The following is a 144,179-nucleotide window of genomic DNA, read 5'->3' on the forward strand; positions in this document are numbered from 1 at the left end:
GAAGGCACCATTATACCCAGGAGACCCAAGTGAGTCCTCTCCTCCCCTGTCTCCTACTACTAGCAGCCCAGCCAAATCTAGACCGAGATTGGACACTGATGTCCCCCATGACAGACAGTGTTCCTTTCCACTTTCAAATCCTGACAACTCTACATTTTTGATTGATTCTTATCCTGCCTCTGACCAACCTATAACGGAAATCGCTATGAAAAACATGCTCTTAGCTCTTATCTCGCATAACGACTTGACGGCGACATTATCCCAAATCTCCCTTACAGTACAAAGACAAGAAAAACGCATTCACAATATTGAAGACAAATTAGAAGAAATGTGCGCCGCACATAATGACCTCATAGATGCACACGCAGACCACGAAGCTGAGATTGACCAAATAAACCTCAAACTAGCAGACCTAGAGGATCGCTCCAGGAGAAACAACATAAAATTCTGTGGTATACCCGAGTCCATCACAGCAGACGCCATAGTCCCATTCATCCAACAACTCATGAAGCACATCATCCCTACACTCACAGATGTGGAACTAGCCATAGACCAGGCACATCGCATTCCGGACGCAATTCCCAGGGATACATTGGCGCACATACACTTCTATCATGTGAAAGAGAAGATAATGATAGCCGCCAGAAACCCCAATTCAATACCAACAACACATGCAAATATCAAATTATTTGCCAACCTATCCAAAGCGACACTTCTCAACTGTAAGAAACTCGTCACTATAACAAAAGCACTACGGAACCACGAATAGGATACCAATGCAGTTTCCCCACGAAACTAACCATTAAACACCAAGGTAGGATCTACACGATCAAATCCTTAGAAACAGGCATAGAACTCCTGAAAACGTGGAACATCATTCCAGAGGACACTCATCAACCCGCCTCCAACCGTCCGCAGCTAATGGACGCAGAATGGTCATGACTCCAAACCAGCCTGCACTCTTCAGCTCTCCACAAAATGGGCATTGCTCCATAAACAACTACAACTGGCAAACGGTCCAGTATGGACTTATTCATACATCAAGATTCCTCCCAGCATGATTCCTATAGCGAACCATGCTTGCTCAAGCCTCCATGTTATGAAGTAGCATATGATGCTACCCATGTCACTTGTATTTTTTGCAAGTCTTTTTTATTCCTCCTCCTTCCCCACAGTACCAGTCAACTTGAACAAATCTACCCTCCCCACAGTTCTCTAATACAAGATGAAAACCTCCTTCCACAAAAATGATCGACACAAGCCCATAACAGATCCTCACTGGATGATCACCACCCACGCCATGAAAAACCGTATCTTTCTCCACTCTCTTGGAAACAACACCAATACCTCAAACTATCAACATAAGAAAAGACGATTAGTATATCTTTGCTAAATGTCAGAGGCCTCAACTCGCCTTATAAAAGATCCTTACTTTCGAGAGAAGCTCGATCTTTACAAGAGGATGTACTATTCCTACAGGAGACCCACTTCGCCTCTACTAAAATCCCCAAGTTTAATATCCACCACTACACCTCAACTTATATGTCAACGAACCCCAAGAAAAAAAATGGGATCATCACGGCCATTAAAGACTCCCTCCAATACCAATTCATTTCCGAAACAGTGGACCCACAAGGCCGCTACTATATATTGATCTGTAAAATCACGGACATTCTGTATATACTAGTCAACATCTATGGCCCAAATGCTAATCATCTTCAATTTTTCAACAAACTCAACGCGATCATCTCTCAACAAAGAAAAGGCAGACTAATCATTGGCGGGGATTTCAACATCATCGGTAACCCGCTCCTAGACTCCTCCTCAATAGACGTGCCTCCAAACAGACCTTTAACCACTTTCTACATTCCAACGATTTATATGATGCCTGGCAATGCCAACACAGCACGGAAAGGGACTATACCTACTATTCTCCATCTCATCTATCCTACTCCCGCATAGACTTCTTCATTACTGACAAATGGACTCTGCAACATGTAACTTCCTCCAAGATTGGCACCATGCCCCGATTACTATCTCTCTTGACCACAACCAATACTCACACATCTCGCGGCTATGGCGACTGAACTCATCCCTACTGAAAAACCCAGACCTCAAGAAACGCATATTGGATGCACATCGCACATTTTACTAACTCAATGACACAGCTGACATATCTATTTCCACATTGTGGGCTACTTACAAGGCATACATGAGAGGTATTCCCATACAACTTTATTCCCACATCACGAAACAAAGAAACCAACAAATAGATAAACTCCTCTCCTCCATCAAATCAAAAGAACAAATCAATAAAACATCCCCGGATCCATTAATTTCTTCCTCTCTTAATACAGACAGAAACAAACTACGATCCCTTTTATTATATAAATATGATCTCAATCTCCAAAAGATGAAGTTAAAATATTACTCACTAGGTAACAAAGCTAATTCAGTACTATCCAAACTCATCAAACAAAAACGACTAAAATCTAAAATGACATCAATTAAACACCCAACCACCCATACTTTATATACCAACCCACAAGATATAGCTAACGCTTTCGCAAATTATCAGAATTTATACAACCTTAAAAATGACCCCAACACCACGCAACCTACACCCACATCCATACAAACATTCTTACACACAACAAATCTCCCCCAACTCTCGCCGTCCCAACTTGCTGACATCTCTATCCCAATCTCCTCCAAAGAGATAGAAGCAACTATCAAAACACTACCACTACACAAATCTCCGGGAAATGACGGATATACAAATGAATACTACAAACTATTTGCCCCAGAACTATCACCATACCTAACCAGACTTTTTAATAATGCAGTCGAAACTGGCACATTCCCTAGAGACATGCTACAATCTATTATCACAACTATACCAAAACCCGGAAAAGACCCACAAAACTAAAAGCCGATATCGTTACTCAATACTGATATAAAAATCATTTCATGCAGACTTCTCTCTTATCTTCCTACCCTAATCCATCCGGACTAAGTAGGTTTCATTCCAGGCCGCCAAGCACCAGACGCTACGAGAAGAATAATATCACTCCTCCACAATCAACAACTTTCTAAATGCCCCTTTACTACTATCCCTAGACGCAGAAAAGGCATTTGACCGCATACACTGGAAATTTATGCAACTCACACTCCAGAAATTTGTAATTACAGGTTGGATGTTGACAGCCATACTATCCCTATACTCACATCCCTCGGCTAGAGTACTAACAGATGGAACACTATACGATCCTTTTGACATCACAAATGGCACTAGACAAGGCTGCCCTCTTTCCCCGATAATATTCGCACTCCTCATCGAACTCTTAGCTTCCAAACTCAGAGATGACCCGTCATTTACCGGTATCAAATATCTCAACACAGAACATAAAATCAGCCTATTTGCAGATTACATCATTTTGATAGTTACCAATCCCAACAAATCCCTCACAACAATTCGTAACCATCTCCATACCTACTCGACAGTCTCCTACTATAAACTCAATGAACCTAAATCTTCAATATTAAATCTTCATATATCACCCCAAGACCAAAATTTATTGACTACACAATTTCCATTTTCCTGGGAAACCCACAGTATCCCCTATCTAGGAATCAGTCTAACGGCAACAACAGATCAACTATACCTTTCAAATCACAAGAAATTACTTGAAACTATCCCCCACGAAATTACTACTCTCCGCACTTCAGAACTCTCCAAACTAGGTCGAGTAGCAACTCTAAAAATGTACATACTACCCAAAATACTGTACATATTTCGCACGCTTCCAATACCAGACCCTAATGTTTTTTTTTTCCAGACTGCAAATAATATTCACAAAATTCCTATGGAACTCCTAAAAACCCAGATGCACTACTAACCTTCTCATATGCCCCACTACCAGAGGAGGAGCAGGCCTCCCCCATTTGAAATCCTACTACACAATGCCACTCTACTTGACCAAATATACTTCTGGTGGAAGCCTTCGAAAGAAAATATTTGGTCCACCATGGAAACTCTCCCATTTTACCCTCTTCATCCCCAAAATCTACTCATAACACTGCATACAGCCCAACGCGAAATCAATGGAAACATCCCTGTATCAAAGCCACCCTACAAGCTTGGCAAGATCTTCTTACCACCAAATTCACCGACATTAAACACCTCCCTACTCCACTCGATTTACTACATGTCCTCACACCCTCCTTAAACTTAACCCAATGGACAAAACAGGGTATATTACACATTACGGACCTCTATGATGACCAAATCCCACACTCATTCCAGAATCTCCAAATTAAATATACTCTTCCTTCTACTGAATACTTCACCTACTTAAGAATTATACATTGCTTAAAAACAACGATTACCGCATACCAATTCCTCACCAAAAAACGATATCCCGGTAAGGGCATTTCAACATTTTATACACTCCTCACTAACCTACAATTCGCCATACAAACTACCTCCCTAACAAATTGGGAAAAAATACTTTCAAAACAAATTACAACTCGGAAAAAGCGTTCAGTATTACACACAAATCCACCCGGTGTACCTCCCATTGGGAGTCGTACCTAAAGATCCTTCACCAATGGTACCTAACTCCCGTTAAGCTCTCTACCTACTATCTGGAACCCTGATCACCCCAAGTCCTTCCTTAGCACTTCTACATATCATAATCAACGAATTTCTACCTAACTCCCACACCATCATTGTCCACACACTTTTCGCAGCTAAAATCAACATCACTAGAATATGGAACACCACTAACGCTCCTTCTCTCACACTCCTGATCCAAGATCTTAACTTCCAATGTGACATGGAAAAGAGATCAGCATCAAACAATTCCTCCCAACATAAATTCACCCTTCAATGGGCTCGATGGTTACACAACACAAAATGCACCATACAACTTTGATTAATAAATCGCAAATTTAAAACCAAAAATAATAACCAAACCTAGACTGGTACTTCCTCCCCCAGCAAGTTACATACCCCTCCCCCTTCCTTTCCTCCCTATCCTTTCCTGTTCTATACTTCCCCCAATACCTCATACACTTCGCCAAGTTCAACATACTGACTAGAATACCTCTGATGATGTTGTCTCATAGACCCTTACTACATCCCCCAATATTCGGAGGGATAAAATACTCTTGTATATACTGTATTACGACATTTCCTGTTGAACTGTATAACATCATCTGTTATGTCTTTAAAACCTTCAATAAAAATTTATTGAAATTAAAACCATGCTGCAGCATGGATTGTCGATGGCAACCTCTAAGTTTGCAGAGCATCTCACCAGGGAGTTCTGTGAGCTGGGGAGCTGCACGAATGACATCGAGGATAAGATGGACGACAATAATTGAACAAGATCTGGGTGACCTTAAGAAGGAATTGGCAGACACGTTACTGCGGCTCGAGGACTTTGAAAATTGTTCTTGCCACGGTAACCTGCGCCTGAGAGGTATCCCGGAAACGGTCCTGGACCTCACCTCCACTGCCACAGCCTTATTCCAGGAGCTGGTCCCTGCCATCCCTATAGACTGACTGGAGTTCGACCGTATACATACATTACCAGCTCTTTTCTGACCTCTCCCAGATCACTCTTCAGAAACACCGCCAGCTGAAGCCCTTCGCCTTAGTTTTGGTGAATCAAAGGATCAAATATGCGTGGGGCTTCTCCTTCCAACTATCCTTTGATTACCAAGGCTGTAGCCACTCCATCACCACTCCAGAGGAAGCTCAATCTCTCATGGAATCCCTGCACCTTCTGCAGCTTGGAGTCCGACGTGTCCTTCTGGATCCTGGACAGTTCCTTCTTAGCTTGGATGCTTTTGGGAGAAGACACCCAGCTGAAAGAGGTCCCTCCCTCAGACCCCCTTGCGGTCCAGCTCTGCGCACTCTTCCCTGGGCTGACGTTGTACCCAAACTTTTTCTGCTGCTCTCCCACAATGGAACAGTTTGCGGGGACCGTGAGTTTAAGCCGTTGGGCTAATTTGTAATTATGGTATTGCCTTATGTTTGGGCCCTGTAATGCCCGCTCACCCTGCTTCCCCCCCCCCATAAGGATTCGTCTGCTCTGCTTGGCCATGCTCAGGACCTGACCTGTTTGGGTTGGGCCCCTGTGTGGGTTTGCCAGTGATCGGGGGCTGATATTCTCCTACATTGTCTTGGGTGACTGCTACTGGGCCTCGACCCGTTGCTATGATTGACACCGGCGGAGTCTTTCCAGGGTCATGGGTGGCCCACTGACACTACCTGAACCCAGTGTTTCAGCTTGTCAATCCCATAGTATGTTTAATAGGCTTTGGAGCCTGGACTGGCTCCGTGTTTGGATAGGGTAGGCTGGATCGCGGGTCCTTAAGTCCCACGGAGGTTGCTATGGTGGGTTCAGCCCCCTTTAAGGTATATTGTATGCCTTCCCTGGGTCACCAGGAGGGATTCTTATGCGCCCGGGCCGGAGGTGGTTTTTTGAGCTCGACTGGACTCTCTGGGGGAGGGACGCCCTGTTGGGTAGCCACCCCCTTGGGATTCGTATGCTGGGTTCTGGACCTGATAGTTACATTATTTGATATTTCTGTTCTGTGTTTTGTTGTTTTTGACCCCTGTGGGCCTATATTGATGTATGCATTAGCAGGCACGTGTCCAGTGGTAGACCCACCCCCAACTGGTATCCTGCACATACAGGATGCAATTCACCATTGGTGTGTTAACGTTTATCCGTTGTTCTTTCTCTAGCCTGTCCTTTTTTCTTCTCTCTGGTCTCTTTTCTCCTTTTTTTTGTTGTTTAATTTTTCCTTTTTTTGTTGTTGTTTCTTTTCCCCCCCTTTTTGTGGTTATCAGGGTTTAGGTACGTCCTAGACCAGCCTCCCTTCCGAATAAGTGATGTTGGCTGACCAGTGTACCAGCTGTTGAGTGTTCTCCTCCTGCCCCACCACGGCCACACCTCCATTGAAAATCCACTCGCAAAACATTCACGACTTCAATTTGCCTCACAAGCGGTCCAAGGTTTTTCATCACCTCAAATCGCAACAAATTGACATGGTTTGCCTACAGGGAACTTGGTTTGCCCAGTCCTCTGTCCCACGATATCTCTCACCTCATTGCCCCACTTTCAACACAGCCTCGGCCCCAGACAAGCGCCGAGGTGTCTTGATTGCCTTCAGACGCAATTTGCTGTTCACCTGTGCCCAGAGCATAGTGGACCCCACTGGTAGATTCTTACTTTTGCAAGGTACCATTTGGGACCAAGAAGTCACCTTTGTCTCTTACTATGCCCTGAATAGATGCCAACGTAAGTTTTTTTCTCATCTCTGCATGATAATCCCCCGACATTCCAAATGCCTCATCCTTTTCTTGGGCGATTCCAATGTGACCCTCGATTCTGCTCTGGACAGGCGCTATGCCCAAGGGGTGACTCCTTCCCACGATTCGGTACAAGAGGCACTTATGGACTCTCTTCTGAAGGCTTTTGGGCTAGTTGACATTTGGAGGAAACTTCGCCCGACTACACGTGACTTTACCTTCTACGCAAACTCACAGAATAGTTTCTGCAGGATCGACCACATATTTATGCGTTCACTAACTTCCTCTGGTCAAAAAGGATATCGATCCTTTCCTCCCCTAACCAACGCAACCTGTCAACAGATCCAATCCTTCATTCAAACCTATTTCATGGACAACCTAGGCTGCGGAACTGGATCTGCTTGCTTCCTCAGAGGCCGAACGGGCTTTGCATTGGGCCAAACATAAACACTATTCTTGTGCGAATAAACCAGGCCCGATGCTGGCTAAGAAGCCTAACTCCATGGGGAAACCCCTAAGGCCTGTCCAGTTGCGACTTCCCACTGGGGGTTGCACTTCAAATCCCCAGCAGATCATGTCACGTTTCGCAGACTCTTTCCCAATTGTACTCTAAACTGGACCCTTTCCCATTAGACCAAGTGGAATCTTTTTTCTGAGATTTGAAACTCCCAGAATTATCGGAAGCAGCACGTGAAGCTCTCAATGTTGGCGTAATGGAATTAGAGGTCCTCCAGGCCATTTTAACCTTACATTCCTCTACAGCTCCGGGCCCTGGTGGCTTTTCTGGCTTCTACTATAAGAAATTTGCAACATTGCTGGCTCATCTAGCTGGCTACTTCAATGAACTCTGGCAAGGTACCCCGCCATCTCCCAACGCACTTTGGACCCACATCTCGTTAATCCTAAATCTACGGAAACTGTGCTGGAACTCTCTCGCTTCTTAATGAGGATTTAAAGAACCTGGGCAAGATCCTGAGCCTTTGTATCAATAAATATTTATGACATTTGGTCCATAGAGACCAGGTTGGCTTTATCCCTGGGAGGCAGACGGGTGACAATGTCCTTAAGGTGATTCACCTTATTCATCTGCTACATCAACGCAAAATCCCGGGTTTCTTGCTGTCGCTAGATATCTATAAGGCATTTAATTCCCTGTCCTGGGACTACTTGCAGTTTGTGCTGTCCCGTTGGGGCTTCGGTGACTCTGTTCTCTCTTGGATTGAAGCCTTGTACTCTTCCCCCTCGGCCTCAGTCAAGTATGCAGTTTTCCGATCCCTTCTGGATTAGGAGGGGGACGAGACAAGGGTGCCCCTTATCCCTGGCGCTCTCTGTCCTAGCGCTTGAGTTCGCTGGCCATGGCGCTCTGCACAGATTGCAATATAACAGGCATCCCCTATGCGGGCTAGGAATTCTTGGTGATTTTTCACGGACGATGCCCTGCTCACTCTGACTAATCTCTTCGATGTCGGGTTTTCGTATCAATTTGGATAAAACTGTTGCTCTTAATATTACCCTGGCCCGGATCTGGTCACACGCCTTCAGTCCCATTTTCCCTATAAGTGGGCCTCCTTCTCTCTTGAATACCTGGGCATTCACCTGACTCCTTCTTACTCTTTATTCACTGCGAACTACTAAACCCTGCTCCGTGCCTTGTCCCCACTCATGCAGTCTTGGCAGTTCCCACACCTCTCTTGGATAGGTCGGGACAATTCGATGAAAATGACTATCTTGCCCAAGCTGCTGTATTATTTTCGGACTCTGCCAATGTGGGTTCCGCCGCACTGCTTCCAGTTAATTCAAGCTAAAATTCTGCACTTTATCTGGGCTGGACTTCCTTACATAGCACTTCTACTTTTCCGTTTCAGAAGTCTGCCTTTGAACAGATTTGTCACCATCATCCTGGTTCACCGAGTCTTATCTCTATTCTTTATGCTTCTTTGAATAGATGCCCAGCCCATACCCCCCCTTCATATGTCATGCAGTGGGAGTGGGATCTGGTGGTAGCTATAGACTTGCAGCACTGGAGTAAGGCCTGGTCTTTTGTGCCTAAATGCTCATTTAACACTACCATGTTGGAGGTGGAGTATAAGGTAATGACTCATTGGTATTGGGTTCTGGCACGTATTACCCAAGCAAACCCGTCCTATAGTGATTTCTGTTTCAGGAGCTATGGTCATCGAGGGGATGTTTTGCACATATGGTGGTCATGCTCACAATTAGTCCGGTTTTAGTCCTGCATATTTGGCCTTCTCCACACCCTGTTTCACTTGACTATACACAGGAAGGTCCGGTACGCTCTGCTCCATTGCCCTATACAAGGTTTATTTGCCCATCAGCAGAAGTTGGCCTCCTGTTTTTGTCGGCTATTAGAACGATGGCCCACACCTGGAGGAACGCGTCAGTTCCCTTTCAAGGTATGCGTGATCGTATGACCGCCTTGAAGCTTAATGAACAGATGTCGATTATTAGCAATGATTCCCAGCGTAAATTTCTCAAAGTCTGGGAACCTTGGCTGATGTACGCTTTCCCCACGGTTAGCTTGGGTTTCTTTTGAAGGCTGGTCTGGACGCTCCCGAATACCTGCTCTGGCTTTGGTCTCGCTTACCCCTGCTGGCGACTGGGCGTTCCCAACACCCCCAAGCCCCCCTTTTTTTCTCTTCTCTTTTTGGTTGGTAGCTGGAATTTATGGGGTCAGTTCACCTGACCCTCATTCTAGTTATACTTGATATATGTACCACTGCTAGCCCCTGCGTGGGCGTGATTTATGCCAATGTTTTTCTTTTCTGTTCCTAAAAAATGTTTTGAAAATTAATAAAAATTATTGAAAAAAAAAAAAAAAAAAAACACAAACACATTTGTGTTTGACCTTGGGATGTCTGATGATTCTTTATAATGCTGCCTCTATCAGATACCAATCTATGGGGATTAATCCTTTTTCTGCACAACTTTGTGTTTCCAGATCTTATGCCAGCCTGCAACCTTTTTATGGTTGAAAGGTGTTGCAAGCGTGCGCACCAGAGACTGACGCAGTCCTCCATTTTGTTAAGAATCTCTATGTTGTCCCTCATTTTTCCCCCTTTACTCTTTGTTAATCCACAGGGACATATGCATGTTGGAAGGGTCACAGGCAGGCTAGAGCATAGCAGGGAGCCCAGAGCTATAAAAGACTTCTCTGAGCAAGGTGCCTGGCTGTCTGAGCAACCTGTGCCATTTAACACCACGTAAAAAGATAACAGAGCCTTCCCAGGAGTTCAAGGCATTCCAAGGAAGCACGAATCAGATAAACACTTTTCAAAATCCATTTTTCCCCTGTCTCATATTGTGGAATATGAGAGACTTACATAAAAACCAGACATATCGTCAGATTGGCTAAGAGAAGATGAACAATTTGATGGGTCACTCACCTTGTCTCAAATACATAGGAAAGCTGAAAAATAAATCTCGTGAACCGTTCAGTGTATAATTTCATAATTCATACCTAATCAATCCTCAGATGTGCCTGCAGATGGAAAGTTATGGGCCAAAATATGAGTTACGGGAGATTTTGGCTCTAGTTGAGGTATCCGCCCAGACCTCCACGTCCTAAACGGGGTATTGGTGCTTGACTTCAGAGACACCCCCTGCTGGGGAACTACAAAATAGGCTGTCAGGCCTAAGAAAGTTAAGTTGAAGACGTCTTCCATTTTAACATCAGTACCACCTAGGGAGACCCGTGCCCTTATGCTCTGAAACTTTGATCTGCTAACCCAGGACTTTGGCAAGTACCTTAACCCTTTCACCTCTCTCTGATATCTCTTTGCTGTGCTGTTGGTCTCTGTATATTTATATATATATATCTTAGTTACATCTTTTTCTGTAAATGTTTTTATTGCACCCGTTTGACCTTTTGGTAATAAATCTTTCCTTCTGAATGTGTCGAACTGTTTCTATAGCGCTTTATTGCAATTTACAAATTCCTGCCTCTAAAGAGAACACTACTGTGTTTGTTTAACCCTCTGCATAATCGGCCTGCGGTGACCGTATTACGCAGATGATTATCTCAACCATTATCTTGTTTTAGCTGATATCGCTGAGTTTCCTCTTTCTCTGTACAAAAAGGAGGTGGTGGCAGTGTGAAGGGTTAATTGCGTAATTAACCTGACCCAGTAACAATCGCTCAGGCTGCTGGTACATCGATTGTGGTCCAATTAGCTGCAAAATTGTTGTGCAGGGTGCAGCTGGGTGTGGCATTGTTACGCACGTGACAGCGCGGTTTTAGATTGGCTAGTCCTTCGGTCACGAGTTTGGTGAGAAGGGCTGGGGTCTGACGCCGCGTTCGTGACAAAAGGCTTCTATATCTGAAGAGTGGCACCTGTGTTCTTGTCAAGCAAGATGTCCCTGGACCTGCTGCATGGTAGTGGGTGGGTGTTCCCTTAGTGCAATCTGTTTTTATCAATGTTCAGTGATCCCTTGGGTGCTTCTGTACCTCTCTGTTTCCTTGAAGTGTCTCGAAATGCATCGGAATATGAGAATACTATATCTAGGCTGTTGCTATGATCACTTATTTTTATATTTGACTATGTAATTTTAAATGTGTTCAAATATGTTACAATAAAAATTTTATTTTTATGAATTACCAGTCTGGACTCCTGTAAATCTCAATCAACATATTTTTTCTTTAAACCTTGAAATAGTGGTTTAACTAAAATTCTAATTTCTAGAGTGGGCAGAGTAAGCTTACAATTCTGTGCACTAGTTTGTTAAATATTGAAGAGTTTTCAGACTAGAAGTGTTAGAGCATGTATTTCTCTAGTAAAGTGGTGGCCATCTGTGTATGTTTGACTTTGGTTAGAACTAGTGTTTTCATATCATTTACTGGTGTGTGGGTACTTTAGATTTCAATCTTTTTTTTTTTTTTTTTTAATTAGATTTTCAATTAGTCAGAGATCAGCAATTCGAGTACAAACAATCTTCGAGATGCAAAAAAAAGGCACGTGTCATCCGCAGCAATTATAGTTGAATACAAGTGTCAAGAATAATCATATAAAATTTACATTAGTACAACTACAAAAAAAAGTTTCATCAATTTCCACCAGGCACATATTCCCCTTACTGTGGGGGGTTGTAGGTGGATATATAACCTCAACAGTCAATAATAGCCATATCAGAGAAAGTAAGTTATGCTTACTTTCTCTGATATGTAATGTGGTTCTGAATAGGCACAATTAGCCTCCATTTCAGAGCAATAAAAAAAAAATAAATAATAATCAAGCGACAGGCTGCCTCCAATGTTTCACAATACAGTAAAAATAATTAACGAGCGCTTGGAGATGACAAGCAGCTAGCATGAAAGGCACAAACCCAAAACCTTCACACTAAAATAATAATAACACATGCAGCGCTACAAAAGGTTGATATAAATTAACATACAGGGTAATAAGTGATGGGCTACTGGTGCTTAATGGTGATTGAAAAGTGTCCTCATAACATGATACAATAGTCCCAGTAAACAGTGCAAATGTGGTTGACTCCGTGCTGAAAGGTGTCTAATATTATGCACTCACCAGAAAGCGCATAATATGCGCATTTGAGTTGTCAGACCACTCCTGGTCCTAGAAAGCTGAAACTGTGTGGATCATCTGGCAAGCTGTCACTCTGATGGGTGTACACCTTTCCTTGGCCAGCAGGGGGATTCCAGACATCCAGAGACACTTAATAACACTGATCCAGACTCCTCACCCAGGGCACTCATATAAGATATCCACCTTAAGAGGGGGGGGGGCTTGACCATAAAGCCCACCCCAAAAAACACTGATAGTGTAGTATGTTCCAAAAAGCCTTTATTGCAGAATAAAAATTGGTCACTCACAGGGTATACCAGAGTCAAAGATGGCCGCCGGCCTCCACGAGGTACGGAACGGCGTGACGTCACCGGCTAGGCTCCACCCTGACGCGTTTCGTGCAGACGAGCACGTTATCAAAGGGAGCGAGCACTAGCCGGACAAACTTATATATAGTGTTTCCCGCGCATGCGCGGTGAACAAAAAAGCCGGTGACGCCATTTTGGCCCGCTCGCGCATGCGCAAAGCATACGATAGCGGCCATTTTCTTGGTTATCGCGGCTCAGGTTAGGTAATTGTCATGCATTTAGTGTCACCTGCACTGCTATATAGGAAACCAGTATACAGGAAACAAAAACCATCCATATTCAAGTGGATACTGGCCATAAGGGGTATTATATATATTATTGCACTATCCCTGACTCCATTGTAGTGGAGTTTAATACAGGTGCAGATAAATTTGCCAAACGAAAACTAATTAAATAACACTTATCACATGTATATATATATATATTTAAATGTAGTATGGTAATAGCCAGACATCAATAGAAATAAAGATAAATAATTGATAAATAATAGAATCATGCCTAAAAACAACCCCCTGAGCCAGGATAACTTACACTTCAAATAGTATAAAAACCTTATATAAAACATATATAAAAAATGTATAAACATATACATATGTGCCCTACATAATACACATATGAATGGTAACCATATAGAAACATAGACACCTAGACAACCTTATTATGTTCCCCAATCCCTGACACCTATAACTTGTAGAATCGACCCATATAATGGGGTTACCATCATACTCCTTATAGTATATATATGATAGAGACAGAACCCATTAATGGGTAAAGTGAATATAAAAGAAATAGGGGAAAGAGAAAACGTACTAGAATCAAAAAGGGGGGGGGACACACACTAGAATAAAAGAGGGGGGGCCTAATAAAATATTAAAAGTAGGCTAAACATATCAACTTGTATCAATAAAACAATTAATGTCAAGGTCTACATTCAGGCCTTGAGGGAAAAAAGACTGTAGCTCATAAATCCACTTGGTTTCCAACTTGGAAACCGATCTCTTTTTGTAAGTACCCCTCCAATGTGGTTTCACAATGTCTATAGCAGCAAATTTCAAGCATTTGGGATTGTTATTGTGGCACAGCCGATAATGTAAAGATAATGAATGGTCCTTAAAACCTTTTTTAATATTTTTTAAGTGCTCACGCAGTCTATCCCGTAACCTTCTTGTTGTCCTCCCAACATATTGTTTCCCACAGCCGCACTCTAATAGGTAAACAACGTGTGTACTATTACAAGTGATGGTATTTTTAATTTCATAGGTTCTGTTGGTGGTATTAGACGCAAAAGTTTTCACTGGTCTCTTGTGTATACCATTATCAACACAAATCATGCACCTATTACTTAAGCCCACTACAGCTGCCAATAATAACATTGTCTGTCCCTTTATTACAAATTTTAATACCCAATATAAAGATGTTTCCAAAATAATTAAGAAAAACTGGTCCATCCTTTTGAATGACCCATTATTGGGAAAAGTACTACCCGACCATCCGGAGATCATTTTCCGGAGAGCACCCCCCTTAGGTTGTCTTTAGCCCCCAACATTGTGAACCCCCCAAAAACTGTAACATTTAATCTTGGGCATAAAGGTTTTTATCCTTGTAATAGGTGCATGATTTGTGTTTTTATACTATTTGAAGTGTAAGTTATCCTGGCTCAGGGGGTTGTTTTTAGGCATGATTCTATTATTTATCTTTATTTCTATTGATGTCTGGCTATTACCATACTACATTTAAATATATATATATATATACATGTGATAAGTGTTATTTAATTAGTTTTCGTTTGGCAAATTTATCTGCACCTGTATTAAACTCCACTACAATGGAGTCAGGGATAGTGCAATAATATATATAATACCCCTTATGGCCAGTATCCACTTGAATATGGATGGTTTTTGTTTCCTGTATACTGGTTTCCTATATAGCAGTGCAGGTGACACTAAATGCATGACAATTACCTAACCTGAGCCGCGATAACCAAGAAAATGGCCGCTATCGTATGCTTTGCGCATGCGCGAGCGGGCCAAAATGGCGTCACCGGCTTTTTTGTTCACCGCGCATGCGCGGGAAACACTATATATAAGTTTGTCCGGCTAGTGCTCGCTCCCTTTCATAACGTGCTCGTCTGCACAAAACGCGTCAGGGTGGAGCCTAGTCGGTGACGTCACGCCGTTCCGTACCTCGTGGAGGCCGGCGGCCATCTTTGACTCTGGGATACCCTGTGAGTGACCAATTTTTATTCTGCAATAAAGGCTTTTTGGAACATACTACACTATCAGTGTTTTTTGGGGTGGGCTTTATGGTCAAGCCCCCCCCCCCTCTTAAGGTGGATATCTTATATGAGTGCCCTGGGTGAGGAGTCTGGATCAGTGTTATTAAGTGTCTCTGGATGTCTGGAATCCCCCTGCTGGCCAAGGAAAGGTGTACACCCATCAGAGTGACAGCTTGCCAGATGATCCACACAGTTTCAGCTTTCTAGGACCAGGAGTGGTCTGACAACTCAAATGCGCATATTATGCGCTTTCTGGTGAGTGCATAATATTAGACACCTTTCAGCACGGAGTCAACCACATTTGCACTGTTTACTGGGACTATTGTATCATGTTATGAGGATACTTTTCAATCACCATTAAGCACCAGTAGCCCATCACTTATTACCCTGTATGTTAATTTATATCAACCTTTTGTAGCGCTGCATGTGTTATTATTATTTTAATGTTTCACAATAGTTATCCTTGCTACTAACAGTATCAACCTTCTGGAGTTCTTTGGGACCTCAGGAGGTAGTTTCTGGAATAAAACGAGTTTGTGAGATCTATGAATATGTACCTCCGTACATGATGACATGACATACTTTGTGGCACTGTCACCAAAATGTGATACATGGTCCCAAGTTGATCACCATACCTAAAACAGGCAGGTGGAGCCAACAAGTGCATTTTTGCCATCCTTGTGGGTACCAGGTACTATCTCAATTATGTTTTGTAATTTGAGTCTATCAATATCGTGAATACATTTTTAAGAATTACTTTTGTTTACTTCAACCGCCTCCCTATTCGTGACAGGCATTAAAAACAAATAAGTGACAGTTGTCAAAAGAAAAGCTGACAGAAATACACATGGAGAGGGGCGCTTGACTGATGCCACAATAGAATGGTGTGTGGAAAGGCAAGAAGTTTGGCTGTTCACTTACTCAACTGACCAGTGATGAGAGTTCAAAAACCACAAAACCTGCCTTGCAACAACTTGGGGCTGAATACGCCACTCTGTAAGTCCAAGGAATGTCAGGCAATATGCATAAAATGGTAAAATATAAAGTGCAGCGCTAAAATGAGTAATCAATAAATAAGTGAAATGAAATAAAAGTTTGTTTAAAAGTTTGTGCAATCAATAAATTCATATAAGGCACTAATAGAACACTTCCATAGTTGTGGATATCTCATAAAGGCTTGTGACAGAGGAAATGACAGAAATGCGCACTCACCGACCGCCCATAGAAAATGCGCATGTAAACATCCATCAACCCAGGTGTGAAACAGCAGGTAAGCGATGAGGCATCTCTCAGAAAAAAGTTGTCATCAAGTAATGGTCAGCTGAACTTAGAGGACTCCTTTAAGGATATGGGTGAACTGTCTGGATACAGGACTCCCTCCTCTGGAAGTTGAATGTAGTAAAGCTGTGCTTAGGATCTAATAGCCCCTCAATAAGGGGCCAAAGGAAAGGAAGTGCCAATAGTGTAGTATTTTCTAGGACTTTATTATGTAGTAGTAAAAAGTTAGAGCATAAATATTGCAGGTCAGGAGTATATATAACAGTGCCAAATATCAGCAAGAGCAAAGTAATGTACAGACCCCTTAAGTAAGATGGCCGCCGGACCTCGTGGTCCCGGCGGCAATGACGTCACACGCTGTCAGCTCCTCCTTAGGCCTTTCGTGCTAAGGAACATCATCAGAAGGGAGGCTAACAGCGGTGTGACGGACATCAATGCTTAAATAGAATGGAGAGAGCGGCGCATGCGCACCGAGTCGCCGCAATATTCCCGAAAAATGGGGCAACAGTGCATGCGCGCTTGTCGAGACGCCATTTTGCCATGGATATTAACCTGACAGCTGGAACGCTCGACAGAGCACTGTCAGAGCATAGGGAAGACAGAAAGCAGAGCCGGATAAGAGTGGCCCAAGACCCCAGGGGGATACATAGAAAAGTGACCATACTCATAACAATGCCTAGCCCAGTGGGAAAGAAACCACCAGGAAAAAAGACCCCATAAGTATTAGGTGTCACCAAGGCTGGTGATCTCCACGGGTGTCCTAATTTCTATAGAGAGCTGTCCATCCACGGCATAAAAGGTGCTTTACAGTAAACATACTCTGTACAACTTCAGGGAACAAAACTTGAATTGCCATGGAAAATGTAAGTATAAAAACATAAAGGAATAGTGGAAACAAATGCTAAATATAACATATACATATAAAAAACAAATATTAAATAAAACTAATTCCAATAAAATAAAATAAATACCTATATAAAATCATGCCTAATCAAGGAAAAAATAGAGATATAAAATGAAAATGTGTAAGGACTCCCTAAATAGTGGGTCATCATAGGCAAAAATCTAATTAAATTAAAAATATGTATAAACAAATAAATATGATCAGACTAAAAATAGGTATGCATATAAATAGTGTAATAACAAAAGATCCCTAAACAGGCAAACCAGCTAGAAACCTAGATAAAATGTGGTATTGCATCTAATTATATAAATATAATTCCATAAATACTCAGTAAAAATGAATGGAATAAAACGGACATAGGGACATAATGAGATCTCATCAATTATTAGCTATGAAGCAGTTAATATCAACCTCAATGTTATGTCCCCGAGGGTGAAGGGTGTCCAGTTCATATACCCACTTAGTTTCAGCTTGCGACACAGCCCTAGTTTTGTCCATACCCCTCCAATGTGGCGATATAACATCAATTCCCACAAACTTAAGGGAAGAGGGGTCTTTATTGTGAAACAACCTGTAGTGATTTGAAAGGGAGTGTTCTCTATAACCTTTCCTTATATTGGCCACATCTTCCCGTAAACGGTCTCGTAGGCGCCTGGTTGTACGGCCTACATATTGCTTGTGGCATGGGCATTGAAGGAGGTATGCCAGAAATTTACTGTGGCATGAGATAAATCGTTTTATGTTATACGATCTTCCTGTAACAAAAGATTTGAAGGTGTCAATCCTGCGTTTTCTTGTATTATTACATTTAAAATAATACATTTGTTACATTGAGAAATGAGACACTAGTTGGGGGGTTGACTACATTAGGTGCAATCTGATGTCTGATTGCTGTAGCTTTCCGAAAAATGATTTCAGGTTTAGCAGGTAAAATTCTAGCGAGTATGGGATCCATTTATAGTATATCCCAATTATTTTTGACAATCCGCCCAATTTGTCTGAATTGTGTAGAAAAAGTGGTAATAAAAGGACAAACCTTTGCTTGTGTCGATTTAGGTTTGTTTAATAACATCTCACTTCTATTTTGCTGGGCGACCGCCTGTAGAGTATTCTCATTATATCCCTTTTCCTAAAATCTCTTAAGTATTGTTGCTTGGGTATGATAGGTATCAATGTCTGTGCAAATGTGTCTAATGCGCATAAATTGACCTTTAAGAATATTACCCAGCCAGTTAGGGTGGTGACAGCTACTTGTTGGGATATAGCTATTTCTATCAGTAGCTTTAAAAAATGACTTACTAACAATTTTTCAGTTAAAATTGATCAGAGTGAGGTCTAAAAAATGTATTTCTTGTTGACTATATACATAAGTAAGACTGATGTTGAGATCATTATTATTTAAGGTGGTGAAGAAATTAATCAATGTCTCTTCCTCACCATTCCATAGGAGGAGGATGTCATCTATATACCTTTTATACAATACTAACTCTGGCCAGTCTCTAGCGTAAATTAAATCCTCCTCCCGAGCCATAAAGAGGTTGGCTAGGCTGGGGGCAAATTTGGCCCCCATTGCAACACCTTTAATCTGTAAATAGTAAGATTGGTTAAACCAGAAATAATTATGGTTCATCGCAAAATCCAACAGATCTACAATAAAGTGCTTTTGTGTAATAGGCAAGGTGCTATGATGTGTAAGATAAAAATCTGCTGCCTCCATGCCATCAACATGGTTAATGTTTATGTAAAGAGAGGCTATGTCCGCTGTAACCAAAAAGGTGCTCGGTAGTATATTTAAAGTGCTGACTTCATTTAGCACCTGTTTTGTGTCACGCAGGTAGGATGGAGTTTGCGTTACCAGAGGTTGAAGGTAACAATCTATGTACTCCCCAATTTTGGAACTAAGGGATCCAATTCCACTAATGATGGGGCGTCCCGGTGGATGGACAGGATCCTTATGCAATTTGGGGAGAACATAGAGAACAGGTAGTTTAGGTGCCGTGGGGCATAGGAAAGCTTTTTCTTTCTTATTTAAAATATTTTTTATCATAGCCCTTATTAATAATGGTCTTGAGCACTTTTTTATAGCCTAGCATTGGATCTCAGGGTAAAAGTTTGTACGTATTATTGTCGCTCAGAATTTTATTGACCTTTATTATGTAGTCATTTTTTTAAAAAATCACCATGCCACCACCTGGTCTGCTGGCCTAATTACCAAATCCTTCCTCTCAAGTAATGATTTGATGGCTATTTTATCACCTGCACCATCATATGGGCGCTTGATGGATATGTTTCTAATGTCTCTTAAAACCTTCTCTTTAAAGAGATTGACACTTGAGTGTGCTTGAGGAGGAGGGTTGTTGATGCGTTACGTAAGTTGGAGTGTATGAAGCCGTCAGAGGTGGTGCTACTAGTGATAGGGTTATTAACAAAATAAAGTTTAAGGGACAATTGTCTGGTAAATTTATGTACATCAATATAGGTATTGAATTTATTTACTTTATTGGCAGGTGGGTTTCACTGAGATTGAAGATACCCTTGCCAAATATACTCTTCTCTTTTTTGGAGTATCCATTCGTCCTCCTTCCTCCTCTCTTTCCCCTCCTGTGTCTCTCCTTTTGCTCGGTCGGCTCTCCTCTAAAAAAGGCTGCCTTGAGTGATTGGGCTGATGGGAACCTTTTGGAATGGGGTTCTGGGGAGGTTTCTTATAATTCTGATGGTTATTCTGATAATCAGTATGTCTCCGCCACAGAGTGGAGTTATTGGGAAGGGATTGATTCCTTCCGTTAAAATCCCTGAATCCTCGTGGGGATTGGTAATTGGAATTATATTGCTGGTTATTATATTTAAAACCATTTTGTCGAGAAGATTGCCAGTTGGTGTTTCTGGGAGGAGTATGATAATTGCTATAGAATCTACGTTTGGTTAACTGGGGTGTTAGGATGCCTACAAAATTCTCTCTCCACTCTATTTAAGCATTGACGTCCGTCACACCACTGTTAGCCTTCCCTCTGATGATGTGCCTTAGCACGAAAGGCTTAAGGAGGAGCTGACAGCGTGTGACGTCAGCGCCGCCTGGACCACGAGGTCCGGCGGCCATCTTAAGGGGTCTGTACATTACTTTGCTCTTGCTGATATTTGGCACTGTTATATGTACTCCTGACCTGCAATATTTATGCTCTAACGGTTTACTACTACATAATAAGGTCCTAGAAAATACTACACTATTGGCACTTCCTTTCTTTTGGCCCCTTATTGAGGGGCTATTAGATCCTAGCTTTACTACATTCAACATCCAGAGGAGGGAGCCCTGTATCCAGACAGTTCACTCATATCCTTAAAGGAGTCCTCTAATTTCAGCTGACCATTGCTTGATGACAACTTTTTTCTGAGAGATGCCTCATCACCTACCTGCTGTTTCACACTTGGGTTGATGGATGTTTACATGCGCATTTTCTATGCGCGGTCAGGGAGTGCGCATTTCTGTCATTTCCTCTGTCACAAGCCTTTATGAGATATCCACAACTATGGAAGTGTTCTATTAGTGCCTTATATGAATTTATTGATTGCACAAACTTTTATTTCACTTATTTATTAATTACTCATTTTAGCACTGCACTTTATATTTTACCATTTACAGGACGTGAGGTTATTGTGATTTCCTCAAGCTCTTTAGCTGCTACCTCCTATTTTGTTTTATGAGCGCTCGCTTTATTCCATTTTATTAATATGCATAAAATGTCACAACGCATTATATAAAATGTAACATATAGAAAAAAAAAAATTCACATTAACAGCCACTTACAATAAAAACAAAATTCTCAAGATGCTTTCATAAGACTCACAAGCCCTCTGGGTGTAAGATGCCAAAGCCCAGTAAGACAGGGTGGAAGAATTGATCAGGACGATGAACTGTGGTGCCACTAACTGCTGGGGACACCAAACCTCAGCCAGCCCTGGCCGGAAGTGATGTCACTAGAGGACTGAAAGTGATGTGGGAGGACCTGATGAAGGCGCCAGCCCTGAAACATGTAGTCATTTGACTCCACCGGCTCGTGTTCTATTTTGTCTTATTGCTCAACATCCTTACTATCTACCATCGCTAACTGATTCCAAGATTGGCCTCAGCTCCAGGTGATTCCAGCCCTGCTCACAGTGGTAACATGCTATCCACTGGTGCTCTTACTTCGGCATCCTCCTAGATCTGCTTCCACCCGCATCACCAGTTCATCTTGCTGGTCAATTCTTCCACCCTGTCCCACCGGAATTTGGCATCTTCCACCCAGAGGATAGGTCAGTCTTATGCATGCATCTTGTGAATTTGTTTTTATGGTATGCAGCTGCTTATGTGACATTGTTTTTTAATAATAAAGTTGTGACATTTTATGCATATTGCCTGGAGTTTCTTAGACTTTCAGAGTGGAGTAATCACCCCTAAGTTGTTAAAAGAAAAACTGACTAACTGCGATAGACGTAGTAAACAATGTAAATAGGCAACCTTTTAGTTCCCAACATAATACACACATTTCAGAAATATACTTTATTTTATTGTTTTTACTCAACAAATACTTGTTAAAAACACAAGAATGTTCTCACAATTTTGAGGAAAAAAAGTACATTGTACTTGAGTGGGAAGCATCAAATGATTTGTTCATGATGTCTACAACTCTGTAACATACAAAACTGTATTTGGGCTAATGCGAAACACACACAGGCCATTTGACAATATACATCACAAAAACATGAACAGGTGGCATTCTGAAGCATTTCTGTCAAGTAGTCTTAGCAAAAAAAGGCAAACCAATTTATAAACTAACCAGGGAGTTTAAAAATATGTGCAAATAAAGTGCACACTGCAAAATTTACCAGGACTCCACTCTGCTGTAAACATAGGGCACAAATGTAAACCTTCCCCTAGCAGTTTAATTAAAACTATGAGGTGATCCCATTCCTCCCTTTAAGATATGCAACTCAAGAAAGACAGTCGAGGACCTCTCATGTTACTAAAAAAGCACTGGGCCAAGATAAGAGATGAGCAGTTTAATGGAATGGCCAGATGAAGAGTTTAGTGGAACAACCAGGAGATCAGATTAAAACTATTGAGAATGTGAGGAGGGTAAAGAGCAGGTTTTGAGGAAACAGGAGTGGTAGATATAGGAAATTGTTGATCAAGGATCTAAGGAGGAGTGAACAGGTGTGGCCACAGACAACAGCAGGTGTGCAGTGTACTAAAACAGATATTAGGGAACAGAGAACTAAAAAGATATGGGAGGTACTGACTACCCGAATGGCTAGGAAAAACAGAGAACAAGGATCTGAGTGGCAAATGACAAATGCGCTAGTGAGAGAAACAATACAATAGTTGCAGTGAGATGATGAGAGTGGTAAAGGGTCCAATACAGCGTTTTTAAAGGATCTGAAGATGAGATCACAGATGGGGCAGGAAAAAGAAATGACACACTACAAGAGTCTGGAGACTCGTGGCAGGAGATGCAAAGTTTAGTAGGAAGGGCATGAGAATGAAGAGTGAACAACTGCAAAGGAGCAGGCTATCTTCAGGGAAGATGGCTGGCATGTTGCAGATCAGCAGCCAATTTGAAGTAACTGAGGTGAGTATAGAGGAGCAGCCAATATACTGAAGACTAAACAAGAGAAAAAGCTAGAGATCTGGCAGGGGGAGGGTTGAGAGGTTGCGGAGGAGCACACTCACAGATTACGAAAGGTGAGGAGTGTGATGGAGTGACAAAAACACAGATTAGTAAGGAACTAAATACTTGAGAGATGTGGCAGGCAGGGCATTCACATGTATCAAATGAGGGGACACAGCTTGTGGGATTTAAAGGAGTGTACTGGAGTAGGAAGGTACACATGGTACAAGGATGTGAAAAGTTGGCCATTTTGGCAGAGAGAGATGAAAGCTTTTGGAAGAGCAGACGTGCATTACTGGAGGTGAGGAGTGTAACCAAATGACCTGGAGATGGTACATGGAAACATCTTATCTTAAAACATACAGTTGCAAGAAAAAGTATGTGAACCCCTTGGGATTACGTGGAGTTTTGCATGAATTGGGCATAAAATGTGCTCTGAACGTCATCTAAGTCACAACAATAGAAGAACACAGTCTGCTGAACATAATACTACACAAACATTAGATGTTCCCATGGTTTAATTGCACATAACATGTAAACATTCACAGTGCAGGGAGGAAAAAGTATGTGAGTCCCTAGCTTAATGACTTCTCCCAGAGCTAATTGGAGCCAGGAGTGAGCCAACCTTGACTCCAATCAGTGTGATGATATTGGATGTGTTGCTGACAGCTGTCCTGCCCTTAAAAAACACACACCTGTTTTGGGTTTACTGGTTTCAAGAAGCACTCTCTGATGTGAACCATGCCTCGCAGAAAAGAGCTCTCAGAAGACCTATGATCAAGAATTGTTGACTTGCATGAAGCTGGAAAGGGTTACAGAAGTATCTCCAAAAGCCTTGATGTTCATGTGTCCACAGTAAGACAGACTGTCTACAAATGGAGAAAGTTTAGCACTGTTGCTACTCTCCCTAGGCGTGGTCGTCCTGTAAAAATGACTGCAAGAGCACAGCGCAGAATGCTGCATGAGGTAAAGAAGAATACCAGAGTGTCAGCTAAAGACCTACAGAAATCTCTGGCACATGCTAACATTTTTGTTGACACATCTACAATAAGGAAAACATTAAACAAGAATGGAGTACATGGGAGGACACCACGGAGGAAGCCATTGCTGTCCAAAAAGAATATTGTAGCACGTTTGAAGTTTGCAAAAGAGCACCTGGATGTTCCACAGCAATACTGGCAAAATATACTATGGACAGATGAAACCAAGATTGAGTTGTTTGGGAAGAACACACAACACTATGTGAGGAGAAAAAAAGGCACAGCACACCAACATCAAAACCTCATCCCCACTGTAAAACATGGCGGAGGGAGCATCATGGTTTGGGGCTGCTTTGCTGCCTCAGGGCCTGGACGGATTGTTGTCATTGATGGGAAAATGAATTCCAGAGTTTATCAAGACATTTTGCAGGAAAACGTACGACCATCTGTCCGCCAACTGAAGCTCCGCAGAGGATGGGTGATGCAACAGGACAATGACCCAAAGCATACAAGTAATTCTTCAAAACAATGGCTGCCACAGCACAGAATACGCCTTCTGGAGCGGCCCAGTCAGAGTCCTGACCTCAACCCGATTGAAATGCTGTGGCATGACCTTAAGAGAGCGATTCACACCAGACATCCGAAGAATATTTCTACACTGAAACAATTTTGTGAAGAGGAGTGGTCCAAAATTACTCCAGATCGTTGTGCAGGTCTGATCTGCAACTACAGGAAACGTTTGGTTGAGGTTATTCCTGCCAAAGGAGGGTCAATCAGTTATTAAATCAAAGGTTCACATACTTTTTCCTCCCTGCACTGTGAATGTTTACATGTTATGTGCAATTAAACCATGGCAACATCTAATGTTTGTGTAGTATTATGTTCAGCAGACTGTGTTCTTCTATTGTTGTGACTTAGATGACGTTCAGAGCACATTTTATGCCCAATTCATGCAAAACTCCACGTAATCCCAAGGGGTTCACATACTTTTTCTTGCAACTGTACATGAGAGTTTTATTGGGATGAATCATTTGGTAGAGGTGACCAGACACAGCTTGTGGGAAATGAGCAGTGTAATGGACTGGCCAACATTGGAGAGATGTCCTGGGGTAGAAGGACAACAGGTTGTGAAGACACGGCCACAGGTTTTGAAAGGCCAACACTAGAGATTTTTCAAGCTAGGTCAAACATCTAAACTGGCTAACACAGCTGAATGTGGGATTTCTTTCTTAGTGCATTTTAGTTTTCTTAGCTGTCAAAAAAGAGCTCAGACTTATGTAACAAACCAGTGCAAAAAACTTTAACAATGTTTAAAGTGACATAGCAGCCAATCATATCTCACTTCAATTCTGACAGTGAAAGATGATTTTTAATTGGTTTTATTGATTACTGCACTTTGCTTACCTGTTAATAAACAATCCCAAATGGGTAAAAAGTGGGATATTTTGAAACACAAAAGTCTGAATGTTTTTAGATCCAGGGATACAAATACTATAGTCAATATGCAACCACCAAAACATGGCTCAAGTCGTATTTTTAAAGATTTGCAGCTTGGACCAGAAAAGGGCAGGAATCTGCAAAAGTTTCTTAAAATACTTGCAATGTACACCGTTCACCTAGAGGGGATGTTTTTCCTCTCAACAAAAGTTTAGTCACATTTAAAAACTTGTAGGATATTTTGGAGGGTGTAAATTATAATAGTAGTATACAGTCACAGACTTAAAGACAGTAGGATGGAGAAATATTCTATAAGACTTCATATTTTTTTAGTGGGAAAGATACCAACCATTCGCCTGAAAGCCTCAAGCTTTTCAGCAACATGCATAAAAACCCTTACATAACTAGAGCTAACCATGTAAGAAATAAATAACCGAGCACATCAGAGCAACGGCCAGCAAAGATTTGGAAGGATAGAAACTTAAGAGCTTTTGGTTAGATCACGGATGGCCAGTTCACACTAGAACGAGTTGCAGGAAAGGCACATTATGTGCTTGTTTCCTGCACCAAACATGCTGCAAGTGCCAATGTATTCTTGAGCCCCAAACGTTAATCACAAATGCAGCACATTTAGAGGTACCAAATTGCATGCAGTACCATGTGATTCGCTGCAATTCTTTTTTTAAAGATATGGCAAGCAATGCTTTTTCCATTGTCCAGTACATTTTGCAGCACATTCAAATAAACAGGTTGTCAAAACGCATTCTGCGTGCGATCACTGTGTGAGCCGTCCCTGAAAGATAATTTATTATTGGATTTTGGAATATTCAAATCATTACTGCTTCATGCCACTCGGTTTGGAAAATATACTTGGAGCCTCACTCACATGTGGATTCAGAGGCTTCAGTACTTTAAGAAGTCACAGACCTGAAAGAAGTATGCAGATTATTTGTACTGACTCTACTTTGACTTTCCTTATTTGCATTTCTACTTGGGAGATCAGAATCTCAAAATAATGAAGCAAGAGACTGCAAAACCAGGATCTTGTAAAAGTCAGTCAGCAATGACAGAATTTAGCATGATGCAATTCACCAGACACAGGTCTGGGGAACACCGGATAGTAGCAGGGCAAGCAGCAGACTGGAGATTAAACAACGCAGGATTTGAGAGATGCGTGGGAGGGAGAGAGGAGAGGTAAGTAGAGGAACATACACAGATTACAAGTGGCAATCATTGTAATGGACAATTCTAAAGACACTAAATAGAAAGTGATTGAGGACTTGAGAAATGTGGCAGGGAACAGGATTCATGCATCAAATAAAATGGCTTGCAAGAGGTGAGGAGTGTAATGGAATGTGCAGAATCACACTTCAAAGTTCCCAGATGGAGCGGACAATTGTGGCAGTGAGAGGACTGAAGAATTTTGGAGGAGTGGACACAGACTGTGGAAGGTGAGGAGTGCTACTTGCTATACCAAGTAGGAAATGTAGAACTTTGGGCCTTACTCACAAACATGCTGCAGACAAAAAGTGTCAGATCAAGTGATTCAAATAGAAAAATGTGAAATACAAGGGAAATATGTCAGGTGAATGTTTAGCTTGCAATTTTAACACAACAAAATGTAATGGGACCCTTCATATATTTTTGTCAATATGATCCTGGTTATAATGCTGTTCTAAGACAATCTGGATCAGTGCAGCTTTTGAGTGCGTATACAAAAGATTTTTGAGTGCTCATCAAGACACAGGGTGAAGTGTTCAGAGCTTTAAAAAAGCTTAGAACCCAACAATAGTGCATTAATTAATCTACATGGGCAACAAGCAGTAAATGAAGACTGCAAGATATGTCCAGTTGATTCTGTTCAGTGGTGGCTATGATGTCTGTACACATCTCCAGCTGTGCTCTGTAGTGATTAAAAGTAACCACTACCAGCACTACTGGACACAAATGCAGCAGGAAAGCACCTGTGTATGCATTCTCTTTACAGTGCAAAATTTAGCTTAAAATGGGCCTGACAGTAACAAAGAATCAACGTTTAATTAACCATAAATGAACTACATAGCAGTGATTTCAACTACTATATTACATTTTTTTTTTTTATGTAGATTCACACATCTGCTTAAGCTCTACCCAAAGCTGAACACAGGATGCTTGAATCTAGCCACCATTCTGCCAATAATGCAAAGATAATTGGCACTATTGCAATTGGCAGCATACAAACTACAACTCTCAACTGGCACATACCAATTTCACTTTCTTGTTGCTCAAAGCCTAAACAGCTATTAGGCAAAACGTAACTGTATGCTGACCTGTGATTTAACCGATTTCTTTTATTGTCTTTGTATGGCAAAAAAAAATAATTATATATATATATATATATATATATATATATAAATAAATATATATATATATGAATATATATTTTAAAGACGCCTACCTTTCTGTCACTGCCAACTTTGTTCAGATTGTATATATATTTTATAACACCTATACAAAACTAAATTTCTTTTAAGAAAAGAGCAAAAACAAACATAGAAATCAGTTGGACATACAGAAAAAAACAAAACAAAAACAAAACTAATGGAAGACTGTTTGCCGTGTTTTCTTCTCCACTAAAAATGGCCACAATGATTCTCTAATGGCAACTCTAAATGGTGTCCTCTGTCCAATGCCAAGCTCCTCCAGCTTGGAGCAATCTAGTCGTGGGTTCCAAGGTCGAGGAGTTGCACCAACAGGTTCATCTGTGATCTGAAAGAAGCAAAAACATTCAGATTTTTTCTCCTTTATTTTTCCAGTCTGATATGGACAACAAAATGCAGGTTTTATATAGGCGATTCTAGAGACTGATCAAGTTGCATTTTTTGGGCTTTCCCCAACATCTGAATTTCCCACTATACAGTTGAAACCAAAGTCTGTCATGAGCTTAGAGTGTCTTCCCCTTTAACTGCTTAAATCTGGTGCATTTTTCCTTTCAGACTGGTTCTGTGGCCTCTTATTTGGTCACTACTGTTCAGTGTTTCTAGCCATTTAGGGGTTCCACCCTCACCAGCCAGTCTTTTCTAAGAATATTCCATAAAATAATTATGTAGGCTGCCACTGCTGATTTCTCCTGAAAATTCTAGTTTCCTGGCTGTCATGCTAGCCCTCTTCCTTCAATGCGTTAAGTAATCTGTCGAAAACATTTATGTAGAGAAGATTGTCTGGACTTTCCTTGTCAGCATACTTATTACAAGTCAGTAGCTCAGAATGTACTAAAGCCAGCGGGTCAGTTTGGGTCCCATATTGAGAGCTGACCTGCCTCACATGTCCAAATGTACATTCAATAAGAAGGTCCTTGCACCCCAATGAGATCCATTTCCCATCATTTGGCAATCTGGTATAGTTGTTTGTCTCCTGACCCTGTACCTGTTCTCATGAATGTTTACACTGCCCTGAAATTTCTGTGTCTGCTCTATATTTCACTATGTTTTTGTCACCCTCTATCCCTGGAGTCCCCAAAACCCTCAGATATGACTAGACATCCCTTGCTTTCAATAACAGTCTTGTTAACATTCGCTAGCAAAAACTGCTTCACCAGCAGTCACATTTTGAAATGGAGAATTTCTCCAACAATTCACCAATGATTCCTATGGAGACCCACCATATCCAATAGCTCTTTAAATACAGTAATCTAACTCTAGAGCTTCATCCTGCCCTCTGTATGACTCTTCACAGACAGATCTTCCCATTTTTTTTACTTTGATTTTGTGACACTGCAGTCCAGTAAGCAGTGGAGTAACATTCCTCTCTTCTATTTGTTCACCCGAATACTTTTAAGGGGCTGCGTTAAATGTGTGTGTATGCGCTTTTGTTTGTGTCTCTAAAGTGCAGCTCAGTAAAAGTACTGGAATGGACAAAGGAGATAGAACTGCTCCTCCATGACTGCCAAGATCCTGTGAAGACTGGGACTGAGCTCTGCAGCAGTTTTCTTATTTTGGATCACATTCGCAATGTCCTATTGTCCCTTTCGGTCAGCTGACCATGTTGTCCGTGCTTATGCTTGTCAGACTGCGTTTTACCGGAAACTGTAACCATTGATGTTGTACCTCGCTAACAGCAAATAAACTGGTAACTTCAGTCACAGAGGCACCAGCTAAGTCGGCAACGAATCCCTATTACTAGCAGCGCACACGTTACTACATCACTTCTGCTTTTAACTTGAAATATGTCATCACTTTCAAAACTGAAAATCATGTGGCGTTTTCATTTTTCTGTCTAACCCATGTGTACACACAAAAATAGAAACACTACATGATTTGCAGGTGAGAAAGTGATGACCTATTTCCTGCTGAAAGCGGAAGTGATGTAACATTCTATGTATCTCTCACATACTCAAGCCCCCTATTGTACTTATTAGATATCCCTACACAAAAGTTAGTTAAAAAAAAAAAAATCACAGTTTTGTATACAAATGTTTCGCAAACATGCATAATTATGAGTTTACATATTTTACACATTTGTCATGCATGATATACAGTTTTTTGTAGCACCATAAGAGTTGAAAGATTATTCTGTTTTTTGTGTGCACTAAACATTTCAGTGTTTTTTTGTTTTGTTTTACATTTTCCAATATACCATGGAATGTACACTATCAATAGGAATTAATTCTATAGATTTCCATAGCTTAATAATTATGAACAAGGTGCTGCCAAACATCTAAATATATTGGCACATTTGTTAAAAAGTGTTCATTACAAAATGAAAATGTTTGAAAAACGTGCATGCGTTGCTTACAACCAACAACTGTCACCAGATCAGACAGAAGATGAAGACTGGCTTGTTAATGCAATAAGGTTCTTGATATTTGCTCCTAAAATGATCTACAGTACAGTTTGGCAGAGCTACATACAGGTATAAATTAGAATATCATCAAAAAGTTATTTTATTTCAGTAATTCAATTAAAAAAAAAGTTAAAAACTCATTCTATCGATTCATTACACACAGAGTGATATATTTCAAGCATTTCTTTCTTTTCATTTTGATTATGGCTTACAGCTAGTGAAAACCCAAAATTCAGTATCTCAGAAAATTAGAATATTGTGAAAAAGTTCAATATTATAGACTCACATCACTATTGTAGATGGTGTCACATTCAGCTAATCAGCTAATTAATTCAAAACACCTGTAAAGGTTTCCTGAAACCTTTAAATGGTCTCTGGTTTAGTAGGTTACACAATCATGGGGAAGACTGCTGACTTGACAGTTGTCCAGAAGACAATCATTGACACCCTCCAGATGTTTACAGGTGTTTTGAGTTAATTAGCTGATTAGAGTGTGGCACATGAGTCTACAATATTGAACTTTCACAATATTCAAATTTTCTGAGATACTGAATTTTGGGTTTTTACAAGCAGTAATCCATAATCATCAAAATTAAAAGAAAGAAATGCTTGCAATATGACACTGTGTGCGATGAATCTATATAATATAGGAGTATCACTTTTTTCATTGAATTCCTGGAATAAAATAACTTTTTGATTATATTCTAATTTATTGAGATGCACCTGTATATATTGTCCAAATATGGAGATCTCCATCTTCAAAAACTTTGAAAATGTCAGAGGTCTAAAAGAGCCAAGCTTAATATTACTGTGAGGAATGTGTAGGCGCTTCATAGAGATATTTATATTCAAGTTCATTTGCTATCATTCTGGCATAACAGTAATGTGACCTTGGTAAAAGGTTGATATGTCGACATGAATCTATTCATTTTTTTATGCTCTTTTGCCTAAGCTCTGTTCCTGGGAGAACTATGCCAACAGAAACTCATGATAAGACTTGTGCAGTCCTTCAGAGATTCCGACAGTAATAAAAGACCTGAAGGCAACTGTGTATATTTCATATTTGTTACACATTCACTGCTTGCTGTATTATGTACATAAACATAAAGCACCTAGATATAAAAAGGACCCCTTAACACTTACCACAACACAAAATGTTCCATATCAGAGTGTGGGTTGGTGTCTGTTTTGCTCAGCAGTGAGATGTGCCGTTTTAATGCATTACCCCGCTTTTTTTTTTTTTCAGTTTTTTTTTATGTTACTGAGAGTGTACAAAGTTACATTCCATTCGTCTCCAAACTGCAACTGCACTGCATTGACCTGTGGTGTGGTCTGATGTGCTGTGGGGAAATGCTGCATGTCTGCACATTGGCGCAGTGATGTAGTGAAAGTGCAGAGAAGCGCAACTCACCGTATATAGTGTGAAGGGCGCTTTCAAGCCATAGCGTTAAGCAGTGTTATTGTGGGCTGTGTTAAGGCAGATGCCATTTAAGTCAACTGGCTCTCTCTGGACTGGCAAGCCACCCCAGATAACTGAAAAACTGGACCAGCAGCAAGTTTGGCCATAGCACAGCATAACATGCCCATGTTACATAGTTACATAGACATGCCCATGTTACATAAGCAAAATCCTTTCTGGTATTAAAAGAGGTATAGATTAGTACCACCTCATCAGGAATATGCAGTTCAGTTTTGGGCACCAATTCACAAAAAGAACATTGGGGAACTTGAGAAAGTACAAAGAAGGGCAACTAAACTGATAAGAGGCATGGAGGAGATCAGCTGTGAGGAAAGATTAGAGGCACTGAATTTATTCTCTCTTGAGAAGAGGAGATTAAGGGGGGATATGATCAACATGTATAAATACATCAGTGGTTCATATAGTGAACTCGGTGTAGAGCTATTCACCATGAGGTCATCACAGAGGACAAGGGGGCACTCTTTACGTCTGGAGGAAAAGAAATGTAATCTCCAAACACGGAAAGGTTTCTTCACAGTGAGAGCTGTGAAAATGTGGAATAAACTTCCTCAAGAGCTGGTTCTGGCCAGCTCAGTGGATTACTTTAAAAAAGGCCTGGATTCTTTCCTAGATACACATAATATAACTGGATACTAACATTTATAGGTAAAGTTGATCCAGGGAATAACCGATTACGTCTCGGGGGGATCAGGAAGGAATTTTTTTTAACCCTGAAGGAGCAAAATTGGATCATGCTTTACTGGGTTTTTTGCCTTCCTCTGGATCAACTGTGGGTATAGGATTATAACTTTTTTTTAAATGGCTGAACTGGATGGACTAAAGAGTCCCTAAAAATTAGAAACAATGGCTTTGAAATGACAGAGCTCAATTCTTTAAGGACCCGTGAGTGTATGCCATCCAGTCCAGGTGCTTTAATCACCTTTATTCTGTCTAAATAGTTTTGGATCATATCAATTGTGAGCCAATGTGGATCATCTGGAGCTGTGTCAATACCATGCCCATTATGGACAAGAGCTCGCCCATGCTCCTTTGTATACACAGAGCTGGAAAAGGTATTTAATAAGTTTGCCTTCTCTTTGTCCCCAGTCACCCACTCTGGATTATTTTGTAAAGGGCCTACATGCTCAGACCGAACCTTTACAATTAATATATCTGAAGAATTTTTTGGGGGTTAGTCCTGCTATCTTTTGCAATCTGTCATTCGTTTTCAATTTTTGCGGCCTTTATTTCCTTTTTGCATATTCTGTTATATTCTTTGTAATGTTTAAACGATGATAACGTTCCTTCATTTTTATACTTAATAAAAACTCTTTTCCTATTATCCATAGCTTTTTTGTCCGTAAGCCACATAGATTTAATTTTCAGCCTTTAAAACTTGTTGCCCATGGGAATATATTTTGCAGTGTGTTCACATACAGTCTTTTTGCAGAACTCCCATTTCTGTGTTGTGTTCATAAATGCCAAAATTCCCTCCCAGTTAGTCTTGGAGAGCAGCTCTCAGCCTTGGAAAATGAACTCATAAAATTGAGCGTTTTTATTTTTCCCGTATGTGCTTGCTGTTCACAGCTAACAATAAATGAAATCATGTTATGGTCACTGCTACCCAGATATTCTTTTATATGGACATTCGTAATAAGCTCTGCATGGTTTGAGATTACCAGCTCCAGCAGAGCATCATTCCTAGTAGTGGCCTCTATAAACTGTACCATAAAATTGTCCTGTAGTAGGTTTAAAAACGTTTGCCCTTTAACTGTTCCTGCAGTACCGTTACTCTAGTCAATTTCCGGGTAGTTAAAATCCCCCATTATTATTACTGTCAAAGCCCTTGCGATCTGTGCAAGGAGATGAGTCTCCACCTCCTCATTAACACTGGGAGGCCTATAACAAACTCCAATGATTACCTTTGTAGTACGCAGGCCCAATGTGTTACTTCATTGCAATGCAGGTGTTCCGGAGAGACATTCATTACGAATGCTAGGTTACTGCATGTTGCAATGTGTGTTGCAGAGAAGAGGTGTGACTGGGTTCTTGATCACAATTTCAGTTGTTGTTTGACATTGTTTTATGCAACTTTTCTGGAATATTGTTGCTACAAGCACCAGGTCCGAGAAACTGCTAACCATCTGGGTTTTGAATGCACTACAGCCTCAAGATTTTATAGGGAATGGTGCAAAACAGCTAAAATAAAAAAGCTAATTATAGTGCCCTCACCAACATACAGAAAGAGAAGGCATCATGTAAATTAAACTATGTTTGTTTATTTTCACTTTAAAGGTGGTTGTAACTCTCAGACATGAAATATAAACAAAGCATATCCCTCTATAGCAGGGGTCTCCAACTATGGGCCTCCAGGTGTTGAGGAACTGCAAGTCCCATGAGGCCTTGAAAGACTCTGACGGTCACAGGCAAGACTCCCAGAGGCATGATGGGACTTGTAGTACTTCAACACCTGGAGGGCCATAGTTTGGAGACCCCTGCTCTATAGTGTTTACTTGCCTCTCTCCAAAGCACTAAGTGTCATTTGTCTCTGCTGCCTCATTCCTCTTATCAGCATGAGTCTCTTCTGTCAAGTTTTCTTGACACCAAGAGCTAAAAAGGTGACAGGGGAAGGATCTCTAGAACACAGCCTGTGATTGATAGCCTTAGTTCTGTTCCTGTGAGCTGTGTGAAGGGCTGCGTCCCTTCCCACCAATCAGCTCTCAGAGCTCTTTTACAGTGTGTAACTGCAGCTCCCTGCCCCTTGCTTTGTGAGTCTGTGAAAAATCCTTTTCATCTCTGAGCTTTACAAGGATGTACAGAACAATTGGCTGTAAATAAAAAGTTACAACTTATGAGGGAGGATTTGTTTCACCGGAGGCCAGCCACTTCATTAAGTTTAGGTAGGGGTTTACAACCATCTTTAAGTCTTATTTCAACTGTCCGGACTAGTAGGTGCTGCTGCAACAGTGTGGAGAATACTTTATGGACACATTTCAATACCACAGCATACACATACATTACTGTGCACCCATTTACACAAACTAGATATGTGTACTTTATTAGATGCCCATTAAAGGTAGATGAAAATTTACTTACTGGTCTCAAATGACTGCTGGGGAGATTGAAAGCATCAGCCATAGCACAAGCCATTTCATACTTTGTCATTTGTTCATTCCCCGACCATTGATAAATTCCCTTTATCAGAGAAGGTTCCTGGAAAATAATAAAGGAATATACATGTGTATTTAAATTAAAAAAAAAAAAAAAAAAAAGCATGAACATAAACCTGTACCCTGCTCATGCAAGACATTAGGTGAACTTAATTGCCAACCTCCTCAGCTGCATATATTCGTGTTCCCTTTGCAGCTTTGTTTAGTTAACCTAAACCAACACTTCTGGGTAGGGTGCATGTAACTTGCTCTCCTTCCCGTGTGATGGCATTGGTACTTTGTGATTAGCTACTCAGACAGCCAGATTTGTCACAAAGGGAAAAGTGCTTTGTAAATTCCAAGTCTTCTTTTCTTCATTTTTGAGGATCAGAGCAGCAAGAGGGGCAAAACAAAGAGAGGCAAGGCAAGTTTGTTAAGTTAACCTGCTTCTTTGTCTTACATGAACAAAGCACAGATCCACTTTAACCGCCTCCAGCCCGCCATATAGTAAAATGACGGACGCAAGGCGGTTCTCTCATTCTGGGAGGACGTCGTATCACATTCTCCCATTCTAACCTCGGACACAGCGGATCACCGATCAACGGAAAGAGCCGAAGATGTTGGCTCGGTCATGTGATCAGCTGCGTCCAATCACATGTAAATAGGGAAATGCCGGTTATCGGCATTTCTCTCCTCACAAGCTGTCACGCTGACAGCTCGAGAGGAGAGGAGAGCCGGTAAATCGGCATCCCTCAGAGGGCACATGTACACTGATCATCAGGGCACTGATGATCAGTGTGCCCTGATGATCTGTGTAGCCCCAGCAGTGCCACCTGTCAGTGTCCATCAGTGCACATCAATGCCACATTTCAGTGCCTACCAGTGCACATCAATACCACATATCAGTGCCCATCTGAGCTGCCTTTCAGTGTCACCCATCAGTGCCAGGCAGTGCCACCTATCAGTGCCAGTCAGTGCTGCCTATCAGTGTCGCCTAACCGTGCCAGTCAGTGCCACCTAACAGTGCCAGTCAGTGCCACCTAACAGTGCCGCCTATCAGTGCCATATATGAGTGCTGCCTTTCAGTGCCCATCAGTGATGCCTGTCAATGCCCATCAGTGCCACCTACCAGTGCCTCCTCATCAGTGCCACCTATCAGTGTCCATCAGTGCAGCCTATCAGTGCCCATTAGTGCAGCCTCATTAGCGCACATCAGTGAAGGAGAAAAATCACTACAAAATTTTATAACAAAAACTAAAAAAACTTTTTTTTCAAAATTTTCAGTGGTTTTTGGTTTGTTTAACCACTTGCCTACCAGGCACTTATACCCCCTTATTTACCAGGCCAATTTTCAGCTTTCAGCGCTGCCGCACTTTGATTGACAATTGCGCGGTCATGCAACATTGTACCCATATGAAATTTTGATCATTTTTTTCTCACAAATAGAGCTTTCTTTTGGTGGTATTTAATCGCCACTGGGCGCTTTACTTTTTGCGCTATAAATAAAAAAAATTGCAAAAAAATTGAAAAAAAAAAAAAAAAGTTTCTTTGTTTCTATTATAAAATTTTTCAAACAGGTATTTTTTCTCCTTCACTGATGTGCGTTGATGAGGCAGCACTGATAGGCAGCACTGATGGGCACTGATAGGCAGCACTAAAGGGCACTGATAGGCAGCACTAATGAGGTGGCACGGATAGGCGGCACTAATATGCAGCACTGATAGGCGGCACTGATAGGTGACACTGATGATGGGTACTGATAGACGGCACTGACTGGCATCACTGCTGGGCACTGACTGGCGGCACTTACTAGCACAACCCCTGGGCACTGACTGGTGGCACTGACTGGCAGCACTGCTGGGCTGCACTGGTGGGTGGCACTGGTGGGCGGCACTGGTGGGTGGGCACAGGTAGGTGGCACTGGTGGGCACAGGTGTGTGACACTGCAGAGTGGCACAGGTGGGTGCACTGCTGGGCACAGGTGGGTGCACTGCTGGGCACAGGTGGGCGGAGCTAGTGGGCGCACTGCTGGGCACAGGTGGGCGTAACTTGCGGGTGGCACTGCTGGGCACCGATCATCAGGGCACTGATCATCAGTACCCTGATGATCGGTGCCGATCCCCGCTCTTACAACTGCCGGTTCTCGGCAGTACTTTCCTCACGAAAGCGTGAGGAAAGTGCAGCCGAGAACCGGCACTTGCATTTCCCTCTGATCAGCGTGTCATTGGACACCGCTGATCACGTGGTAAAAGGCCGCTGTGATTGGCCTTTTACCACATCACGTGATCAGCTGTGTCCGTAGGACACAGCGATCACGGAGATCGCCGGGTGCGCGCCCCCTGGGGCGCGCAGGAGAGCGCGTTCTGGGAGGACGTCATATGACGTCCACTCAGAACTGGCCGGCCGCAGTGCAGCCGTCATTCGGCTATCTGCGGTCGGCAACTAGTTAAGAAAAAATAAAAAACCCAGAGGTGATTAAATACCACCAAAATAAAGACCTAACAGTCTCGAAAAAAATGATAAAAATTTCATATGGGTACAATGTTGCATGACCGCGCAATTGTTATTCAAAGTGCAACAGCGCTGAAAGCTGTAAATTGGCCTGGGCAGGAAGGGGGTATAAGTGCCCTGTAGGCTAGTGGTTAAAAGACCTTTTTTTCTCAAATCCTGCCCAGCTGCATATTTTTTTTCTTTTACAGGGTTATTGGTAGGACGAACAACTTTTTCACAAGGATGGAACAAAAAGGAAAAAAAACACATTTGATAGATTTTTGTTGGTAAGAAAGTGGAAAAGTTACAAAAAATCCACTCTAGTTATTTTTAAAAATACTATTTAGTCACAACCTCAGATATGTAACCCAAAATAAAAAGTCAACACACAAGAGTATAACATCAATCTAAATTTTTAAGCCAACCCTACTCCAAAGATGACAATTCAAGCTCATAGGAAATCCCAGAGATGGGATTTAACATCAGTACAGAGACATTAGAGTAACAAACGCTTAGCTGATAAGTATCACAATACAACATACTGTACATGTTAATTGCTTTTTGTCCAAAGCTAGGTTCACACAAATGCAGCTCTGTGATCCACATTTGGGGTGGTCACCATAGCCTATTAATTTGAATGGGCTGCTCTGCATGGGGTACATGCATGAAAAAGTTTCCTTTTACACCATGCAATTTCCTGAGGGTTCCCTCATGTACAAATGCGCTGTGTTTTTAGGTGTATGGGGTGTCATTAAGCATTAATTGGCAGCTCTGTGTATCTGTAAAGAGCAGTGCATTTTGGTTGCGGGAACAGGTAGGGTTCTCACACCAGCAACCACCCGCATAGGTGAACCTAGCCTAAAAGAGCAGATCACAATTGTCCTAGTTTAACATCCTTATTAGGAAAAAGTGTTGTTGGCCACATTGTTAGAGTAAATAACCATTCAGAATTCCTACACTGATCACACTGCAGCAAGTGAGGTGAGATGAACCAGTGAAATACTAATGAATTTCCAGCACACTGCAGCTGCACTAAAATCAGAACGCTCAGTCAGTTTAGCTGAATTTGAGCTCTCCACTACATCTACAGCACACATATGAACCTCACAGGCTGTACTTCCCTAAGCGTGTGCAGTATAACTTGCTTTCCAACAATCACTTATAAATTTCCTGGACAGGTCTAAACCCAATTAATGGATCTGAGAAACATCTTATGTGAGAGGTGAAAAGGAAGAGGTTATAGAATCAAAGGCCAGTTTTAAGATCACTAGACATTCAACAAGTAGTGGGAGGACTGTTGCAGTACAAGAATGTCTGGGTGAAAAACTGAAGATGCAGGTAGCTTTGAGTATGATGCAATTCAAGGCCTAATTTTAAGTTTTCAAGTGTAAGTTCATAAGAGTAAAGTGGGAAATTATGTTATTAATGAAATAAAACCAAGATCTTGCCTGGAGTTACACGTAAAATGCAGCTTTGACTGACAAGTCATGTGATCAGGTTGTCCTTCCAGCACACTGCCTCCCCTCCCACTTCACCCATTAATTTAAATGAATGGGGCTTAGCTTGCTTCTGACTCCCACAAATGAAGAACTATATACATTGATAATACAAAACCACAATAAGGCCATAAAGTTGCTTTATAAATGTGCTAAGCGTATTTAAAAGGGAGCAGCATTTAATATCAATTCTTACCTGCATTTTTCTCTCAGTTAACTGTAAGCAGACACTGGCTACATCCTTGACATAGGTGGGAAATCTCTGTTGCCAGTGGTCCATATTAGCAGATTTGTTGCTGAACTGCACCTTGTCAAACATAATTGTAACTGCGCTCTCCTCTAGTTTCTCCACATCCCCATATAACACAGGAACTCTGAGCACAGCAGCGTCTACAGTATAAGGCAATTAAAAATTATAGACCATATTAAAGACTTCCCGGAAAGTATGACTTTTTTTATAGGTATTATATAGCAACTAATAAGATTACAAAAATCAATACTTTGCTGTAAAAATGATTTCATGATAAAACTGACAGGTACTTACTATCACTGTTCTGCAGGATAACACGCTCTCCTTCTAGTTTGGTTTTACCATACAAGTTCAGAGGATTTGGCACAGAATCCACTCTGTACGGGGGATTTGATCCATCAAAGACATAGTCTGAACTAATGTAGATCAGGAATGCTCCAGCTGCAGCTTTGGAACAGAAATGGACAAAATACTTCAATATATATATTCATTCCAGATTAGTAATATTCATGTCTCCATGAGTGACAGCCCTTTAAAATGGCAAAAAAGACCATGGAGTTGTGCATTAAACAGAACATTTCTAATACAAATCCCACTCAGACCACTCCGTAAGTCAGCACTGAGTGATCCTCAATCAACAGGCACAAATTCTGATAAGCTCTAAAATGGACTGCATACTTTTCTGTACATGTTTATCTGATCAAATCTGTTAATTACACTTGATAGATAACGTCACTGAAACATGCTTACAGTGCCTTGAAAAAGTATTCATACCCCTTGAAATTTTCCACATTTTGTCATGAAGGAAAATGATAAATGGTTTTCAAAATTTTTTACAAATAAATATCTGAAAAGTGTGGCGTGCATTGTAAAATTTCATTTCAGGCCTTGTTGAAAAAGGACTGAAAATAAGCCGGCCATAAATGCCCTTAGCTGTACAGTGTTGCTTGGTCCTGCTACTCCCATTTCTTTGCCTCCCTTTTGATCCTGAAATAAATGGGCAACCTCACTAACCAACACAGAGGCTCAGAAGGCTGAAATAGTTTGAACTGCCCGGGTTTGTTACATGTTAGCATGAAAAGGGTAAATTCATACCTGCTACTTTGGCAAGATTTGAAGATGCCTCCACATTCAGCTTGGTGGCAGACTCAGGATGATTCTCAACAATATCTGGCCTTCTTTCTGCTGCACAATGAACAATCACATGTGGCTGTAAATAAAATACACATACAAGAGCAAATGTATATTAGTTAAATTTTGGACATAAGCAACAGTAAATTCAATAAATATAATAGGAGTTTTAAAGAAAAATTAAGGCATTTTTTGATTACCTATAAATCCTAATAGATATAAACATATATGGTAAGTGAAATCAGTGAGCGCTTCAAATTGCAGCAGCTATAGCACACAAAGGCGACCTAAACATAAATCTCATAAATATGTGTATAAAAAGTGCAGCGCTAAAAGGTATATCCTCCAGTCAAATGATATATCAGTAAAAAGATAAAATCACAATCTGTGCTCCAGTCCAATAAAGGTAATATAATAAAATAATTATAAATAAAATGGTGACAGTTCGTGATAAGTGATCAATACAGGAGTTGCTAGTGACTTCACGATCCAGTGGTTCGGTGATAAATAGTAAAAATACGCACTCACCAGATGCGTATCTTTTAATATGCATATAATAAGTAAACCAGAGGTCCCCCTCATGGGATGGATGAGCTGGGCCGTCTTAGCGGACTCTCCTTCCTCTGAGGGCCCCTCAAGCCGTGACATCTACCCGCCGGTATCTGGTACAGGTCCGGTGGACATCCATTCACTGCACATTGGTCAGTAATCGCTTTTACTCGATTTTAACTACATTTATATTTTTTGCCACATGGATTAATAAATTTTATTTTTAAACTACTACACTATGGGCAATTTCTTGTTGCCTCCCTGGTGAGCTAATATCCATTCTAGAGCCCAAGTATCAAGACACAAGAGTTGTTATATGTGACACCAACCCTGAGGATGACGCACGTTCCTCTGTAAGCTGCCCAGTACCCTGTCCATTACCTAGAGGGAGACAACGGTTTGGCTCATCCATCCCATCCTATGAGGGGGATCTCTGGTTTATTTATTATATGCGCATTAAAAGATACGCATCTGGTGAGTGCGTATTTTTACTATTTGTCACCAAACCACTGGATCGTGAAGTCACTACCAACTCCTGTATTGTTCACTCATCACGAACTGTCACCATTTTATTTATAATTATTTTATTATATTACCTTTATTGGACTGGAGCACAGATTGATTGTGATTTTATCTTTTTATTGATATATCATTTGACTGGAGTATATACCTTTTAGTGCTGCACTTTTTATACACGAATAGATATAAACCCTTCTTTTTCTTGCGAAAATACTATTTTTACCCCATTTTCATACCGTAATGCTGCCGATTTGTCATGTATAATGCTTTGAGGACACCGACTGGTTGCACTATTAGGGCTTGTTCACATGTGAGGATTGGAGGCAGTAAAACCTTGTTGAGTAAAACCCTTTTAGCTGCAGAGGCAGCAGCTGGGGGTGTACATATGCCAAGGCTGCAACGCTTTGCTTCGCAGCAGTGGCAGGATTTATATCCCCTGTCGCTTTCAGAGAGAACAGAGCTCAGGGATTTTGACTCATTCAGGTAAACAGGGGTGCTTGTGCAGGGTCCAAGGGGTTAAGGTAGGCAGTGAGGAAGCAAAACACCTCCTCACCATCTGTCAAAATGCACTCTGAAGGGAACCTTTATTGCCTTTGTTCAGAGAATTAATCCAAGCCTCGCTCTCAGAGTTCATCACACAGTTGTTCATTAGAGAATGATCTGCTTACTCCATGGGATCAGAGGCTGAACAGAGCTCTTTTCCATGCTCTGACCAGGAGAATCAGACAAAATCACCAGTCTCCTCCATGGGCCATAATCAGTGGGTAGAAGGCTAGCTCCTAGTCCCCTCCAAAAGCTGCTGTCCCAGTTGGGTTTGTCACAGTGTATATCTCCAGTTGCGGCAAAGTATAGGGGCTGGACTCATGTACAACAAGATTGTCTTTCAGGGTGACGGTCCACTTTAAAGGTAAACTGTAGGCATCTCAAAAATTAGGGACTAGCACTTTTTTTGCAAAATGTATGTAAACCCATGTACATTTTTTACTGGCTTGAATTTCTATTCAAAAAGGGTCCTGCTAGTTGATGAGCTAAAGAGTGGTGATAAATGCATTTGTCAAAGAGATACAGGAAGACACACTGGTCGTGGTATTCCCACACAGACAGTCATTACATGATCTATCAATGTTATGTTGCTGTAGATGATAGATGGGGCTAGGCTAATTGGCCGATTGCCTATATTTCATTCTTTCTGCCAAGCTTACAGGCTGAAGCTGAATTTTAGTATAATTTCCTGGGGAGAGGATACAGCACAATACAAATTAAATTATGTGTAATAGTAGATCTTATCAACAACAGCCGATAACGTTCTCTACGGCTTCTCCAGACCCTTTCACATCTATCACCTGCTCAGGGTGAACCTGCTCTCATCTGTGAAAAGTACAGGGTGCCAGTGGTGGACCTGCCAATTCTAGTGTTTAATGGCAAATGCCAATCAAGCTCTATGGTGCTGGACAGTGAGTACAGGGCCCACTAGAGGATGTCGGGCCTTTAGGCCACCCTCATGAAGTCTGTTACTGATTGTTTGGTCAGACATTCACACCAGTGGCCTGCTGGAGGGCATTTTTTAGGGCTCTGGCACTGCTCATCCTGTTCCTCCTTGCACAAAAGAAGCAGATACTGGTCCTGCTAATGGGTTAAGGACCTTCCACGGCCCTGTCCAGCTCTCCTAGAGTAACTGCCTGTCTCCTGGAATCTCCTCCATGCTCTTGAGACTGTGCTGGCAGACACAGCAAACCTTCTGGCAATGGCATGTATTGAAGTGCCATCTGGGAGGAGTTGGACTGCCTGTGTAACCACTGCAGGGTCCAGGTATCGCCTCATGCTATGAGTAGTGACACTGACCCTAGCCAAATTCAAAACTAGTGAGAAACAGTCAGAAAAGATGAGTAGGGAAAAATAGGTCAGTGGTCTCCACCTGTGAAACCATTCCTGTTTTGGGGAGTCGTCTCATTGTTGCCCATCTAGTGCACCTGTCAATCTTATTAACACCAAAGCAGCTGAAACTGATTAACAACCCCCTCTGCTACTTAACTGACCGGATCAATATCCCAGGAGCTTAAGTGACTTGATGCTATACTCTGATTAAAAAGTGTTCCTTTAATTTTTTTGAGCAGTGTATAATGTGTTCGTATTTTTTCTAAATGTGCTTCTTAAAATTTCTTTGGAAACACATCTTGGCAAAAACACACACACAAAAATAAAGGAAAATGTTACCTTGAATTCGCAGATAAACTCTTTCACAGCAGATGTATCTAGTAAATTAAGATACTCAAAGCGAGGCCGTGCCCGGCTATAGCCACATCCTAAAACACGCCAGTTGTTGTCCTTGAACTCCCTGTATACAGCACGGCCCAGCAGACCAGTTGCTCCAGTTATCAGTGCCCTTCGATTAGGGAAAAAAACATCTGCCTAGAATGCAAACACAAATCACACCACGATTCAGGAAGTATAAATTGATAGCATGGCAAACAAAACAGAAAAGCACAAGCCAAATTATGAACTTCATTCTAGAATTTGTTTGGATTTAATATTATAAAACGACACCGTCTAAAATGTCATCTATATGGCAAAAAGGGATGTTTTTATGTCCATTTTTTTTTTATTGTAGAATACTGGTCTGTTTAACATTAAACATATTTACTTACATAAATCCTTTTTAAAAGTAATCCTCAATTCTAAACAAACTCTATGCAAAAACATGACATGTAAAATGACATACTATATTTGATATTTACCACTGGTAGCCACCAGACAAAACCAGGCTTTTGCAGAGAGATCTACTGCTATGCTATAAACAAACACCCAAATAGCAGGAAATCAAATTACACATAGCAGAATAAGCCAGAATAAAAATAACCAAAACCATTAACTTTGTTAGAGTTCACGCTCTTAAACTGACCCTGCCACCAGTTCACAATTTCTCATTTGAATCTGCTGCAGTACAGCAATATTCCTATGTACTGTCCCAACTGTTGATTTCAAGTGGTTGTAAAGACTGAAAGGAAAAAACCTTGTGTGTGCTGCTCCCCCCAAAGTCACCCTAATACTTACCTGAGACCCATCTTGATCCAGAGCTGTGCACCAGAGCAGCGGCTCTCCCGAGTCCCTCTCTCCTCATTAGAGAAGACACTTGCTATGCGGAAAGACATGTGGGCTCGCTCCACACTATATGTGGACATAGACTTACATAGCGCTTCTCGCCCCACCCTCCTCTCACAGGGTTTGACTGACAGCATCATGAGCCAATTTGCCTGTGAGAGAGGGAGAGTGACAGCAGCACTGTTGTTCTCGGTCACAGCACTGAATTGGAATAGGACTTAGGAAAGAATTTGGCTTGGGGGCAGCCGTTTTTTACCTTAATGCAGAAAATGCCATTTTAATCACTTAACGTTCAGAAGATTTACCCCCCTTCCAACCAAGCCATTTTTTTTGCGATATGGCACTGTGTTATTTTACCTGACAATTGCGTAGTCAGGCAATGCTGTACATAAATTAAATTTACATCAATTTTTCCCCACAAATGGAGCTCGTTTTTAGTGGTATTTGATCACCTGAGTTTTTTATTTTTGCGCAATAAACAAAAAAAAAAAAAGACCAAAAAATTTTGAAAGAGAAAAAAACAACATTTTCTACTTTCTGCTATAAAACATATCCAATAAAAATAAAAAATCAAATTGCTTCATAAACTTTGTCAAATATGTATCCTGCTACATATTTTTGGTAAAAAAAAAAGAAGAGAAAAAATTCTAATAATCGTATATCGATTGGTTTACGCAAAAAAGTTATAGCGTCTATAAACTATGGTATATATAATGGAATTTGTATTTAATTTTTTTTATTAGTAATGGCGGCGATCAGCGACTTATGGCGGGACTGCGATATTCCAGCAGACTTTGTGGGAACCAGTGACACTAATACAGTGATCAATGCTAAAAATATGAACTGACACTGTACTAATGATACTGGCTGGCAAGGGGTTAAACATCTAGGGTGATCAAGGGGTTAACTGTGTGCCTAGCTAAGTGTAGTAGGTACTGTGTGTACTGTTTTCACTAGGTAATGTGCTGGATACTATTCCCTGCTTTGCCGCTGACAGGACATAGCTGTCTTGTTTACATAGGCAGAGCTGTGTTCTGTCAGTGTCCGAGATGATCAGTGTGTCAGTGCTCATCCATTGTCCGGCAAGCACTGATCAGCTTCTGCTGCGACAAATCACAGCAGAAGCAGCGTCCTGGCGCTGAAGTGCAGATTCACGTTTATATACGTGATTTTTTACAGTGCAGCCACCCTGTAGCAGTATACCTGCTATGGGGTGGTCGACAAATGATATGTTACCCCAACATTTCATATTTCTGATACAGGTCTGTATTGCCATGTAGTTGTGTTAAAATGTTCTCTTTGTATTGCTTTCTTTGTGTGAGATACCTGGTGATCCTACCAGTCCCTCTGCTTTCCTATTTCAAACTGATCACACTAGGCATGGCAGTACATCCATCCCAGCACAGCCAGTTTCCTGGCTGTGCTTGGAGCATAGCCTTCCTCTCCTCCAATGGTCACACTTGTATGGACATGCCCCACCCGGCACAGCTAATCACTGGGAAGATCAGTGAACCGCTGTTTCTTTGCCAGCAGCCGACACACTCTTGCAGGCTCCATCCACACCAAGCACCTTACACAGCTGAGAGGAGAGGGAATGTGACCACATCTAGAAAAAGAAAAAAAGGCCTTGCAATTCTATTTTAAACTGAAAGGGTTGTTTTACAGAGGTGAGGATTCACATATACTTTATAGCCTTATGGCAAAGGGCCCAAAGTTTAGGGGCTCCCTTGCTGCTATGGAGCCACATTTCACATTTTAAATGTATGCATAACCACTATTTTTTTTTTAGATGGACATACTTTGCTGCCTGTGTCCTGCTGCAGACATTTCCCTTCTTTTCCTGTGTTGCAAATGCAAGGAGCTGAAAGAAATCTCCACAAGGTGAGGGGACGTGCACTATACACTTGACACTAGAACATGTCCCCTCAGCTCTTGCTTTAATGACAGCTCTGTAAGTTAGGATTTACCCTTACTTTGCCTTACAAGAAGGCTGCATTATAAAGTCTAATCACGTTAGCATCTGCCACTTTTTCAGACTATAGAAGTGAAGTGATGGTACTTCAAGTAATGAAGAGAGTTCTACATGAATAAATCTGCACACCCATGAGATCATGAAAAAAACCAAAAAGACAACACAGGTATTACAGCATAGTTTAATTAATTGATCCACAGTAATAATATCTGGACACCAAATGTTTCCTTTTGAATAACTGTATTCATATTGCCACATATACTTATCCCTTTATTTAATATGGACATTAAAAGAAAAGGAGGGAAAAAAAAAAACTTAAATATGGTGCAAAAAGCCATAAGGTCCCTCAAACTAACGGGTTCACCTGTTAGTTTTTCAAGAGAACCTGATCAGACCCCCCCCCCCCATTCTCCTAATGCCCAAAGCATTAAATTCAAACTACTAACTCTGACATACAAAGCCATTCACAACGCTGCCCCAAACTACCTAACCGACCTGGTACCCAAATACCACCCTACCCGTGCCCTTCGCTCCTCACAGGACCTCCTACTCTCCAGATCCCTGGTCTCCTCCTCCCACGCATGACTGCAGGACTTCTCCAGGAGTTCCCCCCATCCTCTGGAACTCTCTACCCCAATCCATCAGACTATCACCTACCCTCCTCACCTTCAGGCGCACCCTGAAAACCCACCTCTTCAGGGAAGCCTACTCCACCCTCACCTAACCGATCTCCTCCACTCCTCCTACCACTCCATCCCCCACAGCCACTTCCTACTGTACCACTATCCCCTCTCTCCTAGATTGTAAGCTCGAAAGAGCAGGGCCCTCGAACCCCTCGTGTATTGTTCTGTTTTGTCTCGTGTTCTGTCCCCCTCACTATTGTACAGCACTGAGCAAACCCTTTGGCGCTATATAAATACTGTATAATATTAATAATAATATTAGAGTGGCAGGTATAAACAGACTTGTGTCTGTTTATACACACCTACATCCAATAAGATCCTAACTGCTAAAAACAGACAAATGAAGAGCCATTCGTCTAGCGGATCTGATGAGTAAACAGACAGGTGCTCTATTTACATCAGACCGCCCATAGAGGACAACAGGCTGTGTGTGTGTTCGTTCTGCATAAGTTGAGTGAACATGGATCAGCCATCCACCTGTCCAGCAGAGGTCAGCGTATAGATCTGAGCAAGAAGACTTCTCACCAAGGCAAAGAGGATGCCAATTGCCCTGCCACTTCCATAGCCTACTGGAACATGGCACATGTCCCAGGAGGCTGCAGGACAGGGTGGATAAAAATCAATGATTTAAAAAAAAAAAAAAAAAACGGATTTTTTTTATTTAAATTGGATTTTTTTTATTTAAATCGGATTTTTTTGATTTAAATCAGATTTTTTTTTTTTATAAAATGGTTTTTGAGGAAAATATATTACCATCCAAAGGTTATTCCATCATGAAATAAAGATTAATTTTTTAATTATGTAGAATAAGGCTGTGTATGTTTAATTTTTTTGGTAAATAAATTCCATTAATCCATTCGCAATGTCATGCTCTTCCAGAGGTTTTTGTAAGATTATTGGGCAGTTTCTCTGCCTACAAGATATTATCACAGATGCTTGGTTTACTTTTGCAGTTTTCAAAACTGAATTTGACTCAGCGGAGATCACATGCTTCTTCTTCACAGCAAAAATGTTATAACATGAACAGAGTTAAGAAAAAGATCTTAATCCTAACTTCTACAAACCTATGAATACAGAATCAACCCCTTCAGTGCTACGTTTCAAGAAGTTCAGTGAATAGAATATTCAGGAAACAATATTTTTCTGATTGTTTGGAGCGGAATAGATCTGCACAAGAAGAAAGTGAAACTAAGGCTACGTTCACACTAGCCTTGTGTGCAGGAGGCAGAGAGGCGTTTGGGAAGCGTTTTTACTGCTTCCCAAACGCCTCTGCCAATTCTGCACATTACAGCACATGGTGCTGTTCTAACGGGAGCGTTTGCGTCGCGTCGCGACAAAACGGACGCCTCTGGTCGAGTCAGGAGGCTTTGAAGCCTCCTATTCTCGTCTAGGGTGCCGCTCCGCAAACGCCCGGCCGGCGTTTGCGGTGCGTTTGCGGAGCGGTAACACCACTCAAACTGTATTATAGGCGTTTGTGGGGTGTTATTAACGCTCGGCAAACGCCTAGCAACCGCCACTAAACCGCCCTTATTGTTTCAGTTGAATAAATCTATTTAAATTGTTATTATTAAGGTAATGATTATTTTTCTCCTTCCTAAAGTACAACAGAAAAGTTGTCCAAATATTATTATTATTATACAGTATTTATAAAGCGCCAATAGTTCGCTCAGCGCTGTACATTACAAAGGGGGACAGAACATGTGACAGAACAATACAATACAATACAATGCAAAACATGAGGGGATTGAGGGCCCTGCTCTTTCGAGCTTACAATCTAGGAGGGAGGGGATGGTGGCACAGGAGGAGATAGCTGTGGGGGATGGAGTGGTAGGAAAGTGGAGGAGGTCGGCAAGTTAGCGGGGGTTGGGATGGGTTTTCAGGGTGCGCCTAAAGGAGAGGAGAGTAGGCGATAATCTGATGGGCTGGGGCAGGGAGTTCCAGAGGATGGGTGACACCCTGGAAAAGTCCTGGAGGCGGGCATGGGAGGAGGAGACCAGGGAACTAGAGAGAAGGAGGTCTTGTGAGGAGCGGAGTGTGCATGTTGGGTGGTACTTGGATATTAGGTCAGTGATGTCGTTTGGGGCAGTGTGGTGGACGGCTTTGTACGTCAGCGTTAGGATTTTGAATTTGATCCGTTGCGCAATCGGAAGCCAGTGGAGGGATTGGCAGAGGGGGGTGGCGGAGATGAAGCGCTTGGAAAGGTGAAGGAGTCTGGCTGCCGTATTCAGGATCGACTGAAGCGGGGATAGCCAGCGGCGAGGCAGGCCAGTGAGGAGGGAGTTGCAGTAATCGAGTCGTGATATGATGAGGGAGTGGATGAGCTGTTTAGTGGTTTCTGGGGTTAGGAACGTGCGTATTTTGGCGATGTTGCGGAGGTGGAGTCTGCATGAGCTTGTTAAAGATTGGACTTGGGGTTGAAAGGATAGGTTGGAGTCCAGAATGACACCAAGTACTCTGGCCTGCGGGGTGGGTTTGATGGTGGCGTTGTTGGACGTGATGGAGAAGTCAATGGGGGGGGGGTGTCTGGGCTGGGGGGAAGACAAGAATGATTAATGAATGAATGAATAATTAACCTATTAAACTGGGGATAAAAAAACTAATATGAAAAGTTATTCTAAAAATCTTCATCTACTTGCATATTAAAGTTATACCAGCAAGAATTAGTCTTTATGTAGAAAACTATGATTTAAATCAAGCCTTACTGACTAGTGATTTAAATCAGTTTGATTTAAATCAAATCCACCCTGCTGAAGGACCATTCACAAAGCAATCCATGAGCTTGCGCATGCACAGTGGAAAGCCAGCTGTGGCCCCTCAGGAAGCCACAGTTGACTCCCATATCCAAGATGGTGGCACCGGCGACCCACAGGCAGAGTTTGGGTGATGTCACCGCACAGGAACATGGATCAGGAAGTAACTTTGTATGTGATCGGCTATAAAGAAAAATGCCAGTGACTGTACAAACCAAACTATTGACTTGTGTGCACTAAGTATGAGTGCACTAAGGAATGGAAGTTTTTAGTGGGAATTGCTTTTAATAAAGGTGCTTTAAAAATGGTGAACACTATGTAATGTTTATGCTTTGAGTAACGGCAGAAAGAAGTGGAGATTGACTGGTACTTCTGAACCCGGGGAAGGGGATAAATGCTGTTTATGACCTCTATAATAAATATATATCAAGAATTTAAAGGTGAGAGCACATCTTGATTGCCGAGTACTGGAAGTGAAGGAACTCTTCTCTGGAAACATTAAAAAATTTTGGTAATACAAGGTGCACAGAAGATAGTTTAAATTCATGACACAAGAGATTCTGTTTGACATTTTATGTTATATGTGGACAACAAAGACGTTTAGGTGGAACACAAGATTTATTGTATTGTAATTTGCACTATATTTAGCACTTTTTAAAGAAAAGGCTGTTGATAGGTGTAATACACATCCATGTTTATTCATATATGATTTTTTGGGGTAGCACTGAAACATGGTTACATTCTTCAGCCCCCCACCCTCAAAGAGCTCTCATGTGTCTCCCTGCACACAGCTGTTTTTAATACAGTGCAGCCATGAGTGGCTCTGCCTCCATAGCCATATAATCCATTCCAAAGGATCTGTGAATGGAAGACTACAAGTCCCATCTTCCACCATAGCAAAGGGACAAGAAGATCTCAATGGAGAACAAGTGCTTCACAAAAGGGGATGAGTGGGCGGGATTGGGAAAGCCCAGCAACCAGCAACTAGATCATGGAAGAAATTTGCAGCTTCTATCCTGGGGTGAGTGATCTCATCATCCATGGTGGTTGAAGTGTCCTTCCCTCCCTTCTTTCCTGCCTCTGAGTACACTAATATAAGGGAGAGCGCTGTAGACTAATGTAAAGGGGGACTCAGATGTAAGAGGTGCTCTGTGGACTCTGACGTACAAGGGGATTTGGTGAGCAGAGATCACCTTATATCAGAGTTCCCCTTTACACCAGAATCCACAGCATTCCCCCTTATGTCAGAAACTCCCTTAAATCAGGGTTCCCAGAGCAACCCTTACATCAGTTTTCTTTTACTTTGCAGCCCACAGAGGGGAGTGGAATTTCAGCAGACACATTCAGCAGATATAACAGGGCTCTGGGAACTCTGATTAAAGAGGAATGCTGGGAACTATGATGCAAGTGGGGACCCCTTTATATCAGAGTAACCCTTTACACCAAAGTCTGCAGAGTCCGTCTTTACTGTGTAGAGGGAGACTGAGGGTTCTGATGTACAGGGAGGACTCTGCATATTGTTCAGTGCTTGAACAGCAGACAGGGAAATTCAAGAATCAAGTGGTAATATTAAAGTCTATCTATCTCGTAATCTTTGTCAGTGCTTCTGGCAGGTGATACATTTTCCTCAAAGCATTTTCATTGAAGTCATAGCAGGCTAAGTACATATCCTGTTCCACTTTATATTGATTGGCTTGTGGATCTGTGCAGCCATGTGCCTCTGCTAGGGTCGAGTTCCTGTGTAAAAGTCCATTCACACCTTCCCCTGATACTGAACACAATCCTTTCAATTCTTTATATTCTGTGCCACTGGTATCCAAGCACAGCAAGTTCATGGCAGATGTCAGTCCTACCTGAAAAGCATGCAATGTTTTTCAGTGATGAACTCTTGAAATAATTAACCTTCATGCATTCCTACCATTGTTTTGACTTCACAGAAACAAAACTTTGCACAACAAACACTTTCCATCATATACCAGAATATAATGTGAACAGAAATCAACTGGTTGCCTACATTGTGAATTGTAAATCCAGATGCTGCTTGGAGCACTATAGCCACCCTCTCTAGTCATAGGTAGCAGCTTGCCAACATCATACAAGGGTGTGGAAATTTAAAAAAAAAAAAAATACTTTTCCAAGGACCAAATCGGAGTTCCAATCTACTTGTCCTGATACAAATACATACATTTTAACCAAAACCGTATTTAAATAAAGTGTTTATTGTTATACTACTACTGAATGAGACAGTTTTATCAATAGAGATTTTAGATGGATGTATGTCCCCTAAACCTTGAAATGGCTTTGCCAGTATGGAAAATACAAAAGGTTGATGTTTTTTATTAGGAAGAGGAGTTTTTACGAATGTCTGGGGTTTTTAAAAAGCACCATGTTTATATTAGAGTCCCCTGCATTACTCGTATACATCAGAGTCCCCTTACATCAGACCCTGGCAGAATGACACCTTACATCAGAATGTGGCGGAGTGCCACCTTTAGTCAGAGTTTAGTTGATAACTGGACATTAAATGGTTAGGTGTGTGAAGCTTCTGGAAGAACAGAGAAGGGGAGGGAGACCGATGGGGGAGAGAAGGGAGGTAGATGGGGAAAGCTCAATGGTAGTGCAGGGATCACTCACCCCAAGCTACTCTCTGCAGGCTCAGACTGCGGCACCAATCATACAGCTGGATGGATCTTCAAAATTCCCACCCACACATCCCCTTCCTCAAGCAATTACTGGCTGTGGTTGAAGTTGGGGCAGGGCAGAGGAGAGGGGTAGGAAAAGGGAGAGCAAATCCATACCTCTCTCCTCTCCAGTCTGTGCGGGAAGGGAGGGCAGGGGGAGTGTGCTGGCTGGACGAGTGTTACAGACACTCAGTGTGCACAACTGCAGCCAGTCCACCTAGGTTTACCAACAGCTTTTTCAAGTACACCCTGCTGCTTTCCCGCAGCAGGGCTAAATGTAAGAAAAAACATCCTGCCCAGCACGTGGAACTGCATGCCCCAGGCAAAATTATTTGCACATCCCTGTCATATCAGCAATAGTGTTCATCTACATCCACCTCTTCCACCATGGCACCTGCCAGCGTAGCTTACGTGAACAGGGACAACGCCTGCTGGATTATGGGAACCACATTAAATCTGCCACAAAGCAAAAAATCCAAGGATGACCTGGAGCAGAAATTAGCAAGCAGCCCCAAGTGTTGCCATTCTGCCTTGGATCTAAAATATAATACCCTGGGACCCCTAAAACCTGGGTTCCATCCTGCAAGTTACCAGCCAAGATTTCCAATCTGTGGTGTTGGTCCTCCCCTTCAACATCGGATACACCTTACCAGTGACCAGGCACTGTGAATTACTAATAGTAAGACTTACCTAACAAGAATGAGCTTGGCCCAGCTCCACCAACCAGAACCTTGGCTAGTCACTTGCAGTACTTTTGTTTCCAAGGTTCTATAAAATTGTTCAAGACAGTGTGCATGCTGTTCATACTAAACCCAAGAACACAAATTTGCAGCTTGTGAAGATGTGATGACTGCATTCGTTTTAATTTTTTAAAGAATTGTCCTTTCACACTTCCCATCCTAGAGTAACACCCTTCCATGAAAGGTTAATATAAAAAATGTTTATATATATATATATATATATATATATATATATATATATATACACATATATACACACACACACACACACACACACAGTATTGCCAAGTATTGGGCACCCCTCCAAATCATTGGATTCAGGTGTTCCAATCACCTCCATGGCCACAGGTGTATAAAATCTAGCACCTTTTGAAAGAATGGGTCGCTCTCATGCGCTCAGTGAATTCAAGCGTGCTAAAATGATAACATACACACACCCCTCAATCATCAGTCCCTCCCCTCATGCCAGGGTACTAGGTGTAATCCTAGACTCCCATCTGTCCTTTTAGCCCCAAATTCAATCACTGTCCAAATCTTGTAGACTTCACCTCTGTAACATCTCCAAGATACGGCCATTCTTAACCTCGGAAACTACTAAGCAACTTATTCACTCCCTGGTTATCTCTCGCCTTGACTATTGTAACTCCCTCCTCATTGGCCTACCTCATCGCAGGCTATCCCCTCTTCAGTCTATCATGAATGCTGCTGCCAGACTCATCCACCTTACTAACCATTCTGTATCTGACACCCCTCTCTGCCAATCCCTCCACTGGCTTCCCGTTGTCCAACGGATAAAATTCAAAAGATTAACAATAACATATAAAGCTATTTATACCTCTGCCCCAAATTTTATCACCAATCTTGTCTCCAAATATCACCCAAACCGTACTCTCCACTCCTCGCATGACCTCCTGCTCTCTAGCTCCTTTGTCTCCACCTCCCATGCTCGTCTCCAGGACTTCTCCAGCGCTTCCCCCATCCTCTTGAACTCTCTACCCCAATTTATCAGACTATCGCCTACTCTGCTCACTTTTAGGCGATCTCTGAAAACCTATCTCCTCAGGGAAGCCTATTCTGCCCTCAGCTAATAATGGAATCTTCTACTCTTCCTACCAGTCCATCCCCCACAGTTACTACCTTTTGTACCACTAGCCCCTCCCTCCTAGATTGTAAGCTCCAAGAAGCAGGGCCCTCCTATCCCTCTTGTATTGAACTGTATTGTTGCTGTATTGTCTCCCGTTATATTGTAAAGCGCTGAGCAAACTGTTGACGCTATGTAAATCCTGAATAATATATATATTATATACACACATATACACACACATATACACACACACACACACACACACAGGTCCATATATATATTTGGATGCAGGCAAAATTTGTTTCAGGTATTTACCAAAACATATTCAAGCTGTAGTTATATAATGGTTATACGCTGACTCAGTGCCTGTTGACCCCAGTCCTCTGCCCTGCTAACTCCTGTACACTGCGCCTCTAGCCACTGCCCTGCTGACCCCAGTCCACTGCCCTGCTGACCAGTGCCCCCCGTGCAGTTCCCCACTGACCTGAGTCCTCTGCCCTGCTGACCCCTGTATTCTGCCCCGCTGCCCCAGTCCACTGCCCCACAGGCCAGTGCCCCCCGACCCTAGTACCAAGCTCAGCTGACTCCAGTCCACTGCCCAGCTGACCCTTGTATACTGCCCCACTGGCCAGTGTCCCCTTGACCCCAGTCCTCTCACCCTAGTCCTCTGCCCCGCTGACCCCAGTCCATTGCCCCACTGACCCCAGTATACTGGCCTCAGTCCTCTGCCCTACTGACCCCTGTACATTGCCCCACTGGCCAGTCCCCCCCCTGACCCATGTACAATAGTCCTCTGACCTGCTGAACCCTGTACACTGCCCCACTGGCTAGTGCCCCACTGACCTCTGTCCTCCGACCCGCTGACCCCCTCCACTGCACTGCTGAACCATATTAGCCATTGGGAACTATTAATTTATAGTAATTGGAGTGATCTGAGGCGTGAAAATGTAGGAATTGGGGTGAATCTGAAGCGTGAGTAATTTGAGTGATCTAAGGCATGGAGGTGCAAGCAATAGGGCTTAAGATATGAAGATGTATCAATCGAGGTGATCTGCAATGTGAAGGTGCAGAATTGGGCTGATCTGAGGTGTGAAGGTGCAGGTATTGGGCTGATCTGAGGTGTGAAGGTGCAGGTATTGGGCTGATCTGAGGTGTAAAGGTGCAGGTATTGGGCTGATCTGAGGTGTGAAGGAGCAGGTATTGGGCTGACCTGAGGTGTGAAGGAGCAGGTATTGGGCTGATCTGAGGTGTGAAGGTGCAGGAATTGGGGCAATCTGAGGTGTTAGAATGCAAGAATTGGGGCTGATCTGAGTTATGAAAGTGCAGGAATTTGGCTGAGCTGTGGTGTAAAGGTGCAGGAATTGGGGTGATCTGAAATATGAAGGTGCAGGAATTGGGTCTGATCTTAGATTTGAAGGCACAGGAATTGGGGTGATCTGAGATGTGAAAGTGCAGGAATTTGGGGTGATCTGATGGGTGAAGGTTCAGGAATTGGGGCCAATCTGAGATATGAAGGTGCAGAAACTGGGGTGATCTGAGGTAAGAAAGTTTAGTGAGAAGGCACAGAAATTGGGGTGGTCCGAGGTGTGAAGGTGCATGAACTAGGCCTGATCTGAGGTGTGAAGGTACAGGAATTGGGGTGGTCGGAGGTGTGAATGTGCGGGAATTGGGTTGATCTGAGATGTGAAAGTGTGGTTATTGGGGCAGTGTGAAGGTGCAGGAGTTGGGGATGAACTGAAATTTGAAGGTGCAGGAACTGAGTTGATCTGAGGTAAGGTGCAGGAACTGGGGTGATCTGAGGGATGAACGTACAGAATTTGGGACTGATCTGAGAGGTGAAAGTGTATGAATGGGGGTGATCTGAGGTGTTTAGGTGCAAAGCTCAATACTTCCTACTATTATTCAAGTTATTTACAGCATTTACTATACAAAGATTTCTTTTCGTGATTGAAAGTGTGGACTTTTTTTTTTTTTTATGTAGCTGGCAGACTCAATTTCTTTGAAAAAATATTTTGGCCCACTGTGCTCAAAAGGTTGCCCAACTCTGTTGTAGACTAACATTCACACAAACTAAATAACATACACCGATTTGGGTTATTTTCACCAAAGAAATGTAGCAAAATACATTTTGGCCTAAATTTCTGAAGATTATTACTTGGAATTTTCTAGACAGATGCAAAGAAAAAACTTTTTTTTCTCAAAATGTTCAGTGTCTTTTCATTTATATAGCAAAAAAAATAAACACCCAACCTGAGCTCTCTTTTACTTCATTACAGAACCCATACCCCCCCCCCCCCCCCCCCAACGCACACACCTATGTTATAGGTTATGAGAAGAGGGAGATGCAGCCTGTTGTAGTCTACCAAAAAAGTAGTCAGGCAAGGCTGGTAACACTGCTTGGGATGTCAGTCTTTGCCTACAGTTACACTTCAAGGATAAGCTACTGTAGCAGTATTCTAATGTGAGTCAACAACCAGGTAACAATCTATCTATTGTCCAGTCGCTACGTTTTACTCCGCTCCTCAGTCTTTCGGACTTCAGAGTAGAGCTGCAATAAACAGGTCCTAGGCCCCACCTTACCTCTGACATGTCGTATGACACAGCCTACAGGACACCTGGCAGGACGTCCTTCCTCAGCCATGTACCCCTGTATCTGAAGTCTGGTGATGGGGGAATTCAGTTGGTCAAATTTAGATGTATGGGGGAGGGAGTGGGGGAGCAGGGTCAAGGTGTGTTATGCACTCTGGGCCCCCGCATTCCTCTCCCTCATTGTGGAAGAAGCTATGTAGATCAATGGCGGACATAACCCAAGCATTGAATGCAATGTTCAGGACTGGACAACAAGAAGCTGCATTGGCCCAGAGCGGAGAATAAGTTAGCAGGCTCCTTTAAATCTGACAAAGCAGTCCTGGGTGCACATCACAATTTATATGCTGAGCATAAACATGAAACTTGAACATGTGACCATAACCTCAAATCAGAACATCCCCTTTCAAGAGGACTGCAAAATAGCACACTGCTGAGAGTGACAGCAGCCTTCCTTATCGCACAATCACACACACAGCATTCTACAACACACAATCTCAGGCAGGCAGCACTCTGCAACACAATCTCACACACAGCACTCTGCATAATACAATCCTGCATCCCCCCCCCCCCCCACACACACACACACACACACGTAGCATTCTGCACCACATAATCACACACACTATTTGCCACACAATCTCAGGTAGGCAGCACTCAATCATACACACACACGGTGCTCTGCACCACACAATTGCACAGCATTCTGACACTGACACATATACACAGAATTCTGCGCCCTTCCCTCCAAAAAATAGACACACATTCTACAATCACACACACATTCTGCACCACACAAACACACACAGCGCAATGCACCACACACATAGTATTCTGCATCACACAATCACACACAGTATTCTGTACCATACAATCAAGCACGCACACACACACACTAGTCTGTGCCACACAAACACGGACAGGCAGCATTCTGCACTACACAATCACACACATTGTTCTGCACCACATGACCACAGGTGAGCAGCATTCTGCACCACACACATACAGTAGCATTCTGCACCACACAATTACACACACATACCACACACAGTTCTCCACCACACAATCACACACACAGTCCTGCGCTACACAATCATAGGCAGACCACATTCTGCACCACACACACTACACAAGTTATTCCGTAGCACACACACACACACAATTATTCTGTACTACATATACACACACATTATTCTGTACCACACACACACACATAGCATTCTGTAACACACATACACACACAGTATTTTGCAACACACAAACAGCACTCTGCACCACACACTCATTTTTCTTAAAATTTATTTTATTTATTTATTCTGCAGATCACAGGCAGGCAGCATTTTGTACCACAATCACACACACTCTGCACCACACAACCACAGGCGGGCAGCACTCTGCCCCACGCATTCAAACACAGCATTCTGCACCACACACACAGCACCACACAGTCGTAGCCGGGCAGCATTCTGCACCACACACACACACACAAATATTCTGTACCACACACATATTCCACAACACACACACACAGCATTCTGTAACACACAATCACACACACACTATTCTGCAACACACACACACACCATTTTGAACACACACAATCACAAACAGCACTCTGCACCACACACAAACCTGCAATTTCTTTTAGAAAATGTATTTTATTTATTCTTCACCGCACAATCACAGGCAGGCAGCATTTTGCACCACAATCACATACAAACATTCTGCGCCACACAATCACAGGCGGGCAGCACTCTGCCCCACACAATCACACACACACACGCACAGCATTCTGCACCACACACATTATTCTGTGCCACAGAATCACACACACACAGAACAGCCTGCACCATACACACACAATCACACACAGCATTCTGCACCGCACCGCACACACACGCACAGCATTCTGCACCACACACATTATTCTGTGCCACAGAATCACACACACACAGAACAGCCTGCACCATACACACACAATCACAGACAGGGAGCACTCTGCACCACAGTATCACACACATGCACACACACAGCACTCACAGGCGGGCACATTCTGCACCACACAATCACACATACAGCACTCTGCAACACACACACAACCACATACATTCTGCAAAACAAACACACACTATTCTGCACCACACAATCACAGAGAGGCAGAATTCTGCACCACACACATTATTCTGTGCCACACACATACAAAGCACTCTGCATCACACATATTTTGCTGTGCCACATAATCGCAGACAAGAAGCACTGCACCAAAGAATCTCACACACACACAAAACACCCTCCACCACACACAACACTCTGCGCCACAGTCAAGGCAGGCAGCATTCTGCACCACACACACACACACTCACATATGTTATTCTGCAACACACACAGCTCTCTGTGCCACACAATCTCACATACAGCACTCTGCACCACACAATTACATATATTATTCTGCACCACAGAATCACACATACAGCACTTTGCAACACACACACACAAATTCTACACCAATCACATGCAGGCAACATTCTGCACCACACACACACAATTATTCTGCACCACAGAATCACACACACAATCTGCACCACAGTCACAGGCGGGCAGCATTCTGCACCACACAATCACATACACTATTTGGCAACACACCCCACTCTCCAGCATACAATCACACACACTGCATTCGGCACCACACAATGACATACAGCACTCTGCATCACACACATTCTGTGCCAATCACACAGGAAGCACTCTGCACCACAGAAACACACACACAAAACACAAACACAGCACTCACACACAGGCAGGCAGCATTCTGCACCACACACACTATTCTGCACCACAGAATCACATACATTATTCTGCAGCACACACAAAGCACTCTGCAACACACACAAACACCTCTGCACCACACAATCTCTCACAAACACACAAAATTATGCTGCAACACACAATCACAGGCAGGCAGCATTCTGCACCACACATTATTCTGTGCCACACAAATCAGACGGGCAGCACTCTGCACCACACAATCACACCACACACAAAACACCATGCACCACACACACACACACAGCACTCTGCACCACACAGTTACAGGCGGACAGCATTCTGCACCACACAGTCACATACATTATTCTGACACACTGCATTCTGCACCACACAATCACACATACAGCACTCTGCAACACACACACACTATTCTGCACCGCACAATCACATACATTATTCTGACACACACACACTGCATTCTGCACCACACAATCACACATACAGCACTCTGCAACACACACACACACTATTCTGCACCGCACAATCACAGGCAGGCAGCATTCTGCACCACACACACACACACAATTCTGCACCACACAATTACAGGCAGGCAGCATTCTGCACCACACAATCACATGCAGTGGGGCAAAAAAGTATTTAGTCAGCCACCAATTGTGCAAGTTCTCCCACTTAAAAAGATGAGAGAGGCCTGTAATTGGCATCATAGGTAGACCTCAACTATGAGAGACAAAATGAGAAAAAAAATCCAGACAATCACATTGGCTGATTTGGAAAGAATTTATTTGCAAATTATGGTGGAAAATAAATATTTGGTCACCTACAAACACGCAAGATTTCTGGCTCTCACAGACCTGTACCTTCTTCTTTAAGAGGCTCCTCTGTCCGGCACTCATTACCTGTATCAATGGCACCTGTTTGAACTTGTTATCGGTATAAAAGACACCTGTCCACAACCTCAAACACTCACACTCCAAACTCCACTATGGTGAAGACCAAAGAGCTGTCGAAGGACACCAGAAACAAAATTGTAGACCTGCACCAGGCTGGGAAGACTGAATCAGCAATAGGCAAGCAGCTTGGTATGAACAAATCAACTGTGGGAGCAATAATTAGAAAATGGAAGACATACAAGACCACTGATAATCTCCCTCGATCTGGATCTCACCCCGTGGGGTCAAAATGATCACAAGAACGGTGAGCAAAAATCCCAGGACCACACGGGCGGACCTAGTGAATGATCTGCAGAGAGCTGGGACCAACGTAACAAAGGCTACCATCACTAACACACTACGCCGCCAGGGACTCAGATCCTGCAGTGCCAGACGTGTCCCCCTGCTTAAGCCAGTACATGTACGGGCCCGTCTGAAGTTTGCTAGAGAGCATTTGGATGATCCAGAAGAGGATTGGGAGAATGTCATATGGTCAGATGAAACCAAAATAGAACTGTTTGGTAGAAACACAACTCGTCGTGTTTGGAGGAGAGAGAATGCTGAGTTGCATCCAAAGAACACCATACCTACTGTGAAGCATGGGGGTGGCAACATCATGCTTTGGGGCTGTTTCTCCGCAAAGGGACCAGGACGACTGATCCATGTACAGGACAGAATGAATGGGGCCATGTATCGTGAGATTTTGAGTGCAAACCTCTTTCCATCAGCAAGGGCATTGAAGATGAAATGTGGCCAGGTCTTCCAACATGACAATGATCCCAAACATACCACCCGGGCAACGAAGGAGTGGCTTCGTAAGAAGCATTTCAAGGTCCTGGAGTGGCCTAGCCAGTCTCCAGATTTCAACCCCATAGAAAACCTTTGGAGGGAGTTGAAAGTCCGTGTTGCCCAGCAACAGCCCCAAAACATCACTGCTCTAGAGGAGATCTGCATGGAGGAATGGGCCAACATACCAGCAACAGTGTGTGCCAACCTTGTGAAGACTTACAGGAAACGTTTGACCTCTGTCATTGCCAACAGAGGATATATAACAAAGTATTGAGATGAACTTTTGATATTGACCAAATACTTATTTTCCACCATAATTTGCAAATAAATTCTTTCCAAATCAGCCAATGTGATTGTCTAGATTTGTTTTCTCATTTTGTCTCTCATAGTTGAGGTCTACCTATGATGCCAATTACAGGCCTCTCTCATCTTTTTAAGTGGGAGAACTTGCACAATTGGTGGCTGACTAAATACTTTTTTGCCCCACCGTACATTATTCTGACACACTGCATTCTGCACCACACAATCACATATTATTCTGCGCCACCCAATCACACACACACTCTGCACCACACAGTTACAGGCGGGCAGAATTCTGCACTACACAATCACATTACTCTACAACACACACTACATTCTTCACCACACAATCACACATACAGCACTCTGCAACACACACACACTAATCTGCACCGCAAAATCATAGGCAGACAGCACTCTGCACCACATGCAAAGCACTCTGCACCACACAGTCACAGGCAAGCAGCATTCTGCACCAATCACATACATTATTCTGCACCACACACACATTCACAGGCAGGCATCATTGTGCACCACACACACGCTATTTTGCACCACACAAATCACACACATTATTCTGTGCCACAGACAGGAAACACTCTGCACCACAGAATCATATTTTATTTATATATATATATATATATATATATATATATATATATATATATATATACACACACACACACACACACACACACACTCTGCAACACACACAGGCAGGCAGCATTCTGCACCACACACAACCACACTATTCGGCACCACACAATTACAGGCATGCAGCATTCTGCACCACGCACACATTATGCTGCACCACACAATCACACAAACAGCACTTTCACCACACACACACACACCACAAGCAGGCAGCAATCTACACCAATTACATACATTATTCTGCACCACACAATCACACACACACACATTATTCAGTACCACAATCAGACAGGAAGCGCTCTGTACCACAGAATCACACACACAAAACACCCTGCAGCACACACAATCACATACATTATTCTGCACCACACACATTCTGTGCCACACAGTCACAGGCAGGCAGCATTCTGCACCACACAATCACATACATTATTCTGCAACACAAACACCACTCAATCACACACACTGAATTCTCTGTCACACAATCACACACACACTATTCTGCACCACACACACACACACTATGCTGCACCACACAATCACACACACATTATTCTGTGCCACACAATCAAGACGGGCAGCATTCTGTGCCACACAATCACACACAAAACACCCTGCACCACACACACAGCACCATAAAGTCACAGGTGCCCCAGCACTCTGCACCACACAATCACAATTATTCTTCACACATAACTCAGCAAAACACACACATATATATTAATCTGCACCACACAATCACAGACAGCATTCTGCACCACACAAATCACACACAGACAAACAACACTCTGCACCACACAATTACAGAGAGGAAAAACTCTGCACCACACAATCACACACACTACATCGCACAGGTATGAGGAGGAAGTCCAGGTCAGCTGTAGGGCTCTATTCCTCCTCCACCGTGCACAGTGTCAGCATTCACTCCTTCTGGTCTCCTCCACATACCCAGCGATCAGTGCGGCCTAGGTGCAATGCCATGCCCGCTCCCCCTGCCCAGCCCCGTCCCTCACCTGCACCACTTGCACATGGCCCGGTCGGAATCGGATCCTCAGGTCTGGGTATCGGCCCTCCATCTATCACTTCTTCCGTCTTTCAGTGAACACGGGCCGGATCTGTAACAAGCACAAGTGTACAGACTGCGGATGGGCGTGGCTGCACGTCCGATTGGCAAAGCAGAAATACACAGCTCCACGCTGACCTATCAGAGCACGAGTTACGAAACTTGTGTTGTTATTCGGCTGTACTCGCTGACCCCGGTCCTCGTCCTGCGACATGCACAGCAGTCGTTATGGGGAGCAGTAAACACGTGACGTCACCCAGTACAGTCTGGACTACCACTAAATATATACCAAGCGATGCAGCCAGGACCTATACACAAGCTGTGCTAGTCAGGGGGCTCATGTTCTTCTCATGCCATTTCCTGCTTGTCCATTATGGAAAAGAAAAAAAAAGAAGCTTTCTGTGAGCAAAAACAAAGTGGGACGCCACTGGAGAATTCGAGTTACACCGAGCTCTGGCCACTAAATGATGAATGGACTGCCCTTTAAAAAGCTTTGCACTAAAGGGTTAATTCAAAGTCTTCACTGAATGTTTACTTTACAGTGTGCTCAATATAGTAACCTCTTGCCCCTATGTAACATGTGGCAGAGAAGAGGGTGGTGGCACAGTGACCAATCTCTCATAGCCAACATAAAGCAGAGCTCCACCCGAAAGGCGAAGTTCTGCTTTAAGGCCTCATCCCCCGCTCCTGTTAAGGCTTGGCACCTTTGGTGGGTAGGTACTGCATTTTGACAGGTACCCGCTCCCACTTCTGCTGCGATCGCCTAGGCCAGGGGTGTCAAACTGGCAACCCTCCAGCTGTTGCCAAACTACCAGTCCCATGAGGCATTGCAAGGCTGGCAGTTACAAGCATGACTCCCAAAGGCAGAGGCATGATAGGACTTGTAGTTTCGCAACAGCTGGAGTGCCGCCAGTTTGACACCCCTGGCCTAGGCAATTGGAAGTTGCCCTCCCTCCCCGTAGTCCTCTGGGGCACGTGACAGGTCTTAGAGACTACGGGACCATTCACAAGGCGCAGCGCAACTCGTACATGCGCAGTGGGCACCCGGCTGTGAAGCCGCAAGCTACCCCAGCCTGGTGCCCACACTAAAGATACCATCAGGCAGTAAAACCGGCTACGATGAGGACACTGCTGGATCGAGGGACAGGTGAGAAGCTGTTTGTTCAAGGTCACTCTTGCGTTTATTCCCTCCACTCTTATGTGCCCCCCACCCCTGTAGCACTGATCCCTGTAGATTCTGGCTTCTCCTCCTCTCCCCGCCTGCAAGCTTTGGGTGCTGCAGGAGGATTTAGCGTCACAAAAAGATTCCCCCCCTCTACTTCAACCCTCCCTCCAGTCCCTTCCTCACCAATCTACAGCACCCTTCCCTGCAGCACTTCTGGCCAAGGTCCTTGCTCCCCCTCCGACCAGCTTCAGCTACAGCAGGGGAGTCAAACTGCCCAAATATGTTTCCCCTCCCCATGGTGCTCCTACCATCATAATGCATTAAAAGCGGAGTTCCAGTGAAAATAAAAAAATAAATATAAAAAAGTCAGCAGCTAAAAAAGCTGTAGCTGCTAACTTTTAAAAAACGGACACTCACCTGTCCCTCGATCCCGTGGTGGCCTTCCCGCAGCCTGTTTCACTGGCCGTCCTGTGTTTCTGGCACCGGCATCTTCAGTGTGGGCACCTGGCTGTGACAGCTTCAGAGTAGTAGCACTGCGCTTTGTGAATGGTCCTGTAGTCTTCTTGGACCGGTCACGTGTCCCCAAAGACTACAGGCAGGGAGGGGAGGACGACTTCCGCTTCTGCTCGCCTAAGCGATCACAGCGTAAGTGGGAGCATGTACCTGTCAATTTTGGGTACCCTCCCCGCTCCCCACAAGGTGCCAATCTTTAATGGGAAGCGGGAGCCAGTCCTTAAAGCTGAATTTCCCCTTTTGGGTGGAGCTCCACTTTAACTATGCTTTAGTTTGTGAATGAATAGGAAGCCCATGTAAATAGACTTCTATTCATTCATCTGCAATACAGTTGAGGCTGCAGAGAAAGGGAATAGGGACAATGTTTTCAGACTGTTTATACACCTGATGTTTTCAAAGTGCCCACCCTGGGAAAAATAAAACATTGTAAAATAACATAGTAAGGCCATGTTCACACAGGGTATACTACAGCATACACCTGTTCAAGGCTGTGTTTACCCACACAGAAATGCACAGGTGTTCAATGTGTCCCCATGCAGACAGTGCCGTTGATATCAAAAGGGATACAACCACTGCAGGGAGATGGCTGCTGCATGTTCCTGAACTCACTGTATGCATTCAGGGCTGCTCCAGCACCCACATGGATGTCAGATTCGGAGCAGCAACTCTTTCCGAATCAACGTGAATGGGGCAAAGCTGACTAGCTGGGGGTGGGGCGTTTAAATACCTATGGTTATTGGTATGTACTGGTTGCAGTAGTTCCTCTGCTGCCAATTACTGTGATTAGATTTCTGGTTCATTTCCCAGCAAGGGCATCCCCTCTGATCACAGAAGCCCTGTCCTGGGTGGAGGCACTGCCAACTTTACTTAAACCCACTCTTCCACTCAGCGAAGTTCTGGTTCTCTTATTTACCTACAAGTTTAGCGTAATTTCCTGTTTGGGTAGGGCCATTTCTCATTACCCCCCTCCCAAATGAGGGACACATTTAGGCCTCATGCACACTGGACATTTTTACAGCTGCTGTTTTTGGCTTTTGGCATTTTTTTTTCTACAGCCAGTAAACCCCCCAGCATGTTATCCTATGTGTCCATGCACACATAGACTGTAATCAGTGTTTTTTGGCAGGGGCATTTTTTGGCTGGAAAAAAAACAACCAAGGACTAGTGGGTTTCTAGAGGAGTTTTCTTAGGTGTAAAAATGCTCTAACCCTGGACTTTTTTTGAGCAAAAAAAAATGCTAAAAAAACGAACGCGAAAAAAAGTGGCAAAACGCTGCTAAACACTAATGCAAAAACACTGAAAAACTCACGTTTTTAACGTGACTTTACACAGCTAACATTACCAGCGTTATTAAAATGCCCAGTGTGCACAGAGCCTTATATTGTTGTTATTACAATGCTGATGATAGAAGATGAAAGTGTAAGCTGTGACCATAGATTTCATTCATCATTTCTCCTCTATTTTCCTTTTCTCACTAACTCCATGGCAGCATAGGATGGTGGAGTCTGCTCACATGTTTGCTTGCATGGAGCTAATCAGGGATGGAAAATTACAGCAAGTACTTGATCACCATTTTCCGGATTCTCTCATACGTAGTCTGGAATGATTACTGTAATCACACATTTGCCTCAATATCTGAACTTTAATCTTTCTCATTATACTGCACTCTCTGTTTTGCTTTGTTGTATATTTTTCCATTCTCTTATTAGTCACCTTCCTTTTTCCCTTTTACTATGGATCTGAATCAATGGTTATATAAAATGCTAGTGCAGCCCATATGCTCCCATCATGTTTTGTGACCTTGGGGAAAGTGCAGTGCCTAGAAAAGTGTTTGGGAATAGAAATCTACTTTATAAATCAGCCGTTGCCAACACAGTATTACCCTTACAAGTATAGCACTCTCCTAAATAGGTGCCAGATGTAGATAGTTAAGTATAGCATAGTATGGTCTTTAGTGTCTCTCCCTGCTTAAGGTTAGGTTCATACCTATGCAGTTCGTGTTTGATCTGTTTCTGCATTGCATTTTTGATGCGTTTTGATTTTTTTTTTCTTGTTGCTAGGCAGATTTAAAACTCATTAAAAAAAAGGCAAAAAATGCATGAAAAACACACTACATGCTTTTCTGCAGCATTTCCATTGAAGTCTATGGAACCAAAAATGCACCTTTTGCATTCAAAAAAGAACCTGACCCTTTCAAAAAAACACAATGGGTGAAAACGTGAACGTGTCCCATAGGAAATCATGTTAAATGGACTGTAGTGCGTTTCTGCAAAATGCTGTGGAAAACGCATAGGTGTGAACCTAGGGTAACAGAAGAGCTACAATTGTTTAGCTAGCTTATCCTGTGTGGCTCACAGTATTGCTGCATCTGGTTGAAGGTTCATCTGTATCCAGGCCAGCAAGGAAGGATCTGGGTGGATAGTATGAACCATGCAGAGGAGTAGTAGGAATATGGATGCAACTCCAGCCAATTACAGGGAGTGGCGCCCCTGAGCACGCTGGGTAAAGGTATTTATATTCAGTGAGCACATGAGATCTGGGTTCTTCTTCCTCTGAGAAGGGAGTTCCAGCCAGGCAGGCAGCTGCCAGGAGGCCTCAGGTGGGCAACCCAAGGACTGGGATGCAGAATCCCAGGATGCTTCTGAGAGGTGACTGAGGGGGATATCTACAGATCCTGTCTGGTATCATGGAGGAAGGTGACTTACAGCAAGGGCTGTGTGAAACTTTTCTACATGGATGATGGGACTTGTGCTGTTTAACTCCTTTGGGACCTACATGGTCAACTGCTGGGTGTAAGCTAGAAGGGACACCAGCTGACGTTCCGAAGAGCAATGCTCCATTTAGTTTCTACACTGCTACAGAGGGACTTGTTCCATTCTTTGTACAGTCTGCTATACAGGTCTAAGAGAACCCACAGATCCATGTAGAGAATACTGTCCTCCATTGTGAATAGTTCAGGTTGGAGTATCCCACTATATCCCTTCCCTATCCCAGTTCTAAAACAAAAATAAACAACAAAAACTACAACCCCTAGACTGATCATTGGAGTAATGGGCGGAAGTTGTGTGCACCTGGCTAGAGGAAATGCTGTGTACTTGGCTGCGGGTAAAGATTTGGGGGAAATCCCGGGAAAATACCAGCGGCTCCTATGGGGTATTGCTACATAAAAGTATCAGTGACATCATCTGTACATATAGCGTACAGGAGAGGATACAAAACCAGTCCCGCTGCATAAGGAGTGCATTCCTAACTGGTCTTTATTATGAAGCTCCTCCACAAAGACAAGATTTCACACTGGATTACTGCAACACTTGGAGCAAGACTCTTTAAATGGAACAAATGCATTTATCTTCTAAACAAAATAAAACACCCCATATGTGTAACTTCACTTATCAATGTGCTGTACATTCAAAAATAGAAGTGAGACTCATAGGTGACAAATCAACTACCACCACTGGACTTGAATCAAAGGCTTACCAGAGGGATGGACACCAGAGTATAGATATCAGTAAGAAAACACCCATTTCTTGTATTTGTTTATCTTTCAGCTCAGCTTTAAGATTTTTGTGCTGACACTTCCTGTAGGTGACAACTCTTCTTCATTCCTGTCTTGACAGTGGTTATTGTCTTTTGTCACTCTATTACATGAGCATGTGAGACTACAATCTGTTCATTTAACACAGATTCATGCTTTCCAACTTTGTAGCCTAAAGCAGTAATAGGCCTGGTTCACACCTGTGCTGTTTGCTTTTGGTCTGTTTTTGCATTTTTGCTGCGTTTTGGTAAGTTTTTTTTTTTTTTTAAGGGAAATGTTTTTGTTGCTGGGCAGAATAAAAAAAAATGCAAAAAACGTGGCAAATTTGCACTACATGCCTTTCAGCAGCATTTCCATTAAACTCTATTGTAGCAAAAAGGCTGCTTTTTGCATTTAAAAAGTCTCTCACTCTTTCCAAAAAAGCAGTGGCTGAAAAACACATAGATGTGAACATGTCCCATAGGAAACCATGTTAAATGGACTGTAGTGTGTTTCCGCAAAAAAAAGCAATAAAAAAAAATGCATGGGTATGAACCAGGCCTTAAGTCCCAAACCAAAAATGTATTATATTGAAGCTTACCAATCATTAGAGTTGGTGGCTGCATTAGTTTTCCTTTTTTATTAGGCTTTTTTCCCCCCTTACGTCACCTGGTGATGCAGCCAGTAAGGCCCTTTTCACACGGGCGTTCTGTATGTCTGTTTTTCATCTGTTGATCAGATGATCATCTGTCCACATCCGTTAACATCCATTTTGGATGTGAGCTATGAAAACATGAGATATTTCACGAAAACTTAAGCATGATCATCGCACTATTAAGAGATTTGTGGCTGATTCAGAGCATAGACTGGTTCATGCAGATAAAGGCACATTGAAGATTTCTGCCAGATCCATGCATTGGATCAAGAGAGCAGCTGCTAAAATACCATTACATAGCAGCAAACAGATATTTGAAGCTGCTGGTGCCTCTGGAGTCCCACGGACATCAAGGTGTAGAGCCCTCCAGAGTCTTGCAACTGTGCATAAACCTTCTATTCGGCCACCACTAACCAATGCCTCCAACAGAAACGGCTGCATTGGGCAGAAAAATACATGAAAACTAATTTTTAAACAGTCCTGTTCACTGATGAGGGCCGTGCAACCCTGGATGGTCCAGATGGATGGATTAGTGGATGGTTGGTGGACAGCCACCCTGTTCCAACAAGGCTGCGACATCAGCAAGGCGGTGGTGGAGTCATGTTTTGGGCCGGAATCATGGGAACAGAGCTGGTCGGCCCCTTTAGGGTCCCCGAAGGTGTAAAGATGACCTCTGCAAAGTATGTGGAGTTTATGACTGACCACTTTCTTCCCTGGTACAGAAGGAAGAACTATGCTTTCCGTAATAAAATCATCTTCATGCATGACAATGCACCATCTCATGCTGCAAAGAATACCTCTGTATCAATGGCTGTTATGGGGATAAAAGGAGAGAAAGTCATGGTGTGGCCTCCATCCTCCCCTGACCTCAATCCTATTGAGAACCTTTGGAGCATCCTCAAGCAAAAGATCTATGAGGGTGGGAGGCAGTTTACATCCAAACAGCAGCTCTGGGAGGCTATTCTGACATCTTGCAAACAAATTCAAGCAGAAACTGTCCAAAGACTCACAAGATAAATGGATGCAAGACTTGTGAAGCTGCTATCAAATAAAGGGTCCTATGTTACAATGTAACGTGACCTGTTAAAATGTTTAAAAAGTTAAAATGTTGTTAAAAGTTTGATTGAAATAGCTTTTGATTTCAGTAATATGCTGCAAACACAACAAATGACAATTTTCAGTTCTTTACAACCTATAAAGTGTTTTGAAACTTACTGTGCGTAATAATTTGGAACAGTGCATGGTAAGATTTTTATGTTTAAAAAAAATCCTGTTATCATTAGGAGGTTTGTTCAATAAAATTTGAATTGTACTCTTAATAGTTGATAACATGAGAATTATGCTGACTGTTATTTACATCAATTATTTAGGTAAATGAGAAAAATATCATTTGCATAATAATTTGGAACAGGGTGTATGTATATATACACACACACACGATTTTGTGTTTCCGGGTAGGGGGCGCACTCGAGCCGTGCGTGCCCCACCCGTGCTGCTATTCGCGGCTGTCAATCACTGGTCCCGGCCGGTGATTACCCGCTGGCGTCCGGTGATTACAGAGGATCTCCTAGGCTCGGGCACACTGCTGTGGATGGCAGTAAGGCACCAAACACACCGCCCCCCAGTAAAACACTCCCAGCACACAGTTAACCCTTTGATCGCCCCTTATGTTAACCCTTTCCTGCCCAGTGCTTTTTTTTTAGCACTAATCACTGTATTGGTGTCACTGGGTATGTCAGTGACACCAAGTTAGTTTCCCCCAGTGTCAGAATGCCCACCAGAGTCCCGCTATAAGTCGCTGATCGCCGCCATTACTAGTAAAAAAATAAATAAAATTCCAGTATATATACCGCCATTTGTAAATGCTATAATCTTCACGTAAACCACTTAATTCACACGTATTGAGATTTTTATTTTAGCAAAGACATGTAGCAGAATACATTTTGGCCTAAATTTATGACGAAATTTGATTTTTAAAATTGTTTTACTGGACAGGTTTATTAGGAAAAAGTTAATATAATTTTTTGCTCAAACTTGTCGCTTTGTTTTTTATTAATAGCAAAAAAAATAAGAAACACACAGGCGGTCAAATACCACCAAAAGAAAGCTCAATTCGTGGGAAGAAAAAAAAAAAAAAAAAGACGTAAATTCCATTTGGGTGTAGCGTTGCATGACCACGCAATAGTCAGTTAAAAGTAATGCAGGGCCGTAACACGGAAAATGTCCTGGTCAGGAAGGGGGGGGGGTAAATCCTCAGGAGGGCAAGTGGTTAAGGGGGGCAATATGATCAACATGTATAAATACATCAGTGGTTCATATAGTGAACTCGGTGTAAAGTTATTCACCCTGAGGTCATCACAGAGGACGAGTTGGTTCTGGCCAGCTCAGTAGATGACTTTAAAAAAGGCCTGGATTCTTTCTTAGATGCACAGAATATAACTGGATACTAACATTTATAGGTAAAGTTTATCCAGGGAATATCAGATTGCCTCTCAGGGGATCAGGAAGAAACTTTTTCCCTTGCAGGAGCAAATTGGATCATGCTTTGCGTTTTTTTCCTTCCTCTGGATCAACTGTGGGTATAGAATTAGAACTTTTTTTTTTTTTTTTAATGGTTCAACTAGATCAGTGGTTCTCAACCTGTGGGTCGCGACCCCTTTGGGGGTCGAACGACCCTTTCACAGGGGTCACCTAAGACCATCGAACAACACATTTCCAATGTGTAAAGAGTAAATAATTTTATGGTTTGGGGTCACCACAACATGAGGAACTGTATTAAGGGGTCGCGGCATTAGGAAGGTTGAGAACCACTGAACTAGATGGACGTATTTTTTCAGCCAGATATGTAACATAGTAAACAACACTTAAAACCAGTTGCTGAAGCTGACGGAGGGGCTGTCGTCTAAGGAACTAGTCTGGTATCATTGGGAGAACGTGTCCGGATGATTGGTTGCCTCCTTCCAATATCTTCCAAAGACATTAGTGAGTGCAGACTGGTGTGAGATCATAGAGACTGTGCTGTTGCCACCCTTCTGGCTCAAAACGAAACAGCTGTCTTAAAATGGGACATTGGGTCTGGAGTCCAGAAGAGCGCAGTCCATTTTATTCTCATCTCTGATTTCTCAAGTTGCTACCACAAGGCTACAATGTTCAGTCCACCATTTACTAGTGCAAGGACTTGGCTAGTTCTAAAGAAGAATGAGTGTCCTCCCGTGTGTACATAGTTTTGGGGTATACCATACAGTTCATATCCCCATTCAAGTTACTCAAAAATAAAAACAAAAAAGGAGAATACCCCAGAACTGTATTGAGCCAAATTATTATTATTATACAGTATTTATATAGCACCAAAAAGTTTGCTCAGCGCTGTACATTATAATGGGAGACAGTACATGAGACGATACAGTAACAATACAATGCACGAGAGGTTCGAGGGCCCTGCTCCTTGGAGCTTACAATCTAGGAGGGAGCCCAATGAGTGACTGTGTGCTGTGGGGCAACTACAGGAAAATACTCAAGGAACCTTTAATACTGTGAGCTTCTATAGGGTTATCGCTACATATAAAACTTAAAGGAACAGATTAAAAAAATCCTGCAACAGTTCCAGAACTTCTAAATGGTTACAACTTAGAATGGCAACTACTGACCAGCTAATGATTGACTGTTTTTTGCTGCCATTCCTCCTGCCCTGCACATTCTGCTGTGCAGAACAGCAACGCCTGGCAGTGAAGTGTTGAGCAACACTTTATACAAATTGCACAGGCATGGTCCACTGTTTTCAGTACCGGGAAACCCTCTCGAGAAACACCATGCAGCCAGCCATGGCTGAATTTACGCACGCAGACAGGACAAGGCTGCAGGAAATCAGCAGCACTGAGGGTGCAACAAAATGATGAAAGAAAGGAAAGTATTTAATTTTTTTGAATTTTAAATATTACAAGTCATTCAGATAGGGTTTATATCTATGTGATGCTATATGCAGCTTTGCAAAGCATTTACCTGTTGCAGTGAACATTTTAACTTTGTTAAAGAGCCGTACATACTCAGAAATCTGAGCATACACACCAGATAGTTGTAATAATTTTCCAGATATTTAGGAATTAGCTGCAGCTCTAACTATATTGGGCAGCAAAAATGTGAAAAGGTGTATGATAGAAAATCTTGAACCATTGTCTCAGAAAATTACTAGTTCAAGGTGACAAGTTGGCTACTTATTCCAAAAGCATTATCACAATTTCCTACAATATACTTCATGTCTTAACAGTTTGACACCTTCCAAGGAACTAAAAGCCTCACAAGATGCACACAATTTCCATCAGCCAAAGACCAAATCACTATCATTTTTCACATAAATATGAACTAAGACTGTATCTTGAGTATATAAAACATGCTGCCAAATAGCATTATTTTTCTTATTAAAGGTGCATGTAAATAATCAAATATTCTTTACAAATATATTGAGGGAAAAAAACAAAACAAAGCAAAAAAAGACGTACCTCTTGGGTGGGGCTGTGGATCCTAGTACATAGACCACATAATATCAACATGCCAGGCATCACAACAGGTTCGCAATAAAGAAAAAGTCATCCAAGCCAGATGGAAACACTTGAATTATATAGAGGACGCAAGATCAAATTACATTATGCTCTTTTGGTTGCTGGTGCAAGACATTGTGCTGGCGATATTAAGAAAATTGCACAGCTCCATTTCCATTAGCTGAAAGGATGGTCTGCCCTGTAGATAAAGTAGCTCATGTCTTATTATCGAGATGGGCACCAAAGGAGCTCTGAGGTTGCCTTGCAGCAATATCCAGTAAACAAATAGATAATCTCATCAAATGATAAAAGCAGAGTGGTTGTGACAACATACAAATCAGGAAAGAGGATTGCAAACGGGAACTGCTGCCTGATATGAAATGAAGTTTTAAAGGAACATATATTTTTCCAACACATGAAGTCTTATGCCTTGCCTTTTTTCAATTCCATACAAAAAGTACAGTATAGCTACCTGAGAATAATTTTACATCCCCTTTGTAAATGAAGGAGATCTGCTTGCTCATTGTAGAGTTAGCCTGCATACTTTGTGATATCGTGTTCCATCCACTGAATTTGTATATTTGCTGAATTAAAAATAAAAAATAGAAGGGAACAAATTAAATGAAACTAAATATTTCCTAAAATATACACCACAATTATTGGCAAAGTAATAGTGATAAAAATAAGTAACCAATCATTAAAAAGGAACCTAGTTAGGAATACACTAAAGTGGCAGGATAACCTATTTACATAAACAATCTTGTGGTTATTCTAGAAGTATCCACAAACACAGGGACAATGTGTGATAATCTACAGACCTACAGGACAACAGTTGTAAGGGTTTCAGCCTGGACTCATAGACAATGGAAAACAAGGGTGTGGTCTCATCCATGATAAACCTGTCAGATATGGCCATACCTCCCAACTTTCTGAGAGGGGAAACAAGGACACCCATTAGCACCCAGGCCATAAGCAAATAATACACATCTCCTGCCACATTCCCAATTATGTAGCATTTGAAGAATTAATAAGCAAAAAATGATTGGATAATCCCACTAGAGTTTTTTTCATCACTGTTTCCTTTATACTGGCTTTTGGTAAGGTTTATGTGAAAGGTTTAGTGCAATGTAACTGTGGTAGTTAAGTATTTATTATAGAGGCATACTATATCTGTCCACAAAAAGGGACAACTGAGAAGGAAAGAGATTTGGTTCCAGAAGATGGACAGTTCCTCCAAATGCGGGACAGTTGGGAGGTATGATATTGCTTCTACTTTTCAAATTTTAATGTTTTTGCTGTTTCACTATTTGCAAGGAAACCATTGTGTTGCACAGAGCAGCCCCAATCCTCCTATTCTTGGGTCCTCCACTGGCGCTCCTGACTCCTGCTCTTCTTAGTGTGCCAGCATAGGATGCCACTTCCTATGGTGGCACACCTGCAGAGCTAATCCTGAGCCGTGCTGCCTGTGTCCATGGTCTGCCCCCCTACTCCATTGTTACAGGATTTGATTGACAGCAGCAGGAGCCAATGACTCCATGTTCAGTGAGGAGAGAGAGTGGAGAGAGCCGCTGCTCTCATGCACAGCATTGGATTGAGATCATACTTAGGTAGTGAAGCTGCACACAGTAGTTTTTTTTACTTTAATGCAGATAATGGGGTTGATTTACTCAAGGTAAATAGTAGTGGTGCACCGAAATGAAAATTATGTTGCCGAAACTGAAACTTCAGGATGCACTTGGACAATGGACAGTTTTTAAATATGTATATAATTTTTCAAACGCGATTTTGTTTTGGAGGAAAAAAAAAAAAACAAAAAAAAAGACTTTAAAGAAAAAGAACAAAAAAACAAAAAACACACACACCACCAAAAAACAAAATATATACCCTACTTTTTTAATACAATATGAAAGATGATTTATGCCGAGTAAATAGATACCCAACATGTTGTGCTTTAAAATTGCACACGCTTGTGGAATGGTGCTAAACTATGGTACTTAATCTCCATGGGTGACGCTTTAAAAAGGACTACAGGTTACCAGTTTAAAGTTACAGAGGAGATCTAGTGCTAGAATTATTGCTCTCGCTCTGACGTTCACGGCAATTCCTCACATGTGTGGTATGAACACCGTTTACATATGTGGGTCTGGCCTACGTAGGCGTTCATCACTGCGCGTGAGCACTTTAAAAAAAATGTTTTCATTTATTACTTTTTTTTTTACTTTATCACTTTTATTTCTATCACAAGGAATGCAAAGACTGCTACTACATCAAATTTACCCAGCACTTTACATGTATGTGTGCATTCACATCAGTCCCTAACCCTCAGGGAGCGTACAATCTAAGGTACCTAACTCACATTTATACATATCTATACTAGGTCCAATTTAGACAGGAACCAATTAACCTACCAGCATGTCTTTGAAGTGTGGAAGGAAACCAGAGTACCTGGAGGAAACCCACGCAGGCACAGGGAGAACATGCAAACTCCAGAGTTGGAGGTGGGATTGGAGTTTGAACCAATGACCCCAGTGCTGCGAAGCACAAGTGCTACCATTTAGTTACTGTGCTGCCCGTACATGGCGCAGGAACCGTTGTAATGACGTCGCTCCGGTCCTCCAAGGGCATAGAGATGATTGGAGGCCATCTTTCCTTCACTGAACTCTATGCCCAGCCACTGGGATCGTTGGAATGGGTTCTCAGGTAAGCATGAGAACCACTGGGTGGCAGCACTGTTTTCAGCACTTGTAGCGGTGCCTATTTTTATATCGGCCAAAAGGCGGATAGGAATATTTTCGGCCGAAACGTTTAGGCCGCTGTAATTTTCCTAGTAAATAGTCTGTGCACTCAAAGTGCAGTTGCTCTAGCTCTGAGGGGGAGCTCTATTAATTTCTATCATCCAATTCATTCAATCGTATGCAGGCAAAAAGGCTGTTTTTTTATTTTCCTTGCATGTGATTGGGTGTTCTTTGCAAAGTGAAGCTTTACCTCATTTACGAAGCTCTGGAGCAAGTGCACTTGCAGTGCACAGCATATTTACCTTTAGTAAATCAACCCCACTATATATATATATATATATATATATATATATATATATATATATATATATATATATATATAAAAAACACACCAACCTGAACAACCTAAAATACATCTCCCTACTACCATTTACCTCTAAACTCCTAGAACGCTTAGTCTACAATCACCTGAGCTCCCACCTCACGGACAACAATCTTCTCGACCCTTTACAGTTTGGCTTTCACTCTCTGCACTCCACTGAAACTGCCCTACTAAAACTCTCTAATGATCTACTAACTGCTAAAACCAACGGCCACTATTCAATACACCTACTACTAGACCTCTCCGCGGCTTTTGATACAGTTGACCATTCCCTCCTCCTCAAAAAACTATACTCTCTTGGCCTCAGAGACTCCGCTTTCTCCTGGTTCTCCTCCTTCAGTGTTACCTATAACGCAAAAAAGCTGGTGGTATATTATTATATAGAAGCTGAACAGTGTTCAAGGCTATGGACATTCGCAGAGACAAATCTCCAATTCCCTGGCCAACACCTGGAAATCAGGCAGTTGTAGACTAGGCTAGGTACTGAACATCTGAACTTGAATACAGGCAGTCCACCAGTTCCGAACATTCAAGTTACGAACGAATCATACTTACGAACGGAGGGAGAAACAAGAAGGGAGAGGAAATCTACCCCTAGGAAAGGAAAGTCACTCCTGTAAGAGTTATCATGGAAAAAAAAGGTGTCTCCACTGAAGGTCTATTACCAATCCTTGATCCACTTTCAAAATCCAAATTGTCACAGGGATAGAAAGTGAGGTGAAATCTTCTGAACAGGGGCACAGACAGCAAAAACATTACAGGGCCGTTAACCCTTCCCTATGCTATCCAAAACACTTAAAAATATTTTTTGGGGCTGGAGCTACACTTAAAAAATGTCCCGGTTCCAAGTTACATACAAATTCAACATACAGACCCTATTGTGTTCATAACCCAGGGGCTGCCTGTATAGAGTTATTCTAGTATCCAAAATTGATTTCAGATATACTAAAGGTTCGATCTTGATCTATATTGTAATAGAACTACAAACACCCTACATGGTACAATCCAATATAAGGTAGCTCTAGGAGGCATTCTGTGATATTCCAACACTTTCAAAATCAAGGACCATTCGTCCATATACAAACTCTTTTTTCCAGAAATAAATTTCAGAACAATGGAACAAATTTATGTAAGCTCCAAGGAGCAGGGCCCTCCTAACCCTCTTGTATTGAACTGTATTGTCTCCCGTTTATATTGTCAAGCGCTGAGCAAACTGTTGGCGCTATATAAATCCTGTATAATAATAATAATTCCAGAATGTGATTTCTCTGGACACCACACTACCTTGTATTGTGCAACACTTACAAATCATATTCTGCATGTCTGGGAAAGTCTCACTACAAGGAAGGATTTTGGTTCTCCCTGGAGTACCACTCTAAAGGACAACTGTGTTTTGCTAAAAGTTGGCTTTCAACTATTTTCATGGTTTGGTCCTGCATGAAGCCGCTTCAACTTGCACTCATAATCATCTACTCATTAATATGGGGAGAGCCATTCTCTTGAGGATGTCAGCATGTGTATAGCTCCCCATAGGAATAAATAAGGCCAAAGATACACATGAACAGGATGAAGACGACAGATAACAGTGTACATACTCCCTGTAGGCATTATTTCTTATGCAATGTCACACCTTTCAGCACTAGTTTCCTTATTTATTTAATTCACTTTAGATGTCAAAATTTGTACAAGTAATTTGCTGCTTCACATCAATAACCATCACAGCAGAGACATTACTTATTAGAATACAAATCAAGTGCAAACTATAATGTGCATGACCAAATCGGGAAAAAAAATAGCTCTGTTAGAATTCTGAATTCAGGTTATCAGCAGAACATACATAAATAAAATTCTATCAGCGGCATCTCACTTCTTGTATCTCCATTTTCTGTCCTGACGATTCAGCAGAAAGTGAGAGGCAATCTCTCTAAAGTTAGTGTAAATGCCCTTTTGAGAAGGTTGTTACCACTGAAGATTTTCCTGCCTAGTACAATGTAAAAACTGTAGACAATTTCCCCCCCAATCAAATAGTATATTCTCAGGAGGAATACTGGCATGAATTTTGCATTTCTTGCACACGTTTAAAAAAATCTGTTTAGGCCTGAAGATTACATAAACCCCCCCCCCCCCCCCCAATATATAAAACATTTTCTGAAAGCAGACACCCTAGTGAATAAATTAGTGGTCGTTCAAATTTTTTATGTCACACAATATCACTGGAAAAAAAAAGCAAAAAAAACAAAAAAACCACACACTAAAGTTAGGATAAACAAATGCAATTAATTACCCAAATTTTTGGTAAATATAAAAGACGAGGTAAATAGATACCCTACACTTCAAACCTGAAATTTGTGTGTGCCTATAAGATAGTGACAAACTTCAGTACCCTATATTTTTTATCGGTATTGCTTCAAAAGCCGCTATAGGTCATCAGTTTAGTGTTACAGAGGAGATCTTGCACTAGAATTATTGCTCTCTCTTTGGCATGCGCAGCGATATTCACGTGTAGGCACCCCGGCATGCATTTACGCTCGTACATGCGTATATTTGGGGGTCTCAACTGTTTTGGGGGGGTGTTATGTGTTATGGGCTTGCGTGTAACTTAATTTCTTTGCAGTTTTTTTTTTTTAACTTTATCGCTTCCCAACCTTGCTATAGCCAAAAGATGGCTACAGAGCGGTTGTCCAGTTTTGGGAGGGCGTCGGTGGATGTCCTCCCAGAACGTGCTCCCTGCGTGCCTCCAGCGGCATGCACGCACCTGGTGCTGTCAGTGATCGCTGTGTCCTACGGACACAGATGATCACATGATTAGGTAAAAGGCCAATCACAGCGGCCTTTTACCATGCGATCAGCTGTGTCCAATGACACAGCAGATCACAATGTAAATACAGTTGCCGGTTATCGGCAGCACTTTCCTCACACTGTCGCAGCGTGAGGAAAGTACTGCCAATAACCAGCAAATGTGACGGGAGATCTGCACTGATAATCAGTGCACCGATTATCAGTGTCGCCCAGCAGTGCCCATCATTGCTGCATATTAGTGCATCATCAGTGCCTCCTCATCAGTTCCCATCAGTGCTGCCTATCAGTGCACATCAGTGAAGGGGAAAAAATTACCTGTTTGCAAAATTTATAATAGAAAAAAACTTATTTTTTAATTTTTTGATCTTTTTTTGTTTATAGCGCAAAAAATAAAAACCCCAGTGGCGATTAAATACCACCAAAAGAAAGCTCTATTTGTGTGAAAAACAATAATAACAATTTCACATGGGTACAGTGTTGCATTTGTCGTTCAAAGTGCAACAGTGCTGAAAGCTGAAAACTGGCCTGGGCAGGAAGGGGGGGGGAGAGTGCCTGGTAGGCAAGTGTTTTTTTTTCCACAAAGTCCCCTATGTGAGGATTTTTAGGTGACAGGTTCTCTTTTATGAGACACACAGGGTTTAAAAGACCCTGCATGTCTCTGTACGACATATGGACCTGGCAGCAAAAGGACTAGAATGTATGTCGAGCCAAAACATTTTTCTAAATTTAGATAGAGTGGGGAAGGGTTTGCAACACTGTTGGGATTTTACTGCTATCTGGGGCTCTGTTAAGCTTTACAATCACTTACATTGTCCTGCTGTTAATGTTTTACTACAAAGTGAATTCTTCAACAGCATCACAGACAGAGAAAAAAAAAAAGTTGTGGAAAGCTGGAGCCTCTTTTAGATTTTTATTTTTGACTGTGTCTTTGCTGAAGAGTTTCCCTCACTTGCCATCTAAAAAGCATTGTCATCAGGACAGAAAGTGAGGGTAAATGTCCGTAAGCCTAGGTTCACATATATGCAATGCGGGAAATGCAGCAAATCCTGTGCATTTCCCACACTGCATCCAAATCGCAATTGTGTTCATCTGCTGTGGGTGTCTTAAGTTGATGACACCCCAAAAACAGGTTGCAAAACACACAGCAATTGCCAGATTCGAATAGCATGAGTGTGAACACCTATGCAATCCGTTTCAAATGTGACAAAAAAAAAAATCTGCCTGCACTTTTTTCATGCGGGGCGATCTGAGCCATCCAAAATGAATGGGCTTAAATCGCACTGCAAAGAATCGCATGCAATTTGAACAGGAATGCGGTGCGATTCCTATCCCAATCACATGCAGTTTCTTGCGCCGCATAGGTCTGAACCCAGGCTCAAGCCTGTTCCATATGGGTAGCCAGGGAGCAGTAAAAACAGGCAGCTGAACCATGGATTTATATACCCTGGTTACCCACCTAAAATGTAAAGACAGACAGAACAGACAGAAAAGACTATACACATACAGGCAGTGTGTGTTCGGGGCCGTGCACCCACACAGATATCCTATTGGAACACAGGAGCCATGCCCGTGCAGGGCTCTTTGGGGCAGGACTTGGACTTGAGAGGGCAGGATGTGATCAAAAAGCAGGGCTTTGTGCGGTCAGGACATTTGGGGGCAGCACTTGTGGGGGCGGGACTAAGCATCTAGGAGTGAGTGGGCAGGATTAATCTGGACCGTTGGCAAGTATAAGCATCTTCCTTTCACAGGATAATTAGAATAGGGAGCAGTTTTAGGTGTAATACATGGATCGAAATTCGGTCAGCTCAGCTGTGATCCATGTATGGGCACTGTGGTTCAACAGATCGACTTCTGTACAACAGCCCTGTTTAATTTTAGCCGCTTGATCCATGCTGCAGTCTATGGCCGGCAGCACTTATCAGTGTATTCTGACGGTGGAGAAGTCTCCCTACTGTCAGCACAAAATAGCTCAGTGTGTTGAATGAAAAAAAACTGACCCATCAATGTGAATGGGGAAATCAGGTCGTTTTTTTTTTAATTCAACACACTGGTTGAACAAAAAAAAGAAAAAAAAGACTAAAGTATGGGCAGCTTTAGTTGGTTAGAGCCCGGACTTCCACTATAAGGCTTCATGCACACTGTATTTTATTGACATTTTGTTTCTCCGTCAGGAGTTTAGCAGCAGCAGCAAAAACAAAAGGTGAAAAGCTGCTTTTTTGCATGCACGTTCCTGCGTTAATACTTTCTATTGGCCAGCAATAATGCAAGTTTAGGCAATTATAACCATTTTTTATGTTCATAAGCTCCTCTCCTGAACGAATAATTATTTTTTTCTGCCTCTAAACTCCTATGTGTGCATGGACACACAGATTAACATGGAGAAGTTTTTAGAGGAAGAAAATAAAAATAAAAAAAAACCTCAAACGCTTGTAAAAGCAGCATTTATGAGCACAATTGTGCATGAGGCCTAAATCAGATACTGAAAGTGTTAACTATATTAGGATAGATAGATAGATAGATAGATAGATAGGATAGATATCACTTCAAACTAACTAGATAAAACAGAAAAACAACAAAATTTTAGGCTAGTCTGGGAAAACACAAAAACAAAACAAAACAAACAAACGGTTTTGAGTTTATCATTGTAAAAAAATCCTTTACATGTAAAGTCAGTTATTTGAAATTAAATTTTGTGGCCATTTTTTCCAAGCACAAACATACTTGTATGCAGGGGCGGACTGACAACTCATGGGGCCCCCGGGCAATAGAGGATCATGGGGCCCCCGTGTCCTTGCCCAAACTCAAAAAAGCCTATGAAAAAGGTACCAGGGGCATCTCATGGGGCCCCCTACTGACCCCGGGCCCTCGGGCAGTGCCCGATTTTCCAAATTGTCAGTCCGCCCCTGCTTGTATGCTTGTTCTTTCTTTCAGTTTAAGGTGATCAAACGACCTTAAATAATAAGCATTTGTGGTACCAAGAAATTTTTTGATGGTACGTCATGCTGTTCCCTGTGTATTTTATGGATGATTTTTTTTCTACAGGGAGGAGAATTTGTTACTGTGCATGACCAAGAAACTGACTTGTTAACAAAACTTCCTACATATCTATTCACTTGCAAATGTAAATGACACAGCTGTGTGCAAGCCAGGAGTGCATTGCACCACTAGGAATTTAACATGTCCTTCAATACAGAAGGGATAGAATTTACACACACACACACTTTTTTTTTTAATTGGAACATTTGCTCCATTTTCTAATTGCTAATGGGTCAAATCAATGACTGTATTTTCAAAATGTAGTGAAACAAAAATATATTTTTAAAAGTTATAGAACATATGCTCTCTTTATCTGTATCAAAATTCCATGAATTCCAAAATCAAATGCTAAAAAGTAGTTGAATTTTTCATGTGCTTTCAAAGTGACATTCATCAAGTCTCTGATGGGCATTATCAAATATACTTAATTTTTTTTTCTTCCATACAGTCATTCATATTGAAATCTACTGGTGTATAGCCACACACACACTTATATATATATATATATATATATATATATACATATATATATATATATATATATATATATATATATATATATATATACACACACACATATATAAATAAATAAAAGACACTGCCTGTAAACTGAGGTTTGCAAGAATTACTGCAGAAGATTGCGTGTGTTTTAAGCACATTATAGCAAGTCAAATAAGCATAATCACCCTAAAACTTTTGATGATAAGCCGTATATATTAACTCTTTTGTGTAAAAATACACGCAGTGTGAGCTTCGCTCTAAATGTTTCTCCAACAGCATCTAGTAAGAAAATAACACAGGCACCATAGAGCTGCTGGCAGGTTTATAGGAAATAGTTAGTCCCTTTTCGTAGATGCCCTTAAGTTCAACCATAGCTCTGTAACTACAAGGCAAAATGTTAACAACTGTTATTCATGATACACGGCTTTCCACCCCCAGCAAAATCCTTCCAGGCAGAGCCTTACCTCCTCTATTTCCATCAACATTTCAGGCATTTTGTGGCGGTGTACTAAGAATTTAGCAGTGAGAAGGCGGCTGGGGAAGCTGCAGATCTCTGCTCCAGGCTTTGTCTTTTCAGTAGTGAGCACATGGAATGAGGAAACACCAGCTGCCCTTTGTACAGGGAGGACTGTTTAATTTTCGCTGGTGATTATTTCACTGAGGCATTGACAGCTTATTGTTAAGCCAAGTAACAGCTAGCCAATTTTAAACCTTGCTTTAATTAACAAAAACGGCAATAGGCATTCCTACTTCTGCTGATGTAATTCCTCTCTTGTCAGAAGGAGGAGAATTCAGTTGACCAAGAGTAGAGTAAAATGGAGTGCTGTCACTTCACTATTTTCATAACAGAGCCATGTTGTTAAGAAACAAGTGCTAGTTTAATAATAGATATAATTACACGTACATATACCAGTTTTGGTACTTGTCTGTTAATTCACCGGATTTATTTATTTAATGCGTGTAAGGTGACTATTGTAATTAGCGCTGACGTCATTTCCGTTCTAAATCTGAAGAGAAAAGACGCCATGAATCTGCAATTTTGGCCTCCATCGTGACCCACTTTAATGACATCCTAGCTAAGTAATTCGTTTTAAATAAAACTATACAACTATGTTAACTATATTGACAAGTTAATAAATCCGGTGAATTACTATGTTGACAAGTGAATAAATCCGGTGAATTAACAGACAAGTACCCCAGTTTTTTTTAATTCTTTGAATATATTAAATGCACACTAATTCACAAAGTGAACAAATTCATATAATATATATATAGTGTAACTCCATACTCTGTGTAACTCAACTCGCCCCAGTTAACCTGCTAGATAAAATAAAGTTACGCACCAACCTATTACAATAAATACATTTAAACAATACAGCACTACAAATTATTTAAAGGATAAGCTCATTATTAGAAAAAAAAAAAATTTTTGTAGTTAAAAAAAAATGTGCATTTTTTTTTTCTGGAGCCTGCAGCATGATCAGCAGATGACAAGTGCAATGTCAGCTCTCATGCACACTGGAAGTTTTGATAACACTGGTAATGTTATCTGTGTAAAGTCCCGTTAAACACGTTTTCAGCTTTTCTTAAGCATTTTTGCATTAGTGTTTAGCTGCAATTAGCGGCGTTTTGCGTTTATAGCTTTTTTTTTGTGAACAAAAAAATTTTTTTTTTTTGTCAAAAAAAGTCTAAAAATGACGGTTTTTGGTGTTTTACGTTTTGCAGCGTTAAAGTGTTTTTACAGCTAAAAAACTCCTCTAGAAACTCACTAGTCCTGAGGGTTTTTTTCAGCCAAAAAACATCCCTGCCAAAAAACATTGATTATAGTCTATATGTGCATATAGGATATATGTGCACATAGGATAACATGCTGGGAGGTTTACTTACTTGCAGAAAAAACATCAAAAGCCAAAAACAGCAGCTATAAAAACGGCAAGTGTGCATGAGGACTTCGGCTCCTGCAGACTCTCAGTACAGGCAGACAGCTACTAGAGAGCAGGAAGATCAATGAACTAGGAGAGCATTCACCAGTGCCATGTGGGCGAGCCCAAAATGACCAGCTCTTTTTAAATTATAACTAGAGATGAGCGAATTATTCAAAAATTCGATTCGGCTGATTCGCGGAATAAATTCGATTCGAGGCGAATATATTCGCTGCGAATTTAACTTATAAAAAGGGTGTTTCTAGGCTTCAGAGAGCCTTCATATTAGTGCAGAACACTGTACCTTTAATTTAAATGCCCTTGGAGTCTGCTGGGGAAGAGAAATAATACTGTCAGTCAGTATGACATGCAGATGAGTGCCGTCGATCTTAGAATCACCGCACACTTCACTCATTTGGGCAGTCACGGGGCCAAAACCAGAGTGTGGAGCCACAGTGTGGCGGTGAAGGCAGCAGCAATGGGAGGCCATACAGCACCCTATGACAAAATGGAACCCACCAGCAGTGTGAGGAGACCTGAAAGTGGCACATGGCAGAGTGTGGCGATGGAGACAGCAGCAATGGGAGGCCGTACAAAGACCCATGACACACTCTGGACCTGGCAGCAGCATGAGGAGGCGGTACAGGGGCCCATGACAGATTACAGGCCTGGCAGCAGCATGAGGAGTCGGTACAGGGGCCCATGACAGATTACAGGCCTGGCAGCAGCATGAGGAGGCGGTACAGGGGCCCATGGCAGAGTGGCGGAGCGTAAGCAGCTAAAATTGAAGGCCATACAGAGGCCTATGTTAAAAAGTCCCCCCAGCAGCAGCGTGGGGAGACGACTATCAAGAGTCCAATGGCAGAGTGGCGGAGCAGAAGCAGCTTCAATTGAAGGCCATACACAGGCCTCGGTTAAAAAGCGGAAGCCGTCAGCAGCGTGAGCAGATGACAGAGACACATGGCGCAGGGTGGCGGTGGATGCAGCAGTATTCGGAAGCCAAACACAGGCCTCGGTTAAAAATCGGAAGCCGTCAGCAGCGTGAGCAGACGACAGAGGCACATGGCGCAGGGTGGCGGTGGAGGCAGCAGCAATGGAAGGCCATACAGCACCCTATCACAAAATGGAACCCACCAACAGTGTAAGGAGACCTGAAAGTGGCACATGGCGCAGGGTGGTGGTGGAGGCAGCAGCAATGGAAGGCCATACAGCACCCTATCACAAAATGGAACCCACCAACAGTGTAAGGAGACCTGAAAAAGTGGCACATGGCGCAGGGTGGTGGTGGAGGCAGCAGTATTCGGAAGCCAAACACAGGCCTCGGTTAAAAAGCGGAAGCTGTCAGCAGCGTGAGCAGACGACAGACACATGGCGCAGGGTGGCGGTGGATGCAGCAGTATTCGGAAGCCAAACACAGGCCTCGGTTAAAAAGCGGAAGCCGTCAGCAGCGTGAGCAGACGACAGAGGCACATGGCGCAGGGTGGCGGTGGAGGCAGCAGCAATGGAAGGCCATACAGCACCCTATCACAAAATGGAACCCACCAACAGTGTAAGGAGACCTGAAAGTGGCACATGGCGCAGGGTGGCGGTGGAGGCAGCAGTATTCGGAAGCCAAACACAGGCCTCGGTTAAAAAGCGGAAGCTGTCAGCAGCGTGAGCAGACGACAGAGACACATGGCGCAGGGTGGCGGTGGATGCAGCAGTATTCGGAAGCCAAACACAGGCCTCCGTTAAAAAGCGGAAGCCGTCAGCAGCGTGAGAAGACGACAGAGGCACATGGTGCAGGGTGGCGGTGGAGGCAGCAGCAATGGAAGGCCATACAGCACCCTATCACAAAATGGAACCCACCAACAGTGTAAGGAGACCTGAAAGTGGCACATGGCACAGGGTGGCGGTGGAGGCAGCAGTATTCGGAAGCCAAACACAGGCCTCAGGTAAAAAGCGGAAGCCGTCAGCAGCGTGAGCAGACGACAGAGGCACATGGCGCAGGGTGGCGGTGGATGCAGCAGTATTCGGAAGCCAAACACAGGCCTCGGTTAAAAAGCGGAAGCCGTCAGCAGCGTGAGCAGACGACAGAGGCACATGGCGCAGGGTGGCGGTGGAGGCAGCAGCAATGGAAGGCCATACAGCACCCTATCACAAAATGGAACCCACCAACAGTGTAAGGAGACCTGAAAGTGGCACATGGCGCAGGGTGGCGGTGGAGGCAGCAGTATTCGGAAGCCAAACACAGGCCTCGGTTAAAAAGCGGAAGCCGTCAGCAGCGTGAGCAGACGACAGAGACACATGGCGCAGGGTGGGGGTGGATGCAGCAGTATTCGGAAGCCAAACACAGGCCTCGGTTAAAAAGCGGAAGCCGTCAGCAGCGTGAGCAGACGACAGAGACACATGGCGCAGGGTGGCGGTGGATGCAGCAGTATTCGGAAGCCATACACAGGCCTAGGTTTAAAACTGGAACCCAGCAGCGTGAGCAGACGACAAAGACGCACATGGCAGAGGATGGATCTGGCAGCAGTATGAGAAGGCGGTACAGGGGCCGGTGGCACAGTGTGGTGATGGGGGCTACAGCAACTGGATGCCAGAAAGTGGCCGATAGGGCTATATACTGCATGGAATTATAAAGTTGTAAAGACAGCGGCCGATTTGTCCCTAATAACATGTTTGGGGCATGATTCATGGCGGATTTAGTCAGTTGTGTCAGGAACTGGTGGTTTGAAATCCAGACTAATCCACGCCGGATTCATTTTCACAAACGTGAGTCTCTCCACACTTTGGGTGGACAGTCGTGTCCTCCGCGGAGTTACAATACCTCCTGCTGCACTAAACACGCGCTCCGATGCCACGCTACTGGCCGGGCATGACAGCCTTTCAAGGGCAAATTCAGCTAGTTGGGGCCAAAGGTCAAGTTTCGTTGCCCAGTAGTCAAGGGGATTGTCTACCTCGGTTGGCAGGGTGCTGTCCAAGTAGGCCCAAGCCTGTTGTTTGAGGTCCTGCTCCAGGTCCACCTGATGCTGATGCTGCTGCTGCTGCGGCTGGTTAGTAGTTTCCTCACTGCGCTGGTGAAGAAAGCTACTCATCATCGACTGCAGACTGAGGCAGCCGCTGCTGGTGGAGCTGCCACTGCTCCTACCACCCCACCCCTCCCCTGCTGCCATGGCAGCGGAACGCGAGCGCACAGAGCCCACAGTGTCTGAGGATGGACGTTGGCGCAGAAAGGCAGAGACCAACTGACTACATAGGTGGTTTTTATAGTACTTTATTTTGGCCTCCCTCTCAGCAGGTGTGAAAAAGGCCACCATTTTTGAACGGTAGCGAGGGTCCAACAAGGTGGACAGCCAAAAGTCATCCCTCTGTCTGATGGTTATTATTCGGCTGTCGCTACGCAAGCAACCGAGCATGCTATGAGCCATTTGTGCCAAGGAATGCGAGGGACTCCCTGCCTCCATCTCCACAGCATACTGCCACGGTGCGTCTGGGTCCTCTGTCTCCTCCTCCTCCTCCTCTACCAGATGCTCCTGCTCCTCCACTCCTGTCCGCTGAGTGGAAAAACCACCCATTTAACTCAATAATTCCTGAGCACAAATGTCCTCCTCTACCTCCTCCTCTTCTTCCTGTCCTGCCCCCACAGGGGTCATGTGGCGTTGAGATCTGTGCGCCACGTCTACCGCACCCTGACCAGCCATTGTTAACAGCATTTGTTCCAGGACGTGCAACAGAGGAATGACGTCGTTCATCCCATAGTCCTGCCGACTCACGAATAGCGTGGCCTCCTCAAAGGGCCTGAGCAAGCGGCAGGTGTCACGCATGAGCTGCCAATGGCTGACATCTAAGTTACACAGGGGAGTACCTTTATCCGCTTGTAACATCAGGAAATCGGTGATGGCCTTTCGCTGTTCGTAAAGGCGGTCTAACATATGTAGGGTTGAATTCCACCTTGTTGCAACGTCGCAGATCAGGCGATGCTGTGGAATTCCGTTCTGCCGCTGCAGCTCAAGGAGGGTGTGCTTTGCGGTGTAGGAATGGCTGAAATGCATGCAAAGTTTACGTGACATTTTAAGGATGTCTTGCAGTGGGATGGTGGATTTTAGGAACCGCTTGACAACCAGATTGAACACGTGAGCCATGCATGGCGCATGGCACAACCTTCCTTGACGCAGAGCAGACACCATGTTCTTTCCGTTGTCGGTCAACATGGTTCCGATTTTCAGTTTGCGCGGAGACAGCCATCTGTCGATTTCTCTGTTCATTACACTCAGAAGTTCCTCCCCTGTGTGACTACGTTCGCCAAGGCATACCAGGTGCAGCACAGCGTGACACCGTTGCGCCTTGCACATGTGATATGCCGGTCGGGTAATGGGACTTGGCACGGGGGTGGCGGCTGAGGACACGGCGGAAGAAGAGGTGGTAGAGGCGGACATCTTTGCTGGACCAAGGACGTGCAAACGTGGAGGCAAAAGCGGCGTGACCTGTCCAAGTTGCTGGTGCGGCTGTGCCGGCACCATGTTCACCCAGTGGGCCGTAAATGACATGTACTGTCCCTGACCGTAGTTACAGCTCCACACGTCGGCGCTGCCATGCACTTTGGCAGAGACCGACATGCTCAAAGACTGGCCCACCATCTCTTCTACATGTGAATGCAGGGCTGGCACTGCCTTTTTGGCAAAGAAATGCCGGCTTGGCACTCTCCAACACGGCTCGGCACAAGCCATCATTTCTCGGAAAGGTGCTGAGTCCACCACTTGGAAAGGGAGGGACTGCAGCACCAGCAACTTGGACAGGAGGACGTTCAGCTTCTGCACCGTCGGGTGCGTGCTCGCAAACTGTTGTCTCTTGGAAACGGATTCCAAGAAAGACTGCTGACAGAATCCGTGAAGAGGAGTAGCAGGAGAAGGAGCATCTGAACGAGCGGAAGATGCCAACGAGCGACAACTCCCCTCAGCAGAGGTGTTGGAGCCTTGACTGGCTGATAGAGGGCGATTGACGTCGGGTGACGGAGCAAGTAACGGAGCGGGTGATGGAGCGGGGGCTGGGGCAGGCAGAACCGCCGTATCTTTATCACGGTTTTCCCAGGCCACCGAATGGCGACGCTGCATATGCTGACGCAACGCTGTAGTCCCAACATGGGCCCCCTGGCCACGCTTGACTTTCTGGCCACATAGTCGACATACGGCTACGTTTACTTCCTCGGGCGGCTTGACGAAAAATTGCCACACCGCCGAGTAGGAAACTTTGCCCCCGCTACTCCTCACTGGCTGACTGCTACTTCCTCCGTGCACACCGGCACCACTACTGGCCGTGGTGGTAGGCTGCAGTGGAGCTGGTGCTCTACTCCGTGGCCGTTTGCCTCCACTGACACTGCTGTGAGCCCTGCTGCCTCCTGGGCAACCCACCGACTGTTTTGCTCGCTGGCAAGCTGGCACCCTCTTCTCCTGATGATGCGGAAGCAATAGCCTGATGACGACGAGGCTGCCAAGTGCGATCAGCCTCATCATCATCAATTAGGGTCTCCGCGTCACTACTAGCCCCCTCGGCTGCGTGTGGGTCAGGAGACAGACCTGTCTCTAGACCGGCTACTGAGCCACTCTCCTCGCCAGTACTTCTTCGCCTGGCTGCTGAAGAGGCGGATGTCTCCCCCCGTTCCTGACCGCCCTCTGTTAGCTCTTCCTCACTGTACAGTGGGGCTGAGCCCACAGCATGCGATACTTCGCTTGGTGAGGGAACACCAAAGGACAGGGGCAGGTCGAGGACACGTGATTTCAGTGGGCTTGCTCCCGGGCCATGCCAACTAACGGTTGTGTCTGACGTACCCACCGACCGTTGGCTGTAGGTGTCAGAGGTGACCTGGGAAGAGGAAGACGACCGAGTCAACCAATCGACGACGGCAGGGTTGTCGGTGGAGACACGACCACTGGATGACACCGGGAGCACTGGCCTCTGGCTGCGACTAGTGCTGCCTCGACCCCTTCCTCTGCTGCCACGTCTGCTCGCTCCTGAAACATTGCCTCCTCTGCCACTCCTCTGCGTGTTGTCTGACATACTCTTTAATTCAATAAGCACCCCAAAAATAAAACCGGATTTAACTCTTTCAACGTACAATAGTGGTTGTGAAGCAGAAAGTCAGTTTATTTAGCACAATCGGTCAATTGCAGCTTGCCGTTGGCTGGAAACTGTACGTTTCTGTCACTGGAATGCACTAATCACCCAAAAAATATTACCGCCAGCCGGCGTCTAAATGGATTTAACTCTTTGAACGTACAATAGTGGTTGTGAAGCAGAAAGTCAGTTTATTGTACACAATCGGTCAATTGCAGCTTGCCGTTGGCTGGAAACTGTACGTTTGTGTCACTGGAATGCACTAATCACCCAAAAAATATTACCGCCAGCCGGCGTCTAAATGGATTTAACTCTTTGAACGTACAATAAGTAACGATTCTGTGTCCCTGAGTAACGATTCTGTGTCCCTGAGTAACAATTCTGTGTCCCTGAGTAACAATTCTGTGTCCCTGAGTAACAATTCTGTGTCCCTGAGTAACAATTCTGTGTCCCTGAGTAACGATTCTGTGGCCCTAAAGTCTCTGTGGCCCTAACTCTGTCCCTCAATACACAGAGGTCTGTCTCTCTTGAATGACCGGAGGCTAATGGAGAATTCGAAGATGGCCGCGATTTATAGCTCCACCATTACACAGTGCTGGCTGGCTGGCTGCTGATTGGCTAATGCAATCACATGTCATGATTCATGACTCATGAATGCATTATGAGTCAGCGCGCTTTGTCTGCGCGCCTTCCCAGAGATCCCCGCCCCATCTTCTCTGTCCATTTTCTCCTGTCGCCACACATGTCGCCGCCATTTTTGGGAAAATTCGATTCGTGCATCCGAAGTTTACTAATCTTCGGATTCGTCGCGAATCTAATTTTTCCAAATCTTTGAAACGAATTCCACTTCGTCATGTTCGATTCGCTCATCTCTAATTATAACAGTGGGTGAGAGGAGAAGATCCCCCATCAGCTCTTACAGCGGGGGATCGGAGGGACGCAGGCAGGTGCTCTTTGGTAACATGTTACACCCTATATACAAGTGTAGCATGTTACCAAAGGTGAAGTCCTTTCAGAAAATCCCATGTAATAACATTTATTACTAATATATATATATATATATATATATATATATATATATATATATTTGATCCCCTGCTGATTTTGAATGTTTGCCCACTCACAGAAAAATGATCAGTCTAAAAATCGAATGGTAGGTGTATTGTAACACTGAGAAACAGAATAGCAACAAAAAAATTCAAATACATGTCTAACAAATTATACACTGATTTGCATGTTCATGAGGGAAAAAGTATTTGATCCCCTTCACAAAACATGACTTAGTACTTGGTGGCAAATACCTTGTTGGCAATCGCAGAGGTCAGATGTTTCATGTAGTTGGCCACCAGGTTTGCACAGATCTCAGGAGGGATTTTGGCCCACTCCTCTTGGCAGATCCTCTCCAAGTCATTAAGGTTTGGTGGCTGACGTTTGGCAACTTGAACTTTCAGTTCCCTCCACAGATTTTCAATTGGATTAAGGTCTGGAAACTGGCTAGGCCACTCCAGGACCTTAATGTGCTTATTCTTGATCCACTCCTTTGTTGCCTTGGCTTTGTGTTTTGGGACATTGTCATGCTGGAACACCCATCCATGACTCATTTTCAATGCCCTGGCAGAGGGAAGAAGGTTCTCACCTAAGATTTGAAGGTACATTGCCGTGTCCATCGTCACTTTGATGCGGTGAAGTTGTCCCGTCCCCTTATCAGAAAAACGCCCCCAAAGCAGAATGTTTCCACCACCATGTTTGACAGTTGGGATGGTGTTCTTGGGGTCATGGGCAGCATTCCTCCTCCTCCTCCAAACACGGCGAGTTGAATTGATGCCAAAGAGCTCGATTTTGGTCTCATCTGACCACAACACTTTCAACCAGTCCTCCTCTGCATCATTCAGATGTTCAGTGGCAAACTTCAGATGGGCCTGGACATGTGTTTTCTTGAGCAGTGGGACCTTGCGGGCACTGCAGGATTTCAATCCTTGTCGGCGTAGTGTTACCAATTGTTTTCTTGGTGATTGTGGTCCCAGCTGCCTGGAGATCATTGACAAGATTCTGACGTGTAGTTCTGGGATGATTCCTCACTCTTCTCATGATCATTGACACTCCACGAGGTGTGATCTTGCATGGTACACCAGACCAAGGCAGACTGACCGTTGTTTTGTGAATCTTCCATTTGCGAATGATTGCACCAACTGTTGTCACTTCTCACCAAGTTCCTTAGTGATAGTTTGGTAGCCCAGTCCAGCCTTGTGTAGGTCTACAATCTTGTCCCTGACATCCTTGGACAGGTCTTTGCCATGGTGGAGAGTTTGGAATCTGATTGATTGCTCCTGTGGACAGGTGTCTTTTATACAGGTAACAAAATGAGATTAGCAGCACTCCCTTTAAGAGACTTCTAATCTCAGCTTGTTACCTGTATGAAAGACACCTGGTAGCCAGAAATCCTGCTGAATGATAGGGGATCAAATACTTATTTCCCTCATGAACATGCAAATTAGTGGATAATTTGTTATACATGCATTTCTTTTGAATTTTTTGTTGCTATTCTGTCTCTCAGTTTTACAATACACCTACCATTCGATTTTTAGACTGATAATTTCTCTGTAAGTGGGCAAACATTCAAAATCAGCAGGGGATCAAATACTTGTTTCCTTCATTGTATATATATATATTAAATAATGTTATATATTAGATTGTATTAAAATGTACTTACACAGTCATGGGAAACAGAGGCATAACTAGAACCTTCAGTGCAAGAAACCATGAAAGGCCCCCCTGCCCCCCCCTCCTTCCCTCCAAGCCCGGGTCCCTTCCCATTAACCCCAGGGCTCTATATTCCATTGTGAGACCCTTTTACATGTTCTGCAGTGGGCCCCCTTCCTGCCATCTTGGGTAGGGTTGCAACCTTTTCTTGAAGCCAAACCGAACACTTTAGCGGCACACTGCAAAATATTTTTGTAATATACACTACACATATATTTTGTGATTAAATAGCATTTCTAATCATATGGAAGATTCCCTCTTATACCAGAGTTCCCCCTTTAGATCTGAATCCACAGAGTTTCCCACTACATCTGTATCAGCAGAGTTCCCCTTACATCTGAATCCATAGTCTTACCATTTACATCTGAACTCGTGAGTTCCCTTATATTGTAATTGGCGACTTTGCAGACTCCGATGTAAGGGATAACACTAGGGACTCTAATTTAAGGGGGGACACCAAGAACTTAAATGTATTAGGGAACTCTGATGTAAGAAGGAACGCTGCAAACTGGTGGTTCCCAGAGCCTCCCTTACATCAGAGTCTGCAGAGTTCTCCCCCCCTTACATCAGAGTCTGCAGAGTTCCCCCTTACATCAGACATCACAGAACCCCCCCTTACATCAGAGTCTGCAAAGCCCCCCTTACATCAGAGTCTACAGATTTTCCATTTGCACTGTAAAAGGGATCTCGGTGGACTCTGGAATGTAAAGGGGAACCCTGATTTAAGGAGTGTGGGAGGGGCAGATACAGAAGGAGAGGGTGGGAGGAGGAGCCGATCCAGCTCTTCCTCTCATCTGTGCACAGGGAGGAGGATGAGGAACGGTCAGCGCTGGCTCTGGGCTGCGTGAGAGAAACACTGAGCTCAGAGCCCTGCAGCCAGGAGCCACAGTCCTACCTCTTAGAAACCCCAAACAGTGACGGAACTCCAGGGCTCTGTCACAAGTGCTTCCTTTGCGACCCTGGTAGTTCTGCCACTGACTGGAAGCAGGGGGGTTTAAAGTAGTATTAAAGTGGTTGTAAAGGCTCCAGGTTTTTTATCACCCTTTTGTGTGCAGCAGCCTCCCCCAGCCCCCTAATACCTAACTGAGCCCCATCGTGATCCAGTGATGTGCACAAGAGCCTCAGCTCTCCAGGGACTCTCCCTCCTCATTGGCTAATACAGCGACAGGAGCCACTGGCTCCCACAGCTGTCCATCGCAACCAATGAGCCAAAGAGGAGAGAAAGGTAGCGGGGTGGGGCCATGCCACTGCTCTGTGTGTGAATGGACACGCAGAGCAGCGGGGCTTGGGAACGAGCCTGCTTGGGTCCCCCATAGCAAGCTGCTTGCTGGGGGGTCTTCGGCAGGAGGGAAGGGCCAGGAGCACCAGTGGGAGACCCCAGAACAGGAGGATCAGGGCTGCACTGTGCAAAACCACTGTACAGAGCAGGCAAGTATAGCATGTTTGTTATTTTTAAAAAAATGCTTTTAATATCACTTTAAACCCTCAGCATTTCTTAGTTTAACACATAGAGCACAATAAAATACAGATGTAAACAATTTGTTAAAATTCTTACCTCAGCCCTTGCAGCTGGTTCCTGTTCTCTCAGTGCTGCTTGCCTGGACTTCCCAGGAAAGTGATAACAGTGGACAGCTCAGTCTCAAGGCAATCTGTTATCCTAGGTTCACACCAAAGCGTTTTCTGCAGCATTTTGCAGAAACGCACTACAGTCCATTTAACATGACTTCCTATGGGACACATTCGCATCTCCGTGTTTTCACCCAGTGCGTTTTTTGGAAAGGGTCAGGGACTTTTTTGAACGCAAAAAGTTGTGTTTTTGGTTGTATAGATTCGAATGGAAATGCTGCAGAAAAGCAGGTAGTGCGTTTTTGCTGAGTTTTGAAAAAAAAAAAGCAAAAACGCAATGCAGGGTAAAACGCAAACTGCATAGGTGTGAACCTAGCCTTAAGCTTGGAGTTGGGGGAGGAGGAGGAAGAGGAGGAGGAGTAGGAACAGCCTTATTCACACCTGAGCATTTTAACATGCATATCTATATGTGTGACAATGCTCAACATCAAGAACAATTTTTCCAATGTGTGCTTCTTGTGCATTTTTGCACCTGAACAACTGATTCCCTCTATTCTGCTTCTTTCCTCCCCAAAACAAAAACACCTGAGCTTGCACACCAGAAAATGCTAAATTATCTGAAAAATGCTGAGCTGAAGTGTGAATGGGGGTAGAATGGCCAAATTAGGATTACATTTTTATTTATTGTTTTATGTTTTAAGAACAGTATAATTTACTTCTGAACCTATGTCACTTTCCTATGGCTTTTGTGCTTTTTTCTTTTGGTAGATCCAGAAATATATATATATATATATATATATATATATATATATATATATATATATATTATTTTTTTTTTGTAAGTTTTTTTTTCTGTTTTTTTTTTATAAAGGAGTTGGCCATTGCACAAATTGTAGCAGCAGCTGGCACTTTGAAATGTGCAGATATTTGGGTTGGTGACACAGTTTCCAGACAAGACTGTATTGATTAACTGCAGTGTAGTGTACATATACAGTCAAACTGCTTGTACTGGCTGACAGAGAAGTCACAAGACTGGCTGAACAGAAATACAAATAGTCTGGCAGATAGACAGGTCACATATGTATATCAGTTGTATATTTAACTACTTACCTGGAGTTCAGCTTGAACAGTATTGCAAGAATTCATTGGGGTGCAGCACGTAAACTGTCAGTGCTTGTTCCAGATTAATGTCCATGTCTGCATTGGGGATACTCTGCACATATTTCCTCTCTCCTGGTCACTGCGCCTGTTATACTGAGAGGCACATGGTCCACGAGTTTTGTATTGGGGTGGGTGATTAACTGAGAGTTCCCCATCAGGTCCACTTTACTTTGGATTGACAGCAACAGCAGTGACTGGATCCATAGCCGCTACTCAGTCCAATAGCAGCTTTCATATCTGCCCACTGCTGTGCTCTGGCAATCAAAAGTAAAGCATACCTGATGTGGAACTAGTCTCTCAGTTCCCAATCAGACTCTGCCCACCCAGTGACAAGGTATGGTTAATGACATCACCTATATTCCTGTTTTCATTTAGCGGACAGCTGAATGGTGTTGGGGGATACAGCCCGATGCTGGAGCTGTCACATACATGACAGCTTCCCAGCAAAGGCACTGCCCACTCTGAGTATTGGTGTACCTCTGTACACCAGCTCAGATCTGGTCTTAATTACCATCAGTAATTAATCTGAGAATTGGCTGTTATTCTTTAAGAATCTGCTGCTGCCATTGCAATAGGTTCTTAAATTGGCAGTACAGTAGTTAGGACCACCTGAATTTCCCACACGTCAGTAACGTTACCAGTGCTGGCACAAATGCTTGCCTGAATTGGGTACAGGTAGTTCTTAAAAGAACTACCGCCAGAAAAGTGCCCTTAGGGCTGCTTTAAATTCCTCTGTATGTCTGTTTTTGTTCCTTAATTCCTCAGAGTATAAATTAAGAAATACAGGCATACCTCGGTTTACAAATTTAATACTTTCTCCAGGACGTTTCGTATTGCAAAAAAATCATAAACCAAAACGCGGTTTACCATAGGAATGCATTGAAAAACAATTAATCCGTTCCGGAGGTCAGAAAAAAGTTAAAAAAAAGTCTTTTATCTGTTCAAAACTCTTTATAAAGTGCACTTTAAAGGCATAAATACTGTACAGGGACATGATTAAAAACTTCCAGAATGGCTCCAAAACTCAATGCAAAAACCGATTCAACACCTCCACGCTCGATGCCAACTGCTACTCACAGAATCTAGCATGCACGGGGCTGGCGCTATAAACCTGCCAGGTGCAATTCATCCTGGGGAAACATACTTCATATTGCGAAAAAAATTTGTAAACCAAGGCATTATTTTCAATGGACTTTCATTCATAAACCAAAAAATTACGTTAACAAAGGTATGCCTGTATTATGTCCTGTAGTAAAAGTTGGCTGCTACTGGTTATTGCACAATTCTTTCTACTGCTTTATCAAGTAAATGCACAACCCTTGGAGCCACAGTCAATCCTTACCTTCATGATAGTGCAAGCACCTTTATCTTTTATGAACTCAGCGAAAGACACACAAACATTCTCTTCCTGGCTTCTCTGAAATATAATGCTCAACACATGGGTAAGGTTGTCTCCCATGCATCGGATGTTTGTGTAGAGCTGGTGCTGGGAAAGCTGTTGTGTTTAACCACTTGAAGAAGGGACTGTTTCACCCCTTCAAGTCCAGACCATTTTTCAGTTTTTAGTCTGTCAGACTGTGAATAACAATTACTTAAATTAACTTTATATCATGTGAGACAGAAAGAGCTTTCTTTTGGTCTTATTTATTCAGCACTGTTTTTTTTTTACTTTTTACTACATAAAGGAAATAAGACCAAAAATGAAAAAAAAAAACAATTTTTGTTAGTGTAACATGGGGCATTGTTACTGAAGATGCAGAACTCTATTTTCCCACAAGTTGACAGTATTCAACACATCACCCTGCCATAGCTCTTAAAACAAAAAAAAATGTTCAAAGCATGCTGTGAGGTGTAGTCTTAAAAGAAGACTTTCCTACAGTAGAGCTGATCTACAAGGCCCACAAGCACCAACAGGGGGTGGGACGATATATAATAAAAAGCTTGGGGTGAGACACACCATCTGAGAAGGTGTGTGATTGTGCTGAACCATGCTGTTTGATCCAGGCTGGGCTGGGCTACATTCTACAGGGCTGTAGTGAAGCTGAGGAGCAACATGACTGCTGCATCGCCACTTAACAGGACCCCTCACCCCAAAGACAACTCGTATTCTTCCAGGACTGCCGCAGAAGGATTGGGTGAGAGGATCACAGACCCGCACACTGTTGCTATACTGTAGAGCTAACTTTGTTTGCCATGCAGATCTAGTCTGATACTTTGTCGCCAATACTGGATGCTGCCACTATCAAAACCAAAGTTGGCACCCAACCCAAAATGCTGATTTTGCTGATGCTGTATCCCCTTTCCCTTTTTTGTATTGTAGCCCTTTCCTTCCACCACATTTACTTTCGCTTAGGTAACTTAAAGGGTCATACCCTTTTGGTGAACTTCCCTCTAAACTCTTTTAAGCAACATCACACTGCTTTGCGCACCAATGTTAAAGGGCCTGACCTGAGCCGGCAGAAACCGTGACTGTTCAGACCTAGTGGTCTGCTTGGTAGCAGCACTGGTTTGCAGGAAATTCCAACAAATTTATAAATAAGAAATAAAAATTGTATTTCAAATATATGCAGTATTTGTATGACAATTTAAAACAGTTTATGGATATTAAATATTTGTTTTAAATCTGTATCCCAAAGGCTGTTTTTTTATTTTGAATATGTGACTAGAAAACCCTCCTGCTAATGCTTCCCTGCAGACAGGCTGGAAAAGAGCTGGGTCATGTGACAGTTGTATATTGATTAGGAAAGAGGTACTTAGATGGGTTTTTTTTAATCAAAATAATTACAGGGCCATCATCCATATAAAGAAATAGAAGGGATGATGCAAATTAACCACTTGCCTACCGGACACTTATAACGCCCTTCCTTACCAGGCCAGTTTTCAGCTTTCAGCGCTGTCGCATTTTGAATGACAATTGCGTGGTCATGCAACACTGTACCCATATGAAATTTTTATCATTTTTTTCTCACAATAGAGCTTTCTTTTGGTGGTATTTACTTGCCGCTGGGGGTTTTATTTTTTGCGCTATAAACAAAAAAATTTGAAAAAAAAAGGTTCTTTGTTTCTATTATAAAATTTTGCAAACAGGTAATTTTTCTCCTTTACTGATGTGCGTTGATGAGGCTGCACTGATAGGCAGCACTGATGGGCACTGATAGGCAGCACTGAAGGGTACTGATAGGTGGCACTGATAGGCAGCACTAATGAGGTGGCACGGATAGGCGGCACTGATAGATGGAACTGATAGGCGGCACTGATGATGGGTACTGATAGTCAGCACTGATAGGCGGCACTGACTGGTGGCCCTGCTGGGCACTGACTGGCGGCCCTGCTGGGCACTGACTGGCGGCACTGCTGGGCACTGACTGGCACAACTGCTGGGCAGTGACTGGCAGCACTGCTGTGCTGCACAGGTGGGTGGCACTGATGGGCAGAGGTGGGTGACACAGATGGGTGGCACTGATGAGCACAGGTGGGTGACACTGATGGGCACAGGTGGGCGGCACTGCTGGGCACAGGTGGGTGGAACTGGTGGGTGGCACTGCTGGGCACCGATCATCAGGGCACTGATCATCAGTGCCCTGATGATCGGTGCCGATCCCTGCTCTGACAACTGCCGGTTCTCGGCAGTACTTTCCCCACGTTCTGACAGCGTGAGGAAGGAGCAGCCAAGAACCGGCAATTGCATTTCCCTGTGATCAGTGTGTCATTGGACACGGCTGATCACGTAGTAAAAAGCCGCTGTGATTGGCCTTTTACCACATTACGTGATCAGCTGTGCCCGTAGGACACAGCGATCATGGAGATCACTGGGTGTGCGCCCTAGGGGGCGCGCAGGAAAGCATGTTCTGGGAGGACGTCATATGACGCCCTCCCAGAGCTGGCTGGGCGCAGTGTAGCCGTCATTTGGCTATCTGCATTCGGCAACTGGTTAAACAGTGTGTTTTTTAAGCTTTCTAGGGGCATAAATTATCTAATTTCCTGACTACCTATTACATTTTTCGAAGCCATGGAGCACTAGAACTGTAGAAATACCCACAAAATGACCATGTTTTGGAGAGTAAACACCCCAAGGTATCTGTAAGATGTATGGTGAGTCTTTTGAATACTTAATTTTTGCCACAATATTTGAAATATAAAAATTAATTATTTTTACCCAAAGTTGTCAGTTTTATAAGATATTTTTCACACGCAGCATGGGAATACTAGCGTGGGGATTCCACATTTGGGTGACTTTTTCAATGTTTGGACTGATACTGGGCATTGTATCTTGTATATCACAAAAATCAACCAAAACTGCATAAAATCATTGTACTGTAATGGTCACCCCTGTACGTGTGGTGAGGGAATATAACTTAGTAAAGCATCACCTATAGTAACCCCCATTCCTATAAGTCAAACAAGCCTAAACTACTGGTACATGGCTGCCCCCAAGAATGCCATGTTCAGTGGCCAGGAAGTACAGAAGGATGAAGAAAGGAAGAACTGGTTACAGGAGTGCAGTTGTCTGCAGAGAATGGCTGGGACCAGTGTCTTGCAGGAATGTAGTCAATCAGATGTGCAGATGAGTCAGTTCAGCTGTCAGGCAGTGATATGGTCAATAACCAGGCAAATGATTGGTCCAGGCAGCAGGCAGAAAATGGTCAATAAACAGACCGGGTAGAGGAAACACTGCAGTGGTGTGGCTTTGATTAGGAACCCTTTTGCTGGGTGCACTGGCTCTGGTGAGACTGTAATGATCTGGCAGAGATCAGTGACATTGTTGCTGGCTGAACTAGTCTGGAGGCATTGGGACTATCTGTATTTTAGGCCTTTTTACAAGGGGTATGTGAATGCTTACCCTATGTGAGGGCTGTGTTTACCCACATGGGATTGCACGGGTGTTCCATGCATCCCTGAGCAAGCAGTCCCATTTATGTCTTTTAGAACTCAGCAGCTGCACTGACACAGCTGCTGCTCCAAATCTGGTCTCTGTGTGGTTATGTATCCCCAAATTCAGACTGTCTGTGTTCGGGCCTTGCACCTGCACAGATTTCAGAATCTGAGCAGGGGCCATGTCCGTGCAGCCACTGTGTCCCAATAGAATGAATGGGATTGCCTGCATGGGGATGCATGGAACACCTGTGCATCCCCGTGTGCGTAAACATGACCCTCACAGTGGGTAAACATGACCAGGATGTGAGCCGGAGCAGATGTGTGACAGTGGTGCTCGGATCCTGACTCTTCTCCGCTGCTTTTTACAGGACTATATTCTCATTACAGTGCCTGAGAAATGGTGCATAAACTTTTCTGCACTTTCCTGCCTATCCTGGTACAACATCCATGGCCCTGGATTTCCTAAAAGGTGGCCATCTTGACCATGCTGTCTCCCACTACAACCATGTTGGTCGACAGCTTCATCCTCCTCAGCTGAGGACTCCCCTTCCAGCGCTGACATTCTCGCAGCCATCACCACCTGTAAAGAGACCTTGATAGCCAAGATAGATTATTTTGCCATGGACATCATCTTTATTTGCCATGACCTGTTCAAGTTTTGCTTTAGGGTCTCTGAGGTGGAGGAATGTGTCTCTGGGGTTGAGGATGCCACCCACTCTGATTCCAAGGAGCTGTGAGCCCTCCAGATACAGGTAAAGGCGCTACAGGAACAAGCCATGGATACTGAAAACAGGCTCACAAGGAATAACACCAGGATCTTTGGCCTACCAGAATGCACAGAGGGCACCAAGCCAGCTGAATTCGCTGAGCAGCTCCTGTCCACCCTGTTCGACCTCAGCGACCTACCACCTACGTTTGTGGTCGAATGGGCCTCAACTGTCTGGATCTCCACCATGTCCATTCCTCCTACATCTGTCTAATTTCCAGGACTGCATATTGGCTGCTGCCTGCCTCAAGACCAACCTGCGCTATGAGGATACCAAGCTGCTTCTTTTCTCAGATTATTCACCAAAGATTTAGCAACGTTGCAAATCCTTCACGAAAGTGAGGACACGGCTTCGAGATAAGACCATACGCTTCATTCTCCTTTATCCTAGTACACTACACATTGTGGATAAAGTTGGATTAGTTTGGATTGGATTGGTTGAGTACCCGCTGACCATTGTTTTGCACCATACCCTACCAAGGTTCCAGTTCAACACCATGTTACATGGCTACCAGCTAAGTGACTTTCTGTTCCCTACTGTTGCACTAAAAAGGTAACTGGGGCAGGGCTCTTTTCTACAGTTTAGTGCCTTGTTTGGCTCCTGAGACTCTTCCCCCACCCCTCCTGTTCTGCAGCTATATTTCCAGGTACGGAGCTCAAGCACAAGTCATCATATGCTGCCTGGTTAATATTGCTATACTGATACCTCTTCTGGTTCCTCGAAACTTCTATTGCCCTGGCTCCCCCACCCCCTGACCATCTTTTCCCTTCCTTGCCCCTACCAACCTTGGTGCATCACTGGATATAGTGTGTTTCTATTACCAGTTGTTTATTTTGTTAAGGGCATAGGTCCCTATCTGCTGCCTCCCAGTTTTTTGGGATGCTGTTAGCTATGGGCAAGGTAAAAACATTGGTGCTATGTGGGTTAATAATGTTTTTTGTTTTATGTCTATGGATTTCATTGTGGTGCTGACTACAGCTGCTTTTGAGATGTCCCTGGTGGTCGTTTGACTTCCTTTTACATACCATTGCCTTTCCCCTTCCAATATGGCTGCGAGTAAAGAGTCCAGTTTCTCACTCCTCTCATGAAACATCCGAGGTCTATATTCCAAATTCAAATGGGCTCACATCTCACAGGCAGCAAAATCTTAGCTCTTAAGAAACCCTGAGTACAAAAATCCTTTCACACCACTTACCATTTTGATCAGAAAGTCTCTTCCCTGTGTGGTGGAGGCGATCCATACGGATCCCTAAGGCAAGTATGTTCTGGTAGTGTTCACTTTGTAGGCTTCTCGGTATGTTTTTGCTGTGGTTTATGTCCCCCCCCCCATTCTCTCCCACATTTTTGTACTCTATTTTGACAGGGATTGCCCTGTATCATCTCTCCAAATTGCTCAGCATGGGTGACTTTAATGCCATACTGTCTCCTGACCTAGATAGACCTACTCCTCCAAAACACACCCCTACTGGTTGAGGCCAATCATAAGGAGTCACAGAGGTTTGGAGATGGAAACTTCCTACTATTAGATCTTACTCCTGTTTTTCCATCTCCTATTAGACCTCCTCTCGTATTGACCTTGCCTTTGCCAACCCCTCCCTACTATCTGATGTAGTAGATGTCTCATACTTTCCTAATGGGCTAAAGGAAAACAGTATGACTTTTTAAAATAATTTTTTTTCATTTTTATTCAATTTTATTTTTATATTCATTTTTATCTAACAGGTTAGAAATATTACTATTTATATATGCACCTGTGGTTTACACTTAGTTATGTATTTGTTATCCAGCATTGTTGTTATTTTACTTTCGAAATCCCCTTTCTCTGTTTTTTGTTACACATTGTACACATTGTACAGATATATTCTCATGTGGTCAGCCCGTGCCGCATGTTTGGAACTTCTCCCCCTCCACCATCACCATTTACTATATATATATACTGTGTATATATATATATATATATATATATATATATATATATATATATATATATATATATATATGTGTGTGTGTGTGTGTGTGTGTGTGTGTGTTTATACATTTTTTTTAATATTCCTGTCACATCCTATCTGCATATATTACATTTTCAGTATTATTACTATTTATTTGTCTCTGGCCCTTTAACTTTCCCTTCCTTCCATTTGGAAGTTGACACATGCTTCCTTTGCTCATTTTCTCACTTTCCCCTACAGATCATGCACTTCCTGTGTGCCTCCATCTGGGTGCTTTTGAGATGGCATTTGCACCCTGTAATTATTTCCATTGGCGCGCATGTGCAGTTTCCGGAGCGACAGCTGGTGCCACCACGGCATGCGCTCCACGCTTCACATGTCTCCACACACTCCGGATTGTATAAGGCTGCACAGTCTTCTCCACCTCTCCTCCATTCAAGGAACATCATATCACATACAGTAAGTCCTTCATATCAATTATGCTTGCGGCATACAGTTCATTGTTTGCACACATCTTTGTACAAGCATCATTTATATCCATTCATTTAATTCATGGAAGTGACACACGCAGCAAATAGCTTTAGGACCCAGCAATGGGGCTATATTCCATGGAGGAGGTGTGGTGATGATTTCAATCAGTTATTCTCCGTATATATGTGACATGGGCATTTTCTATCATCTTAGCTTTGAAATAGGGAGTTCAACTCCCGAAACGCGTCTGCTTTTCCCACCTGGCACCATCATCACAGGACTCCAGTTGTGTGACATTGACCTATTTGGCTTCATGTTCGTTTTTTACATTCTTTTGTGAGTATCCATTTGTCACATTTTTAATAAATTAATTTGTGACCACGGTAATGCACGAGGAGAGTGCGCCCTTTTATGTTTTTCTTTGCTAGCATCAAGACTCCCCCATCTTTAGAGGGCTGCACTTCAACAAGTGACAGTTACCATTTTATATGTGGAGCATGAAGATTAGAGTGCTGGTGTTTGTTTCATTTTGATGTTTCCTAGTGGGCTATCTGATCATTCTTCCCTGGCTTTGGTCCTCCGCCGTCCCCCCTCTAGGAACACCTCCGTGTGGCGTTTTGGACCCCACTGGGTTACCCATCCAGCTTTTACAAACAAAATTCCACCTCTCCTGAAGGAGTACTGGGAAAACAATGCCAGGTCCTCATCTCCTGATATAACAGGGCATGCCTTTAAGGTATATACTAGGGGCCAATATGTCTCTACTGTTGCCTCTGTATGGAAGGAGCAGGCTAATCAGGCTCTTCAAGAGATGGTTGATAACCAAACTGTTGTCTATAATGCCACCTCTCCTTCTGATAGTAATTTTGATTTGCTACAGGCTTCTAAGAGGGAACTACACCTTCACCTGACAGAAATTACCAGGTTAGATCTATACAAGACAAGCAGAGGTTTGTTGAGCAGGGAGTTTGAAACAAGCAATTACTTGCTATGATGGCCCACCATGAACAACCCCTCACATTGATCTCCGAGATCTGCATCTCATTGGGAAACTCTTTTTCCTCTCCATGGGAGATGCTAGATACCTTTTGCCAATTTTGTAGCACCCTCTATACCTTTACCCTTCCCCTTAACTTTAGCCCTCAGGATCTTTATGGCCTGCTGGATCCCCTGGCACTGGGCTGGCTCTCGGATGCAGAGCATAAGACTTTGGTTTGCCCTATCAGACCTGATGAATTTCTTACCACTATTCAATCCTTTCCCATTGGGAAGGCCCCGGAGCCTGACGGCTTCCCTATCTAATTTTATAAAACCCACAATGAGCTGCTTGCCCCCATATTGACCTCCTTATATACGCAATGCCTGGTAGCAGGGGCCCTTCTAGCCTCTATGTGCTATGCACATGAAGTGCTCATACACAAACCATCCAAAGACCAAACCTCCTGTGCTTACTATAGGCCCATTGCCTTGCTTAATAATGACCTAAAAAGTCTAACAAAATTGTTCACCCTACACCTGCACCGTATATTGCCCTCCGTCATTGATCCCAATCAAACAGGGTTCATGCTTAATAGGGCCACCGATATCAATTTATATAGGTTACACATCAATATACATGCTTAGCGCACAAATATGGGTATGCGAGTGGTGGCCTCACTTGACATTGAGAAGGCCTTTGACACTGTTGAGTTGCCTTTTCTATGGGAGGTCCTAGGGATGATAATTTCCCATCAAGCCTCAGACTTTTCCACTCTTACTCTTTTCCCAGTCATATAAGATAATAAACTTTGAAAGCATGGGAGACGTTACCTTTGTCCTTGCTGGGGTGCATAAACCTGTTAAAAATGAAAATTCTTCCCAAATTTACATATTTGTTTAGACACTCCCCTTCCTGGTTTCCCAAATCATTTTTCACATGCCTTCACCAAATTTTCTCCTCCTCCCTTTGGGGCCCTCAGTCCCCTAGATACAAGTGATCCACTTTGATGCGACCCACCTCACAAAGGGGCTTGGCCTTCTCGGGCTTCTAAAAATACTGTCTTGCCTCACAGTTAGTTACAGCTGCCTTTTGATTGACTCCTGATCCCAATAGCCCTGCCATCCTTTTGGAAGCTGCGGTGGTTCGCTCTTTGGAAACCCTCAAATTCCTTTTATTCAGAGATCCCCAAGCCCCCTACCCTCTCACACCCTCCATGCCTACCACCTTACGGGCCTGGAAGGCAGGTTTGGCACACAAAAGTTATCCTAAATGGGCTGTTTCCCCTATAGCTCCTTAGTGGATTAATCCCATTTATATACAGTCAGGTCCATAAATATTGGGACATCAACACAATTCTAACATTTTTGGCTCTATACACCACCATAATGGATTTGAAATGAAACAAACAAGATGTGCTTTAACTGCAGACTCTCAGCTTTAATTTGAGGGTATTTACATCCAAATCAGGTGAACGGTGTAGGAATTACAACAGTTTGCATATGTGCCTCCCACTTGATAAGGGACCAAAAGTAATGGGACAGAATAATAATCATAAATCAAACTTTCACTTTTTAATACTTGGTTGCAAATCCTTTGCAGTCAATTACAGCCTGAAGTCTGGAACGCATAGACATCACCAGACGCTGGGTTTCATCCCTGGTGATGCTCTGCCAGGCCTCTACTGCAACTGTCTTCAGTTCCTGCTTGTTCTTGGAGCATTTTCCCTTCAGTTTTGTCTTCAGCAAGTGAAATGCATGCTCAATCGGATTCAGGTCAGGTGATTGACTTGGCCATTGCATAACATTCCACTTCTTTCCCTTAAAAAACTCTTTGGTTGCTTTTGCAATATGCTTTGGGTTATTGTCCATCTGCACTGTGAAGCGGCGTCCAATGAGTTGTGAAGCATTTGGCTGAATATGAGCAGATAATATTGCCCAAAACACTTCAGAATTCATCCTGCTGCTTTTGTCAGCAGTCACATCATCAATAAATACAAGAGAACCAGTTCCATTGGCAGTCATACATGCCCACGGCATGACACTACCACCACCATGCTTCACTGATGAGGTGGTATGCTCAGGATCATGAGCAGTTCCTTTCCTTCTCCATACTCTTCTCTTCCCATCACTCTGGTACAAGTTGATCTTGGTCTCATCTGTCCATAGGATGTTGTTCCAGAACTGTGAAGGCTTTTTTAGATGTTGTTTGGCAAACTCTAATCTGGCCTTCCTGTTTTTGAGGCTCACCAATGGTTTCCATCTTGTGGTGAACCCTCTGTATTCACTCTGGTGAAGTCTTCTCTTGATTGTTGACTTTGACACACATACACCTACCTCCTGGAGAGTGTTCTTGATCTGCCCAACTGTTGTGAAGGGTGTTTTCTTCACCAGGGAAAGAATTCATCAGTCATCCACCACAGTTGTTTTCCGTGGTCTTCCAGGTCTTTTGGTGTTGCTGAGCTCACCGGTGCGTTCCTTCTTTTTAAGAATGTTCCAAACAGTTGTTTTGGCCACGCCTAATGTTTTTGCTATCTCTCTGATGGGTTTGTTTTGTTTTTTCAGCCTAATGATGGCTTGCTTCACTGATAGTGACAGCTCTTTGGATCTCATCTTGAGAGTTGACAGCAACAGATTCCAAATGCAGATAGCACACTTGAAATGAACTCTGGACCTTTTATCTGCTCATTGTAATTGGGATAATGAGGGAATAACACCCACCTGGCCATGGAACAGCTGAGAAGCCAATTGTCCCATTACTTTTGGTCCCTTATCAAGTGGGAGGCACATATGCAAACTGTTGTAATTCCCACACCGTTCACCTGATTTGGATGTAAATACCCTCAAATTAAAGCTGACAATCTGTAGTTAAAGCACATCTTGTTTGTTTCATTTCAAATCCATTGTGGTGGTGTATAGAGCCAAAAATGTTAGAATTGTGTTGATATCCCAATATTTATGGACCTGACTGTATGCTGCCAGAGCCTAAAACCGGCACTAAATATGGCATGAATTGATCTTTCAAGTTACCACTGGCCACTGTTTGCTTCCACTGCCCAAACTCTCTGCAACCTATAATGGCCCTGCTAGCTACTTATTTCACTATCTACAATTCTCCCATGCTTTCCATAGTCAATTCCATCATTCCTCCCTCATTGTTACTCAGTGAACTCTTGAGGATGTTCTTCGAACAGATTGTGCCGTAAAACCCACATCTCATCTGTACTCCCACCTTTTGTTGGTATCTCTACCGACCCTGGACAGCCCGGTGGCAGCGTGACGTGCCAGATCTGGATGAGGATAACTGGGAAGATTTTTGGGATCTTTCCTTTTGCACAAGACAGTCATCCATAGAGCCTACTTCACTCCCTATAGACTCTATAAGATGCAGCCTTCTCATTCGCCAGACTGTTGAAAATGCCGAAATCCTTTGGGTGACTTCACCCACATATTTTGGTATTGTCCTGCCATCACCGAGTTCTGGAAAGATGTGCTAGTCACAATAAATAGGGTGTTGTCTGTTCCTCTACAACCCTCTGTACATGTCTGTATATTGGTTCTGGTGGAACACATTATTCCAATGGTGGCTGAACGTAAACTGGCCAGCCTACCTGTTTTTTTTTATGCCAGGAAAGCTATAGTATTGCACTGGAAGAAGTCTTCTCCCCCATTAAAATTATTTTGGAAATAATTGGTGAACAACTGCTTGCCTCTCTATAAAGACACCTACACCAATAGTGGCTGCCCTAAGAAATACGACAGGGTATGGGCCAAATGATTAGATGATTCTTCCATTGCCTCGGAGATGAGCGTCTGATAGTTAAAACTTTAGCCATATTGTTTTATGTGTACATTGGTTTCAGGGATATCCACCCTTTTTCATGTCAACATATTTGCCTTGATACTATTTTTATCTGATATGACCTTGCCATCGTCATTTCTGTTAATGTGAGCAGCACCTTTTCTACTTTGTCTGTTAACTCTATGCACTATTTCATTTTGTTCCTATGTGACTTTCTCCTGCTGCCCCTTCCTGGGCTTACACCACTCAGATTTGATGTTGTATTGGTTGTTTGCACATAAGTATCTGTTTAAACCTAATAAACAGATTAAAAAAAAAAGACCCTGAACATGGAAATACAATTATTTTACATTGCTGCCCACTAAGCGCAACCTATTCAAGTGAATGGGGCCTCGCTGTAACTGTCCCGCAATTGTGTTGCGGTGCGGTAGTCCAGAATTTAGGGGGTTTTCTCTCTGAAGAGTGATCAGAACACAGAGCTTCTTTTTTACATTTTTTAATTACTTTTTTACAATTTTGTATTTTTTTTAAATTTAAAAAGAAGAAAAAAAAGATCACTATCAATGGAGCAGTGCAGTGTCACTATGATGACATTGTACTGCTGTGATCAATGATCAGAGACACAGTATACAGTGTCACTGATCACTAACCAGAGCAGTACAGTATCGCCATAGTGGTACTGCACTGCTCTAATAACAGTGATCAGCGACAGACTTTTTCAGTGTGTGGTACAGTGCCCAGCACTAAATACAGGGTTTAACATGGTGTAAAAGGTGGAGTTAAAGACCATCCCCTGCTAACATATTTTAGGCAGCTGCAGCAACAGTTTTTGTTTTGTTTTGCTTTTGGAATAAGGGTTTTACATAAAGGGATAGATGCTAACCATTGTTAACACCCCTGTCATGGTTAAATAGTTTGTTTCAACAATCTAATTGCAATATTTTCTGGGCAGCTGGTAGGAGCCCTGGATTAGGTGGATGTTAGCACCAAGCTGTACAAGTCCCACCCTACTTTTTCTTGGATAGAGAGAGGGCTCCCCTTACGACTTAGTGCAGTGCGCCCCTGGAGGTGGAAACAGGAGGTGCAGTGCCCAAAGAAGCACGGGTTACAAGTGGTGTTGCTGCTAGGAAATGCCTGATGAGATGGAACCTGTGGGTGCTCCAGTTGCAGGATGAGTTTCTCCAGAGAACACGTGGATCCCGGAGGATGGGTAAAGTAGTCAGTAGCCAGAGCCAGGATCAATATGGAACAGCAGAAAAGAGCAACGTTAGGATCAAGCCAGGGTCATACACAGAGTAGCAGCAGACAGGAGCAAGGTCAGGATCAAGCCGGGGTCATACACAGAGTAGCAACAGATGGGAACAAGGTCAGGAGCAAGCCGGGTCGGTAATGTGTAATCAGCAGTAAACTCAGGAACACAGGAATGGGAGGGGCTGGCAATCACTGAGCAGAGCTGCAGTCCTTATAAAGGCCACTGAGTGTCAGCAATTTGTGCAGCCTGCGTGTGCCGGTGCGTTCTTGTGCACAGGAATGCATGATTACGTGTCGCCCGCCTATGCGCACTTCTTTGCGCAAACTGGCGTGGCCATATTGCACATTGGCACATTTGCCAAAGCTTCCTCGTCCTTTCCTCTGACACCTATCTTGTAGACCATCTTGGACATACTTCTCACGACTAAAGGCCCACTCACACATTCCCCAGCCTGAGGACTAACACTTGAAATAAAGGAATGTCCACACTCGGATGCATTTTCAGCACTTTACTGAAACTTTCCTCCATGACGTATCATCTTCAATATACTACCAGATCCTTCAGTGCGGAACGTTATTAGCATGAATAGATATTCTGTAGCATTCTTTCCAGTGTAGAGCACAAATTACGTGTTTAAGCCATTTTCCCTTCTACATCTTTACAAGGCACCACAGAGTTGGGACCACTTCCTCCAGTACATTAGCGCGCAAGAGTGACAAGGTCCTTCTATCAAAATACCTGTCTTTTCTAAATGTCCCTTCTATAGCTTTGCCCACCTGATGACATCTATTCCCAGGTTTCAGCTACTACTTACACAGAATTTTGGGACCTAAAATTGTTATTTAACCACCTTCCGCCCGCCATATAAGGAAATGATAGACAGGCAGCAGTTCTCTCATTCATATGACGTCCTCCCACTCTAATTGCACATGTGTGCCCCTGGGGGGCGCACGGCGATTGGTGGTGCACTGTGTTCCTGGGACACAGCAGATCACCGATCAGAGTAAAGAGCCGATGATGTTGGCTCTTTCATGTGATCAGCTGTGTCCAATCACAGCTGATCGCATGTAAACTAGGAAATGCCGGTTATTGGCAGTCCTCTCTTCACGCTGACAGCACATGAGGAAAGGAGAGCGAGTAATCGGCAATCCTCAGAGGGCACATCTACACTGATGATCAGTGCTCTGATGATCAGTGTAGCCCCATCAGTGCCACCTGTCAGTGCCCATCAATGCCACATACAAGTGCCAATCACTGCACATCAATGCCACATATCAGTACCTACCAGTGCACATCAATGCCCCCTATCAGTGCCCATCAGAGCTGGTTTTCAGTGCCAACTATCAGTGCCAGTCAGTGCCACCTATCAGTTCCAGTCAGTGCCGCCTATCAGTGGCCATCAGTGCCAACTAACCATTCCAATCAGTGCTGCCTATCAATGCCCATCAATGCCGCCTTTCAGTGCCGCCTGTCAGTGCCATATATGAGTGCTGCCTTCAGTGATGCCTGTCAATGCCCACAAGTGATGCCTGTCAATGCCCATCAGTGCCACCTAACAGTGCCTCCTCATCAGTGCCACCTATCAGTGCCCATCAGTGCAGCCTATCAGTGCTCATCACTGCAGCCTCATTAGCGCACATCAGTGAATGAGAAAAATTACTTGTTTACAAAATTTTATAGCAGAAACTAAGAAAAAACTTTTTTTTAAAAATGTTTCAGTATTTTTTATTTTGTTTAGCAAAAAATAAAAAACCCAATGGTGATATACCACCAAAAGAAAGCTCTCTCTGTCTCAAAAAAAGATAAACATCTTGTTTGGATACAGCGTTGCATGACCGCGCAGTTGTTATTCAAAGTGCGACGGCTCTGAAAGCTAAAGATTGGCTAGACAGGAAGGGGGTAAAAGTGCCCGGTAGGCAAGTGGTTAAAGTTGTTCTGTTGTTGGCCAATTTTACACTGCAGTACCCTCTGTGATCTGTGAATTAGTAAAGGCCCATCCTGTGCTCTTTGTGTCTAGTAAATTGGGCCTAGCCTTGTTTTTTCAAATTGCCCTTCTGCTGCAGACTTTTACTTTGTTGTGTCATCTATGGTCTAAATTCTAGTAGTAAAACAATACCTGGGCCATTTGTCTTTAGTAAATATGAGCCTAAAATTGCTATATAAAATTGTTCTGCTGCTGGCCACTTTTACACTGCCTTTTCATCTGTGGTCTCTCAAAGCTGAACTCTGGGCACAAAAACTTTCACTGAAATATATTCCTCAGTAGCCACAAATGATAAAAATCCACTTTGTGTACACCTAATGCCTTAGGAACCCAGATATCCCTTTGTAAAAGTAGCAGTGATATCATCACGTTTTGTGCAAACAACAGAGATGTGGAAGGGACCCAGAAGCTCCACCCATTACACACTCCTGACAAAAAACAACAGGAGGGGTGGATACAAGACCATTCACCCTGCACAAGGGGGGAGAGCAGCAGTAACTGGTCTTTGTTACAGGAAGCTACTGCACAGAGTCAAAGTTTCACACTAGATTACTGCACAGATCAGAAAGAAACAGGGGCGGACTGACCATTTGGAAACTCTGGCACTGCCCGAGGGCCCGGGGTCAGTAGGGGGCCCCATGAGATGCCCCTGGTACCTTTTTCATAGGCTTTTTTGAATTTGGGCAAGGACACAGGGGCCCCATGATCCCCTATTGCCCGGGGGCCCCATGAGTTGTCAGTCCGCTCCTGGGAAGAAATACACAAAACACACCTAGAATTAAGGAATAATACACATGCCTCTTGTAGTTAGACAATATTTGCATATCCTGCAGTTCAGTTTTAATCCTTTGAATTTTTGTCTCTAGTAAATTTGAGCCTAAATTAATATTTTTCTGCTGCTGGCCAATTGCACACTGCTGTGTCATCTGTGGTCTCTTAATCTTTCCCCCTTTCGCTAAAACACATCAGCATGCAGCTTTGCATGTTGATGTGAAATCATCTTACATACATTAGTTAAACATTTTATGCTTTAACTTAGGCAAGCTATAGATGATTAAATTTTCTTTCGTTTCACCACAGGTGAAAGGAAAGATAATCGCTCAAATTCCTCCCACAGTGCTATTGTGTTTTGCCGGCAAGGAGCCTTCCTGCCCAGCAGAACAGATTGATTACTGCTAGCGGCTACAGCTGCCTACAATGTAAAAAGTCCTACAGGCTGTTTGTACACAAGTCAATCAATGGATTGACTTGGGCACAACCAGCCTGCCCATAGATGGATCAAATCTCAGCTGGTTCCTGCTGACCCAGCCGAGATTCAATCCCTCTATTGCTTGCTGTGCGATTTATTTCTATAAGAAATTAAAATTCAGACATTTTTGTTATTTTGGAAATTCAGATGTATCCAAATCACAATAGTAATTACTTTCAATGAATCTAAAATAAATTATAATGAAAACTGAAAAAAAAAAATGAAAAAATGAATTTGTATTCATTTGTGTGTGACTTCAGAGGGTTTTGTAAGCTCAATAATATTGTCATACTCTGTATTTTCATGATTGGCCAAAGCTAAAGTCAAGCAAAACATCAAAGATGCAAACAAGTTGCATTGAAATCCCAAGCAAGTCTCATGGAAGTCACAAGCAAGACTCAAAATAACATGACATAACAAATTAATCTGAATCTTCCAAATTAACTTCTGAAAATACGTATTGATTTGAAACAACGGATATATGAAATAAATCTGAATATACAAAACAAATTCCAGAAAACGATTCATTCTAGCATAACGAATATGACAAAACAAAATGATTAATTTAACAAATGAATTTGAAATGAAACAAATGTTTTCATTGTGCACATCTCTAGTGATGCATACGCATCCTAGAAAGGCTACATCACTAGTTTTTAGCTCTCAACACCATCAACGTCATGTTTCTGCCTTTTCTATCTTGTGCTTACTTTTGCTTGTTTACTTGGTCCATATTGCAAGATGAGTAGGGGATCACTGGACACATACTGTAGTGATGGAAATGGAAGAAGACACAACTACACATAGCTAGGAGTTTTGGAACTGTGCTATTATTGGTCACTAGAGGGAGCATGTCTCATAAGACTGTTACACCCTGAAAATGTAACATTTGCACTAAACTGTTGGTTACGCTGGACATCTATGGTCATGTTTTTTGATTTTATTTGATCTTATACTGTGTTAATTTTTTGCACTGAAATGCATATTTATGATTTTATATTTTGCCACATATTATTCATCATGTGTCTGTTTATCAGTCTAGTATAGTAGTAATAAATTACAACAGTTATATTTTTTGAGTGGAAATAATAATATTAGTGCAGCGCAATCCAGAAATCAAAGTACACATATGCTCTCACAATACAATATTAAGTAAATACATATATTTAATGTTTCCAATAAATAAATAATAAATGGCTCCAACCAGCATATTGGCACCAAAAGCTCAGTGCTGTAATATATATATCCTTTTGAATGATCAATCACATGCAAAAACATGCCAAATATTTATAGTAATAAAACATATGTAATGCAAAAAGTCCTCATCCAAAAATATGTGCATAATATTCAAGCAGAAATCATTTCTTCATATTGAAACCCCACAATCTTAATGAAAATATCATATACAAATAACCATATACAGCCTATTTTATATAGTTATATGATATTTTCATTCAAATAAGTTTGTATAAGGTTATTTGCACAGTGATTTTTGCATCTTATTTGAACATTATTGTAAATGTATTGCTCTATTCCAGCATATTGCACATTTATTTTCATATGGGGATGTTACATACAGGGGTAAATTGACAACTCATGGGGCCCCCGGGCAATAGGGGATCATGGGGCCCCTGTGTCCTTGCCCAAACTCAAAAAAGCATATGAAAAAGGTACCAGGGGCATCTCATGGGGCCCCCTACTGACCCCGGGCCCTCGGGGAGTGCCCGAGTTTCCAAATGGTCATTCCGCCCCTGGTTACATATATTTTGCACATTGTTTTTATGCACTTTTATAAGGATATAAGTGGAGGTATTTGATGATCTTCTGCCCTTTATACAAATACTAGCGAATGGTGATTATTTATTGCACTTTTCTGAGCATATTGCACTTTCATTATTATATGGGGGTGTTATATACAATTTGCATATTGATTTTAAGCATGCTATGAGGATATTTTCGGAGAGTATTGGATGCAGAATAGAGGTTGTGGTTTTGCACATTTCACTTTTATATGAGTGACATATATTGTGGTTTTGTGGCTTTAGTGCAGGTACTGCTGTTCCATATTTATTAGTCAGTTTACTAGGCAATTGTGAAGCCATGATGGAGGACCATGGAGGAGTCAGGCAGATTGAAAGGGTCACTGGGTGGTTTAACTGGCTGGAGGGGATGAGAGTGTGACTTAACCGCGATTAATACATGTTTTATACAACAAAAGAATACTGAAGTGGGTCAATGATCCTCTCATCAGTTTCTTGGGTAAAGCTGACAGACAGTGATAGTGGAGAGAGTACGCTGATCTCACCATGATGGCTTGATGAAGGACAAGACTGGGTCAGTGCCCACTGTGGTGTGCTGGGTCACCAGTGGCAACTTGATGAAGATGGTGAACTGTTGCAGTGTAAAGGGTACAAAGAGTGGATGTTGGGTCTCACTGCCTACCCCTTTATTTAATATCCTACCAATGAAAATGAAGTAGAAGGCCAAAGAGTTAAAATGATTCATCCTCCAGTTAGGACTTTGCAAGTTGCGTGGCAAGATACAGCTATTCATTCTATGCAATGCAGCCTGGGCAGAATAACAGGTATTAAAAGCCTGCTTTGTGTAGCGGCAACATTTAGAATGAGTAATAACTTTTAAGAACGATGTTGACCCTTTGGAAACAAATGCTGTCTCCTAAATCAGCAAAAATAACACTGATACAAACTTGATTTAGATCCCAGTCACAGAAATTATATAAAATGTGTGTCTCTTCCCTCAAATCCCTGACTCATATTTAATTAATGGATGAACTCAATGGGCATGTGTCTTTTTGTGACTATTCATTACTTTAAAATATGAAGAGCTGACAGAGCTTTAGGAGCAATATATAAACAATTCTTCTGTTTATAAAATATCCAGTAGAGGGCACACTCACACCACAATAAGTTTAATTTTAAACACTGAATTCGTAGATGTAGAATATTTATTTATGTTTTATATCAGTGCATAAATTGATTCAATAAACATATAATATATAATATAGTAAATATTAATTAAGATTTAATTTAGTTGAATAAATAACAAAGTTATACAAATGCATTTCTAATATAAACTGGGTTGTACATTTAGGTTGTATGGTTCAGGTATGCTGCTTCAAAAGCTGAATCTTATAGGGTTGAGATTTGCAGTGCAGGCAAATTTATGTGCACATTCACTAGGGAGAATATTCCAAAAAACTTTTTAAAACTAGATTTTAAAACTAGATTACACCACATAGCTTTCAAAAAACAATGTTTAGTCTGCACTTCCTAAATCTATGTAATAGTGACAAGCTGCTGTAATAATACCGAAATGGAAACAAAGATATGCTAATTAAATTGCAGTGCTGATATATACAGTATATATATATATATATATATATATATATATATATATATATATATATATTGCGCTACCCTCTAGGAGCCACTGGATTTTGGTTCCCCTTATTTCCTGCACATCTAGGAAACATGCATTTTGCCCAAAATCATAGTCAAGAATCCAGTCCATGGGCTTATTTTCTTATTTGTATTTAGGGGAAAATAACTTGGATAGGGAATAATAGGGGTTATGGGATGCCCAACCTCCAGAGCAAGGAATTTGGTTAGCTGTGACACTTTTCCCGTGAAAGCCTGCTGGGTATTGTAACTGGCAGCCTTCTCCCTTATAGGCCCTGGTGGTGAAGAGGCACTCACTCTGTCTCTTGTGTCCTACTTCTTTGGACAAGACTGCTTGTTCAGGCCTTTTAGCTGTACAAGCTTTCCCATGCTGGGAAGGGTGCCTCCTGGATAGGACTTGTAGTGAAGTTCCCTCTTTCTAGCTTCTTCTCCTTCCTTCCTCTTCAGCTCTAGTCTGGAGGCAGAGCTCCCCTTCCCCAGGATTCCCTCCCAGGCCTTACGGTCCTCAACCCACTCCATCTTCCACCCGATTACCAGACCCACCTGCTGGCTAAGCTCTCTCATATTTTTGGGCCCATATACCACACTGCCAGGCTTCCTGCGTGGGATTGGTCAGATTCCCAAGAATATGCAGATTTTGGTCAACACCCCTCCACCCACTAGTTTCTAGAAACTTCTGGAAGACCTGACCTGTAGAGCCCTCCAGCCTGATCTGAAGACAACCCAAACATACATGCACACTTCAGCTACTTCTGTGAGCCAACTAAATGTATCACTATAGTGCCCCTAAAAGGCGCTACATTCACCCCCTCTTAAAAAAGAGACCCTGTCCTCATAGGCTGACCAACAAAATATTGGAATTCCATAGAAAAAAAAAAACTTGGGAGGGAAAATGGAACAAACTTGGACAGGGCATATGTACACCATATTTACATAGCAAATACATATCAATAAAAAAATACATAGAATATATTAGCTTTGTACATTAATAAATACCACATTTACAATCCTAGCTGACAGGTCCGTGTCATTAGCTAAACAGGTAAACTATGTAAATAAGGCACAATAAATCAACAGAAGCACCACCTCCACAGAGTGGACCCTTCCACTTGAAGTCAATGGACCACCTAGTGGTCAGGAGAAGCCAGGCAGTCTTTTTCCAAAGCCCTGAAAGATAGGAAGACAAAACCTAACCAATCTAACTGAACTATCTACAAATAGTTCTACCCAGCAGTGAGTTATGATCCTGCTGGCAGAATGCAAACTAATAAACATCTTTGGCAATGAAAAGTCCAAGCATATGTGTCCTAGAAAAGTGAGGAGGAGCCCCTCCACAAGTATAAATTAGAAACAGTAGGAGAGGTGAGGGATCTGTTACGGGCACAGTCCGGGCAAAGGAAGAGAAGGCATCAGTAGAGAGTCCTTCCAAAGTTCTTCTGGCTGAAATTCTGTGTCAGCTACTTTAGATTCACACAAATAAAAAAAAACTGTCCTGTAGGCTCAGCAATACATATTGGGGTGGGGCATCCGGGTGGTAGCTCCACTAGGGTCCAAGATGGTGATGTAATAACTCCTGTTGGGCCTTTCAGCCTTAACAAGTACTACCCGGTACTTGTAAATGGCCCACCCAAGGCTCCATCTTGCTTGATGTCGTGGAAGCGTATCCATCTTTAGGATTGTGAGAAGTCCCACTCAAGGTCATCCTCCCACTGAGGGTGGGTGGTCTCCATAATGTCCATCACATCTTCGGGTACATAAAGGTAGTCCAATCTCCATTCAAGTGTACTTCTTGATGAAACCACAAGAAAGGGGGAAGTTCCCTGACCCTACCATGTCCAGGGGGTACATAAGACTGCGGAAACCTAACAATCCAGTCCCAGTATGCAGTATTCTGGGCCTGAGTTTCTGGCCCAGGTACCAGACGGTCCCGACTGGGCTCTATGCTGCATGTAGGACGTGCTCAACTGTAGCTTCTCTCCACATGATAGCAGTTGATCAACTTCAGCCGCCCACTCAGCCTGCTTAGGGGATGGAAACTCATCAGAAAGCCCTGCTGCCAGCTTTCCTTCCTGTGTAGTATCCCCCCAGTCCCATTCAGCACCAGACTCACCAGCTAGGGACTACTCGTCTTGCTCTGCCTCCAGGGGCCGAAACTCAGCCTGCAAACCAGGGGACCCCCAATTGATCTTGCCACCACTGTCACTCCCCACTAGCTCACCTGACAATTAGTCATCATCACACTCTGGGTCCCTCCGAGTGGGGGTGATTGGGTGAACTTGAACAATCAGCTTCTCCGGAACACTTGCTTGCTTCACTAGGACAGCACTTGTGGGTACTCACGAGCTGTAAGTGGCAATGGGCTTCTAGCCCCCCACTGCAGGTGTCTTTTAACTTCACGGGGTAATCTCTGTCCTGGGACTCAGCCCCGCTCTTAGTATCCACTTCCTGGCTCCTTACGGCCAGTCAGGACTTTCTCATTGACTGGTGTCAAGTCGCTGGATGTTAGCCTTATCAACGGTTCCCCACAGTGCCCACATTGATCCAGGCTCTGACCATGGCTCTAGGTCTCCTGCAGCCAGGACTCATGCGACACAGCCTCTCCACACCTCCTATCATCCAGTGGTATATAGTATAATTTTGCATAGTGTAGTTTTGCATTAGTGCAAACAGAGACAGCCTCAACAAACTATTGGCCAACTTCTATCTTTCAATCGAAGAAGGCCTTTAATTTACATACTGTCACCACTCAGTGTCCCTGATCACTGTCACAGCAGTCATATGGTGACGCTATATTGCTCTGGTGACAGTGTGCAAAAAAAAAAAAATTGTATTTAATTTTTTAATTTTCCAAAAAATTGTGACAAAAATTTACAACTTCAAAAAACTCACAATGCCTCACTAAATCACTAAATACCTTGGACTGTCTGCTTTCCAAAAAGGATAATTTGGGGGTTACTTGCACTGTCCTGGCATTTTAGGACCTCAAGAAATAATATACACTGATTTGGATTATTTTCACTAAAGAAATGTAGCAGAATACATTTTGGCCTAAATTTATAAAGAAAGATTATTTATTTTAAAAATTTTATAACAGAAACTTATAAAAGAAAAACATGTATTTTTTTCAAAATCTTCAGTATTTTTCCATTTATATGGCAAAAAAAGCCATTGGTGATTAAGGTGTCCGTTTATTAAATTGAGAATTATATTCTCAATTCAGTCCCCCCCCGCTTCTCAGAGAACAAAACGTCCCCTCTGCAGCCTGTTTATGAAGTGGAGAGATCACATTTATTGATATCACATTGATATCCCCTGTGATAGCAATAGCCAGTGACAGGTTCTCAATGGGAGAACAGAGGAGAAGTTTTTCCTTTGAGAATGGCTGAGATATGAGTAGAAGTGGGAGGGCTGCATGTGATCCTGTGAGATATTGTGAATACATTTTTAATATCCATAGGTTACGTTTTAAAACCTTTTACAGTTCACCACTTTAGATTTATACAGGAGGTCTAATGCCAGAATTACTGCCCTCAATCTGATTTTCTTGGGGCTACATCAAATGCATGGTGCAATCTCTGTTTACATACCGCCATGTTACCGCCGCTTGCATTTGCCTTTACGTGAGAGCATGGGGGTATGGGTGATTTTTTTTTAATTATTTATTTAGTTTTTTAAAATTATTTTTACACTGTCCCTTTTCATTTTTTTTTCTATCACATTTATTGTTGTCACATTGCTATCCCCTGTGATAGCAATAGGCAGTGACAGATACTCTTGAGAAATCTGGGGTCTATAAGACTATACATTTCTCTTTTGCCCTTAAAGCATCTGAACTTACCAAGATCAGTGTGATCAGATGCTTTCCCAATTTTAAACTGGCACTGTTTATATCTGGCAAAATGGAAATGAAGAAATGTCGTAGCTTCCACTCTCTTAGACCATAGAGATGATTGGAGGCATTCCAGTCTCCGATCAGCTCTATTGTCAGTCAGTGGAACTGCTGGCTGCATTTTTGGGTTCCTCTGTGGGATGGGAGAGCACAAGAAAATGTTGGAAGGCGGTGGGAGGGGTGAAGGAGTCCTTTCCCGCTGCTTGTAAAAGTGATCCATCAGGGGTGCATGCGCGACCAGGGATGATGGCGGACGCTTAGTCACTGAGCTCCGCTCATCCCCAGCCATTACTGACCCACCCGCCACGCCACACTTCCTATACCTCGCTCCGGGTGTGTCACACAAACTCCGCACCCGGCCCGGCACCTGGGGGAAGCTTTCATGGGGAAGATAGGGAGCTGGAAACCCCCCTCCCCACCTCCACAAGACCCGTGGCCCTCATGGCGGTTTCTCTCTAGGCCGCAATCCCCAGCCTCTAGTAACACCAGGAGTCCGAGGAGCGATCCCGAACCCCCGGCGGCCACGGAGGGTACTGCAGCCTTCCTCACTGCAGAGCAGCTGACAGCCTCTGCCCTAATTCACTCCCAGATGGAGGAATCTGACCCCTAAGCTACGACAGGAGGGGGCAATGAACCATCCTTTACCAGGGAAACATTCATCCTTTACCCAGACTTCCCAGCATGCTTCATCATCTTCTCTCACAATTTATGCACTGGACAGTAAACTGCAAGTATTTTTACGCAATATTACCACCTCCATATCCGCTGAAGTTGGAAAATTGGCCTTGGATCCCAGAGGGGAAATAGCCCAGATTGGAGACCGCACGGATCAACTGGAAAATAAGTTTGATGAATTGGTACAATATGTTCATGTTTTGGAGGAAGACAACACATATCTGAAGAACTCCATCTCCCAAATGCAGCTCCAACAAGAGGACCTGGAACATAGGGAACGGTGCCAAAATATTCGTATTCGCGGTATGTCCGAATCTATTGCTGACTCACAATTACACCATCACCTACTGTCTTTCTTCATTGCAACAGCTCCCATGGTTCCAGAAGCAGATTTTGTGAATGGATGGGGCTCACCGCTCTCTGAACCAGAAACCTACCAAAGGCAACAGACAATGCGACGTCATAGTCCGCCTCCATTTCTTTCAAAGCAAAGAAGCCTTATTATCTGCAATTTGCCACAAATCTTCCTTGGAATCTAAAGGGGGCAGACTCCAGCTCTTCTGCGACCTTTCCCCGATTACCCTGGCCAAACGGCGAGCACTGAAGCCAATCACCACACACCTTCAGCAACACTGTGTCCCTTAACGCTGTGGGTTTCCCTTCAAGCTGGTCGTCTCTAAAGACAACACCCAAGCTGTTCTTCGTGATCTTCATGAGCAGACTGTTTCCTAAAGCAGCTGGGACTTCCACCTTTGTCGGATGATGTGTCCTCATTGCCGCCTACTCCATCTCGCCTTTGTGCTACCCCCAACAGTATCTGGACACCAATTCGCGGGGGCCGGAAGAGACTCTTGCATACCCCACAACGTCCATGTCCTCCTCGGTCAAGCAATCTGCCTACCTGGTGTTTCTCTGGGGTGACCTTCTGTGGTGAATTCGGTGATGATCCTTCCCCCCTGGTTTTTTGGCCGGCCGAGCCCTTGTTGGGTGCATTTTTTTCTTTTGTTTTTTTTTTCTGGACGCGTTTGACGACCTTCCTGATGTGTCGGATGTCGTGTTGCCCCCCGATTTCGTCTAGCCATTGGCCTAGACGACTAGTTGTTGTTCCCAAGTATATATCCTTACGGATATCTATGCCTCCCACTGTAATTTCTTTTTTTTGTGTTATTTTAATGTTCTCTGTTTTCTATTCTGTTTCATCGATGGTATTTCATTTATTTTTCCTGCAGGCACACATGCTTCATCTATTATTATTTTATGATGGCTTTGAGGTTTTTGTCATATAATGTCAAGGGCCTCAACTCCATTCAAAAACAGTGGATGGCTTTGAGGGAATTTCGATCCTCAGGAGCAGACATTATTTTTGTCCAGGAGACCCATTTCAAATCAACTGGCTCCTTTCGTTTTTGCCTCAAGATTTTTTTCCCAAGCTTACTTGGCCTTTGATCCCTCCGGGAAGGCTGGGGTGGCAGTTTTGATTAGGACACACTGCTCCCTTCAGGTTGTTTCCTCCAAAGCCGACCAATGAGTTGGTTTCATTAATTTGGAATGTATGCTTGGTAACACTCCCTTTGTTTTGTTGAATTTATATGCCCCGAATTCGAGTCAGTTGCAATTCCTTTCCCAAACACTTGCCAACTTAGGCTCTATTTCCACTCCACATGTGATTGTTGGTGGTGATTTTAATTTAATTTTTTCCCCTCGTAAAGACAGGAAAGTTCTTTTCGAGTCCACACCCTCAAAGCGGCAATGGCCCTCTTCAAAATCCTTTCGCAGACTGATAAGGGAGCATCGTCTCTTTGACGCTTGGCGGATTAGACACCCTCTCCATAAACAATTTACTTTCTACTCCACCCCTCATCGTAGTTTCTCCCCCGGGATCATTTCTTTATCTTCGCCCCACTGCTTTCTCTCATGGTTGCCTCTGAAATCAACCCTATTACATGGTCTAACCACGCCTCTTTAACTTTGAACCTTCTCTACCCCACTGTTATGCCGAAAACATGTCACTGGCGCCTCAGTGAGACCTTTCTATCCATGGAACATCTTCAGGAAGAACTTTCTCGTGGACTTGATTGTATTTTAGTCCCAATGTTGGCTCTGTAACTTCTACCTCGACCCTGTGGGAGGCCCATAAGGTGGTATTTCGAGGACTCTGTATTTCTATGGGCTCCCGTTTAAAATAGTCCTCGGCGAGTGCCAAGGGTTCTCTTATTCACCAACTGTCTTTGGCTGAACGACGTCTATTGGCTAATCCGTGTATTTCTGAGCTCCATAAGGTGACATCTCTTCGCGACGGAATCAAAGCTCTCAATTCCAGTAACTCTGCACAATCCCTCCTTTGGGTCAAGCAGAAATTTTATGAATTTTCTAATAAACCTCATCGTATGCTAGTCAATTGACTTAAAGCACAATCCCCCTCAACGATGCCAGATCATCTAATCCAACTGAATGGAAGCCCTACCTATGACCCCAATGTCATGGTCTCCCTTTTTGGCTCATACTATGAGAATCTCTTTAACTGTTTGACCCCAGACCTTCATCAGCCCCTCACACAATCATCTGTTGATAGTTTTTTAATCCCCTATCGCTGCCGAGACTATCACCCTCAGACATTGCGGTCCTTAATGCTGACATCACATCTGAGGAATTATTAGACACAATTAAACATCTCCCCACTCGTAAAACTCTGGCGGACGGATTGCCCTATTCCTAGTATAAATCCTTCATTGGTATCCTGGCCCCCCATCCACTCTCTCTTTATCGGGATCTTTTCAAAGGTGTCACACCCCAGACTGAGTTCTCCCGTGCATATATTTCGGTTATCCCCAAACCAGACAAGGACCACTCTGTTGTCGACAACTCTCACCCTATTGCCCTATTGAACTCCGACTACAAGATTTTCACTAATATCTTGGCCAATCGACTGTCCGGACATATCCCCAGCTCATACACAGGGATCAGGTAGGTTTTGTGCCTGCCAGACATGCTGCGGATAACACCAGGATTCCCTGCCCATTTCTTTCCTCGGACGCACTATGAACGCGGATGAACGCACTAAAAATGACTGTGTTACTCAAACTTCTATATTTATTTGCCACCCTCCCCGTCCCTGTCCCTGTGTCCAAACTTCACTCCCTTCAGAAATCCCTTCTACATTTTATTTGGCACAATAAACGGCATAGAATTGCATGTTCTGTTCTACTCCCCCTACGTTCCACAGGGGGCTTGGGGGCACCGGATATAGTAACCTACTACTATGCTACTCATCTTCGTTTTCTCATGTCATGGTCCACTCATTATCCTCATATCCAACATATGGACTGAGCTTGTATCTTTGCAGTTATCTCTGGCCCATCCTTGTTCCCTCCTTTGGTCGACCTCAGCAGTGGATGTATCATCCTTTCGCCACCAATTCCTTGGTCCCATGCACTTTTCCCTGACTGTTTGGCAGAAATGTAAGGCTAAATTTGCATTGCTCTCTGACTGGTCCCTACTGACAAATATCTTCTACAACCCCAATCGCCCAGACAATATGGCCATGTCCCGAATGTCCCCTTGGGTTGCAGCCAGCCTTTTCCAACTGCGTCACTTGGTACACCGGGTGACTCAGAAACTACATTTATTCTCGAATCTCCAGAAAAAAGCTCTTCTACCATCCCAACATTTATATACAGTCATGGCCGAAATTGTTGGCACCCTTGATATTTCTCCAGGAAATCATGTATTTCTCACGAAACGTATTGCATTAACACATGTTTTGCTATACACGTTTATTCCCTTTGTGTGTATTGGGACAAAACAAAAAAAGGGAGGAAAGAAAGCAAATTCGACATAATGTCACACAAACCTCCAAAAATGGGCTGGACAAAAGTATTGGCACCCTTTCACAACTGCGGATAAATAAGAATGTTACAAGCATGTGATGCTCCTGTAAACTCACCTGGGGCAAGTAACAGGTGTGGGCAATATAGAAATCACACCTGAAAGCAGATAAAAAGGAGAGACGTTCACTTAACCTTTGCATTGTGTGTCTGTCTGTGCCACACTAAGCATGGACAACAGAAAGAGGAGACGAGAACTGTCTGAGGACCTGAGAACCAAAATTGTGGCAAAATATCAACAATCTCAAGGTTACAAGTCCATCTCCAGAGAACTAGATTTGCCTTTGTCCACAGTGCGCAACATTATCAAGAAGTTTGCAACCCATGGCACTGTAGCTAATCTCCCTGGTCGTGGACGGATGAGGAAAATTGATGAAAGATTGCAACGCAGAATAGTCCGGATGGTGGATAAGCAGCCCCAAACATGTTCCAAAGACATTCAAGCTGTCCTGCAGGCTCAGGGAGCATCAGTGTCAGCGCGAACTATCCGTCGACATTTAAATGAAATGAAACGCTATGGCAGGAGACCCAGGAGGACCCCACTGCTGACACAGAGACATAAAAAAGCAAGACTACAGTTTGCCAAAATGTACTTGAGTAAGCCAAAAGCCTTCTGGGAAAACGTCTTGTGGACAGATGAGACCAAGATAGAGCTTTTCGGTAAAGCACATCATTCTACTGTTTACCGAAAACGGAATGAGGCCTACAAAGAACAAAACACAGTACCTACGGTAAAATATGGTGGAGGTTCAATGATGTTTTGGGGTTGTTTTGCTGCCTCTGGCACTGGGTGCCTTGACTGTGTGCAAGGCATCATGAAATCTGAGGATTACCAAAGGATTTTGGGTCGCACTGTAGGGCCCAGTGTCAGAAAGCTGGGTTTGCGTCCAAGATCCTGGGTCTTCCAGCAGGACAATGACCCCAAACATACGTCAAAAAGCACTCAGAAATGGATGGCAAAGAAGCGCTGGAGAGTTCTGAAGTGGCCAGCAATGAGCCCAGATCTAAATCCCATTGAACACCTGTGGAGAGATCTTAAAATTGCTGTTGGGAAAAGGTGTCCTTCCAATAAGAGAGACCTGGAGCTGTTTGCAAAGGAAGAGTGGTCCAAAATTCCGGGTGAGAGGTGTCAGAAGCTTATTGATGGTTATAGGAAGCGACTGATTTCAGTTATGTTTTCCAAAGGGTGTGCAACCAAATATTAAGTTAAGGGTGCCAATACTTTTGTCCAGCCCATTTTTGGGGTTTTGTGTGACATTATGTCATATTTGCTTTTCTGCCTCTGTTTTATATTTGTTCCAATACATACAAAGGGAATAAACATGTGTATAGCAAAACATGTGTTAATGCAATACCTTTTTTGTGTGAAATACTTGATTTTCAGGAAAAATATCAAGGGTGCCAACAATTTCGGCCATGACTGTATTTACCTTCAAATACACCACTTTTTTTTATTTACCATGTCACCATCATTGATCCTGGGGAAGCCTACTCCCTTTGAACATTTATGCATACAGGGTCCACACCAAAGGGGTATTATTTCTAACACATATAGACTCCTTATGGATGCCCCCCTGCCCCCCCCATCTAATGACACGCATCTTTACATGCGCATGTGGTCTAAATTTTTACAATGTGACATTGATTTGTTATTGTGGAAGAAAATTTGGGAAAACGCACCTAGATCTTCTGTCTGTGTGGTCTTTAAGGAAACTACATACAAGATCATGATGTTGTGGTACAAAATGCCTGAAGTTCTTCACACTTATAACCCAAATGCTTCTCCTGCCTGCTGGTGCTGTGGCAAAGACCTTGGTTCTCTCTACCATATATTTTGGACATGCAGTTCCATTACTCCCTTTTGGGAAGGTTTTGCTATTGCATACCTCTCTCCCATTTGAACCATTATATTTTTTACTAAGCCTACCATTCCTGGGCCTATCTAAAACGTCCAGGAAACTTTCTGTGCATGTTCTGATTGCGGCTAGGAGAAGCATTCCTATGTGTTGGCTATCCTCTACTCCCCCTTCAATGCCGATCTTGTACAAAATTATTGCTGATGTAAGACGGAGTATTTGACTGCCCTACATACTTGTTTGATTGCTGTGTTTGAGGCAGTATGGAACCCATGGGATACCTTCATTTCTTTTTTACCAGCCCAAAATGTACGGTCCTAATAACCTCTACACTGTTATTTTATGACATTTTATGAAATTATTTGTCCTGTACCTATGCAGTTCTTTACCATCGATGTACCTTCTTATTATGTTTTTTTTTTCCAAACATGCTGTTTCTATACCTATGTGAAAACCAATAAAAAATTATTAATAATTTAAAAAAAAGCGATCCAATGGCTAATTAGCGTCTAGCATTGTTTTTACATGAAATCCAACTGCCAGCTGAAACAAACAATACCAGGATGATGCCAGCAGCTGCCATGTAACCTCTAAAAGTCCAGAAATGTACCAGTACTTTGCTAGTCCATGTTGGGCATATATGTAACAGCAGAGAACATGGGCATATGATGAATTGGGTCTGTGGACCAATATTGCCATAATTCATTCTGTTTTGTAATGCCCATATTGAGGGTCAGGCAAAAAAAGTTTTAAATTCAGAAACTGTGAGAGGTTTCCATGTGAATTGTCTGATAAGAACTGAATTTGGGTGGGCAGCGATTTACTGTTGTGCTTATAAATTGCTTTGGCCCACAATCAAATGATAAAAATTTTCCATGAAAAACAGTGGAGGGGCTAAACGCTAATGCTGACAGCAAACGGGGCTGATCCTGCTAACATTGCATTTTTGGGGACACTATACTAAGGAGATACTAGTATAGTTCTGTTCGTGATCAATATATTGATCTGTATAAACATTATACTAGTAATGGCGGTGATCAGCGACCTATAGCTTGAGGGCGATAGTGTGCAGGCAATCTAATGCTAGCTGACCCTTGCTGGGAGGGGCGCTAACTGACCCTGACACTATCTGATGCCACTAGTGGCAGTAATGCAGTGGTAAGTAAAAAATTCTATATACTGACACTGTATAAATGGCACTAGCTGGGTGACGGGGTGATCAAAGGGTTAAAAGGGGTGCTCAGAGAGTCAAATGTGCTAATGTGTGTGTAAAATGTAATGCTTTTACTTAGTGCCGTGTTCATTCTTCTCTCACTGAACGGCATAGGGGACAACAGCGGGCGCACGCATGAGCACACACACCCGGAAATAGAAAGCAACGTAACATTACGTCGCTTTGCCCAGACCTGCCACTCGCCCACACGTTGGTGGGAGGATGGCAAGTAGTTAAAAATGAAAATGAAAAAACATTTCTCAATAATTTTTCTTAAACATGTTTTTTTTTAAACATTATTTTTCTTTTTTTTACTATTTTTTAAATACTTTCATCAGACAGGTGCAATGCTACTATAGTTACCATGAAGATCTTTGCTCTGCAATGCAAAGCTTGCTTTGAACCGTCATGAATGTGTTAACTGTTCATGACAGTTCAATATAATAGTGATCTGTGATTGGTTCCAGCTGGTCACATGGTACAGGGTGCTGTGATTGGCCGCATGTGTCATGTGAGAGCTGCGGACCAATCATAGCTCTCCAGGAACAGAAGAAAAGCTTTTATGAATCAGATTGATTCATAAAAGCTTTGTTGTCACTATGTACTATGTTGAATCACTATGCAATCACATGATCACCGGGTCCGGGATTCTCATTCTGCTGTGTCTGGTGGACACAGTGGGCATGGGGGTGTTAAGGTCAGGCACCCGCTCAGGCACGCAGCTCCCCCCTGTGTTGGCAAAAGACCAGGGATGTACAGGTACATTGCTGGTCCTGTAGCTGCCGCCCTTCTGCAGTATATTGTGGGCGGGCAGCCTGAAAGTGGCTGCGCGTGAATTTTTTGTTTTTTAAAAGCACATTTTGGTGCATATTTTTGGATCACCCATTTTGATATTTCTTCATCACGCATTTTGGAGCTTTTTTAACGTACATTTTGGCACTTTTTTATTTTGCATTTTGACAAAAAAAGCATCTGTTAGCCATGTTTGGGATGTCATTAACATTTAATAACACCACAAGCGTGTTTTGCATGCATTTCTGGATTGCGGACAAAAGCACATACTGCTGCAGATTCCTGGAAATCACAGGTGTGAATGGGTGTTAAAACCATGCGTTTTTGGGGACACTATAGTAAGGAGAAACTAGTTGAAAAAAGCTCCAAAATGCACATTTTAAAAAATGCAGCACAATGCGCATTAAAAAAGTGACAAAATGTGTAAATTAACGTGTGCTTTGGTGCTTTTTGTAATGTATTTGTTACATGACAAAACGTGGCAAAATCATGTTTGCTAACCGCATTTGGGGTGCCAAAAACAAAGGCACCTAGAAGCGCACTAAGCATTTTGCCGCAATTACAGCATATATATAGTTAATTTACCATTGCACTATTGGACTTTCTCTCCTAGATAGCACTGCGTAGCCTCCCTAGCAGTCTTATTATGTCCATATTTCTGTGCTCAAAGCGGTACATTTTTTTGTATGGAAATATGTATTTTTTTTATTTCAGGCCTGTAATTTTTAGAAATAACTCACTGAAATCTGTCCGTAAAAGGGTCTAGTAAACATCCTGGGTATGTTAAAATTTGAAACACGAAATCATAAATTATAATTTAATAAATAATCATAAAAATAATAATATAATAATAATACATTTAATTCAATAATATAATCAAACCAAAAACACTGAAATGTGAAATATAGCGCCAAGTTCGCACATCACTGAGCAAAGTCGCAAAATCGTTTTCAGTGTCTGATGACGAATTTCCCCACAAATCATTATCACTCAATTCTGCAAGTGGTTCTAATTTACTATCGCTGTTCTCTAGCTGGTCTAAAACCACTTTTGACATAAAGGGACGCTTTTTGGACGCCATGAACATTTCGCAGTTTCCAGGCAGAAAGAACAGTAAAAATGCAGGCAGGGCACAGGACAAAGCAGTAGGGACAAAATGTATGTGAAATGGTTTGATACAGTAATGTTATACTATGTGATTTTAGTGAATTTAGTGAATGTCACTTTTACAACTTTCAAATTTTCTGCCAGTTCCGTCCCCCATACGTCCCGACGTCGCAGGAAACAGAACCCAGAAGACAAATTCCGGCATCCGCTGGAGGACATTGCAGAGGACACTGCAGGAGGGACATTGCGGGAGCGCAGGACAAGGTAAGTGAAGAAAAGATCCTGGAGCAGCGCTGCAGGGTATTCCCGAGTGTAGCTCGGGGTTAACCGCTTGTGGTACTGAAACTTTACCCCGAGCTACACTCGGAAATGCTGCCAGGGAGGTTAAGGGCTCGTTCACACTTGATTTTATTTCTAATTCTTGCCAAATACCCCTATAGCGTTTGACAAGTGTTAGACAGGCGTTTGTGAAGCGTTTTTAACACTCTGCAAACGCTCTCAAAAGCGCCCTATGCACAGTTTTGAGGTGGTTGATAGGCGTTTGCCAAGAGTTAAAATGACTATAATGAAGTTTAAATGGTATTAATGCTCCGCAAACCCCTCACAACCACGTCGCAACTGCACCGCAAATGCCGGCCAGGCGTTTGCAGAGCGGCACCACAGACTTGAATTGGAGGCTTCAACTCCTCCTGACTTGACCAGAGGCATCCATTTTGCCGCGATGCTAACGCTTCTGTGTGAACAGCACTGTGTGCTGCCATGTGCAGAATTTTCAGAGGCGTTTGAGAAGCGTTAAAACCGCTTCCCAAATGCCTGTCTGACGCCTGCTGACAGAGCTAGTGTGAACGTAGCCTAAGAAAGCAATTTTGTATTAAAGAGAAGCGCTAGTATTTTGTTCTCTATGCATGTGAGTTAATTTTAATATTACAAAAGAGTTTTATTTTGACATTGAGCACTATGGCTTGCCTTTTAATCTTTGAACTTATAAGAGAAAAACACTTTCACTGGATGCTGTGGATATTTGATGCACTATATGTCAAGTTGGGCTTTGTGGTTCTTCTGAGCTATATTTTGGGTAAATACACAGGCTGGATCCAATTCCTGGCATTGTTTCATGCCTGGTTCACACTGATGCGGTGTGGAATTCGCAGCATTTTCAATGCGAATTCCGCACTGCATCACAATCGCACCCCGTTCATACGAACCGATGCGGGTGTGTATGTTAAGTTAACAACACCCCGACATCAGTCAGCAAAACGTGGTGCAATGTGCTAGATTTAGCAACCTCCAATTTTAGTAAATCAACCCCCAAACATCCTCACCTTCACTGTTAACCCTCACTACAAAAGTCAAAATAACACATTTGTCAAGCACCAGGACCAAGGAGAACACTTGAGCCTAGGTTCACATTACAGCGGTGCGGAAATCCCATGTGATTCACACAGGAACCGCACTCCTGTACAATTCACATGCGCTTTGTATGCGGTGCGATCAAAGCCATACATTTTGCTAAGAGATTTGCAGAACTTTATGTCCCTGAGCAACAAATTTGTGTGGATGAATCCCTTGTCCACTTCACTGGCCGGGTGGGATTCAAGCAGTACATCCTCAGTATAAGGGCCAAGTATGGATTGAAGCGGAACAAACTCTGTGAAAGATCTACAGGATATGTGCATGCATTCCGCATGTACGAAGGCAAAGCCTCCCAGCTCGAGCCCCCTGAGTGCCCAACCTATATCGGCACAAGTGGCAAAATTGTCTGGGATCTGGCATTCCCACTGTTCCAATAAGGTTGTCATATCTATCTTGATAACTATTATACCAGTCTGCCCATTTTCCGGTATCTGTACTGTGAGAAAACCTTAGCCTGCAGTACCAAAGTCTGCAAAGTTTTAGCCTGCAAAGTTTTGGTGGAAATTCACAGAATATGCGGTCCCATCCAAAAACCTGAATGTATCCACAATTATAATCGGTTCATGAGGGGGGGGGGATTTAAATGACCAGATACTACAGCCCTATTTGTCAACAAGAAAGTCTCTATTCTGGTACAAAAAAGTTGCGATACTGTAGTAGTGGGATGCAAGTTAACACCGGGGTCTCACACATGTGAGGGCTTCATAGTAAACAAAAACAGTTTTTGGTTTTTAATAGGTTTTGTAATCCCCGAGTCAGGCTTCAAAAAGATTGGGTGGGATGAAGCCTCTACCCCGATGGCCAGGTGTTACCTGACCGAGGCCCTAAGCCTGATGTTTCTTCCTGCTGTCTGGACCAATACTGTGCAGACCATATCTCTGCCTGCTGCCTCTAATGACCCAGGACTTTTTATGAACCATGTTCTTGCCTGCTACCTGAACCAGTACTTTGGCTGTGTTGACCATATCTCTGCCTGCTGCCTGTAATGACCCAGGACCTTTTATGGACCATGTTCTTGACTGCTATCTGAACCAGTACTTTGGCTGTGCTGACCATATCACTGCCTATAATGACCCAGGAATTTTTTTGGACTATGTTTCTGCCTGCTGCCTGGACTATTCTTTTGGCTATTGCTGACCACATCTCTGCCTGTTTCCTGGACCACTGCTCTCCTCTGCAGACAATTTCTCTACTACAACCACAGGTGATCTTCTGTTTACCCTTTGTTTAGCTAGGCTGTGATAAAGTCTCATGCATGTAGTATTGGTATACTCAGGAGGAGTGGCAGAATGTATTTTGGGGTGTAATTCTTGCTATGTCCATGCTATGTTTTTAGAAACATCTTATAAATTGACAACTTTGTGTAAAAAAAAAGTTTTCACTTTCTTTCCACATTTTTCAAAAACTTGTGGAAAAAAAATGACACATTCAAAAGACTCATTATGCCTCATAGAATAGACATTGGGGTCTTTCACGTTTTTCTCATATGCTCAGGGTGAACCTGCTCTCATCTGTGAAAAGCACAGGATGCCAATGGCGGACCTGCCAATTCTGGTGTTCAATGGCAAATACCAATTGAGCTCTATGATGCCAGGCAGTGAGCACAGGGCTCACTAGAGGATGTCAGGCCCCCAGCCCACCCTCATGAAGTCTGTTTCTGATTGTTTGGTCAGAGACATTCACACCAATGGCCTGCTGGAGTTATTTTGTTTATTTGCTCCGGCAGTGCTCATCCTGTTCCTCCTTGCATGAAGGAGCAGATACCAGTCCTGCTGATGAGTTAAGGACTTTCTATGGCCCTGTTCAGCTCTCCTAGAGTAACTGCCTGTCTCCTGGAAGCTTCTCCATGCTCTTGAGACTGTGCTGGGAGACACAGTAAACCTTCTGGCAATGGCACATATTGATGTGCCATCCGGGAGGAGTTGGACTGCCTGTGCAACCTCTGTAGGGTCCAGGTATCGCATCATGCTACCAGTAGTGACACTGACCCTAGCCAAATGCAAAAGTAGTAAAAACAGTCAGAAAAGATGAGTATGGAAAAAAATGTCAGTGGTCTCCCCCTGTAAAACCATTCCTGTTTTGGGGATAGTCTCATTGTTGCCCATCTAGTGCACCTGTTGTTAATTACATTAACACCAAAGCATCTGAAACTGATTAACAACCCACTCTTCTATTTAACTGACCCGATCAATATCCCAGGAGTTTAATTGACTTGTTGCTATACTCTGATTAAAAAGTGTTCCTTTAATTTTTTTGAACAGTGCACAAGTACATGGTACAGCAGATACTTATCAGGAATATGAAATTTTATTTTCATGTTATTTAAACCTCATCTGCTTGTTTAACTGCCCACTCCTTTATTTTCTCAAGGTTTTCTTGTAAACTTCTATATCCTATATTGAACTTATTTCCCTGCTTAGCTTTGTACCTTCAGCAAAAACTGAGATTGAACTATTTATTCCAACCTCTATATTGCTTCTGAACAAGTTAAATAGAATTTGTCCCAGGACAGAGCCATTGTGTACTCGACATCCAGACCATTCTGGAAATATGCCATTACTGACTGTTTGCTTACATTGCATTCTTTACAAAATAAAGCCGTATTTTTCTTGTGCCAGTTCCTTATTTTTTAATCAGTTATCATGTAGCTGCACATCTTTCAGAGTGAGAGGGCTTACTGAAAATTAATAAACCACGTAACATTCAATAAAAAAGAGCAATTAAAAAGCAACACGTATGGGTTTTGTGTTGGTGACTTTAAAATGGACTTCTAGTCAAATGTCAAAATGAATATCCATCTAAAACATTTTCCAGAAAAATATGTGAAGGGGTAGACCTTCTGTTGAGTTTTACAGCAATCTAGGATTCCATTAAAGAGATTTCCAAACTTTAAAGATACTGTATTTCCCCGCAGTTTTGCTTACAATGGTTTCGTCAGGCAGGAAGTGAGTGAATCTCCAATTGCAATGAGGACAGAAATAAAAAATGTTTTTCTGTAGTAAAGTAGATGAAGGTTCGAACTCTACTGTATATAGGTACAAGCCCTTATTTAAGTTTAGGATCCTCTTGGCAGAATTAGCAGTAAACCATTTTGCATGGGTAATAATTTTTTGTCCTTGGAGTTCAGGTTTAAAATAAATCTATTTTTACTGAAAATTGTACTCCAACACATGCATAGGCTGCCAGCTTCATGCTGAGAACACTAGTTATAAATTCACCTAACAAAAAAAGAAATCAAGATCAAGGCACTAGTCAGTTTTGTATATATATTATATATGACTAGGGGAACACAATAATGCCTTTTCACTTTGAACATACAAGTTTTATTGTGCCAAAATAACCTATCAAGCTACTATCACAGATTATGCACTTTTTCATGGAGTCTGCCAATTAATTCTACAAGGGCTTTTTTTCCCAGAGAATAGATGCATGTACTCCCTCGTATCAAGTAACCCCTTGTCTCTACCCCCTACCCACCTCCCAGCATAGTCATTTGGTTCCACCCAACCACCTCCCAGTACCGCCCCTTTTAAAAAATACAGAACAAAATATCATTGTGTGGTTATTTTAGTTATAAGTTATTTGTATGGAATATGGGATCCCCTTCAGCCAGCAACAATAGATCTCCCCAGCAATAATATAACCCCCAGAAACAATAGATCTCTGTCAGGAACAATAGATCTCCCAGTAGCCAGCGTCAATAGACCCTCCAGCAGTCAACATCATCAAGCAACCAGGAACAATAGACCCCTTCCTCAACAGTAGATCCCTTCCAGCACTGATTGACCTCCCAGCAACATAAAATCTCTCCCCAGTAACATTAGATCCCACATGAACAACAATAGACCTCACCAGCAACAATAAATCCCCCAGCAAGCAGCATCAAAAGACATACCTTACTTTCATGCTTGGAGTGATGGAACTGTCCCCGGTATTCCCACTGAAAAAAATCCCTGAATACTACTACTATACCAGTAGCTAGAAAAAAAATGCTACCGTTAGAAAGCTGTGATTTAACATGTATTTTAAAATCAATAGAACAACCTATAAAATATTTAATTATCAAATAATGTGAACAATTCTTTTATGTCTTAAAGATACACTTAGGTCTGTGTTCTTTGAAGTCATCAAGAAGGAAGGAACAAAGTTTGTCTTTATTAATGTACTATAATGAAGGGATATTTTAAAATAGCCATGCCATGACTGTAGCTGTTACTGATATGTATATAAAACAAATAAAGTATAATTCACATGAAGATTTCAGTAACTTGCAAATTATTTCATGACATATTGCTAGCAAAGTAATTTAACACGGGTAGTTTTGTTAGTATGCCCCAGAGGACATTTCGCTAAGACAGATCGCAAGCATTATGACTTTTACCGGTAATTGATTTAAAACATGAAAAAGTCCTTCTCTGATCTAGTTCTGTGCTGTTGAACATTATTAGCACAGTAAAGGTGTTTTTTCACTCTTTTAATTCAAGAACAGGAAGTCAGCCACTTGATTTTATTTTCTTTGGTGCCAGCAGGTTGTAGCACTTAGCCCAGGAGATGAACTGCTGAGCTCCTTTGCTTACAATCTTGCAACAAGATGCCTTCAAGAACACTGGAAAATTAAACAATTAATATACAGTATAATATAAAAAAAAGAATATATAAGAAAAACATGCAAATAAAAAAAGCACCTCCTAATGACCCCCTTGATCCCAGTTAACACTCTGGATGGTCTGTGCATTTGAGTATGCATACATGTATACATGTGCCTACAATTGGATCGTTGTTAGATAGGGATTTTGGGCTGCCCAAGTGGGGAAGGGTTAACATTGGTTTGTTGTTTTCCTGGGCTTTTCTAGGCTCTGCCCTTCACCCTGTGGTACATATAAAAAGGGGAAAGGCTGGGTCCAGAGAGCATACTGAAGCCAGGAGGACCACATGGGAAAAGGCTGAGAAGGTACACGTGAGAGGATGTAACCCTCAGCAACCAGCAAGCACCACCACAAGGGAACCTACCAGTAATAGATTCTGCCCATAATGGACTTCTACCTGTTGAGGTACTATGCCTGGGCAGCGTAGGGATGCTAGTAACTGTTTGGACATTGCAATTGCAAAAGCTGTCAGTAAAGTTTGTTAACAAATTCCAAGCATGGTCTGAAGTTACTGTAAAGGGGTGCATAGTGGTATATGGCATATGAAAAAGAACAAAGCCTGCAATGCACGCATGGGGTGAAGTGGAGGGCATACCTTTGCTAGGGGCCACCAGAGAAGAAAGGAAATGACAGGACCGCCTGACAGTGGGAGAGAGGTACCAGCCAGGATGACGAGTCTCACACACAGTGAGGGAAATGCTTCACTGCCTCCCTCCCGAGCTGTCAGTGCCCTAGTAACCGGGATCAAATCCATGTGGCAGAGGGCCTAGGGACCTAGCCACAGGTACAGAGTTATTCAAGCCATGCATGCAAGTGGGTTCTTGCAGGTACGCACAGAACCATTGATGGAATGGGACATTGCTCTGTGGCCCTGCCTGGTCTTGGGCATTAGCGAGCACACACACCATAAAGTCTGGAAAAGGAGGAGAGAGAAGAAAAGGCCTCATGTGCACAATTTTAGAAGGCCCTACTCACAAGCATATATAAAATCATTTAGGTCTTTGGGACTGAGCAAACTCAGTTTATTCCCATCTAAATGCAAGGTTAGGTTTCAGAGGTGAAAATAAGTTACAAAGCTAGTTTTCTAACTTTTCGTAAGCTAAGAAGTGTCCTTAACAATAAAGCACCCTTAACAATGAACTCTTTCTCTACCTGAACACCTAAAAAGTATATATGGTCAAAATTTAAAATCATAATAATCTTCACATTGCATTTAAATTATTTATTGCCTAATCCTATTAAGCCCCTTGCACATGGTACAGTCAAGCTGCTGTGTATTCCTCCTGACATTCGTTCCCTGAACGCATAGGGCCCTAAACACGGGTACGTTCAGCCCCATCCAGTTACAGCTTGCTGTATACTTTGACAGGCTACAGGCAGCAGGGCTGGGCACTGTGCTTGTCCCTCTCAGGCGCACTAAAATATCAGGGGATCGGGGACTTATTTTTTTCTTTTACAATGGATTTTATTATAGAAAAGACAACATCAGAGAAACAGTCATAAACAAGATCACTGACCAACAAAAATGAGACATACAAGTTTTCTGATGAATAGTACCATGAATGCACTGAAGTATAAACAAGGAAACAAGCTGAGTACAGAAGCGCAGTATATGAGGAGGTAAAATAAAACATTATTATATTATTATTATACAGTATTTATATAGCGCCAAAGGGTTTGCTCAGCGCTGTACAATAGCAAGGGGGACAGAACATGAGACAAAACGGTAACAATACAATACAACAATACACGAGGGGTTCGAGGGCCCTGCTCTTTTGAGCTTACAATCTAAGATATAGGAAACATGTTAATTTCCAAAAATGGTGGGCAATTTGAAACCAATGAATTAGTAAACAAAGAGCCAAGACTATCACAAACTTCACAAACAGAAGGCAGGAGAAAAAAAAAACACGAAGCCTCACTGAGTGTACATTGGTACTCCACATAAAGGACTCCCAAGGAAGTCTGACAGGTAGATACAATATTGCTGGTATGGTTCTTAGAGAAAGAGCTCACAATCAGGTCAAATATCATGAAAACTGGCAGAACAGAGAAGAGAAAAGGAGGACCGAAGAAAGAAAAGACAAAGAAAGGGCTCCAGGGGATCGCGACGGAAAAAAAATCTTATATCGACAAAAGGGACTAGTCAAATCTAGACGGTTGGGCTATATCAAGCCAGGGGCACCAGATCTGCAGAAAGTGCGTGTCTAACAGCATAGCTGTCAGTTTTTGTTAACCATTCTAAAATTCATCCAATTTTTGACTGTGTTGAAGCTGAGGAGGGGGGGTCTTCCAAGCCCTCGCGATGATTAATTTGGTAGCCTCATTCATAGATGTGATGCCACTGCCACTAAGGATGAAGCAGACCCACTAATAGTTTAAATAATAGTGCCTCGTATGGGTTGTGTTTAATGTTTGTGTGAAACATAGTGTGGAGAAGGACATAGACCCTAATCCATAATCTGCAAACCTTAGGGCAATGTATGAATAGGAAAGGTGAGCGCACTCCAGTGAGCGACAAATGCACAAAAAGGAACTACAAGCCCTTCCAACCAAAATAGAAACAATATAAGTGCAGCGCTATAGGTAATGTCCAAGTGGCAATTAAAATATAAACGATCTGCACATATGAAAGTGTTCAAGATGGTAGACAGTTCTGTGATGGGGGACTCGCAGGGAGTATAGGTGTGATCCAATCCCAGAAATAGATAAATTGCCCGCTTACCAGAAGCACAATTACAATGCGCATGTACAGGTTACATATAGCCGTGGTCCCATATAGACACTGCTTTAAAGTACCCAGATGGTCCGTCGGTGGTAAGGCGATACTGGTCCGGTCGGATCACACTGCTCCTTGGGTCCGCACAAAGAACCTAAAAATGCTGGGGCTGAGGTATGGGAACTCAGTACCAGGTGTAAGGAGTGAAAATACTCATAGTGTAGTATGTTTTTTTTTTTTTAAATTTATTAAATCCAATACATAAAATCATTAGGAGTTACAAAAAGCACATGCCTGCAGCCTGTAGCCAGTAAAAGCAGCTTGCAAAAAAGGTACTATACACTGACCAGTGGGTAACATGGGTGGGCCGCCGGACCTCCTGACCCGGCGGCGTGACGTCAAGGCGTGCGAAGGCTCCTCCTAGACGCGTTTCGTGTCAATACACGTCTACTGTAGGGGTGATGCCAATCACCCCTACAGTAGACGTGTATTGACACGAAACGCGTCTAGGAGGAGCCTTCGCACGCCTTGACGTCACGCCGCCGGGTCAGGAGGTCCGGCGGCCCACCCATGTTACCCACTGGTCAGTGTATAGTACCTTTTTTGCAAGCTGCTTTTACTGGCTACAGGCTGCAGGCATGTGCTTTTTGTAACTCCTAATGATTTTATGTATTGGATTTAATAAATTTAAAAAAAAAAACAAAAAAAAAAACAAACATACTACACTATGAGTATTTTCACTCCTTACACCTGGTACTGAGTTCCCATACCTCAGCCCCAGCATTTTTAGGTTCTTTGTGCGGACCCAAGGAGCAGTGTGATCCGACCGGACCAGTATCGCCTTACCACCGACGGACCATCTGGGTACTTTAAAGCAGCGTCTATATGGGACCACGGCTATATGTAACCTGTACATGCGCATTGTAATTGCGCTTCTGGTAAGCGGGCAATTTATCTATTTCTGGGATTGGATCACACCTATACTCCCTGCGAGTCCCCCATCACAGAACTGTCTACCATCTTGAACACTTTCATATGTGAAGATCGTTTATATTTTAATTGCCACTTGGACATTACCTATAGCGCTGCACTTATATTGTTTCTAAACCTTGGGGCAAGTCCACCAAATATGGCCATGGTGCCTATTTGTTGGCAACCCCGAAAGCAAGTCAGGGGGTATGCAGGAATAAAACGAGCCAGATGGGCAGGCATGTAATACCATCTATAAAGGACCTTATAGGCATTTTCTAAAATGTTAACATTCTTTGAACATTTAGACAATACCTGGGTCATGATCTGCCAGCCTGTCAGGGATCGCGGCGGCAAGTGACTCCGCGCATGCGCGGAGCACCGATCCATCCGATCCAACGGACTCTGAGACCTGTACGGCGGCAGCCGCGCATGCGCACTCGCGATCGTGGCCGCTCGCCCGGCACCAATAGCAGGGCAGGGCGCACTATTTAAACCTGCCCTGCACTAACACCCATTGCCATATGGTCTTTTCTCCGTGTTCCTGTGTTCCTAAGATTTGTTGCTGACCCTGCCTGAACCTGACCTCCGCTGATTTCTCCTGCTCTGATCCCCTGGCTAGTCTGACTTCTCTTCTGCATATTCCATACCTGATCTGAACTCCTGTTGCCGACCCCTGCAAGTGACCTGACTATTCTTCCGCCTGCCGCCTTGTACTACGCTGATCCCACTGCTACTGACCCGGCTCGTTGACCACGCTTACTACTCTGCCATCCATCCATCCCGCTCGGATCCAGTCTTCCACCTCTTCACATCAGGCGCTCTACCTGCATATACCTCTGGCGGGTCCCGCTGCCACAGACGGGGGTACTCAGGGGTCGCGACCTGGTCCTTGTCTGCTCCAAGCCCATCCCCACCATCAGGGGCTCTGGTGAACAAGCAGACTGGGGCTTAGACTCCGCGCCCTGGGGAATCCTGTCCTGTGGACTGCTAGAAGCCCCGCTAGGTGGTTCATAACAGAACCATACGGCCATGATGGAGCCTGGAAGAGGACCATCCCCATTGGAAGACATATGTCAGCATTTGGCGACACTAACCCAAGCCGTCCAATCGCTGCAGGAGGGTTACACACACCTCGATGGCTGGATTCAAACATTGGCTGCACCTGCGGCTCCATCCCAATGTTCGGGTTCCGCCACTGCAGCAGGAGAACCCTCAGAACCTCCCAGCTGGGCAGTAGTCACGTTGCCTCCACCAGAGCCCCACGTACCGTTGCCGGAACGTTTCAGCAGGGATTGAACAAAGTTCAGGGCCTTCCGGAACGCCTGCCAGTTGTACTTTAGCCTGCAGCCCCGGACATTTTCTTCTGAAACAGTGAAAGTGGGTTTTGTCATTTCCATACTCCTGGATCAGCCCCAGGGTTGGGCCCACCGGCTGATGGAGACCCACGACCCCCACCTAGGGTCCGTGACCGACTTTTTCAACACGATGGCAGTCCTCTATGACAATCCGCAGCAGGCAGCATCCGCGGAATCGGCCCTGTATTCTCCCCGGCAGGGCCGCCGGGCAGTGGAAGAATATGCAGCTGAATTCAGACGCTGGATGGGGGACACCCGGTGGAATGATGCCGCATTATGCCACCAGTTCCGCAGGGGTCTGTCTGAAGCACTTAAAGATGAGTTAGCCAGGGTGGGCCTGCCTGACTCTCTGGAAGATCTCATCACCCTGGTCATACAGATCGATAGCAGACTGCGGGAACGCAGGTTAGAGAGGTCAAGCCCAGAACCAGGACCCCCATGGGTACTAGCCCGCACTCCAGTCCAAACCCTGCCAGAAGAGAAGCGAACTTGGATCCTGGGGGAACACCAATGCCTAGGCAATTCGGACGGGCACGGCCATCACTATCAGTGGAGGAACGCCAGAGATGACGGGAAAACAACCTCTGTCTATAATGTGGGGGAACTGGTCATGTGGTGCGTTCTTGCCCAGCGAAATTGGGTAAGTGCACTTCCATTTTCTCTACCGTTTCCTCTAAACATAGTAATCATGCCAGTTATTTAGCCATATTCGTGTCTTTTCAACTCCCAGGGAGAACTGTGTCAGCAACAGCAATTATCGATTCTGGGGCTTGTAGTTGCTTTATTGATCTAAATTTTGCCACCCAACAGAATATCCCTCTCCAGACCAGGGAACGTATTAAGTCAGGGCTGGTGGACCGGGAGACCCCACTTATCCGTACCACAGTGGGTAACCATCACCGGGAGCTCCTTCGTTTGGATGCTATCGCATCTCCTCTGTTTCCAGTTATCCTGGGACACCCATGGTTGCAGGCACACAATCCCCAAATTGATTGGAAGACGGGGTCTGTCCAGTTCCCGTCATCTTACTGCCAGGAACATTGTCACGCCCCAACCTCTGTGGTTCCCCAGTTGCTTTTCTGTATCGACCACCGAGCTTATCCAGATCATCCCCCCGGCCTACCACGACTACGTAGACGTTTTTAGTAAGCGGAGTGCTGACACTCTCCCTCCACATCGGGCCTATGACTGTCCCATCGACCTCCTACCCGGATCCGAGATTCCGTTCGGACGGATTTTCCCCCTATCAGAGCAAGAGTTGGAGGTACTCAAGGAGTACATTGACGAAGGTGAGAAGGGGTTTATCCGTCCCTCCACGTCACCGGCTGGGGCGGGAATCTTCTTTGTCGAAAAGAAAGATAAGTCCCTCAGACCCTGTATCGACTACCGTGACTTGAACAGGATTACAGTTAAGAATCGTTACCCCCTCCCTTTGGTCCCGGAGCTGTTCCAAAGGTTAAAGACGGCATCCGTATTTACCAAGTTAGATTTGAGGGGCGCATATACCTTGGTGCGCATCAGAGAGGGGGACGAGTGGAAGACTGCATTCCGCACAAGATTCGGGCACTTCGAATATCTTGTCATGCCCTTCGGATTGTGCAATGCCCCAGCCACATTTCAGCATTTCATCAATGACATATTCCGAGATTATCTGGACGTTTTTGTGGTAGTATACCTGGGTGACATCTTGATTTTTTCCCCTTCTCTGGAAGACCATAGGGGTCATGTCAGAAAGGTGTTGGAACGTTTACGCCAACATGGGCTGTATGCAAAAGCTGACAAATGGGGCTTCGAGCAGCACAGCATTGCATTTTTGGGGTTGATCATCTCCACCACGGGGGTT

General features: G+C 43.1%; 1 protein-coding gene across 2 annotated transcripts; it reads right to left on the bottom strand.

Annotated features, from left to right (window-relative positions):
- Positions 1-22,214: 22,214 nt before the first annotated feature.
- Positions 22,215-84,147, bottom strand: MAT2B (methionine adenosyltransferase 2 non-catalytic beta subunit). Of its 2 annotated transcripts, none has more exons than XM_089657454.1 (7): positions 84,035-84,147; positions 43,833-44,027; positions 40,515-40,629; positions 39,714-39,866; positions 39,366-39,559; positions 35,131-35,247; positions 22,215-28,502 (listed from the first exon to the last, which is right to left on the bottom strand). In XM_089657454.1, the coding sequence occupies exons 1-7, from the start codon at positions 84,062-84,064 to the stop codon at positions 28,332-28,334; spliced, it is 975 nt and encodes a 324-aa protein (XP_089513580.1). In that variant the 5' UTR covers positions 84,065-84,147; the 3' UTR covers positions 22,215-28,331. The 2 variants fall into 2 exon arrangements, with proteins under 2 accessions (XP_089513580.1, XP_089513579.1); XM_089657453.1 differs by lacking the exon at positions 84,035-84,147 and adding an exon at positions 63,686-63,903.
- Between the last annotated feature and the right edge of the window lie 60,032 nt (positions 84,148-144,179).

Source organism: Staurois parvus, unplaced genomic scaffold, assembly GCF_062004578.1.
Source record: "Staurois parvus isolate SC_StPar_1 unplaced genomic scaffold, SC_StPar_1.0 ptg001002l, whole genome shotgun sequence".
NCBI classification, from domain to species: Eukaryota; Metazoa; Chordata; class Amphibia; order Anura; family Ranidae; genus Staurois; species Staurois parvus.

What these genes read in the sequence shown, in the direction of transcription:
- MAT2B (XM_089657453.1), bottom strand. Translation starts at nt 63,748, where the DNA reads ATGGAGGGCCGATACCCAGACCTGAGGATCCGATTCCGACCGGGCCAT. An exon ending in AGTTTATCTGCGAATTCAAG is followed by an intron (nt 40,630 to 43,832) that starts GTAACATTTTCC and finishes TTTTATTTACAG; the next exon opens with CCACATGTGATTGTTCATTG. An exon ending in TAACTGAGAGAAAAATGCAG is followed by an intron (nt 35,248 to 39,365) that starts GTAAGAATTGAT and finishes ATTATTTTCCAG; the next exon opens with GAACCTTCTCTGATAAAGGG.